Source organism: Schistocerca gregaria, chromosome 4, assembly GCF_023897955.1.
Source record: "Schistocerca gregaria isolate iqSchGreg1 chromosome 4, iqSchGreg1.2, whole genome shotgun sequence".
Lineage (NCBI taxonomy): Eukaryota > Metazoa > Arthropoda > Insecta > Orthoptera > Acrididae > Schistocerca > Schistocerca gregaria.
The window spans coordinates 327,148,622-327,292,800 of NC_064923.1; the positions used below are offsets into that span (position 1 = coordinate 327,148,622).

General features: G+C 39.6%; 2 protein-coding genes across 3 annotated transcripts in view; one reads left to right on the top strand and one right to left on the bottom strand.

Moving 5' to 3' along the window:
* Positions 1-7,818: 7,818 nt before the first annotated feature.
* Positions 7,819-113,645, top strand: LOC126365740 (RNA polymerase-associated protein CTR9 homolog). Its single transcript, XM_050008190.1, has 21 exons — positions 7,819-8,037; positions 8,225-8,323; positions 33,033-33,272; positions 33,666-33,934; positions 35,504-35,699; positions 35,846-35,953; positions 55,814-55,933; positions 56,125-56,435; positions 75,459-75,667; positions 75,747-75,928; positions 80,367-80,547; positions 81,852-82,000; positions 91,654-91,770; positions 93,674-93,819; positions 95,678-95,885; positions 96,438-96,667; positions 97,523-97,658; positions 97,915-98,060; positions 100,741-101,160; positions 108,070-108,152; positions 113,323-113,645. Exons 1-21 carry the CDS (start codon positions 7,993-7,995, stop codon positions 113,355-113,357), a joined length of 3,630 nt encoding a protein of 1,209 aa, XP_049864147.1. The 5' UTR covers positions 7,819-7,992; the 3' UTR covers positions 113,358-113,645.
* A 21,398-nt stretch (positions 113,646-135,043) lies between these two features.
* Positions 135,044-144,179, bottom strand: part of LOC126365741 (putative RNA polymerase II subunit B1 CTD phosphatase RPAP2) — a 45,257-nt gene continuing 36,121 nt past the window's right edge. For both annotated transcript variants that reach the window (XM_050008191.1, XM_050008192.1), the window contains one exon: positions 135,044-139,485. In XM_050008191.1, coding sequence (XP_049864148.1) covers positions 139,308-139,485 — 178 coding nt within the window. In that variant the 3' untranslated portion in view covers positions 135,044-139,307. The remainder of the gene's footprint in view (positions 139,486-144,179) is intronic.

Below are 144,179 nucleotides of genomic sequence, written 5' to 3' on the forward strand. Positions count from 1 at the left end.
ACTAATACTGTAAAACTGTCAGAATATTGTCCGTCTGAGAGCGCATATTGACATGTTTTCAATTGTGAAATACTGATGAGCAGTACTGATGGACTTCAAAATATTTTCAGTATTGTCAATACATACTGAACATATTAGGTGAGATATTGACGGTTGGCACTATTCTCCACTCAGTTGTGGACAGAGCTTCAGGAACCAACCATACGGCGTTACTATGCACTGTTTATTTTTTCAATTCGACATCGTGTGTATCATACCATGGATTTAATTTTTAAGGAGTCTTTTAACACAAAAGAATTTTAATAGACCTATGCAAGGGTGATTATTGTGTATGCCAGTATAGGATGGTTAATGGAGCAGTTCCCACGATATTGCTTACTTCATTAATTTGAAAATATAGTATAGATTGTTGTGTAATAATGCGGTTTTGAAAAACGCTTCCATTTCGAAAGTACATCATCTGTTGGCAATGTTTAGTAAGAGGTCTGTGAAATGCATGTCAGTTTCGCCAAATTATCACAAAGCGTGACCAACAGATATAATTGCTCACAGCTTTCCATAGAATTTTACTGACTGTGTTTGTCGATATTAAATAACTGAGCTTCAAGCATTAGAATGACCCATCTGTCCCCAGGCATATCGAAGTTACTCCTCTTGTCGATTGCGATTGCTCTCTCATTAATGTATTTTGCTTCTCTGTTTTATCTAGCACCAAAACTAATAACTTTTCTACTTCTTCCAACCAATCTCGGACCCGTTACCTCTTTTCCTTTGTTTTCTGTTGCTTGCAAGTTACAGCTTATGTAATTGCAGGATACATTTTCTTTTGGGTGTTCGACATCTTGTTGTTGTTGTTGTTGTTGTGGTCTTCAGTCCTGAGACTGGTTTGATGCAGCTCTCCATGCTTTGACATCTTAAGCCAGTAAAATTGAATTGTCAGCTGACAATCTTTCTCAGTGTTATTGATAATATGTGGTTGCTTCAATATGTTGAAAGTTTGACAAACTAGAATTATCAATAAATATTGAACGTGTGAGGGCTCCTTAAGGCGTGTGTCCATTGGCAAGGAAACTTCCACAAGTCGTTGGAGAAGCTACTTTTGCAAGTTGTTTGACGTGGAAAGATTTGCAGCAAGTCGAATTCCGAAAATTTTGTGAGCTTGCAGACATAGCTTCTGCAGTCCGAAAGTTGGTGGATACAGTTTAGTCCAACTTGCTGCAACTACTCATACTTGCTAAACTTGCCAGGTGCTATCAGTTTTTCTTGGACTTGCAGAATTTTTGTATGTTTATTCACATATGTACTTGCTGAGGCGTTCATGATAGAACAAAACTTTTGCAAGTTTACTTCTGCAAACAGTTTGAGCAAGTTAATTTCAGGACCTTGCTGCAAGTACTTGGGGAAGTGTTTCCACCTGAGCTGACGTCGTGACACAATTAAGTTGTAGTTTACAATGTTGTGCACACAAGTCAATGTTTCTGTCACCACTGTTGCATTATTATTGCTAAAGAAAAAGCATGACAAAAAATAAAAAGTTAAGAAAAAAGTGTTTAGGTGTAGAAGTGGATACAGAAACGTATGTGTTTAAGTTTTCAAGAAACATTATGACTGAATTAAAGACACAGGACTTTGTCAAACTGAACACTTTCTGAGAATGTTGTGAGCAGCTTTTGAACATCACTTGAGAACTGTAGAATCAAGCATTCAAAAACAGGATATAATACTATGACAAGCTATATCACTAAGAGATCGTCTTTTAATTACTCTTCGATTTTTAGCTGGACATGGTAGAATAAACCACTTAAATATCAAATAAAAGAAATATTTAATGTCCCTAACTATATATTTGCAATTATTTAACTGTTTTTTTTTCTAATTTTAGGCGATAGTTTCAACTCACTGATGTATCAATTCCAAGTCACAATGCACACAATCTCTGAGATTGTTATGGACTGCACTGTGGCTCTATTTGAATCTTTGAAAAGAGAGTATTTGAGGGTTAGTACGGTGATATTTCATAATTAACTTAAATAATTCGCTTAAGAAGAAGATTTACAAAATAACTTCATTTTGGATATGCTCTTTGGTAGTATTAGAAAAATAATAACTTCCTCAAATGATGTGGACAGAAACTTTGTTGATATTCTCGAAGCAGTTATATCTTCATCTTCTGCAGAAACTTGCAATATTACTTGTTGTGTCATTCTTTCCAATTTTTTGGACTTGATAGGCGCAATAATGAATGTACGTCAAGTGCTACATAATCCCTAAGCACCTGATAGGGAAAAATAAGCTTGTACACTCCTTCAGTTACCCTGTTAAAGACAGTGTCTGTGTTTCCCTCTCTTTCTTTTTACAGTAATTCTTGTTTCTTCTATATCATGGGTGTGTTTTCCAGAACACAATTGGTTTCACATTCATTATCATGCTTGACTTTTCTGATACAAGAAATAAATATCATCATTTAGTATGTATCCTCAAAAGGATAAATTTCAGATATAATGTTGTTTTCTGTAATTTCAGCTACCTTTCGAAAATAGATAGGATTTTTACAAACTGTACTGGTACTGTCAATGGGAAAGGAACAGTCATATAGGCTCCCAATTTAATTATAAAGACACCCATAGTACTGTACTGTTAACACTGACTGCACCTGACTATAGAGTTGTATACTTTGATGTATGCTCAAATCGTAGAATATCGGAAGGTGGAGTTTTTAATATTAGAAAACTGTCAGAATGTCTTTAGTCCAATACTTTGAATTTACCTATTCCTCTGACTTTAATGGATAGAAATGTTCAGACAGCATATGTCATTGTTATTGATGACACATTTGCTCTAAAAATATGTATTACACAGGCCTAATCATTTTAGAGCCCAACTAATAGAAAATCGGGTGTTGAACTGTTGACTCTGTACAGGAAGAATTATATGTGAAAAAGTTTTTGGACATGCATATTAAGATCGCAAATACTACTAAACCAAGAAAAATCAATACAAATTGTCAATTCGGTTTGCACTCTTCACAGTTTTTCATTAACAAAGAAGAACAGTCCATTAATGTCCCACTTGGCAGATCTGATTCTCAATTTTTACAAACTCAGGAAGAAATAAACAAAGATACATGTACAGGAATAAATATACCATTGTAACCCATAAACGTGCATAATAGCCCATAGTCAGCCAAAGAAGTGTGAAATAAATTTACAGATTGAGTTGTTTCACCAGAAAGAGACAGTGGAATGGTAATAGAGATGCCTTTAATTTCATCTGATTTCTTGTGTGAGTGTAAACATAAACAGCTTTGTAATAAAAAATACCAATTATGAATACTATCTGGAGAATATTAAATTTGTTTCACTTACCAAATTATCCTCTGTATCTTTTGGTGTGGAGGAGCAAAAGATAATTTCATAGATTTAAAAAACTCCATTTATTTTGTCCACATTTCCGTTTCTTCTTTTTATTAAATTCTTCACTTTAGCGTATCCACAAATTGTAATTTTTTTTGCGTACTTCTTCCTCTGTATTTTCAGTGCATCTTGTTTTTTAACCCTTTATTGCAATCCATCTGTTGTGTGTGGGAAAGCACTCAGCTCAACTCTCTAAGTTCACAACTGCATTTTTCACTGGTTCTTACGAATTTCAACTTGATGTTTCATATTGTATACACAAAACTTCCGCAAATTTTACAAAAACTTCCAGCAACTAACAAGTTCAGCGAGTAATTGCAGTAAGCTTAAACGAACTGTTTAACTAAGTTGCAGAAGCTACTTGTGCAAGTTGACGAAACTTGTGGTAAATTACAGGAAGTCAGCTTGCTCTGGGTATTCCCACATACAAAGAACTTGAGGTAGTAGATTCTGAAAGCAGCTTGTGGAAGTTTACTTGCTAGTGGACACATGCCTTAGGTATGGGATTTCGAGAAAATGCAATTGTTAATGCAAAAACGTGGAGTGCTTTTCTGCACCGTGGGGCACAAAGTATGTGGAATTCACTAACAGACTAAAGAAACAGGACTCTCTAGAAAAAACTGTGGCAGATTTCGATAAAACCGACGCCAAAATACCAAAAAAATTTCATTATCTGCACATGCAGTATGGACAGGAAGTTAATAAAGTAAGAGAACGGAAAGGTGGTAAGAGGCAGTTGGGAATACTTTGCTCTTGCATGCCCAAGTAAGCATTGAATGATTTGGTAACTGAAACACATTTTACAAATAGTATTTATTACTTTTATTACAAACATACTGTATGTGTATGCCAACACCAAGAACTGAGCACAAATTTAAAGACATCAGTGTTCCCCATCTACATCCCTTCCTGGTGAAGGAAACTAATCTGTAAATTCATGCTGCACTTCTTTTCCTGATGGTATCCAATTACTTATGTTTAGCCATACATTAGTTTCTGCCCACCTCCCTTTCGTTTGTAAATCTCGATCATCGAATGTTCCTAGCAGTGTATAACAGGAACTGCTACTATCCTCTGTCATTAAAACATTTCAGAGAGCAAAAATTAACTAGATAATTTTCCTTGATTTTTCTGGGTTTAGAAGAATGAGAGTTTGAAGTACTCGCAAGTGTGTGAAGATAAGGCCAAAAAACTTATCAGACACATTTCTTACTATAGAGGGCCGATAACTAAACATTCTATTTTGCATTGACTGACCACTACACATTTTCTTATAGCAAATGCATCATCAGCAACACTGACATATCTTGTCTGAATAGCTCTACCCACTAAAGTTCGAGGAAATGGTAAATTCAAAGTATTTAGACACTCTGACAGTTTACAGTTACTAGAAGCTTCACCATTAGATAGTTTACCATTGCTGCCTACATCGAACTATAGAACTCTGTAGTCATATCCAATCAGTGCCAATAGCACACTACTGCAGGTGCCTTTACAACAAAAGTATACACTGCCTTCTTTCTTGGGAGCCTGTATGACTACAAGCTTTCCATCCATAGCACCTATACAGTTTGGAAACTCATTAACAATTTTTAGGCATTCTTCTTGTGTTGAAGATACATAAAATTACGGAAAACAACGATTATATCTGAAATTACTCATATGAACAGTAATATAAAGACTACATTGTGATATTTATTTCAGGCATCAGACATAGAAAACAAGGAAAATAAATATGACACAAATAGGCCTACTTTTTGGAGGAAAGTTGTACTGAAATGGAAGCCACAAGTACTCTTTGTGAAAGGAAAATGTTAGACAAATTCTGGTGTTAGTATTAACAATGAGTTAGAAATGGCGCAAAAATATTATGATGATAATGTGGTGTGGCCTCTGAGGTTGGTCATCATAACAAACATCAAGTAAAAAAAAAAAGAAAAGAAAAGGAGCATGTAACCCCAAAAGGAATTTGGAAGTTTTGGGAGAGGATAATGTGTGCAGTAATGCATGGATAACTGATGACAGACATTTCATTTCCACAATGAATACACTGTCAGACAGAGTAGTTTTTTTATCTGATATCATCAAAGTGAATCGTACATTAGGTTATTATTTTGCAGATGTTATGCTTAAGTGAATTATTTGAGTGAGATTAAGAAGAACCAAAATAATAAGCATTAAATGTTCTCCTTTCAAACATTCAAATAAATCCTCACAGCAGTTGGGGACAATGTGAGAAATTGTGAACACAGGAACCTGAAAGATACATGTGAGCAAATGGAAGGAATCTCATGACAATAAATAATAAGTATATAAACAGTTACTAAAAATGAATATTTCGTTTGTTTTATATTTAAGAGTTTTATTCTCTTATCTATGTCTAAAAAACGAAGTGTAATTAAATGGCGATCTCTTAGATAAATAGCTTATGCAGTCTGGTATCCTGTCTTTGAAAACTTAGATTGTATGAACTCCCCTTTAGACACAGTATTAAATTACTCGTGCAAATTTTAGTATAATCATAATTTTTGTAATGATATTTTATTTTTCTGAAGAAGGAATTTATACTATTACTTATCCTGTATCACCATCTAGAAGTTGGATCCATTGCAAAACTTGATAAAAATTTAAGTGATTTTGGTTTTTTAGTATGATAAGATTGAAGCATAATACGATGCTTTTGGTACTAACACTTTTTATTTTAATGTTTACTCATCACAAACTTCACATATGACATTGCAGCCAAGTCAGAAACATTTCTCATTATATTCAAAGACTAACTGAGCAATATATCAGCAGTCAAGGAGCTTACAAGAAGTGATTGCAATGAAGTGAGGAACTGAAGTGACTGAAGGTTTTATTAGTCAAATAATGTATTTTCCACTTTTAATAGTAGAGAAAAATTTAAATGAAATTGTTTGTCATGAATGACAAATTCCTGGAAATGCAATAGAAACAAAAGATATTTATATAGTTATGAAAAAATATTAAATAATTTTCAAAAAATACTACATCACAAGCTTCATAGAAATCAAGTTTGTAAACTATTCATATATAAAAGGCATATGTTATGAAAGATAATGCATCAGCATCAAGAAGGAAAAAAAATCAAGATGACTTTTGTACTTTATGATGAAATTTTTAGGATAATTGATTTTGGTAGCACAACACTATTCAGTAGAATGTGTTAAATTATTACTACACAGTGGACAAATACTGAAAGATGTAGAACGATTACAGTGAAGCAATGCGTTGTGTAATTATGGAAAAACGTTTATACATATTTTGTATCCAAAAATTTACATAAAAATTAGTGAAAAATGAAGAAGTATCGCAAATTTATCTTATTCCATTAAGTTACTGTAAAACTGGGTTTGTTATAAGGGTACAAAAGCCAAGAATTGTTCAAAACTTGGATATAGTATGACATTCTCAGAAATTTTTTGATCTGATCTCAATTCTCTAATTTTAGTTCATTCAATAGTGTTGCTTGCAAACATAAATGTTTACGCTTCTTTATCCATTTCTTCACACAAACACTTATTTTTTCTTAAAATTTTGTTCATCGTGTTTTTTATTTTCCTTCAACTATAATAACGCAGGCATGGTGGCAGCTGCTCTGCATTTTGCACATGACACTGTAAACTTCAAGTACGTAATTCTAGTGGAAACACTGCTGCAAGTACTTGCAACAAGCAACTTGCCCAAGCGACGAGTAGAAAGAAATCGCTTATTTTTTTCTTATGTAAACACCTCGGTAAGTACTTACAGACGCTGCTTATGGAATTTACTTGCTATTGGACACAAGCCTTCAGGAAACAATCCAGCCTTTAGAAATCTTCATTCTTAGTCAGATTCTGTTAGTAGAAGTCGCAGTACAGTAACAGTAAATCAGTTCGCAAATCCTTGGAGGGTGATCAGTAAGGCACAAGCCTCATTGGGACACTAAGGTGAGAGAGGTGCCAGGTGCTTCACCGTTGTAAGATTTGCACACAGGACATATCACAATTAGTAGTGGACGCTTGGGGCGCCAAACTCAGAGGGGCGCACAAGTGCAAGATTTGTACGTAGTGCGTTTCATAATTAGCAGAGAAGAATAACATGATTGAAAGTGTACGAAGGAAAAGATTGGAGGGGAGGGCACCAAATGATAAGTCGCTTGCGTGCAAAAATGTTGTCGAACCAGCCCTGCGTATGTTTTCTTTACTAACCTGACCCGTTATTATCGGTAGCTCTCAAAGTCCGCCCGAAAGCGTCTGCCTCCGTTGAGTAGCGGTAGCTTTACCGCCTACCAGGCAAGGTTGCCTGGGTTCGATTCCCGGCAGCGGACTGGGTGTTGAGTGTCCTTTATCATCGTTTTCATCATCATTGACACGCAAGTCGCCGAAATGCGTCAACTAGAAAGACTTGCAATACAGCGGCCGAATCCCGAAGGGGATATCCCGGCTAACAAATGCCAAACTTAAAGCAACATCACCTTTGGTTTGTTACTGTGAGCTTCGTGCAGAAGATAGTCCGTATCGGGATGTGTGATGCATGGTTGCGGGTAGTGTACGGTTGACGCTAAAATAACGTCAATATGTCAGGATCTATAGAAATACCGCTCCGTGATACAAGTGAAGAGGTAACCGAAATGGTTTAGTGTGTTGTACTCTCTTTGTTGGTGGTGCAAACGCTACTGCAGAATCTCGCGAGTAAATTTTAGCAAATGCGTACATTCGAGCTTCGAAACCACAAGCGGAGAAATGTTTATCGTTACAGCATTTGATGGTACCTTACCAACGAGTTAATTGTGTTTTTCCCATTCGTAGGTGATAGAGTTAGATTTGGACCAGCTACCAGATGGCGATGAACTTCTTGGTATTCTGCGACAAGAACATGCCCAGCTCAGTTACTGGGTTAGTCTTGCGGTAAGTTCAAGTGCTTATATTGCTTTCCTGGTTTTAATTTCTGTGCTACTCTTAAGTTTCTTGCGGTTTCATTTTGAAACTCGTATCTACACATAATCAATCTATTTTTAATGTTTCCTTCCCTCGTTGTGAGAAAATGTAGATCTCTAAAGGTTGCTAGAATGCTGTATAGAGCTTAAACTATTTACGTTTGTGTGTTTGTAGCAAGGTATCATTGGTATATTTATGCAAAAATTAAATCTCATAATTCCTCCCATATTTTCATCTGTGATTTTTAATATTTGAAACTATAAAGCCCAGATAGCAAAGGGGATTTAGGTATAATACATTTCTACTGTAGCAAGCTTAATACCGGTTTTGTTCAGAAGTAAATATTGTTTGAAAACTTGGATGTAATTCAAACCGCCCTATTAGTTTGTCCAGGACAAGAAATGCCCTAGGTAAATTATTTCTCTATTTTTAATACTTTGTGCTGGTATATCAGAGGTATAAGTTATTTTTAGCCCTTGGACATCCACATTAATATTGTTTCTCGTGTTGTTATTTTAGTATTGAAATAAACACACACTTACTCTTGAGATATTTACTGATATGCCTCCATAATTTGTGTTTATTTAGCCCTATATACTTTCAATGAAACAATAGTTTCTGTTGTCTTATTTAGGTGCTCTTATTGAAAATATAACTGAGATGCTTTTGTGTATTTTAATGTCGCGTGAAATTGTGTGTCCATGATTTGCATAAACAAAATGTTTTCAGACATTGTAAACAAATTCACATTTGAAATAAAATATCATTTCAGTATACATTCTCATCTCAAATAACATTTCTTCCTTTTATTCATGAAGCACAGTCATCTCTCTTGTCCAATATTCCCCTTCCAGTGGCAGTATTAGAACTTAATGTCAGCGTTTTGCTTTTTTTTCTGTTGTTTGAATTCCATTTAGTGGTAGTGTGATGCGCTCAGCCAAAGGTGGCAAGAAAGGGATTTGTGAACCCATGGACGATGTCAACATATGCATTCTTCTGATACAATATGCTCTGCATCATGGAGTATGATTGATGTAGAATTGTTTGCTGGCCTGTAACAAAGTAAATAATTCAGAGTTAATTAACAACATGATACCACATCCATAGACAGATGATATCATTAACATTGTGAAGATACAAGTGTGAACAGCTGACAAACAGTTGACCACAGCAAGAAAAATTAGTGAAAGAAGATCAGGCAAACTAATAGGACATCTACTGGTGTTGTAGATTTTAGGTTTACGGTTTTCTCGTTAGTAATGCTTACAAACACATTAAAAGATTGAAAATGTCAAACCACAGTGGAAAACAGGTGTTATGATCAGAAGTTGAACTTTAACTGTCTGTTGCGAAATGTATATTAAAAAATATTGTTGTGGCACATTTACTGGCATCGCCAACTCGCAACAAAATGGTCACCACACTACCTAACCTAGGCATCACACAACACTATAATTTAGCCTGGCGCCGCAACCGCTTAAAATGAATATGGTACATAGATCATACATACAGAGACTGAAACAGTGAATGAAAATTTGTACCAAGCCAGGACCGAACCTGGGTCTCCTGATTACTAGTCAGGTGCTTTAGCCAGTAAGCCACCTTAGCACAATGGCTCACACAGGTGCGTGGATTTCTATAGCATGCCTCTTTCCTTGATCCAAATTCTTACTACTGCCCCATTCTACTTTAAATTCTTCCTTATACACAAATAGAATTGTCAAGGCACTTCATGTTCTGGAATAGCGCCTCAGCATCTAATGTAAATGGGAGATTCAGCCTGGATTTTGGTATCTGTACAAGTACCTGTACCTTGGTTTCAGGTTGGGTCCCCCCTTTACATTTGATGCTGAGATGCTATTTCCGAATATGGAGAGCCTCGGCAGTTCTGTTCATGGATAAGGGTGAATTTAAAGTAGAATCCGGTGACACTGAGAATCTGGATCAAGGAGAGAGGTGTGTAGTTGTATGAACCGCTGTGCTAAGGTGGCATAGTGGCTAATGCACCTGACTAGTAAGCAGGAGAACTGGGTTCGATTCCCGGTCTTGGTACAAATTGTCATTCACTGCTTCAGTCTTTATACATAAAAGCATATCTGTATGAGACCAGTAAATCTCCGACATTGTGTCATTTCATAGATCAAATATGAAACAAAATCCGAAACATTGTTTCCCACATTGGTTAGCTAACTCCTCCAGACCTATATAGGCCTAGGTCCAGTTAAGAAAAAATCTTAGTCACTGTCCATAAGAAATATATGACATATTATAAAAGAAAAATATGCAGTTGATATTTACAAATGAAACAAACAAACAGATACATTCCAGACATCATTTTCTTAAAATATGATGTCACATTTTACAGAATATTGTGACGGCTTCTCTTATTCATTAAACCAAATAATTCCTAAAAACTTGGACAATGAATGTATTGATCTAGAGAAAATGATGAATCACATCAGTACATCCACTAGCATAGTATTGCCATATTACTTTAAGACCGCAAACAATGTACATATCTGTTGTGTGTGTGTGTGTGTGTGTGTGTGTGTGGTCAACCAGAGATACAGTTCGCATCAAGTAAACATGGAAGATATGAATCTTCTGGATACAGTTGAGTTCGTTGAGTGCCTCTGTCCTTAGGTATGGTTATCTGCAAATCTTCATGTATATCTACACTCTGCAAACAATCATGAAGTGCGGGTCATTCCACGTCAGATCAACAAATGAAACCATAGTTTTCAACCTTACCCTCTTGGATTTAAATGAAATTAAGTATGCCTATAGTACTCATAAATAGTATCACAAATAATTTTTTTCATTTTTTTCTGATAAAAAGTTTCCGAGTAATGGACTTTAAAAAAATTTAAAAAATGACAAATCTTTGACTTGCGGAACAATGTTGTTTTCTTTATAGCTCGTGTTCTAATTAAGCTAGAACAATAAAATTTACTTCATTGGAAAGCTCTTTTAAAGACTTTTTATGATACCAAACATCAACAACATTCTTGAATTTATCGCATTTTGAAAAACTGTATTTTTAAAATTCTCAAAAAAAATATATATATATATATATATATATATATATATATATATATATATATATATATATGTGTGAAAGATACACTTTACATCTACATGTTCTGAAAGTTTCAACTTGGGATGAGCATGGGATTACTATCAAAAGCAATTTTATGTTTACCACGGTTCTCCAAAATCACAGTCAGATAGGTGAATTTCTGTTATTTTGCTACACATGAAAATATTACAGTGTTAGATTTTGTTACATGGTCCACAAATTGTACTTTTGAAACGAATAACTGCTTATTAAACTTTAGTGCTAACTATTTTTTAATATCTGTAAAACCACAGGGGGGGGGGGGGGGGGGAAGCTATCTCTCATTTTGAAGATCATATATAAAATGATTCTTTGGTGTTACTATCTGCAGTATATTCAGAATTTTATCTCTGGTTAATATTGTCAGCAATTTTCACCTATTGTTGAAAGTGATCCACACATTCTTTTGTTGCGAGGCAGCTGTAGTGAAATTATGTGATTAATTCTGAAATGTGTTTTGAATCTAGCTTAAAGGTACTTTTGTACAAACCTTACAAGACTCTGTAAGCTTGTATGCCTACAACCAGTTAATGTTTGCATACTATTAACATAATGAAATATTTTTTTACAGGAAGTGAAAGAATAGATAAGTAATATTGTGTAGTATTGAATATAGAAAGCTGGGGCATTAAAGTTCAAAAACATTTTTTTAAATTAGTTTGCTCACGTGAGAAATATAAAATGTCTAAAATTTCAGCTTTGTGCTGTAATCCATTTAATGAAAAGGGCCACAATAACCACAAAAAAACTTACATCTACATTTATACTCCGCAAGCCACCCAACGGTTTGTGGCGGAGGGCACTTTATATGCCACTGTCATTACCTCCCTTTCCTGTTCCAGTCGCGTATCGTTCACGGGAAGAATGACTGACTGAAAGTCCCCGTGCGCGCTCTAATCTCTCTAATTTTACATTCGTGATCTCCTCGGGAGGTATAAGTAGGGGGAAGCAATATATTCGATACCTCATCCAGAAATGCACTCTCTCGAAACCTGGCGAGCAAGCTACACCGCGATGCAGAGTCTGCCACTTGAGTTTGTTAAACATCTCCGTAATGCTATCACGGTTACCAAATAACCCTGTGACGAAACACGCCGCTCTTCTGTGGACCTTCTCTATCTCCTCCGTCAACCTATGATGGTCCCCTGTTGGGTTTGACCTCCATCTCCCGAAGAGCGAGCCGATTGGGGAAGGGCGCCTTACTTGGTGCATTGTGTCCATCGTGCGATCGGACCTTTCGCCAGCTTATACACCGTTGAATTGCAGTCCTGTCCACTCTCCATCTCTTGGGCATGACTCTGTTTCTGCGTGCAGATTACACCTTGCACTATGCAGTGCCTCTTTCTGCACCGACGGCGACCATGGACCACATGTTACCTAACATCCAGCACGGTAGCTAGTCCGTTGTGGTGGGGCTGCCATGTACCCTGTTGGTTGTAGCCCCCTGACAACACAGGGATCGCTCTGCTGATTCCTGCGCCGTTAACTCCCCACGTATGCCAAGGAGTAGATGCCTATCCTCCTGGGGTATCGGGACTCCCGGCAACGGCCGTCCTGCCCGGTGGCTCTTGCCGTGGCTGGGTGGCGCCCGTGGGGAGGCCCCTTGGTCAGAGTAGGTGGCATCAGGGTGGATGACCCGCAATGAAGCGTGGTACATCGTCTCTCGCTGGTGGCCAGCCTCCAGCAGTCTCTAAGCGTTCTCGGGCTCAGTTTAACGCTCAGAAGTACGATCCAAGAATGTTCCCCTCCCTGGCCACACCGTGGGAGGGACGTAAGTCTCAGGATGGCAGTAGCAGTTATTCGCCCCGCTTCTTAGTTTGTACGAGGGCTGATGGGGAGTCTTTTCTCTCCACAAAGCCAAAGTTCTTCGTCGAGCATTTAGAGGACAAGCTTGGGGAGGTGGAAGGCTTGTCAAAAATGCGCTCTTGGTCAGTCCTGATACAAACGGCATCCTCTGCCCATTCATGACGGTTACTCGCTTGTGACAAGTTGGGGGATGTTGCCATTAAGATCACACCCCATAAGAGTTTAAATATGGGCCAGGGAGTTATTTACCATAGGGATCTTCTTTTGCAGTCTGATGAAGAGCTGCGTGCCGAGGTGTACATTTCGTCCGGCGCGTTCATCGGGGTCCAAAGGAAAATCAGATTGCTACCGGTGCCTTCATCTTGGCCTTCGAGGGTGATACATTACTGGAAAAGGTCAAGGTGATGGTCTACCGATGTGACGTTAAGCCCAATATCCCTCCCCCGATGCGGTGCTTTAAGTGCTGGAAGTTCGGTCATATGTCTTCTCGCTGCACTTCCAGCCTTACATATCGAGATTGCAGACGCCCATCACATCCCAATACTCCATGTGCCCCGTCTCCCATCTGTGTCAACTGCGGGGATCACCATTCACCTTGGTCGCCAGACTGCCAGACCCTGGACCGACTAACCTATACTGAGGCCAAGAGGAAATACGACCGCCGCATTATCCACTAACGCAAGCAGAAGTGCTGGGAGCGGTATGTGTCCACCATTGGCCTCCATGTCACTCCATCGCAGGTCTGGGTCAAGATTCGCCGCCTCTATGGCTATTGGACCCCTGTCAGCGTCCCTGCACTCTAACTGAATGGAGCAGTTTGTACTGACACCGACGTCATTGCAAACCTCTTGGCAGAGCACTTTGCTCTGAATTCTGCTTCTGCCAACTACCCCTTGGGCTTCCGCTCCATTAAAGAGCGGATAGAACGTCGGAGTCTTTCTTTTCGCACCCGCCATCCTGAATTGTACAATGGTCCATTCAGTGAGTGGGAATTCCGCAGTGCCCTCGCCGCTTGTCCTGATACTGCTCCTGGCCCAGATAGCATCCACTCTCAGATGCTGAAACACCTTTCAGTGGATTGCCAGCGATGCCTCCTCGACCTTTACAACCGCATTTGGGTCGAGGGTGAGTTTCTGTCGCAATGGAGGGAAAGTCTTGTTGTCCCCATTCTGAAACCGGGGAAGAACCCTTTGGAGGTGGACAGCTACCGTCCCATTAGCCTCACCAACGCTCTTTTCAAGTTGCTTGAACGGATGGTGAGCCAGCGCTTGAATTGGGTACTGGAGTCTCGGGGCTTTCTGGCTCCGTCTCAGGGTGGACTCCGTAAAGGCCGCTGTGCCGCCGACAATCTGGTGAGCCTGGAGTCGGCCATCTGTACTGCCTTTGCCCGCCGTCAGCATCTGGTCGCTGTCTGTTTCGACATGCGGAAGGCGTATGATAAGACATGGTGTCATCACATCCTTTCTACACTTCATGGATGGGGCCTTCAGGGCCCTCTGCCGATGTATATCCACAATTTTATGTCGTATCGTACCTTCCGCGTGCACGTCGCGGCCTCATATAGTTCCTCCCAAGTCCAGGAGAACGGTGTGCCACAGGGTTCTGTTCTAAGTGTCTGTCTGTTTTTAATAGCCCTTAACGGGCTCGCTGCAGTCGTGGGGAAATTCTGTCTCCGCTTCCCTGTATGCTGACGACTTCTGCCTTTACTACAGCTCTATTGGCATTGCAACTGCTGAACGTCAGCTACAGGGCGCAAGGCGCAGTCTTGGGCTGTAGCGCATGGTTTTCAGTTTTCGGCAGCCAAGACCTGCGTTATGCATTTCTGCCGGCAACGCACTGTTCACCCGGAGCCGCGGCTTTATCTTGACGGCGAGCTTCTTACAGTAGTGGAGTTATATAGGTTTTTGGGGATGGTTTTTGATGCCCGGTTGACTTGGCTGCGTCATATACGGCAGCTTAAACAGGCGTGTTGGCGGCATCTAAATGCTCTGCGATGCCTGAGTCACACCAGGTGGGGCGCCGACTGATCTACTCTCCTACGGCTTTACCAGGCGTTAATCCAGTCCCGTCTGGACTATGGGAGTCTGGCTTATGGCTCAGCATCCCCATCTGCGTTGCGGCTGCTGGACCCAATCCTCCACAGGGGGATACGCCTTGCCACTGGTGCCTTCCGGGCCAGCCCTGTGGACAGACTACTTGTGGAGGCCCTCCACTGCGGTTATGACGCCAACAATTACTGGCTGCTTATGCTGCCCATGTTTTTAGCTTGCCCGGGCGTCCAAATTATCGTGTCCTGTTCCCGCAGTCAGTCGTCCGTCTGCCAGAACGTCGGCCCCGGTCGGGTTGTCCGATCGCCGTACGCGTCAAACAGCTTCTCTACGGGCTTGGGTGTTTCCCTGTACCACCTCCTTTCCGGGCCCCTCTGTGTACACCCCCATGGTTTGTGCCTCGCCCTTGCCTTCGGCTCGACTTGGCACAGGGCCCGAAGGACTCAGTCCCTCCAGTGGCCTTCCGACGCCGCTTTTATTCCATCCTGGCCACTTATCAGGGCTCTGGCGTTGTCTACACTAACGGTTCGATGGTTGCTGGTCTAGTCGGTTATGCACTAACTCTAGGGGACCATTATGAACAACGTTCGTTGCCGGCTGGCTGCAGTGTTTACACTGCTGAGCTGGTCGCCATCTTTCATGTCCTAGAGTGTATCCGCTCATGCTCAGGTGAGTCCTTCGTTATCTGTAGAGATTCCCTGAGCGGTTTACGAGCTCTTGACCAGTGTTTCCCTCGTTCTCGTCTGGTGATGGCTATCCAGGAGTCCCTGCATACTGTTGCCCGTTGCGGCAGATCTGTGGTCTTTGTTTGGATCCCAGGCCATGTTGGGATACCCGGAAATGAAACTGTTGACCGCCTGACGAAAGAGGCCACTAGTGCATCTTGCCTGGAGATTGGCCTCCCGGCGACTGATTTGCGGGCACTATTACGCCGCATAGTTTTCGATTTATGAGACACTGATTGGCGCAACCTGCCCATGCCAAACAAACTCCGCCGTGTCAAGGAGACTACTACTGTGTGGCGGTCATCCATGCGAGCCAACCGCAGGGAATCAGTCATCCTTTGTCGGCTCCGCATTGGCCACACCCGACTCATGCACAGCTATTTACTGTGAGGCTCCTCCTCTTTGTCATTGTGGGGCGTCCTTGACGGTGGTCCAAATTCTGTTGGAGTGCGCCCTTTTAACTGTGCTCAGGCAGACTTTTGCGCTGCCTGATACGCTCTCTGCACTTTTATCTGACGACTCTTCCATAGCGGACATAGTTCTGCATTTTATCTGCACAGGGGGATTTTGTCACTTAATGTAAGTGTGTGAGTTTTTGTGTTGATTCTGGCCTATGGCCTACGATTTTTCTGATTTTTCTTTCCATTTGTTTCTCTGTGGTTGGCTTTTCCCTTTTTGTTTGTATGGTCGGCCAACCACCGTCACACTCTGTGATTTTAGTTCGTCTTGTCAGGTCTCTGTCTACATTTCTCTTGTTCTGTGTCATCTGTTTTATCGTCTGTTGATCGTTTTTATTCTCTGTGGGTGTTTTTAGTATTTGGAAAAAGGGACCCTTTAACGCCCACAAACCATCTCCCAATGAATCTCAACTTGGTACCCCGCCTTACCAACAATTAATTTTATATAATCATTCCACTTCAAATCGTTTTACAGAAGTAACTGCTACCAGTGTTTGTTCCGCTATCATATAATCATACAATAAAGGATCCTTCTTTCTATGTATTCGCAGTACATTACATTTGTCTATGTTAAGGGTCAGTTGCCACTCCCTGCACCAAAACATGCTGTGTTCTGTTTGCTAAAAACTCTTCAATGCAGCCACACATCTGGTCTGATATTCCGTATGCTCTTACTTTGTTTATCAGGCGACAGTGCGGAACTGTATCAAACGCCTTCCGGAAGTCAAGAAAAAGCATCTACTTGGGAGCCTGTATCTAATATTTTCTGGGTCTCATGAACAAATGAAGCGAGTTGGTCTCACACGATCGCTGTTTCCGGAATCCATGTTGATTCCTTCAGAGTAGGTTCGGGGTTTCCAAAACCGACATGATACGTGAGCAAAAAACATGTTCTAAAATTCTACAACGGATTGACGTCAGAGATATAGGTTTATAGTTTTGCGCATCTGCTCGACGACCTTTCTTGAAGACTGGGACTACCTGTGCTCTTTTCCAATCATTTGGAACCTTCCCTTCCTCTAGAGACTTGCGGTACATGGCTGTTAGATGGGGGGCAAGTTCTTTCACGTACTCAGTGTAGAATCGAATTGGTATCCCTTCAGATCCAGTGGACTTTCCTCTGTTGAGTGATTCCAGTTGTTTTTCTATTCCTTGGACACTTATTTCGATGTCAGCCATTTTTTTCGTTTGTGCAAGGATTTAGAGAAGGAACTGCAGTGCGGTCTTCCTCTGTGAAACAGCTTTGAAAAAAAGGTGTTTAGAATTTCAGCTTTACGCGTGTCATCCTCTGTTTCAATGCCATCATCATCCCGGAGTGTCTGGATATGCTGTTTCGAGCCACTTACTGATTTAACGTAAGACCAGAACTTCCTAGGATTTTCTGTCAAGTCGGAACATAGAATTTTACTTTCGAATTCACTGAACGCTTCACGTATAGCCCTCCTGACGCTAACTTTGACATTCTTTAGCTTCTGTTTGTCTGAGAGGTTTTGGCTGCGTTTAAACTTGGAGTGAAGCTCTCTTTGCTTTCGCAGTAGTTTTCTTACTTTGTTGTTGTACCACGGTGGGTTTTTCCCGTCCCTCACAGTTTTGCTCGGCATGTACCTGTCTAAAACGCATTTTACGATTGCCTTGAACCTTTTTCCATAAACACCCAATATTGTCAGTGTCGGAACAGAAATTTTCGTTTTGATCTGTTAGGTAGTCTGAAATCTGCCTTCTGTTACTCTTGCTAAACAGATAAACCTTCCTCTCTTTTTTTATACTCCTATTAACTTCCATATTCAGGGATGCTGCAACGGCCTTATGATCACTGATTCCCTGTTCTGCACATACAGAGTCGAAAAGTTCAGGTCTGTTTGTTATCAGTAGGTCCAAGATGTTATCTCCATGAGTCGGTTCTCTGTTTAATTGCTGAAGGTAATTTTCGGATATTGCACTCAGTATAATGTCACTCGATGCTCTGTCCCCACCACCTGTCCTAAACATCTGAGTGTCCCAGTCTATATCTGGTAAATTGAAATCTCCACCTAAGACTATAACATAAGTGTCTGTGTGTGTACTACTCATCAAAACTTCAAACTCATGCTGACTGGGTGTAACATTCATCAGCTGACAAAGGATGAAGATAATCCAATAAAAACTTACAAAGACTGCATTGCAAGAGTTGTATGTAATCCGTCATTACCTGCTTGTCATTTTGGTGAATGTAAATTATGCCCTGGCCCAGAAATTTAAGACATATTTACAAGATTTGTTGAAGACTAATGATATTGATAATATAATTTATCAACAATGGGTTTCCATTGATCACACCTCTAGAAACAATCATAAAATCATCTGACAACTTTATTGATTGTTTTTTTGATAAATTAAAATTGCTTACATGACATTCATTTGTTGCTAGTCAACAATCAACCTTCCAAAAGAGACTGAGAAATGAACTTAAAGAAGGCGAGGTCTTAGCGATCTGTGACTTTTCTGAGAATTGCTCCTTTGTCATCCAGGACGAAGTTCGAGGCTATCACTGGACAAACATGCCAACAGCAATTCATCCCCTTGTTGCTTATTACAAGGATGGGAACAAACTCGAGCACACAAGTCTTGTAATCATATCAGAATGCCTAACACATGACACTGTTGCTGTTTATTTGTTCCAATCGTACTTGGACTTCCTGACTGTTAAATTCATTAGAAAACCAAGAAAAATATATAATTTCTCTGATGGAGCAGCAGCTCATTACAAAAATAGGAATAACTTTATCAACCTGTGCCATCATGAAGATGATTTCCAAACTGAAACTGAATGGCATTTTTCAGCCACCTCGCATGGGAAGGGAGCTAGTGATGATGTAGGTGGAACAGTTAAATGGCTTGCAGCTCGAGCAAGTTTGCAACGGCCATACAGTGATCAAATAATGACACCAAAACAACTTTATATGTTTGCCAAGGATAACATAGAAGGAATGAACTTCAAGTATGCTACTAAAGAAGATCACAAAAATGAAGAAATGAAGCTTATGGAGAGATTTGAGAAATGCTGCAAAATTATAGGGACACAAAAACTTCACACTTTTATTCCTTTTAGCAAGGACAAAATAATAACGAAAGTGTATTCAAGCTTTGATGGTAGTGAAATTGAACTGGTAACAGTTTCTGACAGTGATACAATACCGTTCAAAGACATAAAAGGATATGTTGCTTATGATTATAATGGACACTGGTGGTTAACCTGTGTACTTGAAAAAAAATCAGGAGAAGGATGAAATCACAGTTAGTTTCTTACATCCATATGGACAGTCACCATCTTTTACATCTCCGAGTCAGTCAGACATTCTTTCCACAAGCAGTAGGGAAGTAGTGGCAATCGTGAACCCTCAAACTGCTACAGGGCGAACATATAAGTTATCCAGTGCAGAAATGTTGATGTGCAACATACTGATTAGTTCGAAGTATGAAGAAGTGCACTAACAGGATGCCTATTTGTAAATAATAGTAATTACTAACTGAATTTAGGTCTGATCTCAGGTATTCATCTTTTTGTGTTTATTTATTTAAGTTTTCATTTTGTATTTATTAATTGCAGAAGCATAAAGCATATGTTCTTTTGTCAATTATAAGTTATTTTTAATTTCCACTTTTTACAACAACATACAGCTGGTGAGAAGTAGGCCTAATATCTAAAATAAATTAGTTTTTACGAATTTTTAAAGCAGCACCCTTAACGTAAAATTGTGTTTTATAGTGATCCCATGCTCATCCCAAGTTGAAACTTTCAGAATATGTAGATATAAAGTGTATCTTTCACATATATTTTTTTGAGAATTTTAAAAATACAGTTTTTCAAAATTTGGTAAATCTAACAATGTTTTTTTTAATCAATTTGTGTATATATGTTAAACTAATGATGTTTGGTATCATGTAAAAGCTCTTTAAAAGAGTTTTCAAATGAAGTAAATTTTATTGTTCTAGCTTAATTAGTACAAGAGTTCTAAATAAAACAACATTATTCTGCGAGTCAAAAATTTGTCATCTTTTCCATTTTTTAAGGTTTATTACTCGGTAACTTTTCGTCAGAAAAATGTGAAAAAATTAATTTGTGTCATGATTTATGAGTAATATATGCATACTTAATTTCAAAAAAATCTGATAGGGTCAGGTTGAAGCACTTGTTAATTTGACATGGAATTGTCTGTGCATGACAGAGGATATGTCCCATTGAACCAGTTATTAGGGTTTCTTCTCATTCCATTCACATGTAGAGTGCAGGAAGAATGATTGTTTGAATGTCTGTGTGCACTGTAATTCTTCTAATCTTATCCTCATAATCCTTGTGTGATCAGTAAGTGGGGGGTTAAAATATATTCATAGTCATCATTTCAAGCCAGTTTTTGAAACTTTGTTATTAGACTTTCTCGGGGATAGTTTGTCTTTCTTCAACAGCCTGACAGTTCAGTTTCTTCAGTATCTCTGTGACACTTTTGGGGCGGCAGGTAAATATCAAACAGGTTGTTTCTTCTGTTACGTTAGTGTTTAAAAGACACATAAGTTATCTGTGCATACATTACACCTGCCTTCACCATTTACAAAAGCCTGAAAACTATTTTTGCAGTCAGCCAGAAAGCTCCTTAAAAGTGGAAAATAATCTCACCTGTTGCAATGTAGTTTTGTCAACATTCCGGTTGGCACACAAGCAGTTACTTCCATGAAATCCAAGCAATGCAGGATGGTGTACAATCTTCGAAAGTTTGCTTCATACATTTATCAGAAGCACTTTTGGTAGCTGCTTGGCTCACGCCGTCGAGGCACAGTGTGTGCAGACATTTGACTGGCGCAGGCAGATTAATATCTCAATGTGAAGTGTCCCTTCTTCTGCCTCTCTGGCTATACTTATATGTGGGCACAGCGGACTGCCAAATGGAACATGTGCTATAAACTGCCCTAGCTAAAGGTAGCAGTATTTAAATTGCCCCCTTTCTTGGACCTGTATTAATTAATTGCTCTGTCATTCAATTCTTAGGCCGTACAGTGTTAACTTTAATACATTGAAGCATACACTGATGGAGTTTATTAAAGTTATTTTACTTTTGAATTTCACTCTTAGATTAATGTGCAACACTTTGTACACTAAGCACATGCACATTATGACAATCTGGTGCTGGTAGTAGTGTACTGCAGTAAGCCCTGGCACAGTTGCTCGCCTCTCTCTCTCTCACAGTGATATAGCTCGTGATTCACCTCACTCTCTCCCACAGATAAAACCATTTTGTGACCATTCATGCTGCCCTTCTCTGTATATGTTCAATATCCCTGTTAGTCCTATTTGGTATGGGTTCCACAAACACGAACAGTATTCTAGAATCATTCATTTGAGTGACTTGTAAGCAATCTCTTTTGTTGACTGACTGCACTTCCCAGTATTCTACCAATGAACCGAAGTGTGCCATCTTCTTTACCTACTACTGACCCTATGTGATCATTCCATTTCGTATTCCTACAAAATGTTACACCCAGGTATTTGTGTGACTTGGTAAATTCCAGCATCAATATTACAGTCATAGGGTACCACATTTTTTTCCATTTTGTGAAGTGTACAATAATTTTATGTTTCTGAACATTTAAAGCAAGTTGCCGATCTTTGCACCACTTTGAAATCTTATCAAGATCTGACTGAATATTTCTGGAGCTTCTCTCACAGTACTTCATTATAGATAACTGCATCATCTGCAAAAAGTATGAGATTAATATAATATTGTCTCCAAGGTCATTGATGTGTAACATGTACAGCAAGGTTCCCAACACACTTCCCTGGGCACCCACAATTACTTTTACATCTGACAATGATTCTACATCCAAGATAACATACTACATCCTCCCTATCAAAAAGTCTTCAGTCCAGTCACAAATTTCACTTGATACCCCATGTGATCATGTAGATGTGGTACTAAGTCAAATGCTTTTCAGAAATCTAGAAATACTGCATCTATGTGACTGCCTTGATCGATAGCTTTCAGTGTTCATGCGAGAAAAGTGCGAGTTGGGTTTCACACAGTCGATTTTTTTGGAATCTGTGCTGGTTGAGGTCATTCTGTTAGAGATACATCGTTGTGTTTGAGCTCAATCCATATTCTAAGATTCTACAACAAATCAGTGACAGGAATTTTGGACAGTAGTTCTGTGGATAACTTCTACTATCCTTGTAGACAGGTGTTACCTGTGCCTTTTGCAAGAACTGGGCACAGTTTTTTGTTCAAGGGGTCTGGTATATTATGGTTAGAAGAGGGTCTAACTCAGCTGCAAATTCACTATGTAATCTGATAGGGATTTCATCAGGCCCTGGGGCTTTGTTCAGTTTTAATGGTTTCAGCTGTTTTTCAACACCACTGACACTAATACTTATTTCACTCATCTTCTCAGTGGTACGAGGATTAAAGTGGGACAGTTCTCCTTGGTGTTTCTTTGTAACGGAGTATTTCAAAATGGAGTTAAGCATCTCAGCTTTTGCTACCCTCAATTTCAGTTCCTGTCTCCTTCACTAGGGACTGGACACTAACTCTGGTGCCACTAACACCCTTTACACACAACCAGAAATTCTTTGTATTTTGCGAAAGATGTTTTATGCCTATTACACTGTAATCTCTGTTTCTTTACAAGTTTCTTTACAGTGACTGCATACCATGGAGGTTCCCTCCCATTTGAACTGTTCTACTGGGTACATATATATCCTGTGCATGGTCAACTATTTTTTAAACTTGAGCCATAGTTCCTCTACACATGGTCCTGCCCTGTGCTAAAAGTTTCAAGTTCCTCATTGAAATATGGCACAACAGCTTTTTTTGTCTAGTTTACTGAACGTACAGGGTGTATCAGGAAGAATCATCCGATTTGGCATGTCTATATTTCCGAAACTAATAAACATACATGTTTTTGATGAACGGGGAAACTCAAAAAGTTTTTTTTTTCCATACCTTTTCATAGGTGTTCAATATGCCCTCCTTGAAAAGCACGGCATATGTCAATGCTGTATTCAGACTGTTCCCACACTGCAGGGAGCAAGTCTTGAGTTACAGCTTACACAGATGCTGTTATACAATGTCTCATTTCATTCACTGATGTGGGTAACGGAGGCATATAAACAGTGTGTTTCATAAACCCCCACAAGAAATAATCACTGACAGCCAGGTCTGGTAACTGTGGAAGTCAGTAATGTAAGGCTGAATCATTTGGTCCAGTGCAACCAGTTCGTCATTCAGTAATCCTTTTATTTAAAAATTCCCACACTTCCAGATGCCAATGTGGTGGTGTCCCATCCTGTTGGTTAATGAAGTGTTTCAGATCAGTCTCCAACTGTGGAAAAAGAAAGTTCTCAAGCACATTGAAAAATGTGCTTCCTGTAACAGTGGTCTCAGCAAAGAAAAATGGACCATACACCTTTTCCTGTGAAACTGCACAGAACACATTAAATTTTGGAGAGTCCTTCTTATGTTGTACAACTTCATGTATTTGTGCCATACTCTATAATCACACATTATGACAGATCACTTTTCCATTTAAATGGAAACTGCAACTGTTTGTCAGTTATCATTTACCGTGAAGAATTTCAACAGTTGCTGTTTCAGCCATGTTTAAAATCTAGATTTAAATGGAATGTTACCTCGTTACTAAACACTAAGAGTGGAAGGAAACTGTCATCCTCCATCTTGCTAAGAACGAAATTGCAGAACTCCATGTGTCATTGTTTATCACCTTCATGAAGGCTTTTAGTAGCCGAATTTTGTGTGGTTTCATGTGTAAACATCAATGTAAGACATGCTAGATGGACATTGGAGGCATGCTGAGCTGTCAAGCTGTATGGCGAATGTACGCAAACAACGTGTTTCTTGGAACTGCCCAAGCCATTGTCTAATGCTCTGCACTGTCGGAGGATCCACGCTGTACCTAGTACGAAAGTCACACTGAACAGTTATTACTGACCCACACTGTGCAAAATGTAGAACACAAAATGCTTTCTGTTGTCCCGACACTATTCTTAGTGCAACTGAAGTGGGTGTACACTGGTGCTACCTAGTGGAAACCATGTAAAACTTGAGAGTTTGCTCTTTCCAACAGTACATTGTTCACGCACGTATCTCATTTTGCACTGCAGTGCTCCAAGGAGATGCCACTCACCCAAATTGGAAGAGGCTGTACTGCAGCAATGAGTACATGGGCAATTTCTTGGGCTATTAACAAGTGGAACTGTAAAACAAGTAATGTACTGGGCCAATCCTAATCAATTACATATAAAAGTGGTCACATTACCAATATGTTTTCAAATGGTTGTTGCATGGAAATGATATGTTTCCAGATGTGGGTTGCATTTCAAAGTCTACTCACTCCCTTCTAAGAGTCCTAGAAGTTTGTAATGGGAATTTCCAAACGCTGTGTATTTCATCTGTTATAAGTAGAGTTCAAAGAATGCATTTAGTGATATTTCACAGGATGTCTCACCATGCCCACCACTAACAAAACTGTAATTTTCGCAGTTGATTGTTGTGTGATTAAAATCTCCACTGATGATTACAGTATGAATGGAGAACTTACATACAAGTGAACTGAGGTTTACTGCAAGTTTTTCAGTTCCATCAGGAGATGAGTCTGCTGAGCGATAGAACGATACAGTTGTTATTTTATGCTCATCCCTGATACTTAGTCTAGCCCAAACAGTCTCACATGCAGCTTTAGATTCTATCTTGGTGGGTATGAGTCTGCTGTGACAAATACCCCATCTCCATTTCCCATTTGCACATCCTTTTCATTTACACTTAAATTTTCCGCAAAAATCTCACTGCTTTTAATTTTAGGTTTCAACCAGCTTTCTATACCTAGCTGTGTGTGAGCTTCACTGCTTTTCAGGAGCACTACAAACTCTGGCACTTTGTTGTGAAAGCTTGGACAGTTAACCAAGAGGATTTTAGTGCTCTCACCTGTGGGAAGCACTTCTTTCAATCGTACACTGTTGCGTCTGGGCTGCCTTCAGCTATCGTTATCTGGATTGGATGGAGAGTCACCTAATCTGGGAAAAACCTTGCGTGCACCCCACACACAGTCAGTTACGTGACAGATAATGGATTGGAGATCTGTGAACAATGTCACTTACTTTGTAAATGTTGTTTAATATCTAAACACAGTGGGCTAAGGATTATCTTGCCATTGTCATGTTCATTTCAGACAGTAGCAGATGCCGTATCGATATAATGGTGTTCACATAAGGAGTTATGTGGCGATGTGGTGCACAGTGGCTCTGCCCAACAATGTCTTTCTGCATGGGTTTTTATGTTAGTTTAAGTATGGTGAAGGTACTTAGCCACTACAATGTTCATCACAGGTGGCATAAAGTAAACATCAACTGTTGCGATAGTTTTTCAAGCATATGGTAATTTTTCCAACAAGAACAGTGACCCAGGTTGGCACTTGCCACAGTGTTTCCAATTACTGGGGTAAGCAGTGGGTAGAGCGCTCATCTTTGCAAAGCACACTACATACCTCCCTTCTTTCTTGCACACCACTATAGCAAGAGGGCCACTATAGCAAGAGGGAAACTTGCAGGCATTTGAGTTATGTGGTTCATGTGGACCTTGAGGGTAGTCTCAAAGTTGATATTTCGGGGTCAGTGATGGTGTTTCCCCTTAAAATTACTTGCTAGCAGTCCCTACTCACATTTTGTGGTAAGGATTGTTGCAAATGGAAACAAATGTGTGATAGAGGTTTGGAGGTTGTGCATCTCATGTAATTTGTTTTGGATTATTACTAGTATTACTTTTAAGTCATTATAATGTTTACTAAAACTGTTGTAGAACTCTCTCAACAGTTTTTCAGTTTCCTATTGAAAGTGCCATCAAACCATGATTCTTTTTTTATTCTTCTGTTTTTGCCTTGAACTCAAATGTTGCTAAGCTTCGTTTTATTCAAGAAGGAGCTTCTGTGCAAAATTTTGTTCAGATTGGAGATAGTCAGTTAGGGTCCATCGGTCCACTTGCTGTGGATCTGCTTTATATAGAGATACAGAGCATTCATCCAAAAAGAGCAGAAGCTCCGGCTTTATGGGGTTGGTCCTTATACCCCAGCCTTAAAATCCAGCTGTAAGGGTAGGTACATGGAAAACTGCATTTCAGCAAAACAACTGGATCATCCCAAGCCACTGATTCATCACTTTTTTCTGGTACTAATATGTGCCTTCAGAATGTATTAAGAACAACATATTTCAGTAGAACTTCTGGATTATTCTAAAAAAATTGATCTATTGCTTTCCTCCTATACCACAGATAGTGTAGTGCAGTGGGAAGTGACCAACAAGTAGGCACTTTTAGATCTAAATAAGTTAAAATTACTAAACAACATGGTCCCATACCAAAAAACAAATGTCATCAACATTATTAGATGCAGAAATGAAAGGGGGATATATATATATATATATATATAAAACAGAAAGAAACTTCCACATGGGAAAAATATATTAAAAATAAAGATTCCAAGACTTACCAAGTGGGAAAGCGCCGGCAGACAGGCACATGAACAAAACACACAAACACACACACAGAATTAGAGCTTTCGCAACTGGCAGTTGCTTCGTCAGGAAGGAAGGAAGGAGAGGGAAAAATGAAAGGGTGTGGGTTTTAAGGGAGAGGGTAAGGAGTCATTCCAATCCCGGGAGCGGAAAGACTTCCCTTAGGGGAAAAAAAGGACAGGTGTACACTCGCACACACACACACATATCCATCCGCACATACACAGACACAAGCAGACATATTTAAAGGCAAAGAGTTAAGGGCAGAGATGTCAGTCGAGGCGGAAGTACAGAGGCAAAGAAGTTGTTGAAAGACAGGTGAGGTATGAGCGGCGGCAACTTGAAATTAGCAGAGGTTGAGGCCTGGCGGATATCGAGAAGAGAGGATATACTGAAGGGCGAGTTCCCATCTCCGGAGTTCGGATAGGTTGGTGTTGGTGGGAAGTATCCAGATAACTCGGACGGTGTAACACTGTGCCAAGATGTGCTGGCCGTGCATCAAGGCATGTTTAGCCACAGGGTGATCCTCATTACCAACAAACACTGTCTGCCTGTGTCCATTCATGCGAATGGACAGTTTGTTGCTGGTCATTCCCACATAGAAAGCATCACAGTGCAGGCAGGTCAGTTGGTAAATCACGTGGGTGCTTTCACATGTGGCTCTCCCTTTGATTGTGTACACCTTCCGGGTTACAGGACTGGAGTAGGTGGTGGTGGGAGGGTGCATAGGACAGGTTTTACACCGGGGGCGGTTGCAAGGGTAGGAGCCAGAGGGTAGGGGAGGTGGTTTGGGGATTTCATAGGGATGAACCAAGAGGTTACGAAGGTTAGGTGGACGGCGGAAAGACACTCTTGGTGGAGTGGGGAGGATTTCATGAAGGATGGATCTCATTTCGGGGCAGGATTTTAGGAAGTCGTATCCCTGCTGGAGAGCCACATTCAAGGTCTGATCCAGTCCCGGGAAGTATTCTGTTACAAGTGGGGCACTTTTGGGGTTCTTCTGTGAGAGGTTCTGGGTTTGAGGGGATGAGGAAGTGGCTCTGGTTATCTGCTTCTGTACCAGGTTGGGAGGGTAGTTGCGGGATGCGAAAGCTGTTTTCAGGTTGTTGGTGTAATGGTCGAGGGATTCAGGACTGGAGCAGATTCGTTTGCCACGAAGGCCTAGGCTGTAGGGAAGGGACCGTTTGATATGGAATGGGTGGCAGCTGTCATAATGGAGGTACTGTTGCTTGTTGGTGGGTTTGATGTGGACGGATGTGTGCAGCTGGCCGTTGGACAGATGGAGGTCAACATCTAGGAAAGTGGCATGGGATTTGGAGTAGGACCAGGTGAATCTGATGGAACCAAAGGAGTTGAGGTTGGAGAGGAAATTCTGGAGTTGTTCTTCACTGTGAGTCCAGATCATGAAGATGTCATCAATAAATCTGTACCAAACTTTGGGTTGGCAGGCTTGGGTAACCAAGAAGGCTTCCTCTAAGCGACCCATAAATAGGTTGGCATATATATATATATATATAAGCGGGAAAGTGCCGGTAGACAGGCACAATAAAATAACACACAAACACACACGCAAAATTTCGAGCTTTCACAACCGGCGGTTGCTTCGCCAAGAAAGAGGGAAGGAGAAGGAAAGATGAAAGGATGTGGGTTTTAAGGGAGAGGGTAAGGAGTCATTCCTTGTGTGTGTGTGTGAGTATATACCTATCCTTTTTCCCCCCTAAGGTAAGTCTTTCCGCTCCCGGGATTGGAATGACTCCTTACCCTCTCCCTTAAAACCCACATCGTTTCATCTTTCCTTCTCCTTCCCTCTTTCCTGACGAAGCAACCGCCGGTTGCGAAAGCTCGAAATTTTGTGTGTGTGTTTTTTTTTTATTGTGCCTGTCTACCGGCACTTTCCCGCTTGGTAAGTCTTGGAATCTTTGTTTTTAATATATTTTTCCCATGTGGAAGTTTCTTTCCACCTTATAATACCATGTCAACCTCACAACATCCCTACAACGACCCCATTAAATTTTATTTACATTCCCTCCGCAAACATGCCTTCACCCTAGCCAGATTACACTCCCATATTTTATTTACTCAGGCTTGTCTGACATTCGGCATTACCCCCAAAGGCCTCACACTTAAAGTTCCCATCTCTGGCTGCAATCCTTCTTTCCATCAGTCCTTATACCAGTTCCAAACTGCACAATCCATAGCCCTCACCCGCCTAATCCTTCACCGATACATCGACTCGGCCAATGAACACCCGTCAACTCCTATCCCAAATCAAAGTCCTCAATCTTTCCTCTTCCACATCCACACCGACTGTTCATAGCATCCTCCTACAGGCCAACCGCAAATTAGAACAGCATGCACCCTCCACCTCAAAAAAACTATCCAATCTCCTGGTTTCCCACCTCCGGAAAGGCAACTCACTCACCCTCCACAGCCTTTCCAACAAACCTCAACCTCCTCTCATTGCACACAGACCCAGTCTCTCCCATCTACTCAATCTTCCACTTCCAGCTACACTCCCCCCAACACCTCAAAATTCTAGTCAACACAATCTGGAACCACAACACCCCAATTCAGTAGTTATCCTTTCCTCCAAACCTCTCTCCCAATCCGAAACCTCTGTCCTATTCAAATGCCTCACCTTCAGCCCCACTCCCAGGTTCAACCAAACTGCCCTTGCCAAAGATTTACTGTCCTACACTCGTAGTCTCTGCTGGAAATATCACTTTGCCACGAAGAAAAATAATCTTGATCCCACTCCTAATGATTCAAGTCCCCAAGACACTATCCAAATTGAACCCTGCCTGGAACAGTTCTGTCCTCCATCACAGTGGGACCCACCTCCTCTTCCTCAAAATCACCCTCTCCAAACCTTCCAGGAATTTCTCACTTCCAGCCTTGCCTCTCAATCTTTCTTGAAAAACCTTAATCCTACTCCCAACATCACCACAGCCGAATCCCAGGCTATCCGTGATCTGAAAGCTGACCGATCCATCATCATTCTTCCGGCTGACAAGGGTTCCACGACAGTGGTACTTGATCGTCGGGAGTATGTGGCTGAGGGACTGCGTCAGCTTTCAGACAACTCTACATACAAAGTTTGCCAAGGTAATCCCATTCCTGATGTCCAGGCGGAGCTTCAAGGAATCCTCAGAACCTTAGGCCCCCTACAAAACCTTTCACCTGACTCCATCAAACTCCTCACCCCACCAACACCTCGCACCCCTACCTTCTACCTACTTCCTAAAATTCACAAACCCAAACATCCTGGCCGCCCCATTGTAGCTGGTTACCATGCCCCCACAGAACGTATCTCTGCCTACGTAGATCAACACCTTCAACCCATTACACGCAGTCTCCCAGAATGTCTGCTTGTGTCTGTGTATGTGCAGATGGATGTGTGTGCGCGCGTACACCTGTCCTTTTTTCCCAAGGGAAGTCTTTCTGCTCCCGGGATTGGAATGATTCCTTACCCTCTCCCTTAAAACCCTTATCCTTTCGTCTTTCCCTCTCCTTCCCTCTTTCCTGAAGAAGCAACCGCCGGTTGCGTAAGCTAGAAATTCTGTGTGTGTGTTTGTGTGTTTTATTTATTGTGCCTATCTACCGGCACTTTCGCGCTTGGTATATATATATATATTTCCCATGTGGAAGTTTCTTTCTGTTTTTATATAAAAACAGAAAGAAACTTCCACATGGGAAAAATTTATTAAAAACAAAGATTCCAAGACTTACCAAGCGGGAAAGCGCCGGCAGACAGGCACATGAACAAAACACACAAACACACACACAGAATTACGAGCTTTCGCAACTGGCAGTTGCTTCGTCAGGAAAGAGGGAAGGAGAGGGAAAAATGAGAGGATGTGGGTTTTAAGGGAGAGGGTAAGGAGTCATTCCAATCCCGGGAGCGGAAAGACTTCCCTTAGGGGAAAAAAAGGACAGGTGTACACTCGCGCACACACACACACACACACACACACACACACACACACACACATATCCATGCGCACATACACAGACACAAGCAGACATATTTAAAGGTCCTATATATATATATATAGGTCCTATAGGTCCTATATATATATATATATATATATATTCTCTGATGTTTCAGCAGATATTTTTAATTTTGTTTATGCAGTGTGTAACTTGAGTCAGCCAAATACATACTGCTCTTCGGTCATTCCGAACAAAATTATTTTTACAATGAAATTTTACATGCCCATTTGATAAAGTGGTCTAAAATTACCGTAGTGCAATAATTGCTTTATTGATATTTATGAACAGAAAGAATAAAACATGAAGAATATTCCGTACTCCAAAAGCGACAGGACCATCATGGTCCATGTTGGCTGCTACCACTGTACCTCAGTGCTGATGGAGTACTTTGTCAATTTTCGTGTTTTACTGTTCCTGTCAATGCATACTGACAAAATAAATATAACACTAGACTAAGTTGGGGCTACTCTGTCGAATGGGCACATAAAAGTCTGCTTTAAATTTTTTTCTTTTTTTAAAAAACAAAAAACAAAAAAGCAGGAAACAAATTGTTTCTGTTGGCAGTGGGCATTGCATGAAAGACATGGTGGGCAATATTTGTATGGAATGACTCCAGATACACGTTACAAAAACAAAATTGCAAGTATCTGTCAAAATACCAGAGAATATGTCCCTGACTCTTGTAAGTGACACCTTGTATATGAGACGGAATTGTTGACCAGTACAAGAAATCTCAGTATTATCAAAAGACACACACAAAAGTACATACACTATCCTAACTTTTGGAGTTAATAGTTTGTACCACGGGGAGGGGAAATGGATAGATTGGGAGCAACTAACCTGTTGTGAGATCAAGGGGAGGCCTTGTTCCCTCTTGTTCTGTTGTCTAAGTGTGCCTTCCTCAGTCTCTCTCTCTCTCTCTCTCTCTCTCTCTCTCTCGCCTTCCCGAGAACGAGACTATTAATTCCTAAAGCTAGAACAGATTAAGTGTATGTGCGGATGGATATGTGTGCGTGTGTGTGTGTGTGTGTGTGTGTGTGTGTGTGTGTGCGCGTGAGTGTACACCTGTCCTTTTTTTCCCCCTAAGGGAAGTCTTTCCGCTCCCGGGATTGGAATGACTCCTTACCCTCTCCCTTAAAACCCACATCCTTTCGTCTTTCCCTCTCCTTCCTGAAGAAGCAACCATCGGTTGTGAAAGCTAGTAATTCTGTGTGTGTGTTTGTGTGTTTTGTTCATTGTGCCTGTCTGCCGGTGCTTTCCTGCTTGGTAAGTCTTGGAATCTTTGTTTTTAATAGATTAAGTACTTTCACACGTGTCTGTCAGTAATACTGACATTTATCCTGAAGTACTAGCAAGCCTTTCAGTCTTATAATATGAATGTCATCTTGTGAGAACTTTCCTTTTGAAACGTGTGTGATTGAAATTAGTCAGTTTTGAGAGATACAGTATCTACTGTATGGTACTATAACAAGTGACCAGCTTTAAAGAGATGGAAAAGATTTTGATGGTTCTTATTAATCCCATGTTTCAGACACATCTTCATGAATAGGTTTAGGTGAGCAATAACCAGCTCTGCCTCATTTGAAATTGCGGATGAACAAAAATCAGCTTCTTAAAGATACTGTCTTGCTCAGTGGAAAGCCTTAACAGATTATTTATTGAGACCGAAATTTACGTATTGGCAACTAAAACCCAGGCACACCCGGAGATGCTGTTGGGAAATGATAAGACCATTAGGGATGCTTCTAAGTGGTACTGTCTGCAAGAAAATGAATAGTAAACAGTACACCTGTTTTTATAGACAAAGATCTTGCATTAGCAGAAAGAAGACCATGGAAAATAGGTGCAGATCTATAGCAACCTTACTTCTCTTTTCATGGTGTTACACATGGGTATTATTTATAGAAAATAAGTACATTGTCAACATCTTTTGTCATATGTGGTGTATCCGTGAGAATAATCACAGTATCTTTACATTATTTCAGTTGGAATATTATAAGCAAGAAAAAATTGATGACTTCATTAAGATATTGGAAGCATCTCGGACAGATGCTAACATCGATTACAGAGACTTCGAAAAAGACCAAATGCGAGCTTTGGATATGCTGGCAGCATATTATGTACAAGAGGCCAATAGGGAAAAGAACAAAGATAAGAAGAGAGAGCTCTTCACTAAAGCGACATTGCTCTACACAACAGCTGACAAAATTATTATGTATGATCAGGTATGTATTCATTAGCCACACACATTAATCATTGAAGTGTGGAATTTTAACACATCCTGTAGTTTTGTGATGTGAGTTGTTGCCTAAGGCATATTGCTAGATTGCCATTGTCTTGAATGATTTTTGTGGCAATAGGCCGTACTTTATTCCAGTTGCTTCATTCTTATTTGTTATCTACTTCTCTTATTTTTAACTCTAAATTTGAATAAGTTATATTCTTAATACATTGGTTGACAATATTTTTTTCTAGTAGTCCTGCTGATTTCCTTCCTTATCCTCATTCAGCTGAGATAACACTTCATCCCATATTGTCTCAAAGATGAGAATTATGAAGCCGTATTGTTACATTCTAGACTGATTGATGTATCCTACAACATTATTATTATTTTGCAGAACCATCTTTTGGGTCGAGCATATTTCTGTCTGTTGGAAGGCGATAAAATGGAACAGGCAGATGCACAGTTTAATTTTGTGCTAAATCAGTCCCCAAATAATATTCCATCATTGCTGGGTAAAGCCTGCATTGCATTTAACAAGAAAGATTACAGAGGAGCTTTGGCTTTCTATAAGAAGGCACTTCGCACTAACCCACAGTGTCCAGCTGCTGTTAGGCTTGGTATGGGACATTGTTTCATGAAGCTTGGAAATCAGGAAAAAGCTAGGTAACAAATTCTTTGTCTCAGTGCGTGTAACTATCAGAAATATGTTAAAAATATGTATAACGATGTAATATGAATGTGAATATTGAGCTTCCAGTAAATAAAGTGAAGTTGATTATTTCCTTTCTAGAAAGAACAATACACATAATTATGCTACTAGATGCATACACTGTTTTGAATAATTTCCTAGTTAACAGTATTTTTCACATGTCGGTGACAGTGCTAGATTTCATGTTGTATGGTACAGCTCACATTTTTAGTTCACATTTTTAATTTTTGTACAATAGTATTTACATAAGTAAGTAGGTTAGAAAATCATCCATTACTATTTCATTCCAAACATTTTGACACTGCGGTATTCCCTAGCCATTAGCTGTGTTTATAATGAAATTTTGTACTGAAGGACATTGTGTGCAGAACACTATAGTCTCTTTGCTTCAATGTAATATTTATCAAAATCCTTTGAGAGTGAAATCAAAAATTATTCTAAAATTGCCTTTGGCAAAGTGTCACATGTCTAACAGTTTAGGAAAATGCTTTCCTTAATACCTCCAAAGCTATTGTGTGTTAGCTATTTACAACAATTGCCAATATGACTTCTGTCTAAACTATATAATTATTCCCATGACATAGTGCAGATGTGCTGACTCACAGATAGGTACAACAAAAAGACTGTCACAAATAAAGCTTTCAGCCATTAAGACCTTCGTCAACAATAAAACACACACACACACACACACACACACACACACACACACACACACATTCATTGTTTTACCTTGTTAAGATTTCACTTGTATTGATCGAGTACTCAAATCAGTTATGCTCTTTTTCTTGACAACTTCTTTCCCTACATCTTAACAGTGGAACACTTTCGAACAAACAGCATTTTTGTGCCAACATTTAAAGTCAAACAATACTTCAGCACATGAGCAACCACACACACTTTTAGCCTATTTTAGTTTTTACGATAACTTGATATTTATTACATAGCTATGTATACAATTGTGTGATATTATTTTCTGAATATATCTTAAAATTCCTTTCTGTGAAACATTTATCATTTGTTACATGTCCCTTTCATTTGTCCTTGAAAAAAAAAAAAAAAAAAGAGTGTACACACTGTGCACCGCTGCTTGTTTTATTGTATCCTTACAGCTTATGTTACAGCTTTTCATACAGGATACTGTCATTGATATAAAATTGCTATTTGATATTTACAACATCATAATAATTTTATGAATGCAAGGTAGTGAATGATAATTTGAAAGACATTGGCTATGTCTCCTAATTCAAAAAGTTTTTGAGAATTGATTTGGTGTTATGACTAAATGTCTCAAGGAGTGTAATTTGCGTAACTTCTTGTAGTCTTGTCCACATTTTCATAATTTGGTTTCAGACTACATCCATAGAAATGAAACTTATGTATTCTGTTGTATAAATTATAAACGTTGGGCTACCTTTGCCCTCTAAAAGTGGAATAAATTACCTCTTGCCCACTGCAGTTTTATTCCTCAATGTTAATTGTAGACCCGCTTTGAATTATGTATGCAATACATATTATGTTCCAAGGTTGGCATTTGAACGTGCCTTGCAGTTGGATGCACAATGTGTTGGGGCACTTGTTGGATTGGCTATTTTAAAATTAAATCAACAAGAACCAGAATCCATCCGAACAGGAGTTCAGATGTTATCTAAAGCATATACAATAGACTCAACAAATCCAATGGTACTAAATCACCTAGCAAATCATTTCTTTTTCAAGAAGGTATGTTAATTATGCATAAGTACTTATTTTAAATTATCTAAAAATTATTGATCTTGATATTCACTAAAATATCGATGATTTGAGTATCCAAGTTGCCCATTTTTTTAAACTTACATATTACTAAAAGTTTGACATTATTTTCTCAGGATTACAACAAAGTGCAGCATCTGGCACTACATGCATTTCACAACACCGAAAATGAAGCAATGAGGGCTGAAAGCTGTTACCAGCTAGCACGTGCATTTCACGTTCAGGTATTCTTTCAGATAATCTTTGAGATATGTGGCAATATAAACGGGAAAATGTCAACAGCACTTTAATATAAATTAAAGCTACTATACTGTAGAAAATTTATACTAGATGAGCAACTGTGTATTAAATTAAAATAAAATAAGATAAAGGTACAAGAAAACCTTCATTTAACAGATGGCAACATACCTAAATGTGAACAAAGGTGGCAGAAACACATTTGTTGCATTTCCTATATTTTCATCTGGCATTATTACTCTGTAGCGAGCTAAAAGAACCAATCACTTTTTTCTTCAGTCTTTGAGTATGCGGTGGTTTTGTAGTTCATTTTCTGCATAATGAATTAACAAACCAACATTAACAAAGCCCACCTCTACTCATTTGTATGAAGTGAGGTCCACCAGTTATGCGAAACAGCATTTTTTCTCAGTACCCAAACATGTTTCAGCACCACTGTTCCATCATCAGTGGGTTTCAATTTTATTTATTCTGTAATGTGAACGTTTTTATTAAATGATTACAAAACTATGTGGATGTTTAGTTCAAACAATAGCTAGTTTCTTTTTGTTAATACATTTACACTTGGCGTGCATGATTTTTCTGGATTATTTACTACAGGTAGCTTGTCATCTGCAACCAAACTATGTTGATGGGAGATTTTGCTGAGAGTTAACCTGTCATCTAGAATGTAATTTAGCTTGTCACGATATTTTGTACCTGATTTGTTTTTACTTAATTTTTCGTGTGGCAAGCCCTTCTCTGCATCATGGTGAGGTATTGTGATGCACACATAAATATAACATGTATTTTCCACAAATAAGGTCGTAAAAGCACTTTTCACTTCACCAAAACGCAGTGTGATTGTGGTTTGTTGTGTGTCCCAGTCCATTAGCTGTCCTGTGTGTGTGTGTGTGTGTGTGTGTGTGTGTGTGTGGGGGGGGGGGGGGGGGGGGGTCATCAATCAGGCATATGTTGATGGCATAATATGCCCGATTGATGAACCACATACACACAGAAAACAGCTACAATATGAAATAACTTACACTCAAAAATTAACTTTACATTAGAAACAGAAACTAACAACACACTACGTTTTCTAGATTACCATACATAAAACAAAAAACACACACTACTTCAAAATATTCAGGAAACCAACAACCACAAACACCACCATTCACAACCTGTTAAATCAACAATTGACACACAAGCAAGCACACTTCAGATTCATGCTCCATAGATTACCATATTACCACACCTGAAAAATGAAGCTTGAAATCAAGGGAAAAAAAATTCCCTAATCTAAGCCGCACCTGAAATTTGAAACTCAAAATTCAAGAGGAGAGAGAAGATTTAGATCGCACCTCCAAATCGAAACAAAGTTGGTCCATTGTAACGCGAGATGCAATTTAGGTCGAATGGATGAAGATACAGCTACAGTAGTTTGGTTCAAGTCGTAAGCTTAGCAGTTAAGCTTTACCAGGTAGCCATTGCTATGCACTCGTATTTATACGGGTACCCTTCCTTTTTCACGTGCTTCATCTGGTTCGAATTGTTAGCTTATTTTGCTTTGATCTGATATGTGCCGTTCTCTTTGCTATAGGTGTTTGTCACTCTAAACTGAAAATGCATTATTGTACTGTGTCATGCATGTTCGTGCATTCTGGTAATGAATGTTTATGACCTGTCGCTGCTCACAGCTCGGCTTGCTTTTGTGCGCACTATCACCACTTGCAATAAAAAAAGAGAGGAATTGTCTCATTAGTGAAACAGTGGCAAGTGACTGCTATTTGTTGTTACTTACACTACTGCTTTCTTTGATAATGATCAACAAGAACCAAATAATACACTCCGTATGACAGAAGATGTTCTGAACGAGAGTTTAGTGAAAATTTTTCTCCATTTGAAAAATCTTTGCAGAAATTAGTCATCTTAGATTTAAAATTCTAGTCACTTGCCGTGCTTCATTTCTGGCTGTATCACTATTCAGCATAAGAATAATACGAATATAAACATGACCTGAAATCTATATTCTTCCGCATTTGCTGTTGTCTCACTTTAGTTTTCTAGTTTATTAGGCAGACAGGATTTAAATGAGATAGCAGCAAACACAAAAGAATACATGACATAATGTTTATGTTCGTATTATTCTTATGGTGAAGACAATACTGCATGTTATTCACGATTCATAAAAGTTCCTATTAGCAACCATCTCTTGTCACAGGTAGGAAAAAATTGTGAATGTACAGTTGGTCATATTGGCATACACCCCAACAGTCTTGCCAGTTGGATTTCCCCAGTAGATTTTTAGTGATGACTTCAAATGCAGAGTGTGTTGTTGTTGTCATCTCCAGTTCGTAGACTGGTTTGATGCAGCTCTCCACACTTTTCTATCCTGTGCAACGCTTATAAAATAGGAATGAAAATAACTTAGAAATTAAATGCTGAAATTTAAAATAAAATTTTATTAGGTTTGTAATACATCTTATACAAAATGTTTAACATATTAGCATGATTCTGAATCACTATCACTCGATTCTTTGTTACTCATTTCTTCATACAGAGCATTGTCCTCCGTACCATCTAGTGCATTGGATTTCGAACATTTTTTAAATGCTTGTTGCACAGTGATTTTGAACACACTTTCATGCATCATAAATCCATTGGCGCACTTGGGACAAACTTGTGCGTTTTACACGTCCTGTTGGTGTCAGTTGTCTGTCGCTGTTCGAAAGCCAGTCTGTGTACATGCATTTAATCTTGTCCTAAAATTGTTTATTCAAACAGACGTCAAATGGTTGCAGAATAGTCGTCATTACACTTGGAATTATTGCCAAGTACGTTTCGCTTTCCTCTAATTTTCATTTTACTGCAGGTGTTGTATGGCCTGCATACGTATCTAATACCAACAGACTGCGTAAACCAAGCATTGCGCCAGGACAACGATTCCTCACACGCCTAATCTATTTCACCACCATGTCCTCCAAAAATCACCCAGTTTCGTTTGCTCGTACAATTACAGTTTTTGGAAACACTTCAGATTTCAGTAAAGTCTTTCGCTTGAAAACTATAAATGGTGGTAATTTATATCAATCTGCTGTGCAAGCAAGCAATGATGGACATCCGCTGTTTTTCATCCCCTGATGTAAGAACACTTATGTCTTTCTTTCCTTTGGTGTCAACCATATAATTTGATGGCATGTCAAAATACACAGGAGTTTGGTCAGCATTTCCTGTCTGACCAAGAAGGTATTGCTTTTCTGTGCACCACCTAATTATGAAGCACTGAAATTCCACAAATTTTCTTTATTATTTTTCAGCAGCTTCTGTGCAACTGAAGTTCGCCTCCGAAGTGAAAAACCCTCCAGCGCTTCATAAACCCATCAATCCAGCTGCGACTAGCCTTAAAATTTTCTATTTTTTGCTCTCTAGCAATTTCATGTGCCTTAATTTTTAAAATTTCGGCACTCACAGGCAGGAATTTCTGACGCTGTTCCTTAACAAATTCATTTAACATCACTTCTAGTGCATGATATAGGCCACACTTTGGCCCACTAAATGCTTTCCTGCTACTTGAACATTCAAATAATTTGTCTCTCTGTAGTCGCCATCGCCTGACGTTGCTCTCATCAATCATGTATTGCAGACCTGCAGCACGATTAGAACTTTGTTCCGCAAAAGAAATAACTCCCCTCTTCAATTTGGCAATATAATGAAAGCGCTTCATTATGGTTCACTAACACCAACAAGCACTTCACAAAATTCCACGAAGCAATAGGTGCCGCTACTTGCAATCTTAATGCGACTCAGCATATCAACTTTTGCAAAAATCCTAAAGCCTTGTGCATTGTTGGTATTTTTGTGTGAAGAAATTTAGTTTTGTTGCTACGAATATTTGAAAGGCTGCTGCATTCGAAGATGAATGATACGGAATTTCTGTTTACTTCGTTGGATAATATATGAAAATGCAATGGTCGAAACTTGGGGCGGAGAAAAAAATCTCGTCTTCTACCTTTTTTTTTTTTTTTTTTTTTAAATTTTATTTACTGATGCAGAGGTTTTGGTGCCAGTATTTATCTTTGTGCCTGCAAAGCATGCCTGTGTAGCATTACATACATTCGATGGCAGAAGTTAGTTGAGGCAGCACCTACCGACATTTTGCAGAACTTCCACTTACTTTGCACTTGATTCTAAGCCGCAGACTGTTTTTTGGATTACAAAAACTGGAAAAAAAGTGCAGCTTACATTCGAGTAAATACGGTAAACAGAACACCCGTGAACAAACAGAACTACACACAAGAAGTAAACACAGTAACACTGTTATTTCTTTAGGAGTAGAAAATGGTTACGATACCCATATGGTAGACAATTTAATCAAAAACTATGTAAACAGTACAAAAACGAACATCTCTCTCTCTCTCTCTCTCTCTCTCACACACACACACACACACACACACACACACACACACACACACACACACACAGAGAGAGAGAGAGAGAGAGAGAGAGAGAGAGAGAGAGAGAGAGAGAGATAAAATGTAAACAAACTTCAAATTTAGCACCGAACTCCCTGGTGAACAAATGAACACCGACTGGGCTGGGGACACACAACAAACCACAATCACACTGTATGTTGGTGAAGTGAAAAGTGTTTTTATGGCCTTATTTGCGGAAAATACGTGTTATATTTATGTGTGCATCACAATACCTCACCATGATGCGGAGAAGGGCTTGCCACACGAAAATGTAAGTAAAAATGAATATAGGCACGAAATATCACGACAAACTAAATTACATTCTAGATGATAGGTTAACTCTCAGAAAAATCTCTCATCAACATTGTTTGGTTGTAAATGACAAGATATCTGTAGTAAATAATCCAGAAAAATCATGCACACCAAGTGTAAAGGTATTAACAAAAGACATGAACTATTGTTTGAACTAAACATCCACATAATTTTGTGATCATTTAATAGAAATGTTCACATTACAGAATAAATAAAATGGAAATCCACTGATGATGGCACAGTGGTGCTGAAACATGTTTGGGTACTGAGAAGAAACAGTGTTTTGCATAACAGGTGGACCTCACATCCTACAATTTTAACTGCAAACACGGTCAACATACGGATCTACAAATTCAAATGATGAATGCCTTACTCTTCTGTTAGTTCCAGTGAAACTGCTTTCAAAACAATGTTATTGAAACCTCTTTTAACCTAGTTTACTTTCAAGGAGTGTGAAAGAACAAATAATCAAATTAAAACATAAGAGATGGCAGCTCTTCTTTTTTTCAAGCAGGTTATGGTGAATTGCTAAAAGAATAAATAGTAGAAATCTGCAGTTATTATTTTGGTGGGTATGCAGATAATATACCAAACTCTATTCTAGCGTGTTTTCATAATGAACTTCTAAATGTGGTAGTCTCTCTCTCTCTCTCTCTCTCTCTCTCTCTCTCTCTCTCTCTCTCTCTCTCTCTGTGTGTGTGTGTGTGTGTGTGTGTGTGTGTGTGTGTGTGTGTGTGTGTTTCTTTCTTTCACTTAGAGGACTTTTATTTGGTGCTCCATTGACATGGGTAGCACATATGTCAGCTTAAAGAGAAGTGCCATTTGAAACTCAACACACTCCACTGCCGAGTCACATGTAGGATAGGGACCTCACCACCCTCTTGTGTCTGTGCATAGCAATAGTGTTACCCTGTGTGGGATGTGGGTGTCTGACCTATGGATCAGCAGCCCCTTCAGCTTTGCAGTTACTGGATCCAGTTCACCACTACAGTGATATAGCTCGTGTCCAGACTTTATGAATGAGCCCTGTGGACTACCTTTTTGTAGATGGTGGGGTTCTTCCCCTATGAATTGGACGTTGTCAGTTACTGCTAAATTATGCAATATGTATATGCAGTTACCCAGTGAAATCATTATATCCTTTTCACTGACAGAACCTTTACCTCCGTTATGGATGACCCGGTTTCAGTGTTCTAGTAGCATGGACCCTATGTCAACCCTAGACCTTGCTGTCAGTGGTGTGGCTTGTGTGCTTTGGTGATACAAAAGGCCGTACCGCAGGTACAACCACAATGGAGGGGTATCTGTTGAGAGGCCAGACAAACGTGTGGTTCCCGGAGACGGGCAGCAGTCTGGATGATTGACTGATCTGGCCTTGTTACATCAACCAAAAAGGCCCTGCTGCGCTGGTATTGTGATGTAGTGGGAATTAGAGAAGTTTGGTCACAGAAGGAACAGGACTTCTGGTCAGGTGAGTACAGGATTATAAATACAAAGTCAAATAGTAGTAAAAGCAGGAGTGGATTTAATAATGAATAAGGAAATAGGAATGTAGATAAGCTACTATGAACAGCATAGTGAAGACATTATCTTAGGCAAGATAGACATGAAGCCCATACCTACTACAATAGTACAAGTTTACATACAATCTATGATGAAGAGAGAGAATAAATTTATGATGAAATAAAAGAAATTATTCAGATAGTCAAACGAGGCAAAAATTTCCAAGTGTGACGGTGGACTGGGGTTCAGTAGTAGGAGAAGGAAAAATTGTAAGTGAATATGGACAGGGAGAAAGGAATGAAAGAAGAAACCGCCTGGTAGAATTTTGCAAAGAGCATAATTCAATCATCACTAACACTTGGTTTAAGAATCCTAAAAAGTCATATATGTGGGAGAGACCTGGAGACATAAGAAGGTATTCAAATTGATCATATAATAGTTAGACAGAGGTTTAGGGACCACACTTTAAATTGTAAGACATTTCCAGGAGCAGATGGTGACTCTGACCACAATTTATTGATTATGTATTACAGATTAAAACTGAAGTAATTGGAAAAATATAGGAAGTTAAGGAGGTGGGACCTGGATAAGTTGAAAGAACCAGTGGTTGTTGAGAGTTTCAGAGGGAACATTAGGCAATGGGTGACTCGAGCAGGGGAAGGAATACAGAACAACATGAATTGGTAGTTTTCAGGGATCAAAAAGTGAATGTAGCAGAGTATCAAATAGGTAAAGAGGCAGGATCTAGTAGAATTCCTCGAATATAACAAGAGATGTTGAATGTAATTGATGAAAGGAGAAAATTTAAAAATGGAACAAGTGGAAGGGGATAAAAAATAAGATTGACAAGAGGTGCAAAATTGTTAATCAGGAACGGCTAGAGGACAAATTTAAGGATTAGAAACATGTTTCACTATGGGCTAGATGGATACCACCTACAGGGAAATTAAAGAGGCCTTTGGAAAAAAGAGAAGCAGCTGTATGAATATCAGTAGCCCAAGCAAAGTAGGGAGAGCCGAAAGGTGGAAGGACTATATAGACTGCCTTTACAAAGAGTTGACTTGAAAGCAATAATATAGAAAGTGAAGTGGACATAGATGAAAATGAGATGGGAGGTATGATATTGCAAAAAGAATTTGACAAAGCTCGGAAAGACCTAAATTGTAACAAGGCCCTGGGGTATACGTATTCCATCAGAACTACTGAGAGCCTTGGGAGAGGCATCCTTGATAAAACTGTTCCACCTCATGTGCAAGATTTATGAGACTGGTGAAATACTCTCAGACTTCAAGAATAATGTAGTAATTCCAATTTCAAAGAAAGCAGTTGCTGACTGATGTGAAAATTATTGAACTGTCAGTTTAATGTCATGGGTGCAAAATACTGACACATTGTTTACAGAAGAATGTAAAAACTTGTGGAAGCCAACCTTGGGGAAGGTCAGTTTGGATTCTGGACAAATGTAGGAATACACAAGGCAATACTGATCCTACGACTTGTCTTAGAAGATAGGTTAAGGAAGGGCAACCTACATTTATAGCATTTTTAGACTTAGAAAAAGCTGTTGATAATGTCGACTGGAATACTCTCTTTGAAACATTGAAGGTAGCAGGTGTAAAATACAGGGAGCGAAGGGCTACATACAAATTGTATGGCTACCAGACGGCAGTGATAAGTGTTGAGGGGCACGAAAGGGCTGCAGTGGTTGAGAAGGGAGTGAGACAGGCTACAACCCTATCTCCCATGTTATTCAATATGTACATTGAGCAAACAGTAAAGGAAACCAAAGAAGAATTTGGGGTAAGAATTAAAGTTCATGGAGGAGAAATAAAAACTTTGAGGTTTGCTGATGACATTGTAATTCTGTCAGAGACAGCAAAGACTTGGAAGAGAAGTTGAATGGAATGGACAAGGTCTTAAAAGGAGGATACAAGATGAAATCAACAAAAACAAAACAACGATAATGGAATATGGTTGAATTAAATCAAGTTACATTAATGAAATTGCATAGCGAAATGATACACTTAAAGTAGTACATGAGTTTTTGTTTTTGGGCAATGAAATAAATGATGATGGCTGAAGTCGGGAGGGTATGAATTGTAGACTGGCAATGGCAAGGAAAGCATTTCAGATGAAGATAAATTTATTAACATCAAATATAAATTTAAGTGTTAGGAAGTTTTTTCTGAAGGTGTTTGTCTGGGGTGTAGCCCTGTAGGGAATTGAAATATGCATGATAAACGGTTTAGATAAAAAGAGAATAGAAGCTATTGAGATGCGGTGCTACAGAAGAATGCTGAAGACTAGATGGGTTGATCACATAACAAGGAAGTACTGGTAGAATTGGGTTGATCACATAACAAGGAAGTACTGGTAGAATTGTGGAGAAAGAAATTTGTGGCACAACTTGACCATAGGACAGGATTGGTTGACGGGGCACATTCTGACACATCAAAGGATCACCGATTTAGTATTTGAGGGAAGTGTGAGGGATAAAAATCATAGAGGTAGACCAAGAGGTGACTATAGTAAACAGATTCAGAAAGATGTAGGTTGCAGTAGTTACACTCCTGGAAATTGAAATAAGAACACCGTGAATTCATTGTCCCAGCAAGGGGAAACTTTATTGACACATTCCTGGGGTCAGATACATCACATGATCACATTGACAGAACCACAGGCACATAGACACAGGCAACAGAGCATGCACAAGGTCGGCACTAGTACAGTGTATATCCACCTTTCGCAGCAATGCAGGCTGCTATTCTCCCATGGAAACGATCGTAGAGATGCTGGATGTAGTTCTGTGGAACGGCTTGCCATGCCATTTCCACCTGGCGCCTCAGTTGGACCAGCGTTCGTGCTGGACGTGCAGACCGCGTGAGACGACGCTTCATCCAGTCCCAAACATGCTCAATGGGGGACAGATCCGGAGATCTTGCTGGCCAGGGTAGTTGACTTACACCTTCTAGAGCACGTTGGGTGGCACGGGATGCATGCGGAAGTGCATTGTCCTGTTGGAACAGCAAGTTCCCTTGCCGGTCTAGGAATGGTAGAACGATGGGTTCGATGACGGTTTGGATGTACCGTGCACTATTCAGTGTCCCCTCGACGATCACCAGAGGTGTACGGCCAGTGTAGGAGATCGCTCCCCACAACATGATGCCGGGTGTTGGCCCTGTGTGCCTCGGTCGTATGCAGTCCTGATTGTGGCGCTCACCTGCACGGCGCCAAACACGCATACGATCATCATTGGCACCAAGGCAGAAGGGACTCTCATCGCTGAAGATGACACGTCTCCATTCGTCCCTCCATTCACGCCTGTCGCGACACCACTGGAGGCGGGCTGCACGATGTTGGGGCGTGTGCGGAAGATGGCCTAACGGTGTGCGGGACCGTAGCCCAGCTTCATGGAGACGTTTGCAAATGGTCCTCGCCGATACCCCAGGAGCAACAGTGTCCCTAATTTGCTGGGAAGTGGCGGTGCGGTCCCCTACGGCACTGCGTAGGATCCTACGGTCTTGGCGTGCATCCGTGCGTCGCTGCGGTCCGGTCCCAGGTCGACGTGCACGTGCACCTTCCGCCGACCACTGGCGACAACATCGATGTACTGTGGAGACCTCACGCCCCACGTGTTGAGCAATTCGGCGGTACGTCCACCCGGCCTCCCGCATGCCCACTATACGCCCTCGCTCAAAATCCGTCAACAGCACATACGGTTCACGTCCACGCTGTCGCGGCATGCTACCAGTGTTAAAGACTGCGATGGAGCTCCGTATGCCACGGCTAACTGGCTGACACTGACGGCGGCGGTGCACAAATGCTGCGCAGCTAGCGCCATTCGACGGCCAACACCGCGGTTCCTGGTGTGTCCGCTATCCCGTGCGTGTAATCATTGCTTGTACAGCCCTCTCGCAGTGTCCGGAGCAAGTACGGTGGGTCTGACACACCGGTGTCAATGTGTTCTTTTTTCCATTTCCAGGAGTGTTTTTGGAGATGAAGGGACTTGCTCAGGATAGAGCAGCATGGAGAGCTGCATCAAACCAGTCTTTGGACTGAAGACCACAACAACAGCAGCAGCAGTTCTTATGTAGTCTCTTCACTGTCTTCCACTTCCCCCCTGCTGTGGTGCGCAGGGGCATGACAACTATGCTGCACAGGCAGGGAAGGGTGCCGCTCGTGCACATGTCCGTGACATCGCTGGACGCCTAAGTTACTGGCAAGTCACCAGGGGGAGTACCGGGAGTGAGGAGCCTTACCAGCCATAGCCAGAGGCTGCTGTGGTACCGCTTAGTCACACCCCTGCCGGTCATGTGTGTTGATGTTAGCACATGTCTTCTAGAAGTATGGGTATTTAAGCAGACACAGTGATCACAGCGGGCAGTTCCCATCACTGAGAGCTGGCCTCTTCTTGTGCTGGGTGCACTGCAGTCCCTCAACAGCTACATGTCAGCGAAGTAAGACAATGACCGGAATTGAAGCTTTGTTTATAGTGCTATCTGTGTAGATTGTTTATTTTCTGTCCGACTCTTGGGCACTAGTCAGAGTCCAGATTGTTAGTATATGTGTCGTCCCTCAGGAGGAGTGGATGTTTGTTTCTTATGTAATTTTTGTTCTTTGTCGACCCTCCTCAAAGGAATAAAGAGCCATAGTGAACTCCCACTTGGGCTAGTCGTTAAGACCCAATCTAGGTCATAATACCTCCACTGAACCATCTCGTCATGTTACGTTCGTGAACCCACCCATGGTGCTTATCTTGCCCAAAGATCAGGCTGGATCTTTCCATTACCATAGAAAATGTTAGATAACTCTGCATTTTGGCATTTGTTTCTCTCAGTTATTGGCGAATTCCTGGCTCAAAATCCATCTAAACTGATGAAATTATAATGAAATCCAGACCTTTAGCTGCTTACAGGTGTTGATAAATATCAACGGGGACAGTTGAAAACTTGTGTGCCCTGACCAGGACTTGAAACCAGGACCATCCGCTTACATGGCAGACACTCTATCCAACTGAGCCACTGAGGACACAGATGATAGTGTGACTGCAGGGACTTACCTTGGGCACTCTCCTCATGGGACCCACACTTTCCAACTTTCTGTCCACACAATATATTTGTAGTGCCCCTGCCAATCATACTCATTACTCGGGGTAGTCAATCTACTGATTCCAGTAAGAATTGGGCAGTGTGAGTGCATCCGCACTGAAGACGATAATTGGCTGATAAATCTTATTTGCATGAAGCTGATATCTGTACAGATACCATTGGTGATTTTGCAGCTCTCGAAGAATGAAATTATAATGAAATCCAGACCTTTAGCTGCTTACAGGTGTTGATAAATATCAACGGGGACAGTTGAAAACTTGTGTGCCCTGACCAGGACTTGAAACCAGGACCATCCGCTTACATGGCAGACACTCTATCCAACTGAGCCACTGAGGACACAGATGATAGTGTGACTGCAGGGACTTACCTTGGGCACTCTCCTCATGGGACCCACACTTTCCAACTTTCTGTCCACACAATATATTTGTAGTGCCCCTGCCAATCATACTCATTACTCGGGGTAGTCAATCTACTGATTCCAGTAAGAATTGGGCAGTGTGAGTGCATCCGCACTGAAGACGATCATTGGCTGATAAATCTTATTTGCATGAAGCTGATATCTGTACAGATACCATTGGTGATTTTGCAGCTCTCGAAGAATGAAATTATAATGAAATCTAGACCTTAAGCTGGTTACAGGCAACAACAGGTACAGTTGAAAACTGTGTGCACAGACCGGGACTCGAACTCGAGACCTCCTGCCTACATGGAAGAAGCTCTATCTGTCGGAGCCACGGACACAAAGGATAGTGTGACTGCAGGGACTTATCTCTGGCATGCTCCCCATGAGACCAACACTTTCAAAATTTCTGTCCACACACTCCATTTGTTGCGCCCCTGCCCACTATACTCATTACCCACGGCAGTTTTTGTAATTTCATTCTTAGAGAGCTGCATGATCACCAATGGTATCTGTTCTTTCCGACATGCCCGAAAGAACAGATACCATCTACATATAGATAAAGCTTACTGGCCAATGATTAAGTGGGGATTCACTCACATTGCCCGAACTCTTACGGAAATCGGTAGATTGACTACCGCGAGTAATCAGTATGGTGGAGAGGGGGCCCTATAAATACAGTGTGTGGACAGAAGTTGGAAAGTGTGGGTGTCATAGGGAGCGTGCCAGAGATAAGTACCTGCAGTCATACTATCGTTTGTGTTCTCAGTGGCTCAGTCGCATAGTGTCTGCCATGTAAGCAGGAGGTGCAGGTTGGGGCACACATTTTTCAGCTGTCCCAGTTGATATTTATCAATGCCTATAAGCAGCTAAAAGGTCTGGATTTCATTATAATTTCATTCTTTGAGAGCTGCAAGATCACCAATGGTATCTGTACAGATACCAGCTTCATATTCATATCTATACTGATAGCTCAAAGGTCGACAATCACGTGAATTATGCCATCACACATTCTGGAGGCTATGAACTACTCAAAAGTATTTGTGTGTTACCATTATCCAAGACCACACACACACACACACACACACACACACACACACACACACACACATTCTATTCTTTAGTGACTCTCTAAGCAGGCTGTAAGGCAATGCTATCCTTTGAACCCATTGGTACTGATGATTCACAATCTTCTTTGTAGCCTCTGTTATGTTGGGAACACTATTGTATTCATGTAGACTCAAAGATCCCTTAACAAAGAAAGCTACCGAAATGGAAACCCTGGAGTTGAGGATGCAGGGACACAGCTTGCAGTCAACATTACAACTTCAGCTTTTGGAGAATTGAAACAAGGAATGGCTCTCTGTGGTCACTACAAACAAGCTATGAACCACAAAGGCAGTCCTTCCTTTTCTTTTCCTGCAAACATTTGGTCTTCAACTATTAAAGAGAGTACTGGACTGATGAACTTGATGTTTAGTCCCTTTCATTCCCCTTAAAAATTAATTCACTGTAGTGTGTTCACTGGTAAATGAATGGTCGTAAGTCAAGTCATTGTACCAGTTGAAACAACTGCATGATTAAAAAGATACAAGTCTTTGTTTGTTGCTTACTTGCTCATTTAGATTTATGCCTAAAATATATATCTTTGTTAAAAGTGCCATCTTTTTTGCAGAAAGTGTGGAAGTAGGTAGTTGCTGTGATACAGATAAACAGAAATGTGAATTTAATTTTATATATCAATATCTGTAGGAGAAGCTGCAGGATTATGTAGCAGCTCACACATTGCAGGCATTGCATTCAACTTGTAAAAACCAACAAAAATTCACTTAAAACGAGATATTTCCCTAAATGTGTCGTGTGAAAGATGAATTAAATAGTAATAATGTCACCAACACCAACAAAGTTTTGAATTGAAAATAAATTAATCATCACATTCTTTTCTGCAACAAATTGTCAAATTGTATGTCTGTGAAAGTGTTATCATTATTGCCAGTAAACGGAAAACTTAACATTTAACTGAAGCCATCAGTTATATCCATATTGAAGACAATCATAATTTAAACCCTTTTATTTAATTGTACAGATAAAAAAATCTACTCACGAAGTGATGGCAGAACACACAGGTAAGACGGTCTTAATTGGCAAGCTTTCGGAGCCTGTGGCTACTCCTTCAGGCAGAAGGGATGAAGGGAAGGAAGAGGGGTGAAAGAAAAGGACTGGAGAGGTCTAGGAAAAGGGGTAGATTTTGGGAAAGTCACCCAAAACTGCTGGTCAGGGGAGACTTACCATACGGTAAGTCCGACTCTTTGGCAGTAGCCAGAGTCCAGATTGTTAGTGTATATGTCATCCTGCAGGAGGAGTGGAAGTTAGTTTCTGTGTAATTTTTGTTCTTGGTTTACCCTCCTCAAAGGAATAAAGAGCCATTGTAAACTACTACCAGATCTAGTCGTTGAGACCCACTCTAGGAACATAATACCCCCAATGAACAGTCTTGTCATGTTACCTTCATGAATCCACCCATGGTGCATATCTTGTCCAAAGATCTGGTTGGATCTTTTCATTACCATAGCAAATGTTAGGCACCTCTGCATTTTGGCGTTTGTTTCTCTCACTTATTGATGAATTCCTGGTTCAAAAGCCATTTATACTGATGGCTTAAAGGTTGACAATCACATGAATTATGCCTTCACACATTCTCTCCTGACCTACGGTTCTAGGTGATTTTCCCGAAATCTACCTCTTTTCCTAGACCTCTCCAGTCCGTTACCTTCACTGCTCTTCCTTCTCCTTCAACCCTTCTGCCTGAAGAAGGGGCCACTTGCTCCGAAAGCTTGCCAATTACAACTGTCTTTTATGTGTGTGTTCTGTCTCCACTTGGTGAGTAGATTTTTTTTTTATCTATCCAATTAATAAATTTGTCAACAATTGATTCTTTTCATTGTTACAATTTAAACCCTGTCACAGAGCAATGAAATATGATACAAAACTGCCTTCTTTGAGTGGTATATTGAAAAATAGAAGTTATCCAGAACATTAAATATTTTTTCCTAGTACCTCTTGTCACATTAATCATATGCCATAAGTTGGCTGGAACAGTTTATTCATAAATACTATTTCTTCTTCTGTTGGATGTTTGCTTACAAATCAAACCAATGTTTTGTGGTTTTCAAGGATATTTAAAAGTATAATAATCCTGCCAGTTAAAGTGAGGCTATAGATTAATTTTGAGCACATTACATGCTTATTATTAGTGTTTATATATCATGGTAAATGTTGCTACATTTCTGTGTTTGCGTCACTTCTTCAATGTAGATGAAAGAAATATCCACGTAAGGTAACCATCATTTAAAGAAGAGGTATTTAGGTACACAGGCTTGTAATTTTTTTAGCAGTAAATGCCTAAAATAGGTTTTTTTTTAAGCGTTAAAGAATTTAAGGCCAAAGGGAAAATACCACATTGCACTCTTGGTAAAATCTCAGTTGGAGGTGATTTCCAGCTGCCTTCATGTGTTGGCAGACTGTCTTCTTTCACCTAACATTTTTTTCATTTTTTAGGTGTTACTGATTTAACTTTTGTGATTAACTGAAAACAGTTAATCTCATGGCCTTGAACTAGTTTTTTTTCCATCAGTACTTGGATTTGTTCTTCTGCTGTTTCTTGCCTTGTCAATGTATGGCCATTGTTCACCAGTATTCAGATTCAGGTAGTAAGTTGAAAATTGCCAGATTTTTTAAACTGTCCTTCTGTAATCATGTATGCGGATTTTTATTTTGAGCGGTGGAGTGGAGGGGAGGGGGGTGCCAAATGTCACTCACTCCAGGTTGCCTCTGTCCACTGTGTGACAAAACCACCCCTTGGGGGCTCGCCACTCATTGGTGGGTTGATGCTTGGCTACCAAGGGGCTTTGCAGCATCTTTTCTCTTCCATGCTACATGTCTATTATCTTGTTATTCTTTTCCCCCCCTCCCCTGGGGAACATGTCTGTGATGTTTTTGGGAATGTGTTCTGCATTTTCAGTAAAAGACATCAGAACAGCCTCTCCACTGTTTTTAGTTCCTTTTTTCTTTCTTTGTTCCCTTTCTTCAATCCTTCCTCCCCTTCAGTGTTTGAGGTTCCTCTGTTTCTTCTCCCCCCCCACCCCCACCCCTGTGTGCTCCTGAAGGCTGGCCCACACATCTGATGTGTAACAGGTGATGGCTAATGTGTAATTCTCAGCCCCTGGTCAACAGTTACGGTTTGCATGTATGCAGTGGTACAGGCCAGCCTTTCCAAATTGCCAATTGGTCTCTCTGTCTGGAGTATGGGAGGTCTGACCTGAGGTGTGAACAATCACATAAGGTGGGTGTGCCCCCTCTGAGGGGGAGGGGGGGGGGGGGGAGGGACATTAGAAGGAGTGCATCTTTGGCAGCACTAGCAAACTTAAACATAATGAACCTCAAGATTCATGGATCTCCCAGCTGTACCATGGTTCCTCGTGGTTTCACGTACTGATGACGGTCAGTTCTTTTCTATGATCAATCTGGAAAAAGTGCCTTACCTGGTCGCTCACAAATTGTTGGCTAGTCAAAAACCCCATGTTCTAGCATCTGGCACTTACAGTACTGTTCTTGCCACATCTTGCTCCACAGAGGACATGGCCACGCTGACCGTGCGGTCACAAATTCAGCATCGCACTTGTAAAATTGCCCAGTATCACAGTAACATACCCATCTCCTCCTTCAGCTTTGCAACAAACCACCAAACTTTCGCCTATTAGGACAAGTAGCCTGCTACACGCCTGACATGCTGGAAAGGACAGAAGGAATACTCCCGCTAAGACTTCTTACATCCCTCCAACCAACAAACATCAGATTCTTCCTCTGCCAACCAGAAAGGTTCCAATAAATCAAACAAAGGCAAGCGGCCTTCTCCTTAACTGACTCGGAGATCCTCTTCAACAGTATTACCATGTGATATCCTCACCAGGCCAACCGCAGTGTTACCGCTGCGAACTGCCAACTGTTTTTTGCCCTGGACTCCACAGACAGACAGACAGACAGAGGGAGAACGCCAACGCCTCTGTAGATCCCATGGAGCAGGATCCTCCAGCCTGTGCACCCTGTAGCTGTGAGTCATCAAAGACTGGCACTCGGCAGCCACCGAGGTGACACCCCTTCATTTTTCTCTCCTCTCCTTTCCTCATCATGACTCTCCTCCAATAGAATGTTCATGGTCTTAGAGCTAGCAAGGAGGAATTATTCTTGGAATCACTGCGTCCAATTTTTATCTGTCTCTAGGAGACAAAATTGCATCCTCATGGCCACGTTGAGCTCTTATATTTCTTTCCTGTCCGATTCGACCTCCCCACTCTCCCTCCCCAACCCCCCACCCCTCCCTCACTGAGGATGACATTCCATCCTATGGGGGAGTCATGCTGCTCATCTGGGATGACATTCACGGTCTACCCATCTCTCTTACTACCTGACTTCAAGCTGTTGCAGTCCACATTTTCCTACCTCACTTCACCTTATCCCTCTGTACCTTTTATATCACTCCATCATTCGGTGTCACTGCGGCAGACTTCCTCCAGCTTATTGGGCAATTCCCGCACCCCTTTCTGCTGCTTGGTGACTTTAATGCGCACCATCCCTTTTGGTACTCTCACAGAACCTGTCAGAGAGATGCGCTCTTGGATGATCTTCAGTCAACTGGACCTCATCTGTCTTGAGTGTCTAGTTTATGCATCTGCACATCTGTCCCTCTTACAGCATCTCAATACTAGCCATCATCATGGCATCTGTTTGGCCACTGGCACCTTTTACACTAGCCCGGTTGATTGTCTGTATGCAGAAAATGTTGAACTACTACTGTCATACCGCTATGACTTCCTCCTTAGCAGATACACATCCCTTTTGTCTGCCACTATCCCTTCTTCTTCGATGACGCCTTTGATCACCTGTATGGGGCACATCCCTCTTCTCTGCTACCTCCTGGAGTTTGCTTTCAGCTATTGCTCTGGCAGCTTAACTTCATGCTACCTGCCACTTTCCCAGTGGGTGTGAACTCTTCACCACCTTGGTTTCGTGTGGCGGCCCGTGTTCATGTTGACCGAGGGAGGTGGCGCAGTGGTTAGACACTGGACTTGCATTCGGGAGGACGAAGGTTCAATCCCGCGTCCGGCCATCCTGATTTAGGTTTTCCGTGATTTCCCTAAATCACTCCAGGCAAAGGCCGGGATGGTTTCTCTGAAAGGGCACGGCCGACTTCATTCCCCATCCTTCCCTAATCCGATGAGACCGATGACCTCGCTGTCTGGTCTTCTTCCCCAAACAACCCAACCCAACCCGTGTTCATGTTGACCTTCATTTGCTTCATAAGGACGCTATTCCAACCTCGCTCTATTGCCTTCAGTTTCACGACCTTCACTTGGAACTTATTGGTAGTACCTTTATGTACACTGATGGCTCTCAGACTGACAATGGTGTCGGGTGTGCCTTCGTCATCGGCACTGATGTTTTTCGGTAATGGCTTCATGAACACTACTCAGTATGTACGGCAGAGCTCTTCACTCTGTATTAGGCAACACAGACTTTTCAATTGCTCCAACTCTCCCAGTGCCCTTCAGAGCTTCTGTGAGCTGTACACTGTCCATCCCTTAGTGCAACAAGTCTGAGAGAGCTGTCACGTACACATTCTTGATGGAACCACTGTGATGTTTATGTGGGTCCCTGGTCACTTTGGTCTCATGGGAAACAAGGCTGTTGAGCTGCTGCCAAGGCTGCAGTCCTAGTACCCCGGCCTGATAGTTCTTTCATTCCCTCCGATGATCTCCGTTTTGCTGTCTGTCAGCAGGTGGTGTCACTTTGGCGTCACCATTGGTCCTTGCTTCCTGGGAAAAAGTTCTGGGGAATTAAACCTCTCCCAGCAGCTTGGACGACCTCCTCTCTCTGCGAGGAGATTATTTTCGCTAGGTTGCATATTGGGCACTGTCTTTTTAGCCCACATCATTTGTTAAGTGGTGATCCCCCACCACTTTATACTTCTTGTCCTCAACCTTTGACGGTTTACCATTTCCTGATGGAATGCCCTGTTTTTAACCACTTATCTTCTCATTTAGGTTTACCATCTGAGTTATCAGCTGTTTTATCAAACAGTGCATGGGCTTTTTGCTTTTTATGGACAATATGATGGACATTTAATTATTAGCTCAGGACCTCCATTTCTTTATGGTGTATTTTATGGACGTCTCTCTAACTCCCTGTTTTTAGCTGTCTTTCCTTCTATCAATTGGGCTTAATGTGTAGTCATTTCTACCTCCTTTTTTGTCTTCGTGTTCTATGGTTGTGGCATGTGTGGGTATGACCCTAATTCTTTTTACACCCAAAAAGAAAAGAGAGCACACTGTCCGACAAAGCTGGTAATCCTGCTTATAGCGAATATCCAATATTTTGCAGAATCTTATTGGTGCCAAAGGTGCTTGAGAAAGGTTTAAATTTTTCCTATTTTACGAAGTCAGAAATGGAACCTTTTTTATTTTCGTACCTCTACTACTGCGGCAAATCATTCAAAGAAGTGTTCAATACAGTGCAGTTTGATACTTGGTTATTTCTGTGGTCACTCTTCTGTCTTTGCATTGTTTTTACATTAAGAATACATTAACGATATTAGCGCTATTGTTTTTGCATATACTTCTTTATATTCATGTGTTGCACGGCACAATTTTGATTTCATTGTCGTTCATTCTTGCTGGTATCTATGTAACTGTGCTGTATGCTGCTTGTTAAATGAATGTACAAGAGCAAAATAATTTGATTATATGATAATAGCCACAAAAAGACATAGTTATTTGGTACAGAAAGCAGTAGTCACTGTGCGGTACTTTTGCTTTAATGATAGTATTTTAACTTCCTAACGTGTAATTCAGGAAATAGGTGGCGTAGAATATAATTTATGTAATGGCAAAAAAGACACGAGAAGCATAAGACCAGAGAAATCTGTTAATTTTGTGGTGGAAACCTTTAAAACTTTTCTTTAATGTTGATAATTTACGATTATGTGAGTTATGTTCTTTTGATTGTTTTTGGCAGGGAGATTATGACCAAGCCTTTCAGTACTACTATCAGGCGACCCAGTTTGCTCCACCTTCCTTTGTTCTTCCACACTTCGGCCTTGGACAGATGTACATCTACAGGGAGGACAATGAAAATGTAAGTTAGATCAGCAGACAGAAAAAAAATGTGCTGAAAGGAAGCTGACTTGTCACATAAAAACTATAACTTGACACTGAATTATATGTAACTTGTGCATTCATATTATTGTAAATATTTTGAAGTTAAGACTGTCAGTATGAAGAAAGTCTTAGTCTTTGCATAACTGAATATAAATACTTTTCTTACAGGCAGCTCAGTGTTTTGAGAAAGTGCTTAAAGCCCAACCTGGAAATTATGAGACAATGAAGATTTTGGGTTCACTGTATGCAAATTCAACAAGTCAGTCAAAACGTGATATTGCCAAGAGTCACCTTCGAAAAGTAACAGAACAATTCCCAGATGACATTGAAGCTTGGATTGAACTTGCACAGATCTTGGAACAGTCTGATTTGCAGGCATCTCTCAATGCTTATGGAACAGCAACCAAAATACTTAAAGACAAAGTACAAGCAGAGATACCACCAGAAATTTTAAACAATGTTGGAGCTTTGCACTACAGGTATAATACTTAATTGTAGATTGCAGTATTTGATTTGCAAACAACAGAACAGAACTCCGCTGTGGAGTAAGTGCACTAATGAATGACAGCTTGATCTTGTGTTGGCTGTGGTGCAATACGGGCCATGTGTCAAGGTCCACCTCCTAGCTTTAAGTCTGAAATTAGCTCCCTGGGCCGGCCGGTGTGGCCGAGCAGTTCTAGGCGCTTCAGTCTGGAACTGCGCTGCTGTTTCGGTCGCAGGTTCGAATCCTGCCTTGGGCATGGATGTGTGTGATGTCCTTAGGTTAGTTAGGTTTAATTAGTCTTAAGTTCTAGGTGACTGATGACCTCAGATGTTAAGTCGCATAGTGCTCAGAGCCATTTGAACCATTTCGCTCCCTGTAATTTTACAATACAATGTTCGTGATGTGCTTGTGCCTGTGCCTGCTTGCCAGGTTACGAAATACCAGTAGCCCCTGATAATTTAAAGAATCAACTCCCTTGTATAAAACTGCTTCAAATTACTGACTGCTTTACAAACGCATTAACGTGTTATTTGACATTTAGCATGTAAGCAAGAAAAAAGTTTTGAAAAGGTTTGAAATCATGTGTAAAGTTTTTATGCAAATCAATAAGTACTCTCATTTTCGTATACTCGATGAATGTGGTGTAGGTATTGATGGGCGGTTGAGTTACGCTGCCTCAAGAAATACACAGTTTCTAACTGTAATACTTCTCTTACTGTGTGCAACCTTTAACAGAAGAATATACCTCATAATTAGTAGATTATGATATTTTCATTTTTTTTAAATTTGGTCAATAATTACCATATATGAAATATTGAAAATCAAATTTTTGTTTGATGTTAGCTGAACAACTGACAACTAGCACCAAATGCCATGAACTGGGTTAGCTGTTCGGTAAATATAGGTGATATAATAACTTTTATTCTTTAGTCACAATCTGTGACTTTCTGTGAAAAATTCAGATGATTCCACATTTAAAGCATGGAACTGATTTTTTAAGAGAGCTGGTCTCAACTCAGTTTCATCCATCTTAACATTTTTTTAGTTCCCTAGTGACTGCAGACAATTGCAGGGATGGTTCCTTCTGATGAGTCACGACAGATTCTGAGCTATATCATTGTCTGAGGGAACTAGTACTCCAGTCTTATGATTTCCATATCAACAAGATACTAAGCTGTAACCTGCCTCCCAATATTGTTTTATGTATTAAACTTCGACACTATAGCAAGCTTGCCATAAAGAACTTGCTTGACATTAAAACGGTGTGCCAGGCTGGGACCTGAGCACAGACCTTTGCTGCAATGAGTAACACTGAGCAATCCAGGCATGTTTAATGGTCTGACCTATTTTCTTTGTATCATAACTTCTTTGAGTTGTCAGATTGAATCTGAGGATAGGCAATGACTCAGAAGGTGAAACTTCATCCCTGAAAGTTGTTGGCACTACTCCCCTCTACCCTTTATGCAGAACAGACATTTCATTCCAAAACCAGCTGAGGCTGAGGCCAAGGCAGTAACAACTATATCATCCTGTTCATGCCACAATTGTGTGTGTGTGTGTGGGGGGGGGGGGGGGGGGGGGGCGCGCGCGCACGCACTATGGCATTGGAGACACAATCACTTGAACGTTTTTCAGGGCTTTAAAAATCAGAAACAGCTGATAAGGGATTGTTTTGCATCTGGTTTATTGTTACTGCCCTTACAGATGGGCGGATATGAGATAGTTGTAACCTTTCCCTTGCACCTTTCTCCCTCCACCCCTGCCCCTCCTATTTGTCCTAGTATATTGAACTCCTATCTGAGCCATTGTCAACTTTAATAATGGGTAACAAAGGTCATTTTTTTCCTCTATTGTTGTAGTTATGGATATCACTATTATTCTTAAATTGTGATTATTTATGACATATTTCATTAGGCAATTTATGTATTGTTATGGTGCAGCAAAAATGCCGAACTCCTTGAGTAGGTGCCTAGGTGATGACCATGGGTGAACACCAGGTTTTATTATTACTGCTTGCTATTGTGCAATCAATACCTTCTTTCTAAGTGATGAGTTAAACCAGAAAATAATTCCATAAGACATTATTGAGTGGAAATATGCTAAATATTGATAGAGGTTGATTTGTTTGTTTTTAAGACTAGCAAAAGTAGCTGAACTTAGTTTCATGATCAGCTCAGTAGTATCTTCCTCCAGTTTCTTTTCATTGGTATGTACACCCAAAAATTTAGATCATTCTGCCCTGTTCACTGACTCCTCTTTGTGTGCTATGTAAATTATTGATATATCTCTTTGTTCTACATAAGTGGATGTAGTGTATTTTCCCAAAATAAGGGAAAGTCAGTTTTCAGAGAACCACTGAATAATGCTTTGAAAAACATTGTTACAAAGTATTCTGTTGCTTTCTCTTTGATGAGATTTATTAAAACCAGCCCTACTTTTCTGGGGGATGTATACCCCTAAACTTTTTTGTTGACGAAATAATTTTTTTACGCTATTGAGAACTTGGAAGAGTGCCAAAGATTTATTTCACAGACGTAAATTTTTTATTTCATTTTTTGGTGTTGGTAATTACAATACGAATGATGCCAGTGCAGTTTTTGTTGGGAAAAGCAGTGTCATTGACTGTTTCAAGCATTTCGAAGCTGCGGCAACCGTTCTCGACAACTGACTGACTGGCAGCCAGTTCAACAAACGTGTAGTGCCCTCACCCACTAATAGTGGGTGATGGTAGTGCTAAATGGATATGTGTAAGGTCAAACACCGAGCTACAGATAGATGTCTCTACAGTACCGCTACATGATGATGATGTTGATGACATGGCTAAAAGCAGATGGGTGATATCTCATGATTCAGTTATTAGTAATTTTTACTGCATTATAACCAGTGTCATAACCCTCAAACTTTTTTCTAGAAAAAAAGCACTGATGAAAACAGTAGTATCATCTGCAAAAGTACCAATTCTGCCTAACGTTTGATAAATGAAAGGTCGTTCACATATATAAGGAATAGGAGTGGATCCAAATTTAACTTTCCATTGTGATTCTTCCCCAGTCACTAAAATTTCTCTCCTTTCAGTATTGCTAGACTTATTGAGCACAACTTTTTGTATTCTCTTTTTTGAAGTATGAGGTTTGACTTTTTAAGAGTTTTTATATTTCTATAAATTTAAGTGAAGCATGTTGGTGCTGCTTCTAGATGCTTAGTTATGTGAAATGACATTGCTAATGTATTCTCTTGCTTCTTCAACTAAACTATTGAATCCTTTTTTTGCTGCTACATTTAGAAAGTTATTCAAAAAGTGCTTGCAACTTAAGAATTATCAGTAAGAACATTGCTATTTAGTTTGTTGTGGTATCTTGTACACGGTTTGATTTTCCTGTCCCCTGTTTCACAGTATCCCATATAGTTTTAATCTTATTATCTGCATTTTATTTTCTGGCAGGATATGCATATTTCCGGACATTGTAATGACTCCTTTTAAAATATTCCAGTACTTCTTAAAGAATGCAAGTAACAATGGACCTAGATTTATTCTGGTCTCCATATAAATTCCCTCTCCCTCTTACATGACATTTTAATTGCTTTAATTATCCCAAGCTTACTTTTTTTCTTAATGGACTTTCTGGATAACTTTTTAGGAAAGCTATTTTCGGATGTAGACATAAATTTATCCACACACACACACACACACACACACACACACACACACACACACACACACACACACACACACTCATCTAGTACCCACCGCTTTGATCTTACTGTTAAAACATTGTAACCTGCTCACTACTGTGTGTGAACATTCCACAGAGCTGTAACGTAGCAATGGCTCTGCCGAGCTGGATACACCGCCTCCCATCTGATCACAACCATCAGGCTTGGCCAGTACATGAATGGGTGACCGTCTGGGTATGCCACGAGCTGTTGACATTTTTTTTTTGTCTTCATGGGAGAGAGGACAGGGCGGGTAGCGGCATGAAGTGTCTGATCATTCATTTCTGTGCCAATGTCCTGGCTTAAATTCCAAACCTATCTCCAGTGTGTCATGAAGTGAGGGCTTGCGACACTGTGGGTGATGATCCATCCTGCAGATGGGTCGTTAAGTTTGGTGGTCCCTTTGGTGCTCATTGATCAGCTCTAACATGAATATGGCGTTACATTATAGACACACACTCATACAGTCATCTACATTTAACAGATAACACTTACGCACACAGGTCTTCTGCTTGGTGAAGGAAAGGTGCCTGTGGACATGAAGGATAGGAAAAACGTTTCAAATTAGGAGGCTGAACCTGCTGTTCAGTCGCCCAGCCATTCATGCCATACAGCTTTACTGGTGCTGTAGGGTGCTACATTGTTTCTTCCCTTTTATTGTGGGTCATGGTCAGATAGTCCTTTAACAGTTGGGTACACATTAACTTTTTTGTCTGAGGACTTTGTGTAAAAATTTGATCAGTCTGGGTCCTGCTATTTTGATGGACCTGAGCTAGGAAATTTACCACTCAAATCAAATTGAAATGACCAAATAGTGAGTCTAGTTCACTTTTACAATCAGAATCTTTTAAGAGATCTACAGTGAACTCTCCATAACCTACTAGTTATTTCTTCTTGTCTGATAGGTAGTTTGATAATACATCTAGATTTCTCACAAATAAGTTAAAGTTGTCCGCAGCTCTCGCGGTAGCGTTCTCGCTTACCAAGGACAGGGTCCCGGGTTCAATTCCCGGCAGGGTCAGGCATTTTTCCTGCCTCGAGATGACTGGGTGTTGTTGTGTCGTCTGCATCATCATCATTCATCCCCATTACAGTCAGAGGAAGGCAATGGCAAACCACATCCACTAGGACCTTGCCTAGGAAGGCGGCACGGGTCTCCCGCGTCGCTCCCCTATGCTCTGTAAAGAAGTATGGGACTCATCATCATCATCATCATCATCATCAAGTTAAAGTTTCATATAGAGGATCTGTAGACTGTTACAATCCCAAGAGAAGTATATTCTGAAGTAACAGCTCACAAGCACCTGCTTCTAGGTCTGATCTACATGAAAACTGCTTGTATCAATACTTTGGACTTTAAGCCCAACTTTTATAAATGGTGCAACTCCTTTTTCCATCTTCACTTCAGACCAATATGATGCTAGTCTATTATCCCTTATGTTTAACTTCTCCATCACTTTAGAATTTTCCACATCTTCTGGACGTACAAGCAGCTCATCTACATCATTTTCAGCCCCCTAATGTTCTGGTGAAATGAACTACAGGCGGTGTAGACCTCGGGAAAAACCAGAGAATTTTTTCATCTGGGAGAAAACTGGAAAAGTCTGGGGATTTTTAGAATTCCGAGAATTCTTCATTGTTTTAGTTTTCAGTTAAATTTTTGTAATTTTGACTGATAAGAACTGATACTCTAACAAAGATATTTATATTAGCCCACATCTGCAGAATAACAAGCAACAATAAAACATAAACAAGAGAAAACAAAAAAATTGAACTTAAATTACAAGGAAAATCCGCAGTTTACAACAAAACACAGTGCGCCTAGAAGCATACACTGACAGGAAAGTGTGTCAGACTTTAGGCTGAAAACTATGCAATACTTTCTAAGAGAAAACTCCTTTCAGTGAATGTAATGTCACAACAGTTTACATTAGTTTCGTTTGATCAGTTGCCAGAGTGTTCATGTGCATGCACAGAGCTGAAGACATGTATGACTAGTGCCTCTTCTGCCTCTGGCTACTTGGAGTGAGGCTGTCAGCTAAAGCAGAGGAAGCAAGCAGCCAGATGCTAGCCAGAAATTTTTTTGTAGTGCACCAATCTGCCAATTTCGTGCTTCTACAAAGTAGTAGAGTTGTAGCGGGCGGAGGGGGAGGGGGGGGGGCTAGGTTAGGTTAGTGTCCACATGATCCATGTTTATGTTCTGTGAGTTTGCTGTTTTCTCTTAGTTTACAGCTCTCATGTCAAATAAAAACAAAACAGCTTTCTGAGACTGGGAGCTATCAAGTGAATTGAAATAAATTCAGGTAATTATGGAAGACTAAAATATGTTATAAGTTTGTTTCCTTATTTTATTTTATTTCCATATTATTGGCAATCCAGCATTAATCATCGTGCAGAACGATGAAGTTATTTTTGTTGGTTTGTGGCAGAAATTTGGCTTTTATTAATCTTTTCCTCAGAGGCAGCCAGTTTATTTGAAGCGAAGTGTTTCATTCCACACTGTTAGCTACTTTCAAGTGCACATTTTCATCTTCTGACATATATGGCATAATGCCACAATAAAGAACGACACTTGAGGTAAAAAAGTACTTGTATCCAAGAAAACTGGCATTCTGAAAACCATGCTGAAAACCATGCTGAAAAGTGTAATACCAGGTAGGGGCCTACTTCAGCATGAATCTGGACATACAAATGTGCGCTTTAAGCCAAATTATGCATTTTAATGAGGTCTACAGAATTCCAAAGCTCTTAGAATATTCTTATGTCCTGTGCCTTTTATGACATAATGTAAGATCTGTTAATGCTATATTTCAAATGTGTGTAAATGTTCACTTGAAAATGATGAACCAATCAAATTTGGTCTGTAGTATTGAATAAAATGTTTTGTTTCAATTATTTTGACAGCTTTAAGAGAATTTTACAAATTGCCTTTCATGAAACACAATATTTTATGATCACAAGACATGTTTCAGCACTTGTCTGGTAAGTTCTCTAGGCTTGACGTTATTTCTTAATTTGTGTTGTTTACCTCTAAATTTACAGAACACCATTCTTCGGTAAATTATAGACTGTCAGCACACGATGCTTTATCACTGTAACTCCCACAGGGCTTTGTATTTTCTCCTGGAGTAGAGTATAAAGTGCTAGACCAAGGATGTGTTGCAGAAGAACAGCTATAGTGACCGCCAAATTCAACGCGCCTTCAAGCAGAAGACCACACTACAGTCGACACCTGATGATGATCCACAGAAAGGGACAGCCTACATACAATACACGGGCAATGTATCTGGGAAAATAGGCAGGATTCTAGGACGACATACCCGTATGAAATACGAGAACACAGAAGTCCTGCACAACACATCCCGCTTTTGGGGCTGTGTATACAAAGAAACAATTGAAATCCGGCTGCACGAGAACCTTATTAACAAGGACAACGGATTTCAACTCAGCCAAGCGTGAAATCCAGCAATAAAAGTTCTGCAGGAGCAGCGGAAACAGGGCACAACACCCGCCAAAGGCGGCATGCATACTGATGCCCATCAGTCATCTCGTCAGCGCAAGCTACCCCCACCACCGTGGCCTTCACGTCCCTCGGTCCATACGCGGAGTCAGTGGAGGGGAGAGGCGACAGGTATATATACCACACCACCCACCGGCCTAGGACGTCAGTCAACAGGAGTAACCTGATGATGATGGCACGTTACGCTGCCAAAAATTCGTTCTACAACAACCAGTCAACCCAGCTGTATGCCCGAGAGACCTTCAAGCATGTATTATGGGTGTTGATACCATAGGTGAGGATTGCTTTCTTCCCTTAACAAACGTAGTTGCTTGGTCAATTCAATATGACTGGAACTATTTGATCCAGCAAATGTTGGACTACCTTTTATTGATCACCTTCTCGCTCTCTGTATTGGACATTGCAAAGCCTAAGTACTAGGACGCCAGGAAATGAGTAGAAAGGGAAAACAGTACCCAAAGAGCCATTGGGTCTCTAATCACTTTGCATTCATTCACACATTGTTCTTATTTCAGCATACTACCCACGCACTCTTTCAGCAGTCCCTTGAATAGGGGACAGGTAAATTATGTTTGGGTGGCATATCACACGTGCTGACTCAGCACATAGAGCACTGTACCCAATTAAATTACACTGCAGATGCCTCAAAACTCTCCCTCAGTCTCTAGACAATTACCATAAGAAATACTTACATTAATTTCAGGCCCCTCTGATGTAACCTTTACTTTCATATTGAGAGCCATACTGCTTGTTCTAAACAGTCTCATACTACGTAACCTTCCACTCAGCCTCCAAGGACTTACTGCTGTTGTCAGTGTTGCGTCGCTGGTTGCCCAGCAGGATACGATGCCCTGTGATGTTCCACAACATGATGTAGCATGGCAGAAGCACAGGACCACTGGTGCTGGGAGAACCAGTGGAAATGGCTTCTGGCACCCGGGTAACCCACACTAGCTCTTCTGACACCCTCTTCACAGCCTCAAAGTAATTTCTAATTATTAACACATTTAGTCTTTGATGAAAACCACGCTGATTTGCCTTGTTCTGTTACATTTTTACTTAGGTTTTCTTCATCCTGATTGTAAGTATCTGTATTACTGCCGAACAAAAGAAAAATTAAGTTGTGTAACATGAATGGCTGGTATTACCACAACAATTAACAATAGCCAGCATCATATTTGGTTGATTCAGTCTAGCTTGAAAACTAAAATTTATCAGGTAAATCCTGAGGAATTGATAAGTGGACAAGTGAGCTTCCAGTAAAACTGAGCTCATATATGAATAGGTAAACTGTTCTCATTTGCGTTTTTATGAGTGATGGGATGCAAATAACAACAAAATATATTATTGTCATCACAAATAAGAAAATTAGCAATGGCATCTAACCAATTTATGCAGCATATCCATGCTTGCATGGTAATCTGAGGTCAGTCAAAAGAATACTAAAAACACAAATGTTACACATTGTCTGTCCTAACATTATGCAGCACAACCATGTATACACTAGGAAGCAACTAACATATACCTGTAATGTGTGACACTTGCTCTCTAATGACAGTGCAAATTGCTGTGCAGGTCAGCTACCTGTGCATCTAGCTGCATAGGACTCGTTTAGTGGCAGTTTCTTGCCTCCTGCATACCACAGAGCGTCTGCTTTCCAGTTATTGTATATGCTGCCAGAAGAATTAGTGGGACTGGTGTGTCCAAACTCTTCTGCACAATGCAGGTCATTCTGATTATTTGAAGAAGACACTCAATACGGCAAAGGATAACTAAAGAAATAAACTAATCAGATGGAATCCAAAAAAAATCTCAGTATCCACCCATTGTGCCTACATCAATTGTAGTACAGCTATAGTTCGCTTCAACTTTTACTGCAAGTATAAATCGAATATGATTTCTGTAGTTCTAGAAGGAAGAGCCTCACATTGCAGTTTCATTTGCAGTCGTGTTTGTCATCTATTGCTCCAGAAAGGGGGTAGTATTGGTACTACCAACAGGAGAAAATCCCATATTGGGACTGTCACAAGTGTAAGTATGCTGGCTGTCTGTGTCCCACCGTACACCCAAGGCCTCCACTGTCTTATTATGTTATGGTGCCCAACCTGCCCGTCCCACATCACACCGCCCTGCATTTCAGTATACATGCAACCTGTGTGTCATCACTGTGCCAAAATCATAAATTTCTTACATTTGTGTTTGTGACATTGAATAGTACACTTCTTTCAAACTGCTTTAATAATGGACATTGCATTTTCTCCTATTTTCTCCTACTGTCACAGCAGCCCATTAGAGTTATTTTTCCATAGCAGAGAAGCAGAGAACATGAAAAATTAATCTGGCTATTCTAACATGTGTTAAAACAGCCATTTGTGCTATTTTATGATTTTGGTATAAATGTAAAAGATACATAGGACAATCTGCCAAGTACAGAAAAATGAGAGATAATTGAGCCCCTTAAAGCTAGAGTAGTTTAACTCAACATTTTGTAATTTTTTAGTGGAGTCCAGATCTTATTTCTGTTTATGGTGTAATTTGTAAATCACATAGGAACCACAATTTTATGCTGTAAGCAAAGACAGCTCTCTGTTGACAGATGAAGTGATGTAGTTGAGAAGGATGAATTGTGATCAGTGTGATTCACAAGTTATTGTGATAAAAGACAGCATCCTGGAATCAGTTATTAGGGATTATATTGGATCCAGTAGTAAATATTTTCCATCACACTGTCATCCAGTGCTGTTCAGTGTTCTATATTTTCTCATTATCATATTACTTTAAATCAAAATTAACAGTTTCTTGTGTGTGTGTTAGTTTGCCAGCGTAAAGCACATCTTAGACATAAAATTGTTGATAAATTATACATTGATATGTGCCCAAATGAAACAAAATGCCTCCACATTGATCACCAAACGGCAGTAAAATTCCGACAGTTGGAAATCAACATTTTTCATGTGACCATAGCTGGAGGAAGTGAAATAGTATGTAAAAATCCCTTTAGGATGCTTCAAAATCTCTGATGTTAGAATGAATGGAGCCAAAAAAAGGTAAAACTTACAGAGCCTCCAGGTAAGACAAATGAGGCAATTAAGTTACTGGCAACAAAACTTCAGAAGAAAAAATGGTGATAGTATGTGAACACATACTACTTCTTCATCACATCAGTAACACTATGCAGTATCCTACAACCCAAACAGAAGATATTTTCTAGAAAATCTGAATTTTTGACTATAATTTGTACAAAGAATATTTCAAAAGTCAAGGAAAAGAGCCTGCTGCAGAAGTCATTTACAATAGAACACAGAGTTCAACTTGCATTTCCTTGGCTATCCCAAGAACACTTTTGTACAGTGTGATACTTTTGCTAACAAATTGAAGCATTCAGCAGATGAACAACCAAAGATACAGCTTCGGAAGACTACAAATTGCATCTATGTAAGGCTGAAATGCTCGGGAGTCCATGAAAGTGCACACTGAAGAATCAGTTCATTATAGCTCTTCCTATGCCTTTATTTTTGATTTGGAGAGGACACTCTCCTTTCCTAGACTTGCTATGTCAAGTAGCTTATTACAGCTGTAATTTCTATGTTTATAGTTTGGATTACAAAGAGCTATCATCAAAATTAGGATTTATATACTGCTGGATCAAAATGACTGGATCTCAAGAATTCCTCTTTAGTCAAATACATCAAAACAAGATGACTGCCCACAAAACATTTGTACTAAATAGTGATACTTTTACAGGACAGAACAAGAATTGGAGAATAGCCATGACATCAATAAAACAAGTTTTAAGTGAAAAGAATAATACTGAAATCAAAGACCAAAAGTTCATGATAGTGATGGTTCCTCTCTCCCCAGTAATGGTGATTTTGTCCAAGCAGAAAACTACAGGAAGTTACAACAGATATTTTATCCCAAAGATTGGTACAGTATTATTGCCAAGTCAGAGGGGGGGGGGGGGGGGGGACAAACAATGTTTTCTTGTCTGTGGAAAAGTGTTGAAAGTCAGTCACCAAGAGAAAAATAATTATGAGAAACATTCACAATCATCACAAAGGATGCAGTATCGAAAGAGTAATACGTTCACACTCTTTTTTTGAGGAAACTCTTTCACAGGTATGGGATTTCACTAGTGGATCTAGTATTTAAAAACTATACATATTTTCTCTAAAATACCTCGAGAAAGTCAAAGCATTGAAAGTCCAGGCTGAAATAATAATGATGTGGAAAGGTAGATTGCTACTTACCACATAGAGCAGGCATTGAGTCACAGGCAGGTACAGTCAAAAATAACACTAGAAATATTATCGGCACTCAGAAGTAGAACTCTTACTCATTCACACAACTCTCACAGCACCTGTAGACACTGGCAATGTATATGTGAGTCTCTCTCTCTCTCTCTCTCTCTCTCTCTCTCTCTCTCTCTCTCTCTGTGTGTGTGTGTGTGTGTGTGTGTGTGTGTGTGTGTGGGGGGGGGGGGGTTCCTATTTCAGAAGGAAGTCTTGTTCAAAAGCTTTATATTTTAGTAGTGTTCTTTATAATGTCTGACTGTGATTCACCTCTGTTTGGTAAGTAGCAATATATATTTTCTTTATTGTTGCTATACGTGAAGAGTTTGACAGAGCACTGAAATACCTGAGTCGAAACAAGGCCCCCGGAGTAGACAACATTCCATTAGAACTACTGACAGCCTTGGGAGAGCCAGTCATAACAAAACTCTACCAGCTGGTGAGCAAGATGTATGAGACAGGCGAAATACCCTCAGACTTCAAGAAGAATATAATAACTCCAATCCCAAAGAAAGCAGGTTATGACAGACGTGAAAATTGCCGAACTATCAGTTTAATAAGTCACAGCTGCAAAATACTAACGCGAATTCTTTACAGACGAATGGAAAAACTGGTAGATGCGGACCTCAGGAAGGATCAGTTTGGATTCCGTAGAAATGTTGGAACACGTGAGACAATACTGACCTTACGACTTATCTTAGAAGCTAGATTAAGAAAAGGCAAACCTATGTTTCTAGCATTTGTAGACTTGGAAAAAGCTTTTGACAATGTTGACTGGAATACTCTTTCAAATTCTGAAGATGGCAGGGGTAAAATGCAGGGAGCGAAAGGCTATTTAAGATTTGTACAGAAACCAGATGGCAGTTATAAGAGCCGAGGGACATGAAAGGGAAGCAGTGGTTGGGAAAGGAGTGAGACAGTGTTGTAGCCTCTCCCTGATGTTATTCAATCTGTATATTGAGCAAGCAGTAAAGGAAACAAAAGAAAAATTCGGAGTAGGTATTAAAATCCATGGAGAAGAAATCAAAATGTTGAGGTTCGCCGATGGCATTGTAATTCTGTCAGAGACGGCAAAGGACTTGGAAGAGCAGTTGAACAGAATGGACAGTGTCTTTAAAGGAGGATATAAGATGAACATCAACAAAAGCAAAACGAGGATAATGGAATGTAGTCAAATTACATCGGGTGATGCTGAGGGAATTAGATTAGGAAATGAGACACTTAAAGTAGTAAAGGAGTTTTGCTATTTAGGAAGTAAAATAACTGATGATGGTCGAAGTAGAAAGGATATAAAATGTAGACTGGCAATGGCAAGGAAAGCGTTTCTGAAGAAGAGAAATTTGTTAACATCGAATATAGATTTATGTATCAGGAAGTCGTTTCTGAAAGTATTTGTATGGAGTGTAGCCATGTATGGAAGTGAAACATGGACGATAACTAGTTTGGACAAGAAGAGAATAGAAGCTTTCGAAATGTGGTGCTACATAAGAATGCTGAAGATAAGGTGGATAGATCACGTAACTAATGAGGAGGTATTGAATAGAATTGGGGAGAAGAGGAGTTTGTGGCACAACTTGACAAAAAGAAGGGACCGGTTGGTAGGACATGTTTTGAGGCATCAAGGGATCACAAATTTAGCATTGGAGGGCAGCGTGGAGGGTAAAAATCGTAGAGGGAGACCAAGAGATGAATACACTAAGCAGATTCAGAAGGATGTAGGTTGCAGTCGGTACTGGGAGATGAAGAAGCTTGCACAGGATAGAGCATCATGGAGAGCTGCATCAAACCAGTCTCAAGACTGAAGACAACAACAACAACAACCACCTCTGGGAACACTGCCCAAAGACCTCAGGCTGTTAAAAAAGAGAAGAGCGACTTGAAAGCACTTTTTCTCTTCATTTCACTTGTTCTTCACCACTACGTTCAGAGTCTGCTTCCATCTGATGATGCTGAAGACGTTAAGCCAGTGAATGGAAGTGATAGTATTGATGATGAGGAAACAAAGATTATGTAAGTGCAGTAATATTGACTGCCAAGTATGTTTTCATAGCAAAAACATTTTACTTGTTTGTATCACAAGAGGTGTAACTTCATTTTGGCCCTTATGTCACAGTTGTAATTGGAAAAAAGTATTGAAATTGTTAATTTGGGATAGAAAAAACTATTCCAGTAACATACAGGGTGTACATAAAGTCTGGCAACACTTTCAGTTATTCATCGCACAAGAACAAAACATTGACATATGTCATTTTGAAGGGAAACCCTGAAAGTTGTAGTAGTTGTTGTTTTTCATGTATACTGCCACAACATAGTATGGTAATTTTGCCGATAGTCAGTGCTGGTCTCAAATATGGCGAGTTCAGGTGCGGAGCGAGCTTTCGGTGTGTTGCAGTTCACAAAATGGCCTCCCCGATGGGGACACATTGAAGATCTGGTGTATGTCCCATCTCTACCATGCGATGTAGCAGATCTCCAGTAGAGAATATTGGAAGAGATCATGGAGATAACATCTTGGACCTACTGATAACAAACAGACCCGAACGTTTCGACTCTGTAAGTGCAGAACAAGGAATCAGTGATCATAAGGCCGTTACAGCATCCCTGAATATGGAAGTTAATAGGAATATAAAAAAGGAGGAAGGTTTATCTTTTGGCAAGAGTAATAGAAGACAGATTTCAGACTATCTAACAGATCAAAACGAAAATTTCTGTTCCGACACTGACAATGTTGATTGTTTATGGAAAAAGTTTAAGGCACTTGTAAAATACGTTTTAGACAGGTACGTGCCTAGTAAAACTGTGAGGGACGGAAAAAACCCACCGTGCTTCAACAACAAAGTAAGAAAACTACTGCGAAAGCAAAGAGAGCTTCACTCCAAGTTTAAACGCAGCCAAAGCTTCTCAGACAAACAGAAGCTAAACAATGTCAAAGTTAGCGTAAGGAAGGCTATGCGTGAAGCGTTCAGTGAATTCGAAAGTAAAATTGTATGTACTGACTTGACAGAAAATCCTAGGAAATTCTGGTCTTACGTTAAATCAGTAAGTGGCTCGAAACAGTAGATCCAGACACTCCAGGATGATGATAGCATTGAAACAGAGGATGACACGCGTAAAGCTGAAATACTAAACACCTTTTTCCAAAGCTGTTTCACAGAGGAAGACCGCACTGCAGTTCCTTCTCTAAATCCTTGCACAAACGAAAAAAATGGCTGACATCGAAATAAGTGTCCAAGGAATAGAAAAACAACTGGAATCACTCAACAGAGGAAAGTCCACTGGATCTGAAGGGATACCAATTCGATTCTACACTGAGTACGTGAAAGAACTTGCCCCCCATCTAACAGCCATGTACCGCAAGTCTCTAGAGGTACGGAACATTCCAAATGATTGGAAAAGAGCACAGGTAGTCCCAGTCTTCAAGAAAGGTCGTCGAGCAGATGCGCAAAACTATAAACCTCTATCTCTGATGTCGATCTGTTGTAAAATTTTAGAACATGTTTTTTTGCTCGCGTATCATGTCTTTTTTGGAAACCCAGAATCTACTCTGTAGGAATCAACATGGATTCCGGAAACAGCGATCGTGAGAGACCCAACTCGCTTTATTTGTTCATGAGACCCAGAAAATATTAGATACAGGCTCCCAGGTATATGCTATTTTCTTTGACTTCCGGAAGGCATTTGATACAGTTGCGCACTGTCGCCTGATAAACAAAGTAAGAGCATACGGAATATCAGACCAGCTGTGTGGCTGGATTGAAGAGTTTTTAGCAAACAGAACACAGCATGTTGTTATCAATGGAGAGACGTCTACAGACGTTAATGTAACCTCAGGTGTGCCACAGGGGAGCGTTATGGGACCATTGCTTTTCACAATATATATAAAAATGACCTAGTAGATACTGTCGGAAGTTCCATGTGGCTTTTCGCGGATGATGCTGTAGTATACAGAGGAGTTGCAGCATTAGAAAATTGTAGTGAAATGCTGGAATATCTGCAGCGGATAGGCACTTGGTGTAGGCAGTGGCAACTGACCCTTAACATAGACAAATGTAATGTATTGTGAATACATGGAAAGAAGGATCCTTATTGTATGATTATATAATACCGGAACAAACACTGGTGGCAGTTACTTTTGTAAAATATCTGGGAGTTTGCGTGCGGAACAATTTGAAGTGGAATGATCATATAAAATTAATTGTTTGTAAGGCGGGTGCCAGGTTGAGATTCATTGGGAGAGTCCTTAGAAAGTGTAGTCCATGTACAAAGGAGGTGGCTTACAAAACACTCGTTCGACCTATACTTGAGTATTGCTCATCAGTGTGGAATCCGTACCAGATTGGGTTAACGGAGGAGACAGAGAAGATCCAAAGAAGAGCGGCGCGTTTTGTCACAGGGTTATTTGGTAACCTGGTAGCGTTACGGAGATGTTGAGCAAACTCAAGTGGCAGACTCTGCAAGAGAGGCGCTGTGAATCGCGGTGTAGCTTGCTTGCCAGGTTTCGAGAGGGTGCGTTTCTGGATCGAATCTATTGCTTCCCCCTACTTATACCTCCCGAGGAGATCACGAATGTAAAATTAGAGAGATTAGAGCACGCACGGAGGCTTTCAGACAGTTGTTCTTCCCGGGAACCATACACGACTGGAACAGAAAAGGGAGGTAATGACAGTGGCACGTAAAGTGTCCTCTGCCACACACTGTTGGGTGGCTTGCAGAGTATAAATGTAGATGTAGATGTAGAAGCAATTGCCACAATCAGTGATGCCATGCTAGGATGGGTGTAGCAAGAATTCGATTACTGTATTGATGTCTGATGGGTCACTCATGGTTCGCATATCAAATCTTTGTAAAAAAAACTTTCAGAGTTTCTCTTCTAAATGCAATATGTATGACATCTGTACAATGTTTAGTTCTTGTGCAATAAATAATTGAAAGTGTTCATGGACTTTATGTACACCCTGTATATGATAAAAAACTAATACAAAGGTACTATTGAATCCTAGTAAATATCTCAAAACAAGAATAGTGTGTGTTACACCCCGTAGTCTCTAAAGGCCTGATTTGCTATTTAAACTTGCACCATTTAAAGTATTTAATTTGTAGTGTTGGCTACTTGAGCTGAAAGGCTGATATCCTTGTTCATTTTTCAAGTGGCAGAAATGATGATTGAATGCATTAACTGCAGCAGGGACAAAATGCATTTCATTTTAGTAATATTGGATCTCCAGAAAGTTCAAGGGAGTTTTGTGGACATGTTAACAACATTGCAAGGCCATGCAAAATGAGCTGTATGGAGTGATATGTCTCTGTTTAGTGTGTCTTTGAAAAAGAATTTATTTCACTCTTAATATCCAAAACTATATCTACATCATTTTAAACCATCTCACGTTGTGATATAAATGACTGCTTTAGTGTAAGAATGTCTGCAGTTAGCTTATCTTTGAAAGAGGAAAGGGAATGGAAGGGGATTTGTGGGAGCACCTTGCTGACTTCTATACAGGACTTCTGTTGTTAACTGTTTCAAATCCAGGATCACAGCAATACAAACGATTTTATATTATATGTAAACATATTAAGCTGATTTTGGAGTTGTCTGTATTTTCAATTTCTGTGCTTTACTAACGATATACTTTCTGGTAGTTAGTGCGAACATGAGGTGAAACTGACAGTTTTCACTAACCACTGACATAATAGTAGCATTAATTTCACCCCCCCCCCCCCCCCCCGCCACACACATACACACACACACACACACACACACACACACACACACACACACACACACACACACACACACACACACGCACACTGATCCTCCATTTTTGCAATAAGAGGGAATTTATTATGATGATCTGAAATGTCTCTATTTTTACAAGTCATTTAAATATTAAAAACATTTCTAATCAGCCCATTTTCTACAATACCAAATCCTTCTGTATACCTCTCTCAATGACTGAGATCTTTTCTTAAGCATATCTCCCATGAGAAAGATAATTTCTAATCACTTTGGAAGGAGGAAGGGTAGCTGTAATCAGCACCTAAATTCCAAATAGAGTTCACTGGCCAATATTATCTTCTTATCTAGACTGTGCTAGTGCAAACAAAATACAAAATACAAGATCTTTCTTTAAATAGTTAATATGAAATAGAAATTTGAAACACCTTTAGTTGGTACTGCAGCATTTTAAAAGTTTACAGGTGGCTCAAAACAGCTGGATTTTCATTGTTTATTTGTTTTTCTGTGTTAAGCCTTAATTCACTCAGCGTTCTGTTTCCTACCACACAAGAATTTTCAAACTGTCTCTCAATGGTCAAATCTAGCAGTATGTTTCTCTAAACCCCCCACCCCACCCCAACAACCACCACCACCACCACAGACCACTTTAAATCACCAACCCTGCAAATGTCTTATTGTTGGTTGCTTTATCACCTCTTTGTTCATTGGTACCACATGTTGGGGTGTTTTTAAATGGAGGAAAATGTCAATGATATAACTCAAGAAATAGACAAAAAATATGGTGATGCGATAGCCAATGATTACAGTTCTGCAAGCCAAAGGCTCATTCCGAGGAAGAACTTCAGTACAATGGTGATGGAGTCCTTTCTGTTTTGCCAATAAAATACTTGAAAGGTTAGTTAAATTCAAGTATGTTCCGAGTGATGGTAAAGTAAAACATAGAGCCCAGCACTGAATGTCAGTTTAGCACATTTTCTTTTTGTACCTGTAGAGTGCAATTTTTATGTGCAAGTTTAAACCCTGGAATTTAGCTGTATATTAAAATTTACTAGCTACAGAGATACTATAATTTTTCAGGGTGTAAACTTCAGTTCTCTAACAGTTTGTGTGTTCAATTTAAAAAAACTGCACAAAATACCTGATTTTGTATGATAAAAAGTAAAATAGAGCGGGCTTTATTTAGTGCAGTAAAATCAACAGGAAGCATTTAAATAACATGTACACAATTGTAAAAATAAATGTTATGTAACATGCATTGAATTTTCTGACGATATTCCTTCAATTTTGGTTTAGCGTAGGGTTTCTCAAGTTCACAGTTTATAGTATGTATTACAGAATAGTCACTTTGTGACATATGGGTTAAATGTATTTGAGATATGTGGTATGTCATTGTATGGAAATGCATGCCCTGTGTAAAACGGATTTTCTAAGGTATAAATCTGAAATAGGAATAAAGATATTTGATACCAGTTCCAGTACATTGTTGTGTTTTATGTATTGTTATGCACAAAGAAAACTGAATATGAACAGTAAAGGAATATTTGTTTGTGTTATTTGTAGTTATCATGTTTTCTACATGGCTGATGTAATAAAAGATTTAACTCCTCGCATTTAATTTACTGTTTTGAAAATGTTGCAGGTTTTGTGTGTGTGTGTGTGTGTGTGTGTGTGTGTGTGTGTGTGTGTGTGTAGTAGTAGTAGTAGTAGTAGTAGTAGTAGTAATAGTGAAAAATATTATCTAATATCTCTTTCTTCCAGGTTAGGGAATTTGGAAGAAGCAAAACAGAACTTGGAAGAATCATTAAATAGATCTAAAATTGAAGCAGAGCAAGATCCTAAATATTACAATGCAATAGCAGTAACAACCACCTACAATTTAGCAAGGTTATATGAGTCGCTGTGTCAATTTGATCGAGCAGAAAAACTTTATAAGGACATCTTGAAGGAGCATCCAAATTATGTAGACTGTATGTGGAAAATTATTGTAGTTGTTTTTACGGGTCTCACTGGCCAATGTACAAATTTTGTAACCAATTCCCATCTCAGGTTATTTACGTCTTGGCTGCATGGCAAGAGACAAGGGCCAGATATACGAGTCTTCAGATTGGTTCAAAGAAGCACTGAGAATTAACAACGAGCATCCTGATGCGTGGTCATTGATGGGAAATTTGCATTTAGCAAAAATGGAGTGGGGTCCTGGCCAGAAGAAATTTGAAAGAGTTCTTAAAGTGAGTGGATGAGTATTGATAATTGATAAAATTACAAAACAGATGACATGTAGCAGTAGAATTCTCACTTATCAATGTATTTAAATTCTGGCTTTTGCCACTGTTAGTGATACAAGCGGTAGCTGCATAGTCTGAATTTAAATCTTTAATAATTGTAAAGCAAATGTGGACACTGTGGTCACAAAAATGAAAAATTCTTATTCTTTTTAATGGACATGCAAAAATCAATATTGGTTTTATCTATTCTAACAGTTAAGCTGACAGATTTCCCCTTATGAACACTGTGAAGTTATAGTATCACGTGGATCTTCAGTTAAATGCCATTGCAACATTTGCTCTGTGGAGATAATTAGCATTTATTTGATATATTAATGAGCAAACTCGACAGCAAACAGAAGCAGTGCTGTGGCCCAAGTGCCATTATTCAGAGGCCTATGTGGCTTGCTGCTGCATTTTGTATCCTCTTTTAGCTTCTGTGCTTTCCAGTGGATCACGATGCAAATAACATATTGATTCCCAGTTTAATGTGAATCATACTTGTGTCCTTACCCAGCAGAGTAAAAGTAAATACACAGTCTCTGATGTCTTTATTATTAACATTACCTCAAATGATGTAGCTTGCATTTTGAGCTTGCCAATACTTGTCAATATGTAGCCCATTGACTGCCGAAGATAACTGCAGTATCATTTCATAACAATGACCATAGATTTTGTATTATTGGTTTCCAAGAGAAGGTTGTTTTGTTAATTGTTTATCTGTTTAATAAGAGTGGTCAAATGTATATGATATAGGTTCATTGCTAGGTATAATGACTAATAATTTTTCAGATAAACGTTAATCATAAAAAAAAATCTGTACAATCTTCAGTAAAAGAGTAGTGATATTTTTTTTTAATTCAATTTTTGTGACTATACAATATTGATGCTTCATGCCAACATTGTTCTTGTTCACCATTGTCATTTTTATAGTGTAACAAATAGTTTCCCATATTATTAGCTTTAAATTATTTCCCTAATGATAAAATATAAATTTGGCCCCCAGAAATTCAAAAACTAAATTAGAAGTATACCTGACAAGCTTTTCCGTTTGTAGGTTACCTGAAAATTAGAGTTTTGTATTTACAAATATCTGTTAACATTTTAAGAGGTAATGATCATTTAAATACGCCTCCCGTCAGTCACTACATATTAACTGCTGTTTTTCAACATTAATCTATATAACCACATGTTTGTTAAGCAGATAGCAGTAGATGAGTAGTATTCTTACAGAAACTAGAACTCTTTCCTCAGTAACTATTTTTTTCCTGCCACATATATAGTACACTATTTTTCTGGTCATATTAAGTGCAAGTAGTTTATAGCAAGTGCCTCTGACAAATCGATGGAAGCTGTTCATCATAGGTGCATTTCTGTGGTAATGTGTGTTTTGAACCATTTCTCACTTCTGAGTCCTTCTTCTTTTTCTTTTTCCTCTTCTGCCTATTCCCCTCTCTCTTCCCCTTCTTCTTCTAGACAATATCTGTGAACACATTGTGTTAATCTATAAATGTATGGAATTCTGGTTAACTGCCCCATCTTCTTCTGCAAAATGTTTGTAAAAGATGTTTCAGAAAGACGTGGTAGCATAAACTAATTCAGATAAGACATTCTGTACGACTGTTGTCCAATTGTTATTGGTTACAGACATGTAGTTGTTAGAATGTAACTCAAATAATGTTTACACAAGATCTGAAGCAAACCGAAAGCTCAATGTTGATTTTCATAAATTCCACCTAAACTTCATAGCACTTTCGAATTTTCTTGTCTTATGTCTTGGTGAGATCATCTTGACATTATTTTATAATGGCAACACTATTTTTAATAGGTGAAATCAATTTGTCTCTTGCATTTACTTTTTGTATGGAGACTTCGCCTTTCAACCACCTCCATAGGCAAAAATCTAAAGGGGCTTGGTCAGGAGACTGTGATGGTCCAGAATTGTGGCCTTCTTCCCCAGTTCATCTTCCAGGGAAAAGTATGTTTAGATGGTGTCATCTGACAACTAGAATGTACAGTGGCCCCATAACACTTGAAGAACATACCCATTCTTGTAGCCAAGGGAACATCTTCTAATAATGCTGGAAGCTAGTTTTCAAGATGGACCAGTGTAAGACAGTGCTGTTAACACAACAGGCGTCTGTCATACCACACTACACATTTGCAGCAAAGTGTTCTTGAAAAACTTGCTCCTCAAATGCATGTAGGTTTTCATCAGACTACCAATGTTAGTTAAGAGTCTTATTCACACTGTCATGAATGGAAATAACTTCACCAGTAAGCAGTATTCACAGATTTACTCAGCAAATTGCATGTAGCAAATGATGAAATTCCTGTTGTTTACCTTTGTCCCCCTCTGTTAGGTGTTGTACCCACTGGAAATGACAAGGATAGAGGCCACATATGTAATGTCACATATGTTCTTGTATGTAGAACACCAAAACATGTAGAACTATTAAATTGTTTTTTGAGGACTGTGGTTACCAAATAAATAGCATCTGCTTCTTCAACACTCATTTCATTTGCACTTTCAGATGAAATATGACTGCTGGGCACTGCATCAGTGTCACACAGTGTAGTCAAAATGCGAGTAAGCACCCTCGAGTCTGGTATTGTGCAGTTAGAAAATCATGTACATTATTCAGTACAATTAGCACCAGCAGCTTTTGTGTTGTAAAACATCTACACAAATTGCATATCTGAATACCCATCATTTGTAGATATGTGTGACATGCTTTAAAGATACAGTAGAATTGCCCAACAAATCACTGTCACAGTTGAAAAATTAGATTATGTAAACTCAAGCACAACTTTATGGCTTGAACTTCAGAGCAAAGTGCCACTCGATAAAAGGACCCATAGAAACTGCAGTACCAACACATGTAATAAACAAAAAATGCACGCATTCCATGGCCCTCTTCCCAAATTAGTCTATGCTACCACCACCTAAATATTTTATTGTTCCTATGGAAACACTCTTATGTTTCTCGGTTGTATGATCACTCTACTCACTGAACAGAATAATCCTGATGTTAAAAGCTTGAACTGTAGTGGATTAGGATTTTTGATCTTTTCCAGCTTGTTGGTATGCACAGTATTCTGAATTGCTTGTGTATCTCAGACTACAGTAGTCATTATTATTCAAATTTGTTCCTTCTCACTTTTGTCCTAGTTGCTGTAATAAGGCCTTTGGTCTATCTTGTATTTTGCAGCTAAGGCACAGAGACTAGTAAGAATATTCACCAGTCCTATGAAACATGATGAAAATTATAGCTTGTTCAAAGACTGAATCCCCACCCTGCAGATGATCTGTAACAAAGGTCAAAACTGGTAATCCAAATATATATAAAAAGTGAGCCAGACAGAGTATGTTTATATTTGCTGTATTAAAAGTGGTCATGATGCCCTCAGACATCATATCTACAGTTAGAAAATTATAGCTGCCACGCAACAGTATTTAGATGTTAGCTTTATTTGGAGAAAATGACCTGTGTGTGTTGTAAAGGAAATTTCACTTATTGTCTTGGTGTAAGGAAGAGAAGAAAAGCCAAAGACTTTCAATCAGCTTACTCTATTATTTTTCTGTTGCAGAATTTGAATGAAACTGCTAAAGAAAGTATTGCACTATCCGCAGATCAACAAACATTTGTAGTCGTAGATACAAAGATAGAAATGTATGTGAGAACAAGCCCCATGGAAAAAAATGTAATAATCAAAATAAAGGCAGTTTGTTCAAAAAAGTGCATCTTTGCAAATTTGTAAATCAACTCTGCTGCTGGTAATATGTTTTGACTGTGCAGCTGGACAGAAGGTTAGAGTATCCTGTCCTGATACCAAAACAGCCCTCAAATTATCATTGATAACTATGAGAAGTGATACTGAGCTGAAACAATACTAACTCACTTCCCTACTGAATCTGCAGGACTGTATACCTAAGACGTGCTTTGGTACCAGGCCATTGCACTATTTTCTGTGGCAGTCATAAGGTATCTGACAAATCATGCACTTGTTGGTGATAAAGCCTGACAAAATTTATTCATGCTCCGCTCCTGGTATTCCGTTGCCCACGTTCTTTATGCTACATGGTATGGGCAGTTTTAGACTGTTGTTCATAATGAACACATTGAGGCAAAATTGGTGGTGAAGAGACATATCAGAAGTTTAAGTTAAAAATCTAACTGTACTTTTTACTACCTCTGCATCATAACTTTAAAGAAGTATCTATTACACTGGCCAGTAAATTTAATTGTGAGTGGTAAAGTTATGATCTGTCAGCAGTTGATCTTTTATTAACTGGACCTTTAGGTATTTGGTGTCACGAAGAATGCAGTAAATTGTACGAGTGCATTTATGATTACATCTAACACTGCCAAGATTCTGACAGTGAAACCTTTTTCCATAGAATCCTGCTACATCAGCAGATGCATATTCCTTAATTGCTCTTGGTAATGTATGGCTGCAAACTTTGCATCAGCCAACCAGAGACAAGGAGCGAGAGAGAAGACATCAGGATCGTGCTCTGGCTATGTACAAGAATGTTCTTCGGAATGATCCTCGCAACATTTGGGCTGCCAATGGTATAGGTATGTTTTTCACACATTGGTAGTCCAATGTATGAATTTATTTTATTTTTTGTGAATTGACATATTTCTGTTGAAATTGTAGTTAGCCATCATATGCCACGAAATAGTATGAAAGGATTGTGTATAGTTACGATACTGATTTCTCACCACAATATTACTGCTCGCTGATGTAGGAGACAGGTAGGGTTCCTAAAATGCATTTTAGATTATTAGTATTATTCTGTTATTTTGACATTTTTCACAGTTTCAATTCCAGAGCTTTGAGTAATTTAAGGTTTAGCTATAAGTGACTCTCTTTGATATCTGCTACAGGGCATGAAATTAAGACACACAATGTCTTACAGTACTGAGCACCTATAGTTGAGCAGGCACCTTGTTTTGCTTTTCCTTCACTGTTTCTTTTATAACTTTTCCTAACATACTAGTTAATCAAACATGTGTTGTAACTGTATGTCGCATGAGGTTGCAACCAGTAACCATCTCTCAGTAACAGTGTGACAATAGTTTTGGAAACTGAACTATTAAGTTTGTATGTTAAGAAATGAAAATGATTATTTAAACTAATCAGTATTGTTAATGAGAAGATTATGTTAATGGTTTAAACAGGTTGTTGTTTGTCTTGACTGTGCTGCTTAGAAACTTCAGTTCTGTAATTTATGAAGCAGTATATTTTACTGCAAATTAATTTTCAAACTGTGTTCTTGATTTGAGAATATCGTCTGTACACACAAAAAAATTCAACTGTGTTAATAAATATCCATAGTTATGGATTCTTCCATCACTTCTTGTTAGGACAGTTCCATATTTAAGGCGGATTAATAAGTAAAAAAATCAATGGAACAAAAACAGTTTACTTATTATTCAAAATTAAATATCCTTAGGTATTTTTGTCTTCTTTACCATTGTCATTTTTATACCTTTTTTAAATTTTTTTCTCTCTCTCTCTCTCTCTCTCTCTCTCTCTCTCTCTCTCTCTCTCTCTGTGTGTGTGTGTGTGTGTGTGTGTGTGTGTGTGTGTGTGTGGAGAAGCAACAGCTGTAGAAGAGAATGATGATGCTGGTGATACGACAGTTCCTAGATACAGCAGAAGAATACAATAAAGTTTCAAAATTAGTCTTTGATTACTTCAGTTCATGCTAGATGTATGTATTTCTGGTGTTACTTAATAGGAACAGTTTGTGTATTTGAATACACATCATACTATTCATTAAAAAAAGAAAAAGAATCCACGTTTTGCAGTAACTGTCCTTTTCATTAAAAGAAGAGGTCATATCATTCAGCAAGCCTTCTGAATTTTTTTACAGGGGCTGTTTTAGCACACAAGGGATGCATCAATGAAGCCCGTGACATATTTGCACAAGTAAGAGAAGCCACTGCGGACTTCTGTGATGTCTGGTTAAACATTGCCCACATATATGTAGAACAGAAGCAGTATGTTGGAGCAATACAAATGGTGAGTGTGCAAACATACTTATATGTAATATCTTCATTTACACAGATGTATGGAAAAGTGATTTGTAATGCCGAAAGCTTACTATTTCTAACTGTTTAACAAATGAGACTTAATTACAGAAAAGTTACTGCAGACACTGACATTTTATTGTTGTATTAGAAATTTGTGTCTTGAATAATAGTGCACTCTGTGTGGTAAACCCATCTTCTTTCCTTCTTTTCTTCTTATTAATTTATTGAAAATATGGTTAATTTGATGCTTGTACAGTTCTGCTGCTATTGAATGTCTTCATGTGGCCTTTGGATCTCTTATTAAACATCCCGTAAGTAAACATAATCTAGAAAAGTATAAAGAATTGACAGTTAGATGCAGAAAAATCGTGTTTTCTCAATTGCAAAGGCTGAAGCAGGCTTTATACACAAGAACATAATTGTTCTCATGCTTGTGGAATTTTTATCATTTCCTTCATCAAGAGAAATAAAAACCTGGGCCACTCAAGTTATGGGTTTCCTATCTTCATTTTGAAAAAAAGTTAAAATACAAGTGTAAACAGAAAAAACTCATTCAGCTTATAAACAGATAACCTACACAAATTTCCTTCCATTGGACAAAAGAAACAAAAATAATTTGCAAATAATAGATGGGTGATTAGCAAGTATTAGCAGATCAGGCTACATGTGGGATAAACTTTAAGGGAAAAAAGGAGAGAGAAAAATACAGGTATTGCAAAAAAGGAAACATTACCACAAGCCACAATCAGAAGAAACACAAGGATCCAGAAGTTGCAATGGGTTCATGTGTTTTCCAGGCGTAACACTGGACTAATTAACATTTAAAACTTAGAGAGTACTGATAGTGAACTGTTGGTAGATAGTAGGCTGGAGATAAAGAGGAAGCTCAAAAGTTTACAGACATAAAATTGAAACAAAGAACACATTAAACAGAAATAGGATACAGATAAAACTGTGAATAATAAACGAAAAGAGATGAATTTTGAAACGTGACAGGCAAAAATGCTGATTGTGATAAAAATGAGAGAAGAAAGTGGCAGAAGAGTATGGAGATGCCAAAAGGGAAAATAAACTGCCTGCTCTCACAGATGTTATTCTCTCTTCTATGCATGGTACTGCCAATTGTGGATCTGAACATGATACTGACATGGTGCATTGCCCAGTTTTTCAAATAGGTTACATACACGGGTAAGAGATATGGGGTAAGGAGGCAGCATAACAATTATACTGTGGAAGATTCAGTGGATAGTACAGAATATGCTTACACGTGAGCTCATCATGGTAGTTTTGGAACACAAAATTTACATTAAATTTAATTAGATGTTTAGTAACATAATAAATCTGTTTTTCACATGGTCCAAGTCTGTGGGAGAGGAGGCAGTTGTCAGGTTGAAGGAAGGTAATGTTTTTTTAGTGGGCTTGTTGTGAAATGGAGTGTTGTGATAAGAGATATCAGTATTGAAAATATTAATATGGATTTTAGAGAAAGGCAGTATGAATTTTGTGAGAAAGGAGTAGCTGAACTGCTAAAGAAAAAGAAAGGGAGGTTCAGTTCAGTATGAAAAATAACAATATGTTAATCTAGACTGAATCAGAGGGTGCCAGCCATTGGATACCAACAAAGCAGCCTCCATGATGCTGGTTCAAGTGATTGGCACAGAGGATGCCACATATATGTTCATCTGGTTATATACTTCTTTTTTTGAACTTAATCATCTCTTGGGAGTGAAACCATTATTATTAAAAATGAAGTTGATCAGAATGACAGAAAAGTATGCCTTACATTTACAATAAAAGGGCAACAGACAGCAGTATGTCCTGCAGACCATGTACATGCTGAAGATTGGTACAGAATCATGTTGTGTCGTACTAATCAGGAGGGTATTTGATAATAGTGGAATGGAAGAGACTGAGGATGAGACAAGTGTCAAACAGGGAGGTAGACTTTCACCAGTTTTGTTCAACATACCATTGGTTGAAGTGATCGGACAGTGGAGAGTAACAAACAAAACAAAAAGAAAGTACCAAAGAGAGAATATGACTCAAGTGGACTGTTTGTAGGTAACATAGTTAAAGTGATTGAGATGGAAGAAGATAAAAAGAAACGACTCAGCAGTGTGATCAAGATAGCCAGAAGGGTAGGAGTGGTCATAGCCTACAAGGCAAAGACACTGGATACCATTGTGGGCTGGAAAACACTAGAAGGATCCCTGTGAGAGATAGCAAAATTTAAATATCTGGAAGAATATAGAACAGGAAGAAATGGGAGCAGTGAGGGGACAGTCGAGAGAGGATAAAGAAGATTGGGAAAGACATGGCGTGGATGTAAAACTCTAAAAGAGTTGGTGAAAATGGATGTGAAAACTTTGGGAACAACTGTGTTACAAGTACAAAATACGAAGTAATCAGACCGGAAATGGTAGAATTCCAAGGACGTGATGTAAATCGATACAGACAGAATGACCAAGACACTGTGGAAGACAAGATGAGAGACAGAAATTTTCTTTTGGAACTCTGGAAGGATTTGTCTGACATATGACTCGAGGTGAAAGGGAAGGAAAATTGTAAAAGCAAGTAAATGCCTAGCACTGTGCCAGAGATCAACAAAAGAAAAGGGTGCTGACAAAGATTGGAGTGCCATCAGGAGAATAAGCAAGAGAAGAGGATACTGAAGATCTCAGAAGAAAAAGGAAAGGGGTGATATTCTGGGACGAGAAGATGAAAGAAAACATCCACAAAGGTTCTACCCATGGTCTTACAGAGGCCGTAACAAAAGGACAAAAAATTGATACTAAATTTAGTTAACAACTAGTTATTCATCTAAAGAACAGAAATATTGCAGCAGCAGGTGTATATTTAACCAAAGCAAAACCAAATTCGATGAGGAACAATATTATTGTGTACGTTCAAAACTCATTACTAATAACTCAGAGCCATGGGGTTTCCCCCCAGCGGCTCAGCATTTGGTTGCTGGGTACAGACATGATGACCCCGGTTCCTGAGCTGCAGATTGGTAAGTGCCATCAGTTCTCTGTTACTGTAAGCTCTGTGCAAACTTCAGTGACCACCATGCAGCGCAGCAGTGGAATGTTGTGTGTTTTGGAGAGCAGGGATGTCGGCTTCACTGCCTGGACCCTGAGCAAGATGTGCTACATGCTGATGAGGTGAATGGCTGTTGAGGTAAATTAGTCTCTAGCATGAAACCTCTGGAGCACCCATTGGTATAAGTCATGCTCAGGCGTGCTGGGCTCTGCCTGAGTCAATGATTGTTTCCCTTGCGTTTCGTGGGATCCCCGTGGAATGGTCTCGTTAAACTACTACTCCTGACATGGGTGTACTGTCAGGTAGTACCTATACCCATTCATCAAAAAGAGAGCTCTGTTGATCAGTCCTCCCAAAAGATGTCTCAGAATCATAGTAACAGGGTGTTAGTGTGTGATAACTCTTTTATTGTAATCAAAAGAACGAGGAACTTTTGAGATCATCTCCCCTTTCTATATTCCCAAGCACTGGAAGGTATTGTTGGGTCCCTAAAAAGTGTCAAATGACTTCATAACGGAACACTTCTAATTGAAACTGCTAATTCAATACAAGCATCTAAGCTTCCGGAATGGAAGGCCTTAGGTGACTACTCAGTTGGGGCTCAGTTACATAACACACTTAACTTTAGTAAGAGCGTGGTTACCTGCTCTGATATAATGGAGGTGGACCCCCCAGAGTTAGGTGAAGAATGAAAAAATATGAGTGTCATGGAAGTGCAGAACTATATGAGGAGAGTCAATGGCAAATTGGAAAAATCTGCAACATTTATTCTAATGTTCAGTACTCCAGAATTTCCTGAAAGTATCCTTGCAGGCTGTATCCATCTTTAGGTTCGCCCATTTGTTCTTGACCCAATGTGATGCTTAAAATGTCAAACATTTGGCCATTCCACTATGGGATGTAATGGGAGGCCTACATGTGGCAGTTTTGGAGGCTCAGCTCACGGGGCAGTTTTTGTACACTTCCTCCGAAATGTGTAAACTGCTACTGGGGTCACCTAGTGTGGAGCAGAAAGTGTGAGGTTTACAATGAGGAAAGAAAAATTCAGGAGTTAAGTCAAGAGACACATACCCTACAGTGAAGCTAGAAAACCTTTCAAGCAATGCAATCTCCAATTTTTGCTACTTCTTTTGCATCAGCCCTTAAAACACCAATCGCCAAGTGTGATGCCTCCACACAAACTCAGAACACATACCCATGTATGAGCACATGCACTTCTCAGTGTACCTGCGGGGTAAATGCTATGCTTGGAACAGAAGTCATTCAGAAGCTGTCGGCAATGGGCTTACCACCTAAACCGCATACCACTGCCCGTCGTCAGAAGCCTACTAAGCCATCCTCTCAACCCAAACAACCATCTCCTCCCATAAGTAAAGAAAAACATCATTTGAAAAATAGTTTCAAGTTGAAGAAAGTGGTAGTTAAACCTTCAGATTGGCAAGCTCTCTCCCTCTCTGATGGTAACTATGCTCCCAAGGATATGGACTTCCAGTTGGAGGAACCGGAGAGCCAGGAACTGGCTAACATTCCCCCTGACCTCCGCGATAGATCACTGACTCTGAGGGAGAAAGAAAAGAACAACCATCATTAACCAATGGACTTCTGTGTTGCCGTGGAATTCAAATGGATATCGCTCACATTTGGAAGAATTACAGCCTCTAGTCCAGGAGAACCTGTTCTGCATCTGCTTTCAAGAAATGCATCTTGCTCACTGACACCTGCATTACAGGGCTACCACCTTTACAGGAAGGATAATATTACTGGAGATAGGGCTAAGGTTGTTGGGATGGTGCTGTCCATCAATGTCCCATCCCATTGTATGCCATCATCTCATTTTCTGACAGTAGGAGACTGAATGGTTGCAGGTGACAGAAAACAGACTGTGGTTGCTCAAATTGACCACACAGACGTGGTGGACTTCATGTCAGCCTCAGTGCTGGATGGAGGTTCTGCTTACCAGACTGCGCATTGGTCATGCCCTTTAACACGTGACTTCCTCTCCTGGTGGGAAGCACCAACACTGTGAAGTTTGTGGTGTGCCACTTTAAGTTCAGCGTATTTTGGTGACATGTGCCCTATATACTGATACTAGGGCAGCCTCCAGTTTCGATGGAGATTTACCCAACATCCTCCCAGATACTCATTCCAGTGTTAAAAGAGTGGTGAAATTTTGTGAACTGTCATGCCTCATCTCTAAATTTTGGGGAAGGGAGGCAGACTTTGACATTATAAACTGCTCCGCCTTTGTCCCCGCCTACGAGTTTTGCATGCCAACTTTTCATCACAGCACTGATGACCATGATGTTGAGCACCCCTCCCCTCCCCTCACCTCACCTCTCCTCACATCATCATCATGAATAACCATGGATATGATGAGTGTGCATATGACTTGTCAGCTGATAAGTGTTTTACCCAACATTCCAAAATAACATGACCACTACTAGGGTATCAGTCAGAGCAAATATACACATAAAGTTTAGATTGACCACATCCGATAACCTGTTGCAAGCCTACCAGCTTTTACTGTTTATCCATAAAATTTACAGAAATTGCAACATTTTATGGTTTTATGGATGGACGGTGTCATTTTATGACTTTGTGGACAAAAATGTGAAACGTAAACATTCAATATCACAACTCCTCCATGCAACCGATTATTTGCGTGGGTCAAAGGCAAGTCTATGATAGTCAGTAACTCATTCTTTGATACGATAAGTACTTTTAACTGTGTAATATTTTCTGCATCATTGGAATCGAATTTAAAGTCAGGATAATAGTTTTTCCATGTGAATCTTATGTGTCAACAGGCTGTCTCTGCAAATGCCTCATTCTGCTCTGTTCACTTGTTGTAATTTAACCCATATACTTTGACCACGTGTGGACTAATTACGTTCGTTCCACATGTGTGTGTGTTTTTTTACCACATGAGTAATCTTTGTTCACGAGAATGGTGGCATGTTCATTTAATGGTTTAAGACTTTGTTTGTGAAGTGTTTGAATGCCTCGAGTGTTTGTTATAATTTTATGTGATGTCCAGTGATCCAGGTTCCTTTCGATGTCTCAGTAAACTCTAAGACATTTGTTCTCAGACATTGTCATATGCTGTATTCCTATTGCCACATTCGTGAATAAATCTAACAAGAAACCGTACTTCCAGGCATTGAAAGAATCAAGTTCTGATGATTTTCCATGCATACTAAAATCAGGAAAGGGAGAAAATTTTGCCTTTTACACAGTATGTGGGTGTGATATTAAAATTGCACGTAGTGGAAGAAACGATTGAAGTAATCATGTGAAGTGTGGTAAACACGTAAGTTATGTTAAATCGAAAGGAGATAATGAGAAAATCAACACCTTTTTCGACACGTCTGGAAACGTTGACAGTGACATAAATAGGGTTGAGTGTCTGTTTACTTCCTTCTTGGTGGAACACAGTCTGCCCTTAAGTGCGGCTGATCATGCTGGTGCTTTATTTAAAAATAAATATAGCTTTGGTCACATGAAGACAACATGCAGTGTAAATAAAATGGCAAAAAATGCTTCCTCTTAATTTCTCAAGTGCTTTCAGAACAGGCCATTTTCTTTGTCAACAGATGGAATCAATGATACGAATGTCAAGTTGTATCCTGTTGTTACATTCGATGGTATTCTGTGGGAAGAAGTAGTGAACACTGTGCTATCCATACTAGCATTAAACAGGGGCTCAACAGAGCAAAACATAAGATACCTGATGTTATCACAGCTGAATTCTCATACCATACCAAATGAAAACTGTGTGATTTTCTGCCCCAACAATGTTCCTGTTATGATAGAACACAAAAATTGGGTTTCAGAAGTTCTGAAGACAGTTCAACCAGGTATTGCCATTATAGGTTGCATTTGCAACCTGATTAATCTGTTGTTGTGATCTTCAGTCCAAAGACTGATTTGATGCAGCTCTCCATGCTACTCTATCCTGTGCAAGCCTCTTCATCTCTGAGTAATTACTGCTACATACATCCTTCTGTATTTATTCAGTGTATTAACTCTTGGCCTACCTCTATGATTTTTACCCTCCCCACTTCCCTCCAATACTATATTGGTGATCCCTTGATGCCTCAAAATGTGTCCTACCAACCAATCCCTTCTTTTAGTGAAGTTGTGCCACAAATTTCTCTTCTTCCCAATTCTGTTCAGAACCTCCTCATTAGTTATGTGATCTACCCATCTAATCTTCAGCATCCTTCTGTAGCACCACATTTTGGAAGCTTCTATTCTCTTCTATTTATTGTCCACGTTTCACTTCCATACATGGACAAACACCATATAAATACCTTCAGAAACAACTTCGTGACACTAAATCTATACTCGATGTTAACAAATTTCTCTTCTTCAGAAACGCTTTCCTTGCCATTGCCAGTCTACATTTTATATACTATCTACTTCGGCCATCATCAGTTATTTTGCTCCCCAAATAGCCAAACTCATTTACTACTGTAAGTGTCTCATTTCCTAATCTAATTCCCTCAACATCACCTGATTTAATTCAACTGCATTCCATTATCCTTGTTTTGCTTTTGTTTAAGTTCATCTTATGTTCTCGTTGTAAGACACTGTCCATTCTGTTCAACTGTCCTTTTAAGTCCTTTGCTGTCTCTGATATAATTAAAATGCCATTGGCAAGATTTTTATTTCTTCTCTCTGGTTTTTAATTCCTACTCCAAATTTTTCTTTTGTTTCCTTTACTGCTTGCTCAATATACAGATTGAATAACATTGGGGATAGGCTACAAACCTGTCTCACTCCCTTCTCAACCACTGCTTCCTTTTCGTACCCCTCGACTATTGTAACTGCCATCTGGACTCTGTAACTCTTGTGAGCAACACATCTCACAACTTGACTTCACAGATTCTATTGTAATTCAATCAAGGCCAATAGGATGGATTTGCCTCAGGTGGCAGTATCGAATGCCATGCTCCTCTAAATATGGGGAGAATTCTTGTTTCTTTAATTTCTGTATTGTGCAGCTGTAGTCTGTTAAGATGATGATATCAGCACTGGACAGAGTTTGAAACAGGTCTTTTTGTGGGCCTCTATTTGGCTTGCTATTGGTATTGTGCATTACACAGATTTGTGGGGCATTTGAATATGAGAGTGGCCTGATTTTGGACTGCATCATTATGGTTCCAGTCAACCACATCTGATCACTTCAAGGGGAGATTACCATATTGTGTGCCAAGCACATTGTAACACCTTCACGTCCACATCTGCTATAATGGTCTTCCAGCAACCTCTATGTTATCCCGCACCATTCATCAGAAACTAACAGCAGCTAAACTAGAAATTCACTGTCTCATGCATAGGCTTCCATTAACACCACAACACAGGCAGCTGAGTGGTACTGTAACTGGGAAACATGTGCTGCTGCTGATGAATAGCATTGTATTATGTTCAATGATGAATTACAGCTCTATATTACCCCATATGACCATAGTTGGTGAACATTGTGGTGACCTGGGGAGAGGCCCCTTTCTGCAATGCTTTGGAGAGGTCCAGCTGTGTTACTACTGGTGTCATAGTGAGGGGTTGCATTGGGTTTGACTTCAGGCCGTGGCTGGTAGTGGTTGAGGGAACTCTGATGATGGCACAATGGAATGTCATGGACATCATGTCTCCTCATGTGTTACCTCTCTTGTGACAGTATTGAGGTGCCATTTTTCCAGAACAATGCTTTTTCACACATGGCACTTTTTTCTATGAACTTTCTGCGTGATGTTTACGTAGTCCTCTGTACAGCAAGATCCCCATATGTGCCTTGATAGAACACATTCAAGATCAGCTCAAATGTTAACTGTGTCCCAGAGACAATAACCAGAATATCAACAGTTGTTGGCCAGCTTGCTTCAGGAAAGGATATGACAGTTTTATAACCCCTGTCCCAACTGAATCAGTGCATGCGTAAAGGCCAGAGGGGGTAAAACATCATACTGATAAATGGGCTCACATTGGCAAGTTCTTTGTAAATTTTGCTGAATATTGCAATCTCTGAAATAACATCACATGCCCATCCTGTCAGTGAAGTATGTTTCCATTTTGTCCTCCTCTTCTGGTTTCTGCCCTTTTTTCCCCCAAGCAGGGAAATTGCCTGCTGTCCAGTCTGCACTCATCCTCACAACTGGTAGGTTCTTCACTCTCTGGGATTTGAGTGAACTGCTCTCCTTCCTTCCTTACCTTTACCAACCTCTCCCTATTCCCTCTTCAAGGAAGTAATACTACTGAAAATTAGAATATTTATTAAGTTATTGTAATTTTATGTCTATGTATCAGCAGTACCACTTTTGTATCCTGAAGGTGAGTACTGACCATCCAACTCTATCTTCTTGTAATTTGATAAATTGTATTCCCATTTGTGAATCTCTGAATGTATTAAGATTTTAAATTAGATCAAGCCTTTCTAGATCAAGATACTGATATAGCTAAATTAATATATTATTTTAAGTTGATGAATGGCTGTTAAATTTTATGTTGTTCTGTTTTGTTTTATGTCTTCATTGAATGATTTGTCATTGTATTGAGCTTTACACTAGTGTATAATCAACATTTGTCATGTTTATTTTACAGTATGAAAACTGCCTAAGAAAATTCTACAAGTATCACAATGTTGAAGTGTTGCAGTATCTAGCTAGAGCCTACTTCAAGGCAGGGAAGCTGAAGGAAGCAAAAATGACATTTCTTAAGGTAACTAAAGGTCCTTCTTTAGTGATTAAACTTGAATAGGTGTAGTAAGTTCTTATAGGGTTAATAAGAAAATATGATTACAAATTAAAGGGGGAATATTCAGAGTAGATAAAAACATATATTAATAAATGACTCTATTCCAGACAATATAGAGATTTAAGTGTAAGTGCAACAGATGATAATGAGACACTGAAGCAGTTCTTGTCCATGAAACAGTTGTTTGAGAAGCATGTGATAAATAGTACCAGTATTTAGATACTTTTGTGTATCACATATTTTTAAATGTTCATAGTTTTTTTATTTTAAAAGTTTAAATGTCTTGACTTGGCACACAAGTGCCATTGATATCAATGAAATTTTGTTTTCTTATGTTGATACGTGTGTAATAATGTGATTAAAATGTAAACTGGTTCCTGTCAGCTGAACAAATTTCCTGTTTGTGCCATACGGCACAGTCACTTTCGAATCACAGAAAATTTTCATTTTAACTTGACAGCAATACAGAAAAAAAAAGGAAAGAAATTCGGGAAGGTGCTGAAAGGTACTAGCTTGTGCTTCTAGTACTCTCTCAAAGTCTGAGATAAATACTCTTCAACCAAGAGAGAGTGCCTTGCAATTGTTTGGGCCATCTACATGTTCCAGCAGTATTTATTTGGCAAATTGTTCACTGTTGTCATGGGCCACCACACTCTAAGCTGGCTGACGAGCCTGAGGGATCCATCGGGTTGACTGACAAGATAGGCACTGACGCTTCAAGAGTGATATGCCACAGTGATATACAAAAGCAAACACAAAGACTACCTTTCAAGGAATCTGGCAGAATACAGCAGTGTGAGTGAAAAAACAGACTGGTAATCCTGACTAATGAAGAAAACTGATAGCATACAATCTCGTATGCAAGTGAAGTGACAGAAATATCTCTCTCTCTCTATCTATCTATCTATCTATCTATCTATTTATCTCTATTGCTGTCTTTCTCTGTGCCTTCTTTTTTGGGGCTCTGCAGGCTGTATTGAGTGTGAGGCAGTAACTATAAAAATCAACAAGGTCAGTGAACATTCATTATTCAATGTACTGCAGGTAATATTTCATTACTTATAATGAATAGATGATACATTGCAGTTGAAAGGACTGAAAAGCCTGTAGAGTCCCCCATCATGAAGAGAGAGACAGAACAATGCATCTGTGAAATTTGCTATCAGCTAAGAACTGTTACCCTAAATGAGATACTCAGTAAGGCATTCTACAATATCAAATATGATTCATTGTTCTCATAATGTGTGTAAGAAAACAATCATCGGAAAAATCTTGTCATTATAGTGAGGAACTAAATTTCTCAAGTACAATGTACTTCAGATACTATTCTATTTTGCACCATAAAGTAAAAGATAGTGCATAGCAGATGGAAGTGATCCATTGTAATTATGTGATGAATTAAACTACAAATAGCAAAAAACAAGTATCAGAAAAAGTAGCCAGAAAAACTGTAGCTAATGTGCATCTGGGTGTGATGTTTGAAGGAAACCAATCTGGAGGACAAATGTAATCGCAATGATGACGATTTTCTCATACTTCCTAGGAATGATCGTCGTGGAGAGTCAAGGTACAAATCTTGATATAATTTTTATAAATATGTTTCTTCCTAACGATGCCTTCTTGATGCTGATGTGCTCTTCTCTCATCATATAATGAAGTAATTTTTCTCCAGAAGATAGTAGAATAATATGCTTCTCAAAACACACTAGGCACACTGTATGTTGCTGCAGTTGGTATCCTGAAAATATTTCAAGACTTCAATTACTATGTGTGCATATTTACCCATTGTTGTGAAGTTTCTTTTGATGTTCTGTGAGCTTTTTATACCACAGTGGTAGAGTTACAGCTCACCATTTCAATTTTTCAGGCTCGCCGTGTGGCTCCACAGGATACAGTACTCCTCTATAATATTGCCCTTGTGCTGCAGAGGCTTGCTACCCAAATTCTGGAAGATCAGAAGTCCACTTTGGAGACAGTGTTGCAGGCTGTCCATGAGCTTGGACTATCGCACAAGTACTTTTGATTCCTATTATTTCTCTAAGTATTCATTCTGTGTACAAATTAAGCTCAGAATAATATTATCATATAGCAGAAGTAATTAAGTGCCCTAATGCTAAAATGGGAAAGTGTGGATGTGAAATTTTAATGTTACAGATTGTTGTATTTTTCTCAGTTTGAAAATTCTTGAACTGTGTGAGGATGCCTTAAATTTGAAAGGATGAATCAGGCATTGTTGTGAAACTTTCTGGTGGATTAAAGCTGTATGTTGGACTGGGACTTGAACCTGGAGCCTTGATTGTAATGGTCTGTGTTCTTATCGACTGAACATCCAGGCACGATCCATACCCTGGGTCATGAATTGTGCCTGGATAATTATCTATATGAGGACTGCTCTTATACTCTTGAAAAGACAGTGTTTTGGGTTTGAGTCCTGGTCCAGCCCATTGTTTTAATCTGCTTGTAAGTTTCATAACAGTGCATGCTCCACTACAGATTGAAAAATTCGTTCAGGGTGTTTTTGTTGGGAGGGGGGGTTAGTGGGGAATATGCCAAGTCAGACTGCTCTCTTCCAAGAGAAAACTATAGGCTTTCTGGGTAATCACTTACAACAGGCATATGTAGGATCAGGAGATCCACCATTGTGGCCATGGCTGTTAAATTTCAGCAATTCCATTATACCCATTCTGAGATTAGTCTGAATCGCAAAGAGTTATTTTCATACTAGGTGGTTGGTTAGTGAGTTAAAAGTATCATAATAACAAGCTCTGGAATATTAGATCTGCATTGTCATATAGGTTGAGGTTCCAGACACACTGATTGGTGTCATTGTCTGAGTGGTGGTGTGGCACACACTGCATCTCTCTCTCTCTCTCTCTCTCTCTCTCTCTCTCTATCTATCTATCTATCTATCTATCTATCTATCTATCCATCCATCCATCCATCCATCTCTCCATACCCTGCCCCTTTTCTACATGAATTTTAGTGCCTTGCAGGCTGAGGATTACATTTTTAATTGAAAGGTTAAAGAATATTTTTTCATTGAAAATTCTGAGCATCTACATATTTTTTATTCAAATAAAGCATAATAATCTAAAAAACTTTTACTAGGACGTTCCACTGAGGTTTTCTGTGCAATGCTTATCCTGCTGCATCCCGTTTTAGGTTGCGCTCTTTTTTTTTTTTTTTTTTTTTTTTTTTTTTTTTTTTTTTTTTTTTTTTTCCCCACTGTCCCTCCTGTATGCAACTAATTCTTTTTGTCAGGGTTGGGTGATTTTTTTGTGTCTTTCCGCCACATGTTCTTGAAAGCCTCAACCTGTGAATAATGCAGGTAATTTGCCATCGACAAGTCCTAAATTCATAACTGTTAGTAAAATGATACATTTTCTGAATGAATAGTGCCAAATGCCTTTTGCTAAAAGTGAAGCATTGATTTTGCAAAACTGCTTTTCCAAGCTTGTAACCAATAACCGTAGGTACCAGTATCTTTACTGCAATAATTCCTGTGGACAGTTTGGTGAATTCTGTTAAAAATTGTCTGTATAGCAGAGAATTCTACACATTATTTAAAGGAATTTCAAGCTGACATCTGTCATTAATACTGCCACATGTTTACTCCCTGCACTTAAGGCTTCTTCATATGAGTCTCATTATACCTTTAATGTGTTGAACATATTTGGTCAAAAATGTCATTCTTTTTTTCCTTCCTCCACCTTTCCTCCCAATGTAATTTTTTTGCCCCCTCTCTCTGCCTCACATTTCTTACATTTCTACTTCCTCCAAATGGGGTAAATATAGAATCTTCTATGTTTTTGTGATTTTCTGTAAACAAATGGTACATATTTTATTTCTTAAAACTAATTTGATATTTCAGATATTTCCAGTACTTATCAGTACATGGAGATCGTTTAAGATATGATGTTAACATAGCAGCACAAGAAGCTAATAAGTGTCAAGATCTGTTGTCACAAGCTCAGTATCATGTGGCACGTGCCCGCAGAGTAGATGAAGAAGAACGACAACTGCGTCGCAAACAAGAAGAAGAGCGTGAAGCCTTTAGGCTTAAACAAGTTGAGGAACAGGTAGGAGGCATAATTCAGAAGTTTTATGGACAGTCATAGATCATTATCACTGTAAAATGAAATGATAGTTTAAAAAAAATTCTATTTAGACTTTGAGATCACTGTGGCAAACTTTATTTTGTATCCATATCCTTCTTTTTAATGGCTGGTTAATCTGAATGATACATAACCAGATACATTTTCCTGCCTTACAAGTGTTTACTTAGCAGCAAGTGCCTTGTGGATATAATGTGATTGCAGAAATACTGGAAAATAGATGTAGTCTGACAATGGTTGGTGTCTGAAAATTGAATTTCTTGAACTGACATTTACTATGCAGAGTTACTATACAGTTTACCACAGGCATTTTATTGATAGTACCTACAATAGGTTGAATGCATTCACTGAAAAAGTAATGGACATTGAAAGACGTTTTTATCACATCTAGAATTGTTATATAACCTCCCAGTCTTACTTTAAGAGGTCTGTTATTTCTGAAACTTGGGATTTGTTTATTGTCGCATTAATCCAGGAGTTGGTTTTTATTGGTTATCCTTTTTTATTGTCTGACAGAAAAAACTGGAAGAAAAAAGAAGGCTGGAAATGGAGGAGATGTTAAAGAAACGCCAAGAGTTCAGAGAAAAAACAAAGAATGCACTTCTCTTTGGTGAGATGCCAGCTGAAAAGCCTGGAAAGAAAGGAAAGAAGAAGACGGATGTATATGTTTCAGATTCAGGAGGAAGTGATGGAGGGAATGTTGATAAGGAAATCAATCGTGAGAAAGGAAAGAAACGTAAAAAGAAGTGAGTAACAATTTTTCTCTCTGCAATTAAGTTTGGTCCTTACTTACAGAGCCTGATATTTTATGTGGGTATCTAATACACATTGCCCATGGGAACCATTACATCTACAACCCTGATGTAGGGTCTATATAAGCGGTAAGGTTTTAAACTTACTGCATGTTTTTAGTACAAGAGGTTTGGTACTGCTTGTAATGTAAGTGTTCCTCTCTGTGAACTATTACTTTTATAATTTTCCAACATAGTGAGTTTTGTATGCATTGTCTGAGTGTTTTATCAAATAATTTCACTTTTTGTGAGGTTTAAATATGTTTGCTTTTGAATTATTTTGCTGCCATCTATATAGAGGTATAACAGACCTTATTAATGACAGTATTTCTTTTAAATGGTAATTTTAGTTCATGCGCATTTAAGTCGTAGACTTATCTGTGTCAAAATGAGTGCTGAACTGCAGCATATGGATAAAAACATGTATTATAAAGAATATACACTGTACAGTTGAAATGAAAGTAATGTTTTATCTGTGTAGTTATTTGATTTATCTCGCTGCATTTTTCCTTTTTGTGTTATTGTTTTATATTCTTCTGCAGACTGACTGCTCTTGATAGATGACACACATGTTTTTGATATTATTTTGTCATTTGACAAAGTGGTCAATTGACTTAAGCCTGAGTCATTAATCCAATATTTAAATATGATACCCTTTACATATAGGCTAATGTCTATCTAATAATTCTCTTACTTCTTATGCACATCAGCAGAATGTGGTTCTAGAACTCCGCATTATGTTTCAACATTTTATTTAAATAGTCTTACTTAAGATGGAATTGGAATTACATTGTTATTTTTGTGGAACAGTAATCTTGATGGAGAGAAGCGAGGCCGGAAGAAAGGTCCTGGAACAAAGAAACGGCGTGATAAACATGCCAGAGATAACAGCTCTGGATCTGATGAAGATCGTCCGAAGGCTCCAAGGGGTCGAAAGCCACGGAAGGTGGGATAACTTTTATGTAATGATATATTTTCAAACAAGAAACAACTTAATGCCAATGTTTCCCTTTGACAAAAATGCACTCATGAAAATATATATTTCATTGGAAGCTAGGCTCTTTTTATATCTATTTTCTGAGGTTTTATTAAATTGAAATATATTACAGACTTTGTACAAAATACTCAAATGTAATTAGATTTAGGTCACAGATAATTGATAGCCCATCTCTGTGATTTCTTACAAAATAATGTTTTTCTAGGAGAAGGAACCAAAACCGAAAGTTAGAAAGGCAAAGAAGAATGACGATGGAATTCCAGCTAAACTTAAGAGCCGTATTGTATCAAAAGCTACAATTTCCACCAGTGAATCTGACAGTGACAGTCACCAGTTAAAGATTGCTAGTGGGTAAGTTTTGCTGCTGATTTGTCCATAGCTTGTTGAAAAAATACTGCAGTGATATACTGCTCGAGTCTGAGTGCCTTCTGCTGGAAGAAAAACACATGTATACCAATTGATTTTTTGCCATTGGATGTCGATACCTGAAAATTTAAGAAACTTGCTAGAGTTGTCCAGCTATAGTGCACTAGCGTTGTGATGTCAATACCTGTAAATTTAAGAAACTTGCTAGAGTTGTCCAGTTATAGTGCACTAGCTTTGTGGAATACTCTGGGGTGACCACAGTAAAATTAAAGCTTTCTCATCAGTAAATTTTTGAGAGGTTTCCATATCCAGTTAGGTGGATGGCCATTGTGTGTAATTTAAATTTATTTGCAAAGGCTGTTATTTCAAACTCCTTGTCTGTTCTTCCAGGTTAAACACTTTCCATGATTTCCCTAAATCACCTATGGCGAATACAGGGATGGTTCATCCAGAAGGGCTAGGCCAGTTTCATTCTCCAACCTGAGCTTGTGCTTTCTCTCTAATGAGCCCAACATTGATAGACTGTTAAACTGTGAACTTCCTAATTTTCTTCTTTTTTTTTTCATTTATATTTGTTGCACAACCATCATACTTACAGAAGTTTATAAAGTCAGCTACTGGCAATACAGTTTTCTCTGTTACTAGCATCTGAGTAAGTTAGTAGATAATTAAAGTGCAGGAATGAAAAATAATAATCTGAATGCAGAGAATATTAAGATTAAAGATTTAAGATTCTTTGACCATTGCTCTCTTACAACAGAATAGGTCACGCCACCAAATAAGATACGGATTACGAGCATTTTTCTATAACAAAATTCTTCTAAGAAATGGGTACTCTTAAATCATTATTCTTAAAATTTAAGGTGATTCCAGAGAACCTTTATGCCATAAAATAGATACCCCAACACCAGTTAAACTGTAACTTTACACTGGTAGAAGGGCATGAACTGTCTTTTTAAAAATTGTAGATATGCTGTTTTATATGAACTGTGTTATGCTTTGCTGTATTAATATCCAGTCTATTTCTTATGTTGTGATTTTGGATGTTCCTGAAAATGCAGTTCCAAAATTTAATTTCCTGAGAGTAACATTCCATTGATTTACTCATGTTATTGTCACTAAATTACTGGAAGAAGTTAGTACTGTTCACGAGTTCCAGCATAACTTCAACAGATAGTTTTGAAATTACACTGTATCCTTGTTTTACAAATTTTCTTCAGTTAGCAGTTCATTATATTGCTTTCTACACTGATTTTCTTGGCAATTTACAGTGTTTGCAAAAATGTACAGAAGCTAACTAACAGGAATGGAAAGTGTTACACCATGAAAAATCAGTCCAAATTAATCATATTTCCTGAAGATGCTATCAGATAACAGATATTAAACAATAAAACCTTCATTATATTAGGAAATGAAGCTCATTATAAGTATCAGTAGTAGAATGAAGCATGATCCCCAGAGCCATGTTTTCTTTGTGGTTTGGAAGCGAACAAACTCTGTCATCACGAGGAATTTCTCACATGCCTGAAACACATGCTGTATAGGTTTGTGAAGACTAATGGCTGCAAACTTCCCTATGCATTCCAGCCATGCATTAAGGGTGGCAAATCAGGGGACTGGGCAGGCCAGTCTAGAACCTTCAACATCCTCAAGGCATTTTTTGCATGAACTGCAGATTTTGGATCTTACAATATCCTGCTTGAATTACCATTTGGTAACCTTGTTATGAAGTGACAGCAGGGTTATCTATTCTCGTCACAAGATAGCAAGCATCGGCCTCCCTCAAATAATTATCAAGTCAGTCTTGTCATATTCAGTAGCTCCACAGACCATGATGACAGGAGTTGGAGAGGTATGAGTCTCGAGAATCGTTGCATCCTGTGTGACATTTCACTAGCTCATCTGAGAACACATTGGTGTAGAACTGAAACAGAAGCAAGACTCATTGCAGAACACCATGGAATGCCTTTCGATTTCCCATTTAACCCTGGCTTGACACCATGCAAGTCTCTGTTGTTTGTGATATGGCATCAGCACACGACAGCATGAGTTCTCAACCCAGCTTTCAGTGATATGTTCCTAATGATTTGTGGTTGAGTCCATCTAGTGTGACCACTCAGTCTGCAATCATCAGTATGTTTCTCCTGCTAATGATTAAACTTTGAGAAAAGTACAAAAGGTGGGGAAAAGTTGCAAGTGCTCATTGTTTTGCAATGCTGCATTATGATCTCTTCCTGAGAAGTTCCATTAATGTTACAGACCCAATAGCCATCTCATATGCATACCATTCTCCTACTAAAACAATGGCTTTTTTCCTATGCTGAAAGTAAGTTCACATGAGGTTGAAATTTTAATTAACATATCATAAAGACATAGACATACTGGAGCATCAGTTTGATAGCATTCGGTCATTGTGTTCATGATGTAACACTTTGTTTGTGTCACTGTAATAACAAAAATCGTCATGAAGATACTGAAAATCTTTTCTTTGTGTATAGCTGATGCCAGGTATTACTCTAATCTTTACTCAAGGGAGTTTAAAATCACACCGTGTTTTAGTACAGCAAATAGGCAAATGAATTATATGTTGATATTTATTTGTATGTGTAAACAGTTGCAGCAATTGTAATTGATTATAATTAATGAATTAATTTGGACCTTCCAGTGGTGACAGTGAAAGTGGAAGCGATCGGCCACCAAAGGGAAAGAAGAGACGCATTGGATCCAACTCGAGCCGTTCTCGGTCTCGATCAGGCTCAAGATCAGAGAAATCTCGCTCTCGGTCACGTTCTGGTAGTGGCTCAAGGTCTCGTTCAGGAAGTAGATCTGTTTCAAGATCCAGATCAAGGAGTCGTTCAAAATCTAAGAGCCCATCTCGCTCCCGATCTGCTTCGAGATCACGGTCTCGATCTAAATCTAAAAGTGGTTCGCGCTCCAGATCAAGATCAAAAAGTGGTTCACGCTCCGGATCAAGGTCAAAAAGTGGTTCACGCTCCAGATCAAGATCGAAAAGTGTCTCACGATCTAGATCAGGATCAAGATCCAGAAGTGGTTCACCAAGTGGTTCAGCAAAGTCAAAATCACGGTGAGAATAACTTAATTGTATAAATAATTGTTCTTTCATTAATTCTAAATTTTGATAAATCTAAAGAATTGACCATATATTATTAAAAATGAAACAGGAAGTTATTGATTTGCTTCACAATGAAATCATTATTGCAGTTTGTGTGTCCAGAAATGTAATCATATTTTTGAAATCCTTCTGCATGCCAAATTGTGAACACCTGGTGGAGACAATCAAATTTAAAAATAAGGTTGCGTATCTAGTATTTGGAATTTTCTTTTAAATTCCATCATTAGAATAAAGATTAAAAGCATAGGAAAGAAAGGGCACATGTACAGGCGACTGAAGGGAAGGAAACGTCGCTCTGAACTCCGGACATGTAAAGAGAGAGTGGACTGGGAGAGATCAGAAATTAACTCTTGTCAAACAGCCAAGATTAAAATTTCAGAGTGCTACTGGTACTTGCTGAAATAAAAAAAAAAAACATGTTCATAGCAAATACTCAGGAAGGAAATAACACGTGAGAGAAAAAGTGTATGCGATAAGGATCTGGAACAGAACATGAAATGGGTAAAAACAAGTAAAAAGGAGGAAGAGGAGAGGAGAGATTAAAAATAGGTGCATGTTGATATCTCTGTTGGAGAGCCCATTTCCATCTCCACAGTGGTGAGATATAGATACACAAGTCGTCACTTTTGTGTTAAAGTGCCTACCTAGCATCATGATATTAAGTATGTTGAAACATGTGTAGTTTACTTTCTATTTAAACCTTATAAAATATGGCTTTCATATTTTGGGAATGCTCTTGAAAATTGGACCACGCAAGACACACTGACTTCAAATGAGTATTGAAAGAGAGAACCATGTGAAAGCTGTTGTATAGTGTTGACAAATAGTCTGGTTAAGTTGGTAAAGTAACATTGTAGACTACGTAGCAATAGAATGAAAAGGATAGTTGCTACTCGCCATACAGCAGATACACTGAGTCGCAGAAAGGCGCAACGAAAACTGTCACATAATTAGCTTTGGCCCAACAAGGCCTTTGTAAAAATTAGACAACATACACAACGCTCCCAGGGGAAGGATGACAGGGAAGGGGTGGGAGATGATAAATTACTGCTGGAGCGTGCAGGGAAGAGGTGGAGAGTGGGGCAGCTAGGTGCAGTTGGGAGGTCAGACGGAGAGTGGGGGAGAGGGTGTGGAGGGGGAGGGGGGGTCAACTGAAAAGTAAAGAAGTAAAAAGATTGGGTGTTTTGGTGAAATAGAGGGTGATGTAGTGCTAGAATGGGAACAAGAAAGAAGCTAGATGGGTAAGGACAATAACTAACGGGGGCGGAGACCAGGAGGGTTACGGGAACGTAGGGTATATTGCAGAGTGAGTTCCCATCTGCACAGTTCAGAAAAGCTGATGTTGGTGGGAAGGATCCAGATGGCACAGGTTGTGAAGCAGTCACTGAACTGAAGGATATCGTGTAGGGCTGCATGCTGAGCAACAGGCTGGTCCAGTTTCTTGGCCTCAGTTTGTCGGTGGCCGTTCATCTGGACAGACAGCTTGTTGGTTGTCGTGTGCACATAGAATGCAGCACATTGGTAGCAGCTTAGCTTGTAGATCACATGACTGATTTCATAGGTAGCTCTGCCTTTGATGGTATTGATAATGTTTGTGACAGGACTGGAGTAGGTGGTGGTGGTGGTGGTGGTGGTGGTGGTGGTGGATGGCTGTATGGGTAATGCCTTGCATGATGGTCTGTTAACAGGGATATGAACTATGAGGTAAGGGTTGGGAACAGGGGTTGTATAGGGATGGACGAGAATATTGTGTAGGTTCGGTGGCCAGCGGAACCACTGTGGGAGGAGTAGGGAAGATAGTGGGCAGGGCATTTCTCAATTCAGGGCATGATGGGGGGGTGGGCGAAACCCTTGCGGAGAATGTAATTCAGTTGCTCCAGTCCAGGGTGGTACTGAGTCACCAACTAGACTTAACCAAAGACCAGTGTTGAACCTTGCCTGACTCAGTTCATCCCTCCATCCAACCATGATCCACCTCCACTGCCCCAAATCATCCCCTGTTAACATTCCAGAATTTCTTAATCTCAAACCTTGCCTCACCATCATTCCCCAAATTCCTCAAAATGCGAATCAATCCACAGAAAGATCTGCAATCCATCACCAAAGAACTGACCCTGACCTTATAATCCTACCGGCTGACAATTATTTGTTTTGAACCACAAGGATTACCTGGCAGAAGGACTCCACTGACTGTCAGATTCATTCACATACAAACCCTGCCTCAGTGACCCCATTCCAGAAACCCAGCTGGATCTCCAGTCTCTACTCAAATCCTTAAGCCCATCCCAGAACCTCTCCCCAGAGTCCATCTCTCTCCTCACCCCTACTATTCCTTGCACACCTATTTTCTGCCTGCTTCCTTAAGTCCATAAACCTAACCACCTAGGATACGCCATTGTGGCCAGTTACTGTGCCCCCAGTGAGAGAATCTCTGCTTTCACAAACCAACACCTTGAGCCCATTACCCGCAACCTACTCGCCAACATAAAAGATACAAACCATTTCCTCTACCGACTCTCCAAAGTTCCTGTCCCTTTACCACACGGTGCCCTGCTCATCACTATTGATGTCACCTCACTTTACACTATCATCCCTAATGCCCATGGCCTTACTTCTATTGAACACTACCTTTCCAGACGAACCACCTCCTTCCAGTCACCAAGACCAACTATATCCTCACCCACAATTACTTCTCCTTTGAACGCATTACCTACAAACAAATCCAGGATATAGCTGTGGGCACCTACATAGCACCGTCCTATGCCAACCTATTCATGGGCTATCTAGAGGAATTATTCCTAAACACCCAGAATGCCAAACTCCTCATCTGGTTCAGATTCATTGATGACATCTTCATGACCTGGATCAAGGGTGAGGACAGCTAATCCACATGCCTCCAGAACATCAACACCCCCCCCCCCCCCCCCCAAATTTGCTTCACCTGGTCCTATTTCCTCAATGTTAACCTCCACCTCAAAGACGGCTATACCAGAACCTCTGCCCATATCAACCCTACCAACCACCAGCAGTACCTCCACTTCAATAGCTACTATCCATTCCATACCAAGAAGTCCTTTCCACACAGCCTAGCCACCCATGGACATCACGTCGTAGTGATGAGCCATCCCTCTTGAAATATACCGAGAGTCTCACTAAGGCATTTAGGCATTTACAGGTCCTAATTACCCTCCCAACCTTGTGCAAAAACATACCTCTCATGCCTTATCTTTCCAGTCAACCACCTCCTCCCAGAGCCCCACCATCAGATCATAAAGAGGTATTCTCCTCGTACCTCAGCACCATCCATGACTGGAGCAACTGAATTAAATTCTCCACCAGGATTTCAACTATCTGTCGTTGTGCCTTGAAATTAGAAATGTCCTACCCACTATTATTCCTACTCCTCCCACTGTGGTATTCTGCCGTCCACTGAACCTACACAATATCGTCGTCCATTCATACACAACCCTTGCTCCCAACCCCCTTGCTTCATGGCTCAGATCCCTGTAAGAGACCACGATGCAAGGCATGACCCATACATCCACCCACCACCACCTACTCTATTCCTGTCACAAACATCATCTATCACATCAAAGGCAGGGAAAACCAGTCTTGTGATCTACAAGCTAAGCTGCAACCAAGTGCTACATTCAATCTGGGCATGACAATCAACAAGCTGTCTGTCCTCATGAATGGCCACCTACAAACTGTGGCCTAGGAATGGGACCACCATGTTGCTCAACATGTCGCCCAACATGATATCCTTCATTTCAGTGACTGCTTCACAGCCTATGCCATCTGGATCCGTCCCAGCAACACCAGTTTTTCTGAATGATGCAGGTGAAACACTCTCTGCAATATATCCTATGTTCTCGTAACCCTCCTGATCTCAACCTTCGTTAGTCATTGTCCTTACCCATCTAGCCTCTTCCTTGTTCCCATTCGAACACTACACAGCCCTCTATTCCACCAACACACCCAGTCCTTTTATTTTTCTCCTAACCCCTCTCCCCGCCCTGCATCTAACTTCCCAACTGCACCTAGCTGCCCTACTTTCCTGAACATTCACAGCAGAACTTGTATCATCCTCCACACCTTTCTGTATCCCTACACCTCCCTGCTCCAACCTCCTCCATACCCCCATCCCCCACAATGCCCTGCTGCTTGCAGTTTGGCTTCAGCTGCGAGAGACTATGATCATGTGGTGTGACCTCCGTTTGTGTGTCTGTGTGCGGGTGTGTACGTTGTCTAATTTTTACAACTTTATTAGACAAAAGCTAATTGTAACAGTCTTTTTTGCTGTTCCTTTCTGTGACTCAGCATCTCCGCTATATGGTGAGTAGCAACTATTCTTTCCATTGTTTTGTTACATTTCATCCTGGATTTTCCTTTGTTTATAAAACAATGTAGGTATTAGCAACATTCATACACACCTATGCATCGTTAATGCAGTTTTGTGACTGGAAAAGATAACTATAATCGTTTGCACTCAGAATAAGAAAGTCCTAAGTAGGTTGAGAGAAACTTGTCATTGAAGAACTTAATTATTATTGCTATTGTACTGAATGAAATTAATGCTCTGTGGGATTCTTTCTGAAGAATAGATTTTTTTTTGATTTGTTTTCCAAGCATTGTGGCATCACACTTATTTTGATGTTGTACATTTCATCAAAGCAGCTTAGTTTAAAACAGAAAAATTGGATACACAAATAAAATGTTCCAAGTTTGTGAAAGAAAATTTTCACTTTGGAATAAAAAAAACAAAAAAAAACCTTTGTTTGGTATGTGTTGCTACACTGGCCAAAAGAATTATGGGAGCAGGTTCATCATCTTCCAGTTAACTCTGTTTTGATGCAGGCAGTATGTGTGTTCTTATTGCATGGCTTGAGATCTTCACTTTCAATTTAGGCAACAATTAGTCATTCGCCATCTGTTGGCTGTGTTATGCATTACATTGTCAGGTGACCCCTCAGAAAGAAGTGAGTACTGGTGTCCCAGTGTTTTCTAGCAAGGTACACAGAAGGAAGTTGTCACTTGTGGACATTGTATTCTACCAAGGTCATGAAATGCTACACCTTAGTGCAGTACAAGTTGCAAGGGTGACTTTTTGATCCAAAAAGGGTGGACTTTCTGTTGTGTTGCTGCAGAGGCCAGTGCCTCTCCATGTCATCCATAGGTTGTGGATGCAGTACAGAGAGACAGGTCACTGCACAAGGCAAGTTGGACTAGGTCACTGATGCATTACAACCCTATCGAAGATCGATATCTGACTATCCAATCATACTGTCATTAACAAGTAATGACAAAAGACATTACAGCCAAGATGACCTGTCAGAGTACACCACTTGACAAATAATCATCTTGCAACTTGTCTTCAGTTCTGTCATTCCCCTGTCAACTGGCAGCTATGTCACTGGCATAAAGTTCTATTCACAGATGATCCAGATATCCTGTGATGTAAGGTGATGTCCATGTTCCTATGCTGAAAGTTTTTGAGGAAATTGACAGATTTCTGAAGTTCTGTATGTTGTAAGGAGGCTTCAATGTTGACAGCTACACATATCTTGTCATTGGCCGTAGTCACCATATCGCCAGGCAGTACATCGAATAGATCCTGGCTGCTGCATGCGGTGGTGGCCCTGAGTTCCTTGTAATGTCAGGCCCTATGTGGTGGGCATCAGCAGAGGTGTCTTGCGAAGCCTGGACATTGAAGTAGTGGAACAGCTGGTGGTGAGTCCCAACGTAAACTCCTTCGTGCATTTGTGGGAGATGGCTTGACAGGTGCGTTCATGATCATCCCATTTCACCACAGATTCTCCAAGAACTATCATGGGCTCTTATTAAAGAAATAGAATGGATGCTGTTATGTATGAGATGGAACTATGGGCTTCGTGGAAAAAGGGTGACCTGGCTGAGTCACTAGGTGTGGCCATTAATTGCACGTGTTGATCACGTAGACTGACGTTAGGATCAATTAACTATACTTGACGAGATGTATCTGGAACATTTTAGGTGATTGGAAAGTTAGTAGACAGGAATACAATTAAATACTTAGCTTTAATTCAGCATCAGGGGCGAACGTCAATCTTGAGTTTGCACAATAATATTTACAAGTGCAGTTATAGACTGAACTGCGAATACCTCTTTACAATTCTGATTGCTTCACACACATATAGATCAATTGTCAATGCATAAACTGTATGTGGCGCCTGCGTAGGTTGTAACTACTGACTTAGCTGAAGGCTATGCTAACTAGCGTCTCTGGAAATGAGATCTCTGAAGCTATAACAAATGAACCATTCCTATTAAAGTCGACAGTAGAACTGGCCAGTGCGATAGCTTGTCTCGTAAGACCAGCTGAGTGGCAGCACTCGGTCTGTTAGTGTCGACAGTGGCGACGCGCAGGTCCTACGTGTACTGATGGACTGCGGCCGATTTGAAGCCTACAACCTAGCAAGTGTGGTGCTTTCTGGTGACATCACAGATGCTACAGGGTTACCTTGCAGACTTACACAGAGCATCTCACATGAAGTGCCAGGCAGTGATAAATGCTCACGGAGAGCATACAAGTTATTAAAGCTTGCAAAGTCCAGTGAAGAGTACCCAGGATGATGGGATGAATTATTGTTTGCACTTTGTTTCGAACACCTGTCAGACTTTTCAGTTCTTTTTATATAAATGATCAAGCATGTTATGATGTTTTGTTGTGTACATTATTTGTGAAAGATACAGGTATAATTTGGTAACATACCCATTTCTCAAGCCAGATGCCCAAAGTCATGTTCTTCTAATTCTTTTGAGCAGTGTATTTTAAATTTTGTGATTACTTATTTCTACGTTTTGTTTGCTTGTTCAAATCAGGTCTAGGTCTCCTGGATCAAAAAAATCTGGATCAGGGAGTGAAGCTGGATCAAGACGGTCCAGCCCTGCCGCAAAAGGTTCAGGTCAGTTGAAAGTCATTATAGTCTGTAGACTGTTTCATAACAAATATGAGGAAAGTTCAGTGTTCCAGGAAGTGATAGAAATGGTTACTTAAAGCAGTATAGTCAAGTTAGGCAATGTTTTATTTTGAAGCGTTTTAGTAAAATCACTTGTAAATGTTTTATCATCATTGTGAAACAGTTTTACGTTGTAAGTCGTATTTGCATGACAGTATTATTTATTTGTCTGATTACAGCTATCTATATTAGATTTGCATTGTTTCGTAAAACATTTACTACAGTTTACATTAAAGTGGCCCATCAGTGTTACTTAACTACTGTAGAACTATGAAAACATATTGCATTACTTGTCTGAGTACATCCTTTCGGAAAGTATTAGCAGATGAACTCATAGACCCACTTTCTGTACAGTTTTCACTTCATCCCATACCATACACACAATCTTAACAGTGATAAGTCGGGAGATCTTGAAGGCCAAATAATGGTACTGCTACAATGAATCCACAGATAAGGGAACTACTACTGTTGCCTCTTTCATATGGTAGGATTTGAAAGAGAACCATCTTACAGGAAGGACTTAACATCATTCAGTGAAGTTGATACAGTGTGCTTTAATTATTCATATGACATATTTTCCACCAAAATAACAGATCTGTAAATCACTTGTCAAATCATATCATACGCTGGGGATTCAATAAGTAGTGCTATATTTTTTTTTTCTGAGCGCAGGTTGGTTTTATTCCGGATTCCAATACATCATATTATTCCCTAGTCATTTGGCTACAAAACCTTATTTTTCAACATGATTGCCATTCAATGCAGCAGCCCTATGCCATCTTACTGGGAAGGTCTGTATGTGTGCGTGGTACCACTCTGTTAGTTGATGTCAAGCCAACATCTAGCTGCATCAGCAACCTCTGTGCCATCCACGTATGGCTGCCCATAGAGTGCATCCTTCATTGTGCCAAATGGAAGTCAAAAGGTAAAGTAGCCAAGCTGTAGACTGGATGAGGAAGAACAGTCCAACGAAGATCTGAAAAATGCTGTCGGGTGCACAGACTTGGATAAGGCCTTGCGTTCTCATGGAAAAGCATTTTTGTAGCAGTGAACACACTGAAGTTATTTATTCAGTTTCCTGATGGTAGCACAATACACTTCAGAGAAGATCATTGCACCATCAGGGAGAATGTCAAACAGAATAAGCCTTTCAGAGTCACAGGAAACTGTCTCCGTGATTCTACGAGCTGAGGGTGTGGCTGTAAATGTCCTCTTCAGAGGAGAAGTGGTGTGGTGCCACTCTGTGGCTTGCTATTTGGTTTACAGTTTGAAATGATGAATCCATGTTACATTGTCTGTGACAATGTGTGACAAAAATTGTTATGATCAGCTCCGTAATGTGCAAAAAATTCCACACAGATGGTTCTTTGTTGCTGTTTATGGTCTCCTGTTAGGCGGCAAGGAACACAGTGGGGTCACACCTTTAAGTGCCCCAACTGGTGGAAAAATGTGTCAGCACTACCAATAGAGATGTCCAGTTTAGCAGTGAAGTGTTTGAGTGGGATCCATTGCTCACCACAAATGAGTGTGTGTGCATGTTCCAACATTGCAAGAGTGATGGCTGTGTGTGGAAAGCCGGCACGTGGGAGATCAGACAGGTTTGTGTGACCTTGTTGTGACGATGACAGTCATCTCACCAAACAAATCGCCATGCTTTTATTCACTACCAGGACTCTGTAGACATTCTACAGGTGCCTATGAAAATCTGCAATGCTCTGGTTTTCCATCAAACTAAACTCGACAGCTCTCTATTTGAAACACCTCTCCATTAGATGCTATTTTGAATGCTGCATATAATGCTGCCACATATCAGAACCTCATAAAACTAAAGGGGCTGAAGTGGGAATATTTGATATTCCACATTTTTTTCACTCAAAACTGCCTGAGAAAAAAGTGTTGCATTACTTACTGAATGTCCCTCGTATGTTTGTAGAGAAACTTGTGCAAATTTTGCTATTCGTATACCTATTCACTGCAGACCGTTTTATATGCATTATTCCCTGGTATTCGTTTGCTTGGTGCAGTTAGTTTTTCGTAAATTGCTTTGGAGTGGGATGCCACAGCGGTTAAGACATTAAAGTTACACTATATTCAGGAAGAGAGAGGATCATATCCCCATCTGGCCATCCAAATTTAGATCTTTCATTTTACCCTAAATCAGTTAAAATGAATGTTAGTATGATATATTTGGAAATTTCAAGACCAATTTCTATCTGCCTCCTTGTGCTATCAGGTTGTGTTGCATCTCTTTTGAAAATACTGTCATTAGACCCTGGTCTTCCGTCCATTTTTCCTATTATTTCGAATCACAATTATTCAACCAGTAGCTGCATAAGAACATGCTTCAGAATCTTCATCTTTAAAACTTAAAAATATGCCAGCAGTGTTCTGTGTAAGAGACACTGGGTAGACAGATTTAAGTTCTTATTTCAGTTCATCCAGTACTGTAATAAACACTGACAAACCAAAACATTATCACCACTGGCTTCATAGTGCTTTGGTCCTCCATTGGAATGCAGTACAGCAGTAATTCTCTGTGGCATGGATTTGACAAGTCCTTGATAGGTTTCTGTAGGTATGTGGCACCTGATGCCCAGACACAGGTCACGCAGTTCCTGGAAATTGTGTACCAGTGGTTTGTGAATACAGAGTCAGCACCCAGTAGTGAGTTACTATCATTCTCTGTAAACCAGTGTTGCATGGATCTGGCATTGTTCAAGTGGTCCAAAGTAAAGTTCAATCCCAAGCGAATGTACCCCACAGCATAATATTGCATCGATGGCATAGTGTGTGTTTAGAGTTCGCCTTGATGATGGTGAATTCAGTCATGACCATCAGTCTGATGATTCATCTGACCAGACGACTCATTTCCATTGATCCATACTCAGGCCTCAATGATCCCATGCTCACTGCAATCATAATTCATGATGCTGTTTGGTCAGCATGGAAACATAGGAGACATCTGCTGCAGAGCCCCATGGTCTGCAAAGTGCGCTGAGTGGTGTGTTGAGAAACATTTGTGCCTGTTCCCGCATTGTACACTGTCCTCACATCTGCAACCTATCCTCCTTTACAGAGTGGACAAACCTCTGACCTCTGTGTTCTGTGACAAGATATGGGCATCCAATACCTTGTTGCCTGCACTTAGTTTCACTGACCATCAGCCAATTTCCATAGATGCTCATGACAGTAACCTGAGAACAGATGGTGAGCTTTACAGTTTCCAAGATAGTCATTCCTAGGTGCTAGTTCATAACAATCTGTCTTTTTTTAAAAAATACAGGGTGATTCAAAAAGAATACCACAACTTTAGGAATTTAAAATTCTGCAACGACAAAAAGCAGAGCTAAGCACTATCTGTCGGCGAATTAAGGGAGCTATAAAGTTTCATTTAGTTGTACATTTGTTCGCTTGAGGCGCTGTTGACTAGGCGTCAGCGTCAGTTGATGCTAAGATGGCGACCGCTCAACAGAAAGCTTTTTGTGTTATTTAGTATGGCAGAAGTGAATCGACGAGAGTTGTTCAGCGTGCATTTCGAACGAAGTATGGTGTTAAACCTCCTGATAGGTGGTGTATTAAACGTTGGTAAAAACAGTTTACAGAGAATGGGTGTTTGTGCAAAGGGAAAAGTTCTGGACGGCCGAGAACGAATGATGAAAATGTACCACGCATCCAGCAAGCATTTGTTCGCAGCCCATGAAAATCGACTCGCAGAGCTAGCAGAGAGCTGCAAATTCCACAATCAACTGTACGGAGAGTCCTACGAAAAAGGTTAGTTATGAAACCTTATCGTCTGAAATTGGTTCAAGCACTGTCTGCAGCTGATAAGATTAAAAGAATCGATTTCTGTGATTTTATCCTTGCTCAAATGGAAACAGATGAATCTTTCGTTTCAAAGATTGTTTTTAGTGGTGAAGCAACTTTCCACACTAACGGGAAAGTCAACCGTCACAATGTCTGTATATGGGGCACTGAGAATCTGCGGGAAACAACTCAGTATGAACGTGACTCACCTGAGGTGAACGTTTTCTGTGCCATTTCAGCCAATAAAGTTTTTGGTCCCTTTTTCTTCAAAGGTGCTATTGTAACTGGACTACAGTATCTGGAGATGTTAGAGAATTGGCTGTTCCCTCAGCTCGAACAAGAAGCACAACAATTCATATTTCAGTAGGATGGAGCGCCACCACATTGGCACTTATTTGTCCGTAACTACCTGAACATCAACTACCCGAGGCGATGGATCAGCCGCCAGGCAGCCCGTGACAGAGCACTTCATCACTGGCCTCCAAGAAGCCCTGATCTCACCCCCTGCGATTTTTCTTATGGTGTTATGTTAAGGATATGGTGTTTCGGCCACCTCTCCCAGCCACCATTGATGATTTGAAACAAGAAATAACAGCAGCTATCCAAACTGTTACGCCTGATATGCTACAGAGAATGTGTAACGAGTTGGAGTATCGGGTTGATATTGCTCGAGTGTCTGGAGGGGGCCATATTGAACATCTATGGACTTGTTTTTGAGTGAAAAAAACCTTTTTAAATACTCTTTGTAATGATGTATAACAGAAGGTTTCTTTCATTAAATACACATTTTTAAAGTTGTGGTATTCTTTTTGAATCACCCTGTATTTTGTCAGTGGATTTCTCCATACATGGTCTGTATTTTCGCTAGAACGATTCCCCATTCATCTCTGCTCCATTTGTACACTTCCCTTACTGATTTATGTGCCCACACCAACAGGCAGCAATAGCATTTGGAACCCAGGGAGATGATGGTATAATGACGTGGGAACATAAAGGATTTTAAGCCAATTACAAGAGGAACAGTAGACGATTGCATTATGATAAACTGGAGAGAGAACCGAATTGTTGTGACTCTATCTGCAGAGGTCATAATGGAAACAAGAGGCTGTTTGGTTTCTATGGAAGCAAGTTCACTGTTATAAAGGAATAATTTTTTTTTATTGTCTGCTTGTAAAAATTGTTTTGTTGCTCTAAAGCATTAGTGATGGTAAGATAAAGGAAATATGTATCCATGTTCAACTCTGTTTCCAATGCCATACAACACTGAAACATTATTGTGTATTTATTTGATGTTTTCTGCTTTTCCTTGCAGATGATGAGAGAAATTCTGGCAGTGGCAGTGACTAAAAGAGCTCAGCATACTTTGGAACATATGTTTAATCCTTTGCGATGGATTATTTCATATACTGTTGCATACACAAATGCTGTGCTCAAAGTACAACATGGTTTTAAAATATATGGTTGTGTAATGACAACAGACTCAAAAAGAAGTACTATTTTAATGAAACTGTATAAAAATTTCATGATTACTATTTAGGATTAGCTGACCTGTATAAATTTATTTACATATGCATGTAAAGTATGTTTTTTATGTGTGTACAGTATTTAAAAGATACACTGTCTTTCAAAATGTTCTATTTACTTTGTATTTGAACATGAGACCTAATTTGGACTCCTTGATAATACAGGCTCAACACCTTTCCCCCCCCTCCCTCCCTCCTCCTCCCTCCTCCTCCTCCTCCTCCTCCTCCTCCTCCTCCTCCTCCTCCTCCTCCTATCCCTCCTCCCCCCCCTCCTTTTCCCTACTTGTACCCTGGTACTCAAACGAGGACACCAGTTTCCCTTTGTATCATAAAAGAAGAAGGTTGTTCCAGATGTTTTGGTCAATTTTATTTGCTGGGTATATTTCTGAATACTCTGAAGGGCAATAAAGGAATATGAGGAAAAAAGGGAGTTTAAGGTTTAATCTCTTCTCGTTTGCAACAGTGCCTTGAATATGCAGTGAAGCTAGGCATTTAAGACTGTAGACTGATTTGGCAGAGAAACAATGAAGAGACAACAGAGAAAATAGCTAAGATATTGACTGCTCTTGAAAGTGTGAAGTGATAAGTGAAAATAGCCCTAAAGAAAATGGCACATGTAATACTACCTTACATCTACTATTGTTGCAAGGGAAACACTTGTGATGCTAATAATGTTGTGACCAAAAGATACCCTTATTTACAATTTTTGTTTAAATTTTTAAAATTTTGACTAATTGTCCCCGAGGCTATAAATAAGGTGTCTAACATCCTTCAGTAAATACCACGATTCTCTATCAAGTCACAGTGATATAATACATTTCTATATATAAAACGAAAATTCAGTTGAAAAAACTAATGAAGTGATTCAGAATTGTCGGCCAGAGCTTACCTTCACAAGGCGAAATGTTTAGCACTGCCGATAAATGCATGTAACAATAAAAGTGATGACACCATCCTAGTTTCTGGAACTATTATTTCTTCAAGGAAGAGAGGGGAATAGATTTGGAAGATGTAAGAGGAAGGGCAGGTAAGTCACCCTCATCTTGGGGTCTGAGTGTCCTACCCTTCCTTTCTAACCTTGCCCAAGCTATTCCTCATCTTCTTTCCAACAAAGGAACAAGTAGTTCCAAAAGCTAGGATAGTGTCATCAAATTTCACTTTCATATGTTTGTGCCACCAGTACTAAATATTTTATTCGTGAAAGTAAGTTCTGGGCATCAATTCTGTCTGAGTATTTTTAAATACAGTTCTTCAGTAGAGGAAAGCAGTGCTGTTTTGGGAACACTATTTTGTTCCAGTAATTTACTGCATCTATTACCAATGGCCGCCAGTACAAATGAAATAGTTGCAAAGATTTGGAGGCTTTGCTCCATCATCAAGTGGCACTTTGTTGTTTATCTCAGGTGCATTGGTCATGGGAAACAGATAGTGCTGAAATATGTAGAATGTTTTGAGTTTGTTACTTTGATTGCAGAATGCTTTCAGTGGATTAAACACTTTTCTTGACAGTGGTGTGACTGTGAAATTACAACACCACCACTATATTGAAGACACTGTACATATGAAATTGTGCACAAGCAAAAACAATAAATAATTAATACATACACAACTTCTTTAGTCAATACAGTTGCAACCTGTACTTCACAGCAGTACAGGAATTTAACAGAAGTTTTGAAACTCTACTAATTAATGAAGTGACTTTCCAATATAAATCATTAATATGAAATTATATAACAGTAGCCAGCTACACTATGAAAACTAGTTTCATGCATTCTGAGCAAACTTTGCTTGATTTTATACAGCATGCAAAAAAATAAAGAAAATATGGATGAGAAAAAGGAGTGTACAGCAAGTTGTGCACATAATTCAGTAATCATTGTCTTCACACACACAAAGATTCATGTGTAATGTATCTACTCAGTAACATGATCCTTGCATTTACACATAACTGGTTTTTGCTGTGCCTGAAGGTAGTAACATGTAGTGTCGAATCAGGCAGCATCATAGATTATTTCCATGCAGCTTCTTGGTGACTAAAGCTCTCACATGACACACTTCACTGATATGACTCTTTGCTAGTTCTGACTCTTTAATATTGCTGTAGACTTAGATTTGTCAGCCTTCCATAAATGTATATGCAATATCATCCAAAGCAATTCCAGCAAACCTCTTTTATTAGGCTGATTAGTCTGCATATGTGCACTTGTTGCCTTCCTCTGAATTGGTCACTTTGTGCAAGCATTTGTTGAACTATATGTTAGGTTGACACCCACACAGCTATTGCATGCCCAGTACTCCTGCTACCACCACGTCCCCCTTTTCCTTTTCCTATGTACAGTTATATCACTCTTCCCTGTGGGTGGACCAGTTGGTCAGCTTCCTTTTCCTAATACAAATATGATACACTTGTGACTCTAGTTGACAATGTTAAGAGTTGTTCCTTTTCATAGAGCTCAAAAGATAATGTTGCCTCTCTTTGTCTTAGGACAGTCCTTTCAGCTGATTTCAAGCAATAATACTAAAGACTGAGGCTTGGGGGAATAACTTAAACTTATAAGAATAGTATATTGTAAGGAACTGTCACTGGATGGAAAGTGATGACTGCTGGGCATTTGTCACAAATGCTGGGTTTGGACTGAACTAAGACAGTATTGAAACAATATGAAGGAAATACTGTATGCACCACAAGTCATGCTGGTGAGTTCTTCAAAATGTTTAGAACCTTTAAACCTCTTCATTTAAGAACTATTATGTTTGTTAATCAGTATATTTTGTGGGAGGAAAGAGGCTTTGGAATTTTGCTGATTCTTTCAGGTTGACAACAGTGTCCCCATGGAGCAGTTATGTTAAAATGATGGGGCTAATGATTATAATTAACACACACACACACACACACACACTTTTTCCAGGCAAGAACCTGTTATTCCCTCAATGTCATTCGTATCTGACAACACAGCAGCGTCGGTAGTGCTAGATAGTGTCGTACCCTGTTGTAGGGGAAAGGAGATCAGTAGAAGGTTTGTCAGGCTGGCTTTTATGGTCTCCTCACCACAGGAATGTGTGATCTCAAGTGGGGAGCAGGAGCTACACTCTAGTTGGAACTAGTTGATTGACTTCTCTTCTACAGCGTTCACTGGAGGTCCAGTGCCCATACACACAATGCAGGAGGTGGGCATTGAAGCCATGGTTCTTGGCAACAGTGTGCTGTGAAGCTCCCTGCCATAGTATGTAAACAGTGCAGCATGTCTTGGAACACTGCTAAGCAGGCACCTAGCATACTACTGATGGTGATGGTGAGTCAGTGCTGACTAAGCAGTTCTGCCGAACACCTTAGCAACAGCCAAGTGATGTTGCAGGCTGGTCTAGCTGTGACTTGTGGCAAAGCTAGTCTCATCCAGGGAAGAAACTCTGGCCCCCTGATAATTGGTGGTGATGCCTGACAATATGCTAAGAGTGTCAGTGGTTACAACTGAGTCGTATTAGCTCGTGGTCTCATAGATTGATGGACACTAGTGACTGCACTTACAGACAGCAGTAGAATGATGATGCAATAGCCCACTCCTCAGCAGCCAGTACTCGCACATGCTAAGGTCAAGTGTATTGACATGCAGATGCCTCAGGCATCACGCCCTGTCCGAACACTGCTGGAGCATCTTGGATTTCAGTAACACTGCTGGTTGTCTACCTGGTGGTTGTACCAGTGTAGTGAGTCCGGCCATAGTGGTGAAATGATGCACAAGCTGATAATGGCATTCGGTGTGGTTGCAGCAGTAGTGACTTTTCCTGGTCAGTGCTGCTATGCACGCATCAGTTAGTTGAAAGGTTGCAGCCAAAACAGAAAATCATAAACAACATTGCATGCTCTCAGTAATATCTTTCTGGGAATACTGCCATGCCACCATATAAAGTAGTAGAATACTAAAATAAATGTCACTTTGGTATTGGTGTAGCTGCCATCTGCATACAGACTGATTTGCCTTGAAGTAGGTGCTTCAGTTCATTGTATTTGTAATGGTGTTATAAGACCACTTCCTAATATTTTATAGTCCGTAAGTACACTGGTTGATGGTAAAAGAGGGTAAGAGGATGTATGAGTTACACTGCTTGCTTGCAACTGGTGACAAGCTTGTGAGAGCTATGTTGTCACTCTGTTAGTTGGAGGGGGGTAACACCAGTTCCACACCTGCTATTTATTTAGATGAGTATGGCAGTGTCCAATAAGACCATAGCCCAGTGATCCCACTTTGCTTGTCGCACTGGGATCACTGGCAAGAAGGAAGTCAGGAGCCTGTTGTTGTCTTCTTTGTATATGTTAGGCTGCGTGAAGATTTCAGTTTGTTCTCTTATTTTGTGAGTGCATGTCTACAACTGTCTTGCAAGTACTCAAGCTTTATAGTTTGTGCTCTGATATGCGGATGCCGATTGGTCTCAAGGTTTCCCCAATGTGGGTGGTACTCCACTAGTTAGTATATGTCCTATACATATCCAGTTTTCGGAGCTTTAACAGCATCCTTAACGGACACTATCAAATTCTAGTCCTGTAGCCACTCTGCAAAATATTATTTGATATCTCCTTCCCGAAGCATTCTGTATACCTAATAGCCGACGTCCTTGATATAAGCTAAATGCACCACCAGAAAATCTTTTCACCTAATAGTATCCATGTGAATATTACAACATATCAAGTAACAGCATCAAATCTTAGTTAATTACATTGATGGCAATTTAAATTACCACACAGTGAAGGCGGCATGAAGTTTATTATACCCTTGGATGTGCAAATGATTAGTATCTAAGCACAACCATAGAAGGTTCTGTTTATAAAGAAGGATTATGCAGCAAGTTTCTCACATAGAAGTAACTCTTGAATGTTGGTCAGTAGTGAGAAGATAGTGTTATAGCTTGTGTGAGGAGGAGAAACATCTCACAGCACATTTCAGAATTAGACAGTGGCAGGATCATGATCTGTTGAGACTGCAATTTTTCATTACAGAATATTGTTGCTTGTGTTTGTTGGGGTCTCATGATTGTCATACAAATATGGAATGTGTGACCAAGTGACATGGTGCAGTGGTTAGCACACAGGATTCACATTCAGAATGATGGTTCAAATTTACATCTGGCAATTCTGATAAGGTTTTCTGTGATTTTGCTGAATATCTTGATGCAAATGCTGGGTTGATTGCTTTCAAAGTGCATGGCCAATTTCCTTCCCCATTCTTGAAACATTCCGAACTTGTGCTCAGCCTGTAATAACCTCAATGTCGACAGGACATTAAATCCTAATCTTCTTCTCTGGAATCTGTGTGTTCAGAAGGACTGTACTCTAAGCTATGCTGGATCTCAGTGGCCCCACATAACAATACCAAATGGATGTACGAGGGGTAACTGAAATGCTCTCGTCTCACCCATTGAAGGTTGCCAGTAGTCCAAATGTTCATGGCTATTTTTCAATGTAGTCCTGTTTTAGGGCCACGCACTTTCACCACTGATGCTGTATGCCTATTACTCCCTCCTTACAGCATGGCAAAAAAAGTTCCCCATCATAGCCATGATGTCATTGTCTGACTGAAAGCTGGTTGCACATAGATGTTTTTTGAGCTTAGGGAAGAGATGAGTCAGTGTGTGCCAAATTGTGTGAATAAGGTGAGTACCAAAGCGGTTCAAAGCCACAGGACTTGATGGCAGACATCGCAGAGACAGGTGGGTGTGCGGGCGCATTACACTGTTGAAGGAACACTCATTTTGTCAACACCCTGGCATGTTTCACTTTGATGGCCTCTCTCAAATACATTAGCTGAGCAGCACAGTATGCTCCATTCACTGTTCCAGCTTTTTTGAGGTATTCATGTGAGGATAACACCCTGATTTTAACTTCATGGAAGTGGGTGAGGAGGGATATTTCCGCTGTACCTTGGATTTGGGGTAAAAGTAGTGAACCCATCGATTGCCATAAAACATTTGAGAAATGTCACAGTATCTGTCTCAAAAGAGTCAAGCTTTTCGCGGACAAGATGTGTCCTGGTGTTTGTTTTCTGCTGTCAACATTTCTGGACCCCATTGACATGAGACCTATGCATGTGAAGTACTACACTTATGATGTGTCCAATGAATTTATAAGATTGCCCACACACTCAGCAATGTAGTATTCTGCCATATTCCAGTCTGCCATGATGATATCCTGGATTGCAGTGACATTTTCCTCCAAATTGGTCTTTAACAGTCTTCCGCCGTGAGGTGCAGCTTGGACAGAGGTGTTGCTCTACAATTCTACAATCCAATTTTTCACAGTGGAATAGGAGGGAGAATCTTCCTCTGTTCCCATCATGTCATTATGGTTCTCCTGTCACTCATGCCCATTATCAGCAGGTACTGCAAATTGTTCTCTTTATCCATTTTTCAAAATGTGTATGCCTTGGACACTTAAAACTCCAAGATTTGAAACAAAAAAATTAATCAAAAATTTTTTACATGACCTAGCAAAAGAATGTACTATTAGTTGCTACACTGACATTTGGCTAGTACAAGTATTTTACGGGTGGGCTGGGAACTTTTCAGTTGCCCCTCGTACACATTGTTTGATTGGCTGTGCATGGTCACATGCCTGTATTCAGGAAATTAGTGTATTTGTAGCAAGGTAAATATCCATGTGGACATTGTGACATCTGAACCACCACAGACTACTACCACAATAACCATTTTTGCAGCTTCCTTTGTCATGGTAACAGAGGGAGCTGTACCGACAGTGACGTACACTTTGACAATACTAGGCAAAGGAGCATCTCTACAATGTCTTTTCTGATAAGTCCTTTTTCTGCATACAGCATCATAATTAAAATGTCATTGGCAATCCTCCAGGTTTTTATTTCTTCTCTCTCTATCTTAATTCCTACTCCAAATTTTTCTTTTGTTTCCTTTACTGCTTGCTCAATATACAGATTGAATAACATCGGGGAGAGGCTACAACCCTGTCTCACTCCCTTCCCAACCACTGCTTCCCTTTCATGCCCCTTGACTCTTATTACTGCCATCTGGTTTCTGTACAAATTGTAAATAGCCTTTTGCTCCCTGTATTTTACCCCTGCTACCTTCAGAACACAAACAACAACAACATATTCCAGACAACATTCTCAAAAGCTTTCTCTAAGTCTACGAATGCTAGAAACGTAGGTTTGCCTTTTCTTAATCTTTCTTCCAAGATAAGTCGTAAGGTTAGTATTGCCTCACGTGTTCCAACATTTCTACGGAATCCAAACTGATCTTTCCCGAGGTCGGCTTCTACTAGTTTTTCCATTCGTCTGTAAAGAATTCGTGTTAGTATTTTGCAGCTGTGGCTTATTAAACTGATAGTTCGGTAATTTTCACTTCTGTCAACACTTGCTTTCTTTGGGATTGGAATTATTGTATTCTTCTTGAAGTCTGAGGGTATTTCGCCTGTCTGATACATCTTGCTCACCAGACGGTAGAGTTTTGTCAGGACTGGCTCTCCCAAGGCTGTCAGTCCTACTGGAAAGTTGTCTACTCCCAGGGCCGTGTTTTGACTTAGGTCTTTCAGTGCTCAGTCAAACTCTTCATGCTGTACGATATCTCCGATTTCATCTTCATCTACATTGTCTTCCATTTTATTGTCCTCAAGAACATCGCATTTGTATAGACCTTATGTATACTCCTTCCACCTTTCTGCTTTCCCTCATTTGCTTAGAACTTTGTTTCCATCTGAGCTCTTGATATTCATACAAGTGGTTCTCATTTGTATAGACCTTATGTATACTCCTTCCACCTTTCTGCTTTCCCTCATTTGCTTAGAACTTGGTTTCCATCTGAGCTCTTGATATTCATACAAGTGGTTCTCTTTTCTCCAAAGGTGTCTTTAATTTTCCTGTTGGCAGTATCTATCGTACCCCTAGTGAGATAAGCCTCTACATCCTTACATTTGTCGTCTAGCCATCCCTGCTTAGCTATTTTGCACTTCCTGTCGATCTTATTTTTGAGACATTTGTATTGCTTTTTGCCTGCTTCACTTACTGCGTTTTTATATTTTCTCCTTTCATCAATTAAATTCAATATTTCTTCTGTTACCCAAGGATTTCTACTGGCCGTCATCTTTTTACGTACTTGATCCTCTGCTGCCTTCACTATTTCATCCCTCAAATCTACCCATTCTTCTTCTACAGTATTCCTTTTCCCCATTCCTGTTAATCGTTCCCTCATGCTCTCCCTGAAACTATTTACAACCTCTGGTTCTTTCAGTTTATCCAGGTCCCATCTCCTTAAATTCCCAACTTTTTGCCACTTCTTCAGTTTTAATCTACAGTTCATAACCAATGGTCAGAGTCCACATCTGCCCCTGGAAATGTCTTACAATTTAAAACCTAGTTCCTAAATCTCTGTCTTACCATTATATAATCTATCTGAAACCTTCCAGTGTCTCCAGACCTCTTCCATGTATACAAACTTCTTTCATGATTCTTGAACCAAGTGTTAGCTATGATTAAGTTATGCTCTGTGCAAAATTCTATCAGGCGGCTTCCTCTTTCATTTCTTATCCCATTCTATATTCACCTTCTACATTTCCTTCTCTTCCTTTTCCTGTTGTCGAATTTCAGTCTCCCTTCACTATCTGAATAATTTCTTTTATCACATCATACATTTCATCAATCTCTTTGTCATCTGCGAAGCTAGTTGGCATATAAACTTGTACTACTGTGGTAGGCGTGGGATTCATATCTATCTTGGCCACAAAATGCGTTCGCTATACTGTTTGTAATAGCTTACCTGCATTCCTATTCATTATTAAACCTATTCCTGCATTACCCTTATTTGATTTTGTATTTATAACCCTATATTCAGCTGACCAGAAGTCTTGTTCCTCCTGCCACCGAACTTCACTAATTCCCACTATATCTAACTTCAAACTATCCATTTCCCTTTTTAAATTTTCTAATCTACCTGCCCAATTAAGGGATCAGACATTCCAAGCTCTGATCCATAGAATGCCAGTTTTCTTTTTCTTGATAACGACGTCCTCCTGAGTAGTCACCACCCAGAGATATGAATGGGGGACCATTTTACCTCCAGAATATTTTACGCAAGTCTGTGCTCCCAAGAGAAGCTCATAAAACTTAATTGGACTTTCTTCCTCATCCATCCTAAAGCCCAGATCTCACACTTTCCAACTTCCATCAATTTGGCCCAGTGAAAGATGCGCTCACAGGAAGCAGTACATGGACGTTAGGGTGGTTATGGATGCAGCAAGAAGTTGGCTCCGACGTTGACCAGTAGAGTGGTACCATGTGGACATACAGGACTTCCCAGTAATGTGGCACAAGGCCATTGCATAGAACAGAGGCTATTTTGAAATATAGGGTTTTGTAGCCAAGATAGCAGTGAACAATATGACATACTGAAATCCTGAATAAAGCCGACCTCCTTTCAGGAAAAAAAATAATTTGTTGCATTATTTATTGGATACCTCTCATCAAATTTCATTCCCATTGTTGCATTTTTATTGGCCAGCCGTGTAAGTTGCTTGGATTCGTAAAATGAGCAATTTTTTTTTAAATTTATAATTCCATTCCAAAATTATAAATATCTGTTCAGACCCATACTATTCACTTGTGTCAGTTGTGTACCCTTGACTTCTGACATGAATTTAACTGATATTAAATCACTTGATAAATGAAATTACTGAAAAAAAAAAGGTTTGGCGTAACAAAACCTGCATCTGGAAAATCAGATGACTCCCTGCTGAAGCACCTTGCATACTTGATCATTATCACCCGCAACATGAGTTAAGTAAGCTGCCGGAAATTGTTCAATTTCATTTCCTGTGTATTGCTTTTTTTCTATTTTTTTATATATTTTTTTAAATCCGGAAATAATCTTCCATATTTCCCCTCAGTCACTTTTATTACAGACCACTGGTATAATGGCTAAATCAGACGCCCTTTGAGGAAAACCACTGCACTATGACCAAAACATGAGCATGGTATTTTAATTAGATTGACACCAACCACAGAAGACTCTGTATTTATGACATTGCCCAAGGCTCCTACTGACAAAAAAAAAGTCACCAACCTTAATGTTGGTTTGAATGTCAGAGTGGTCCTATTGGAGATGCTATATCCTTGCCTTTCTCCGACCTTCAAACTGAATTAACCAGCCAATTTAGGAAGACCTACAGTGTAATGTGGCCTTTGGAGTGTTGTACAACTTGCGTTTTTTACATTACAAACACTGCCAGAAGTCATAAATGACCAATAAAAATCCCAGGACTGACCAGGGATGAAACCCCTATACCTTTGCTGTAGCAAAAATTGGAACTCAATACACTCCACTATGAAATACCATTCTCTTGCAAGTAACAATTAAAAAAACATACACTAATTTAATACTGGAAATATATAGCTTTGCAAGAAAAAATTTGTGAGACTGAGATGTGGCCACAAAATAGGTGCTTGTCATAAGATGTTATATTTCCCGGTAGTATTATATTGGGGGGGGGGGGATTATCATAAGATATTATACTTACTACCAGATATAATTCTGATAAATGTTTGGGTAAACCAGTCCAGTTGGAGGAAGACCGTGGTAGTCAAACTGAACTTTGAGTTGAGGACAGCTTTATTACTACTAGTGCATACATACATAACTACACTTATTAAATGCTGCTTGTTGACAAAGAACTTTTTAATATTACCACATCCAGCAGGTCACTTCCAAATGATGACACAGTTATGCTAGATATTTGCCGAACTTAGATTCAGATGAAATCAAATACCAGTTTTGTAATTTGTGCATAATTACAGTAAGTGAATCATCATGCCTTAATAAATAAGGTTATTTTAAATCTGTCATCAGATTCCTGTATCTCAAAATTTTTGTGTGTCGCATATTGCTCCATCATGAAACACGAAAAGTGGGGCCACCATGTAGGCAGAGATTGTTCTGGTCCCATCCAAGTGCCATCCTGTGGTAAAATGAAATTGAAGTTATTTACCAACTGTTACTGCAGATCAGCTTTACTAACATATCACATTTTATTGTGCTTTGTAATTTTTCTAATACTTTGACAAAATTCAGTGATGGTACTTTATTTGCTTCATGTTTCCACACATCATAGGGAATTGCTCTAAAATTCCATAAGGGGTGATGGTAAAGTTGTAATTTTATGTTTCTTGCAGACTTTCTTAAAGTCCTTTGATGTCTCATTAATATATTTATGTAAAATTCTAATCCTCGAGCAATGCATTTGAACACAGCAAAAATGTACAGGGTAGGTAAGAAGTCCCTGTAGCATCAAATGCTAATTGATTTCATTCATTTTAGAACACATACTTATGTATTAAGTGTCCAACATACCAGGATGTACCCCAACATGCTGTAAACACATCCATACACCTTCATGTTGGTCTTTACATATTTTTGAGCAGGAGTTACAGTGTGAAATTTGTCCTCAACAGCACTGTGCAATTCTTTGTTTGTAGCACACCACTGTGCAGACACATGCACCTTAATGACTCCCTATAAGTATTGTCAGGTATGAGGAGGCCAGGACTCCTTGGTGGCCATTTCAAGGGGCCTGGTGTGGCCGATGAACCACAACCTCCCCACTGTCCTGGAAAGTGTTCATGTAGAAATTGTGCACTGCAAGAGCATAGTGAGGAGGTGCTCCATCTTCCTGCAACCATATGCATTCTGTGAGGCCCCTTTTCTTTAAGCTGAGATACTAACCAAGTTTGTAACGTGTAAATAATCAGTGTCATCCACAGTCTCTTCAAAAAAATATGGTTCAAGGAGATGTTGCGACATCATCACTGCCCACATTATTAAGTGAGGTGGTTTCCTTTCTAACTCATCTGTGAAATGAGGATATTTCTAGCATGTGAGCTACAATAAATGGATCATTCATCTGAAAACATAACCTTGGTGTGGTTCACTGTATTTGGAAATTGAGTTAAGAAAGCATGATGTGCTAAAACATGCTCTTTCCAGTATGTATCTGATAACTCATTTACGAACGTCAGTCAAAAAGGTTTGACCTTAAAGTCTTTTCATGTGATCTCACAATGTTGTCCTCAGTATACCGAGTTCTGAAGCAAGTTTACACATCGATTTCATAAGAGACTGTTCAGCCAAAGTAGAGACTCCAGCACACGTTTCTTCTCATCTTTCTTCCTTCTGTTCCATGATCTGTCTTTAACAGTGTCAAAAGCAAAATCACGTCTTTCCCAATCCAGAAGTGCTGCCTTTCATGGTTATGCCTTATTAAATCTTTCCTGGAATGCTCCCATAATCTGTCTCATTGTCTGACCTGTGTGGTGTTGTTCATGCACCCACATGCTTGTCACTAAGCACTCCTCAATAGTGTAACTATGAATGCTCACATCTGCCATGGATAGAAATTAATACTCAACTGCAGCTGGAAACATGTAAACATGAATTTCAACAAATGATCAGAAGTAACATAGCTACCAATCAGTATAACACCATTTGATCTTAAACGGGGGTTTGGGGACTTCTTGCCCATCCTGTACATTCCAAATAAGGACTGAGGTTAATAATGTGTCTTTTGGGAGAAAATTTAAAACTGCGTAGTTATGCATTGCCTTACATAATTTTCAGTTACAAAAATAATCTCGCTGGAAGAATTTTTATTTGATTAATTAGTGTCCATAAGCAAAACATTATGAAACAGTAAAGTTTTGCGATGGAGTGTACAAACCCCCAGCTGCCTGGCATCTTTTCTGTGTATTTGAGGCTAATATTCTGATAGCTTGAATTATAAATCTTACATTTTTTTTTTATACAGTATACTAAAATATCTCTCTTTCCCTCCCCAAATAAGTCTTTCTCATCATATGAATCTTCCAGATAAACTCTAGGATTTGTTCCATCTGGTGCACATAAAGCCTTGAGAATTTTGCCATAAAATCACCACTTGCAGTAGTGCAATTCAAATAGTGCTATGACCTCATAAATTTTATAAGAAAACTCTCCCCATATAAATTGTGTAATGTCTCGAGTAAACTAAAGTTGCTAAATAGGGAATGACCATTATATTATGTATGGAGATAAACGAATTTGCAGAATGTACTAAGAAAAAAACACTGAAATCACAAACAGTGAAGATCTTAAAATAATAATAATAATAATAATAATAATAATAATAATAATATAGCAGATGTTATATGAGAAATGTCTTAGAGGGAAGGTTAATAGCACATTCCTACTTATACTACTTTCTCAAAATAACACCCATTAAACTCAATAAATCTTTTCATCCTTTGGGGCAGTGCAAGGTCCAGTAGTTTTATCCATGATTTACTTTTTTGGCTGCTTGGTACATCACTGTGGCAGACTTTTGAGAAGAGTTCAGCCCTAGAAAATCATTGCTGTTGCAACTGTGATTTCCTTTGTGAAAGAACAACAAACTTGCATGAGGCAAGAGTGTTCATTAACATTTGTGAAAATTGGAGCATCAAATTTGTACACGTGACTAGTATTAACTTGACAGTGTTTTTGTACATGATAACATGAAACTGATGGGGATTACAGAATTGCTCTTGATCTCTTGACTTAGATAATTCAGTGTGAAGTCCCCTCTGCTGAAAACTAGATAGAGCTTCTACGAGTCATGGCATGTAATTAAAGAGGGACTGTATATCTGGGAAATCTTCCCCCTTATTTGTGTGTTAATGTACAAAGCATAACCAGTTGTTTCTGCAGTATCATGACAAACAAGTTGCTTACAATGTCCCACACATTATGATCAAAGGACAAAAATGCAACCAATGGAAGAAGTACATACTCTTTGAAACAGATTTGAAGATCACTAGACGTACATAGTCTAGTGTTGTCATGATGAAATATGATACATGGAGTTGTCTGTGAGAGTGGGGCAGTACCTTGTCCTCTAAAACTTTTCTTATGTACTGTGGTTGTTTTTCAGATTGCTCTCAATAACTGGAATTCAAATTGTTTGTTGTATCTGATAGTGGCACACTTGCATGCATGCCTCCCCCCCTCGCCCCTCCACACACACACACACACACACACACACACACACACACACACAAAACAATAGCATTCAAGCACCCAATGCAATCTGTGGCATTTGTGGTTTCAGGATAATGGAAGCCACCAACACTGCCTGCAATAGACAGTCATACTGTCTACGCAGACAGATCTACATCCATTGCAGTACTCCAGTGTTAAACCAGCTTGGTGGATGGGAACAGTATGCTTGGTTACTGCCATGTGGACAAGATGGCAGTGATCAAGTTCTGTGTTCATAATGCACAGTCCAGTTTTGCTTGTTGACTCATATTACCTTCTTTTATTTTTCATTCCACTCATGCATCAATGTAACAACAGTATGTCCAATATGAACTCAGATGCCATGATAGAGCCAATCTGTTCCCTGAAACTTAATCATTTTTCCTCTTTTCAACTTCTTTTAGCATAGATAAGGCATACTTACACTTCATTTGTTTCCTCTTCAGTTTATGGATCTTCAGTGACTAACATAACACTGAGGTTTCCACTGACATGAGAGACGCCACTGTTGGGTCTACTTATACATCATATCCCTGTAAACTGTATTACTTAATGTTGGTACACTGTTGTCTGCATCATCTGAGTTTGGTTTCATTCTGCCCATTATTTTTCACTCTCACAATTTCCACAAATATTAATGTAATTGCAGTGATATAATGTTATTACTGTCTTTGAATAAAAGTATTATTTCCATTTGTCTCATTTTATATTTCTTTCAGTTACCTTCTGCATTATGCTGTCTTCCTATGTATGATTCAGGTTTCATCGAGCTGTGCTACTTTAATCCTGTTATTAAACTCCATGTAGGAATATCAACAACGTAGGAAAAGACAGGTTGCTACTCACTGTAAAGAAGACATGTCAAGTTGCAGACTGGCACAATTAAAAGACACTTACATAAGCTTTCAGCTACAGCCTTCATCAGTAAAAGAGGGAGACACATGCCATTCACTCACACCATTCGGCACACAAGCAAGCAAGCACATCTCACATACACACGACTGCCAACTCCAGCATCTCGGGACGAAATGCCTTTTTATTGTGCCTGTCTGCAAATTGTAAACGGTAAGTAGAAATCTGTCTTTTCCTACATTGTTATTGGTTATTTCAGCTTCCTCATCAGATTCTGTGTTAATGATTTCCATTTGATTGTTCATAACTTCTTTCATGCCCATTAACACTAGCAAGTTGCCAGCCTACTGCATCTGTGAAATGCTAGGGTGTTTGGTGTTATTTCCCTGGCTAGCCTCTATTGAGTAATTCAGAGGCCTGCTCCAGCAACCCTTTTGGGGTCTTATTCTGTAGACTTCCACCTGTATAACCCTCTCATTCCTCCCCACACTATGAGATAGCTGACCCCTTGCCATTTCATTGATATCTTACACTTGTATTAATGAAGCAAAGTTACACTACCTGAGTAATCTTTACAGACTGATTATGCTAAGAGCTTAGTGAAAAACAAGAATCAGCTGTCACTAATTTTTCTGGTCTTCTTGGAAGAAGCGAAAAGGTATTTTGCACTGTAACCCTGTCTGCTGATCTTAAAGACCGTGGCTTTCACTTACGGTAAAAACTTCCTTAGTTTTTAAGCATTATTAGCAAACAATAAGCTTAGATTAGATTAGTACTTGTTCCAAGTAAGACAATCAAAATAATTCCTCACTGAATACTAGTAGCCTTTGCTAACATTTTGAGGTTTCACTTCTCAGGTAAACTTCTATGGACCTAACTGGAGGTCCATGTTGTGTGGAGGCTGAACTGCGGAGGTGTTGCCGTGCTCTTGAAGGCCAGTTAAAAAGTGAGAATAACTGCTCTTGACAGATTTTATTTTAAACTACTTGTCCTAATAAAAGGATCTACTGAACAAAGTGGCACTTCTTTTATGACCAATCTAACTGGTTCTTTGCACAAATTCCGAAAAGACTATTCTGGGATGTTAGTTTGCCAGGCTATGGTGACTTTTTGCCGCCAAAATTCGCCTTGCAGGTATTCCCCCAGCATATGAAGACAGGCTTTTCTTACACGAAGACTTGATTTTAATGGTAATGTCCATGTTTGGCAATAGCTTGTAATTTATGAGTGCTGTTATCTATCAACTCTCAAAAACCAGAAAAAATATCCCTATCCCTATTTCTATGGAACATCATTTTATTCTCATTGTCTCTTGGTCGCCCTTGAAACACACACAAAATGAATATTCAAGTTTTCACACTCATTAATTAATAAAGATTTGTCTTTATTTTAGTTTTGATGCATCATCTCACTTGATTCTATGTAATTATGGAATGTAATCTAGATATTGTCACCCTTTGATGGTGTGGGATCACACATGCAAATTTTCAGCCAACCTTAATTAAGATGGCAGATGGCACAGTAACTAACAATGGAGAGAAAACTGTACAAGCCACTTGCAGAGCTTCTTTAATTATTTGCAGAGTTAAAAATATGAACCAGAAACACAGAGAATTGACAATGAAAATGATGAGATAATAGAAGTGATGGAGAATGGAATGAAGCCATTCAAAGTACAAACAAAGTTAAGTGTTTCAACATAAATGTCTTACATATGGAGGCAAACTTATAGGAGAGGAGAAAAACATTTACCAAATATTTGCAGAGGAAGACGGTTACCTTAAACTAGAACAAGGCTGTAATTATATTACTCCACAAGAAAGAAGACAAACATGGCATGCATAGGAGACTATAGATCTTCTATGCATAGTGTATAAGATATTTACTAAAATTATCAACTGCACAAAGCAAACAGCTAACTGTAGAAGTTTGTAGAGTACACTAGACCTTTTATTGGTAACATTAAAAGTTACCACTCACCAAATAATTGAGAGGCCAACAGGCATGCAAACATGAGTAAAACCATTGATAAGTTTTCAGACAATGACCTTCTTGAGAGCCGACAGGCTACTGAAACATGTACACACATGCATACATTGTTACAGCACTGCATTCTGACTGGAGTGAGAGGACTGAACATGCGATCATCCATTATCCTGCTGAAATTTAGGGTTTCACAGGGATCAAATGAAGGGTAGAGCCACGGGTCGTAACACAACTGAAACGTAACGTCCACTGTTCAAAGTGCTGTCAATGCGAACAAGAGGTGACCGAGACGTGTAACCAAATGCACCTCATACCATCACGCCGGGTGATACGCCAGTATGGTGATGACAAATACACACTTCCAATGTGCTTTCACTGTGATGTCACCAAACACGGATGCGACCATGGTGATGCTGTAAAACCTGGATTCATCCGAAAAAATGACATTTTGCCATTCGTGCACCCAGGTTCGTACAACATCACAGGCGCTCGCTGAGTACACCATCGCAGGTGCTCCTGTCTGTGATGCAGTGTCAAGGGTAACCACAGCCATGGTCTCCGAGCTGATACGAGGGCTGCTATACATATTTCTGGCCTAGGCAACACTAAGTGTTGCCAGGTGCAATCTGACATTTCCATTGGAAAGTTTGACATTTTTTATCATAAATGTACTCTGAACTTTTTGACTTACGACAATTTTTTTTTCTTTTACAGGGACTTGAAGAAATCAATTTGGCACAAAAATGGAATTAACTCGTGAACATTTTCGTGCGATCATTTTTCACAACTTTCGACGTGGATTATCACGACAAGAGTGCATCGATGAACTTAAATCTTTGTATGGCGACGAAGCACCATCCTATAGCACTGTGAAAAACTGGTACAACGAATTCAATCGTGGCCGATGCTCGCTCAAAGACGAATTCCGTGAAGGTCGTCCAAAAACAGACGTTGTGCCAGAAAACATCGATGCCGTACGTGAACTGATAATGCAAGACCGTCATGTGACATACCGTGAGATAGAGGCATGCCTAGGCATTTCTCCCACCAGCATACATTCGATATTGCATGAACACCTGGCCGTAAAAAAGGTTTGTTCTCGTTGGATCCCGCACAATTTGACAATCGCTCAAAAGAAAGCTCGTGTGGATTGGTGTAAAGAAATGCTGAAAAAATACGATCGCGGTGCTTCAAAAGACGTTTATAAGATCGTCACAGGTGACGAATCATGGATCTATGCGTATGAGCCCGAAACAAAACAGCAATCGACCGTGTGGGTCTTCCAAGACGAGCCAAATCCAACGAAAGTTGTTCGTGGAAGAAGCACTTCGAAGCAAATGGTCGCCTGTTTCTTCGGCAAAACTGGTCATGTGGCGACTGTTCCGCTTGAGCAACGTAGGACGGTCAATTCTGAGTGGTACACCACCATTTGTTTGCCTGAAGTCTTCGGAGAAATTCGAAAAATGAACAAGAGAAGACGAATCATTGTGCACCATGACAATGCGAGCTGTCACACATCGGCTCAAACCAGCGCCTTTTTGACCGGCCAAAACGTCGAAGTGATGGGTCATCCGCCGTACAGCCCTGACTTGGCACCCAATGACTTCTTTTTATTCCCACACATCAAGAAAAAAATGCGTGGTCAACGATTTTCGTCGCCAGAAGATGCTGTTGCAGCATTCAAAAACCATGTTTTGGAGGTGTCTCAATCGGAGTGGAAAAAGTGCTTCGAAAATTGGTTTGAGCGCATGCAAAAGTGTATAAATCTTGATGGAGAATATTTTGAAAAACAATAAACCATTTTCGTTGATAAATATTCATATTTTCATTATTAGGCCAGAAATATATATAGCAGCCCTCGTAGTCCATGCTGCTGCAAATGTTGTCGAACTGTTCATGCAGATGGTTGTTGTCTTGCAAACATTGACTCAGGAATTGAGATGTGGCTGCACGATCCGTTACAGCCATGCAGATAAGATACCTGTCATCTCAACTGCTAGTGATACGAGTCCGTTGGTATCCAACATGGTGTTCCGTATTACCCTCCTGAACCCACCGATTCCATATTCTGCTAACAGTCATTGGATCTTGACCAACGCGAGCAGCAATGTTGCGATACGATAAACCGCAACTGCGACAGGCTATAATCCGACCTTTATCAAAGTCGGAAGCGTGATGGTATGCATTTCTCCTCCTTACACAAGGCATCACAACAACATTTCACCAGGCAACGCCGGTCAACTGCTGTTTGTGTATGAGAAATTGGTTGGAAACCTTCCTCATGTCAGCATGCTGTAGGTGTCGCCACTGGTGCCAACATTGTGTGAATGCTCTGAAAAGCTAATCATTTTCATATCACAGCATCTTCTTCCTGTTGGTTAAATTTCACGTCTGTAGCATGTCATCTTCGTGGTGTAGCAATTTTAATGGCCAGTAGTGTATTTCAGAGGTAGAAACATGCCTACCAACTTTTGTTTATGTCGCACAACTCATCCTCGGTGTAGCAATTTTATTCTGTCTGTTTACAAGTGGTGACACATTTACATTCTATAGCATTATCCACAAATTCTGGTTCTTTTATAGGTACTATGTTATGTCATGGATGAATGTCTATTATTTTGGTAGTCCCTTCAGTGTATCTGTGATAGTTTGTTGCAAGCATAATTTTGTGTCACATATTTCATTATCTATGTTTTTGGTTCAATAAAACGGCACATAATAATTTTCTCTTCACCACGTTTCTCCTCCTCATACATGACACAATCTCTTCAGTAATTTCAATTATTTGATGTGTCGACTTGGATCATCTGATCATATTATGATTATGGAGTTATGAGCGAACTTGTTTTGTTACAAAATTCACGAGATGATACAGGTGATCTATGGGCCTCAAGTTGCATGGCATCATAGACAGTATGAGCACACTGGACAAAATATTATTCACCCCCAGAAGACATCATGATACCCTGTAACACCACCTCTAGCCCTGACAACGGCCCCAATTAAGTGAGGAAGAGGGTACACAAGGGTTTTTGAGGTATCCCATATCCAGTTTCAACCAGTCATTGATGAATAAATCCTACAGAGCTACTAAATTGGGGAGGGGAGGGGGGGCTGTTTGTTACATTTTACTTACTGTTCCAAATAGTGTCAGACATTTTCTATGGGATTAAGATCAGGTAATTTAGCCGGCCAGTCAAGTTGCAATAGGGTGCCTGAGTGTTCATCAAATCAGGAAGATGCTTATGCATGTCTTGTGAACACAGCTGTCGTCGTCTTAAAAGACAGGCATGTCCACAGCATACTCATCACATGGGTCAAGGGGCATTACTTGGTTTTCAAAAACGATGAAATAAACTTTCTGGTCCATGTTCACAATAAACTAAAAGAATCTTGTACAAAACAAAACACCCTCTAAAAATCAGAGAACTGCTTCCATCTCGCAATACACCATCCATACCTCGCAGGTTAAGTGCCTTATTAGGCTGTCGTTGCCGTATGGCATTTCAAAAGAGGCCAAATTGACACTGCACTTCTTCAGTCAACTACTGTCCAGTTTCAATGTTGCCTGGACCATGGCAGGCACACGGCTTTATGTGCTGCTGTCAGCAATAGCCTTTTGTGAGAAACCCAACTCCAAGGTTTATTACGTGTAGTTCCTTTTGTAGCGTTCACTTGAAAACTGGTTGGTATGAACCTGCTTTTTTCCTGACAGCAGTAATCCTTACTGGGCTCGAAACAAATTACCAATGACAAAATGATACACTCGTCTCTGGCCTCTGTTGGTTAGTATCTTTCGACAACCGTTCTTACATTGTGCTACATGTGGTACACCATTCCTTGTAGTTGTAGACACCTTTGACACTTCATATTCGTACATGAACAAATAGAAAAATGCATTCACAGTATGACCAGGAGCATATCTGCACAATGATCCATGTTACTGCACAATTCCAGACAACCTATGCACATACGCATTACTTCACTATCATGATTAAAATCAGCAGTGGAGGGTCACATGACTGCCTGGTATCAGTTCACCACCATCTGCAGTGCTTCAAAGTGGCCTGTGTGCCCTTGTAAGGGGGAATGACTAATATTTTGTCTGATGAGCTTACTTGTGGTTTCATTATATTTTGTTTTACATTAACACACAAATTGCAATTAGTTCTGTATTGTGTACTGCATTTACATTATTATATTTAAAATTTTTGTGTGAATTCATATATATCAGGTGATAATATAACAATTAATTATTATTTAATTTCAAGTTTACTTGTTTCATTGAAGAACATGTGATGTTATGCACAAGGGCAATGGACTTCACATTGCATGGTATTATAGTAGTTGTAGTTTTATCATGAACCTATCCAGTATAACTGATTACTTATCACATACAGAGTAAACCTTTGGTAGGTATGGCATGTACATATTTCAAGGACATACCGAACATTTGCTACAGTGTCACTGCATATGAAATTGTTTTAACGTTGGACACTGCTTGCCCTTTTCTTTCCCTTACTTAAGCTTGGTGACAGTAATTGTGATGAGGTACTTTATATTAATTTGGATGCATTTGAACTTGTTAATTTTAATATAGTTTACCTCCATAACTGATTTCTAATGGTTTATTATTGTTGTGAAATCCATTGATAATGGCATTGGCCAAAAGATGTAAGGAAAATTTATTCAGTAAAAAAATATTTGTGGTCAAGGTACAATAATTGTGTTACATAAATGCAACCACATCTGCTGCATCGGAGTAGTGTTAATGGGCAAAAAAGCATAGGAACTGGTATACTGGTTATTTTTGCATAAAATTACTAGGTATTACATTTGTAGCTGATAGTGAGGGGGGGGGGGGGATCATCAAAAATGTGTCTACATGAAAGGGGTCACTGACAGAAAAGTTGCAGAAACTGTGGTTTAGAGGCTAACTTTTGTTAGTGGAAATGAGACTATTCATGTAACTGACACTCCACTTACTATTATGTCATGTATTCCAGCTGACTGTCATACAGTGGTGTAAATCAAAGCTTAATTTTTTTAGCTTCAGAAATGTTATAAGTATTTCCTTGACTGTGTAATAATTTGGTCCTTTATCACATCATTTTGTTAACTGATAACATCACTTTTTTACTTTAGTACAGAGGAAGCAGATGTGTGGAAGGTAGGAGATGGATACTGGCAGAAGTAAAGCTGTGAGTACCGGTCGTGAGTCGTGCTTCGGTGGCTCAGTTGGTAGAGCACTTTCCTGCGAAAGGCAAAGGTCCCGAGTTCGAGTCTCGGTCGGGCACACAGTTTTAATCTGCCAGGAAGTTTCATATCAGCAGCGCACACTCCGCTGCAGAGTGTAAATCTCATTCTGAAAACATCCCCAAGGCTGTGGCTAAGCCATGTCTCCACAGTATCCTTTCTTTCAGGAGTGCTAGTTCTGCATGTTTCGCTGAAGAGCTTCTGTAAAGTTTGGAAGGTAGGAGACGGATACTGGCAGAAGTAAAGCTGTGAGTACCGGTCGTGAGTCGTGCTTCGGTGGCTCAGTTGGTAGAGCACTTGCCCGCGAAAGGCAAAGGTCCCGAGTTTGAGTCTCGGTCGGGCACACAGTTTTAATCTGCCAGGAAGTTTCATATCAGCGCACTCCGCTGCAGAGTGAAAATCTCATTCTGGAGATGTGTAATTGTTCATAATTTTGGGGTTATGGATAAGACAAAAGGTATTTTAACCAGAAAAGTCACAAGTATTTCACTGTTTCTCAATGAAAGAAAGTACAATTGATGAGAAACAGCAAACAGACTGAAGATCTTGCAGAAGACTGTGAGCAGGTTAAAGATTTCATTGGAGGGTCCTCAATGAGCTTCACAGAAAAATAATGGGCCATTGTGAACAGGAAACTCGCGCTCTGCAGTTATAACAAAGGCATAATGATGTTTCAGTACAAAAATTTTGTGAAAACTGAGCAAATAAGAAGAATGATAAAGAAGATAATATGGAAGCAAAGAATAATAAACTTCACATTGAATAATAACTGTTTCAATTCCAAGTTATCTCAGCTATACATTACAGTATTGTCTTTTCTCTTGTACGGAACTTGAGCCTAATGATTTGAACACCTCTGTATTAACACAAATTTTCTCTTTTTGTTCATTTTTGTTGTATTAATAACACAGAATAGGCCATAATAAACTATTGACCATACAATGGAGTACCAGAAATACATAGTAAAAGTCATATTGAGGTTTTTACAGGCTTATTGTTACACAACAGCTGTAATGTTTTGTATTTATAACACAGAATAGTCCATAATAAAATAATGACCATACAATGGAGTACCAGAAATATATAGTAAAAGTCATTTGAGGTTTTTACAGGCTTATTGTTACACAACAGCAGTGATGTTTAAGCACAACCATTTTAACAAAGCTGTTCAGATGAATACATTTCCAACTTAAGAAGAGGTATTTTTATTTACACAACATGTGAAAGCCTGTGTAACTTCAATATCATCCATCTTTACACTGACATTTATTATATGCTATGTAGAAGTAAGACAAAGTAAATTACAAATATTTACTATCCATGTCATGTGAAATTAAACCATGTTTTACCACTGGGCACAGTAAAATGCACAAAACTGTAATATCATGATATAGTCCTTTTCTTTTACAACTACTTTCAGCCTTTTGGGAATATACAAAGCCAATTTTTCAGTTAGTTTAGGGTCAATATTTTTTAATTCTTGGTTGTTCTGCACCTCACTTGAACTATTCTTTTTTTAGGGTTTGGTGCTTCAAACAGTTAAAAAGGAACCCCTGTAGCATCACTATGCTGTCTGTCCATCTGTCCGATTGACCGACTGACTGTTAAGACCCCTTTTTCTCAGGAATGGGTAGATGTATTAAGTTGAAATTTATGTCACATACCAAGGTCTACAGTCCCTTAGTGCTGTGAAGCGGTGCTTCCTGTTGACCTAGAACCATGAAATTTAACAAAAACCAAAATTTTATAGTACAAGTAAAGGAAAAAATCTGGAAACTGTTAATTTTTAATTAATCATATAACTTTTTTTACCACTTGTTGTCCATCTGTCTGCCCATCTATTTAGTCCCCTTTTTCTCAGAAATGGGCATCATGTTGAAATATGTGACAGGTACACACATCTACTGTTCCCTGGCAATGAAAAATCTACACATGAATTATCTGTATATATGTTGGGCCTGGCGATCTGGTGGTAAAGCACTTGCCTGGAAACAGAGAGGTCACTGGATCAAGTCTCAGTCAGATCACAGAGTATTCAGTTTTCTTTTTAACCCAGTTTTTATCTCTCAATGATGTGAGGAGTCACCAAAAACAACATGTGTTTCAGATTCAATGTTAAACTGTAGGTCCCCTTTCCCAAGTTGGATAACTGGGGTAGGCAAGTCACTGGAGTGGCGTCCAGTAGAAAGACTCACACCAGGCCACTAAGTCACACAAAATTATCATCATCATCATCATCATCATCATCATCATCATCATCAGTACACATAATTAAGCTTGTACAGAGCTCTCATAGTGTGAATCCTATTCACATTTGTCCAGATTTTTTTTCATGCTCCCTCCCCCCACCCTCTCTCTCTCTCTCTCTCTCTCTCTCTCTCTCTCTCTCTCTCTCAACAACCCCTCTCCCTCTCAACAACATGCACATTTCATAGATCCTTAGCTTCATAGATTCTTACCTCAGTTCCGAGATCAATTTATGCATTTTAAGATAATATTCCAAGCTTCAAGTTTTGAGATTGATATCTTCATAAAATTGTTTCTATAGCAAGTTTTGTAGTATTTTGGCATAAGTGTTGCTTACATACGTCATATTATTGTTGATGGGTCTTTTTGCATTTAATACGTGATCCTTTTTTGGTGGATGAAAATACTTCAGATTTAAAGAGTTATCAAAAACCTTACCTTCTATCTGATCCATAATATATTAATCTTGAAAATGATATTTTCCACCTGTCATTTCCATACTCTAAGTCATCTGCAACCTTTTCTTTTTGCAGACTTCATTGCAAACTGATATCACTCTCAAGAATATTATTTTTTCATATTCAACTGCCTTTGAAGGTCCATCCTCGCTCATGCGCATGTTACAGCCTTTCTAATCTTTCCTCTCTTTTAAGCCTTCTTGCAATGATAATTGTAAAATTAATATGTGCCTTATTGCTGTGTGAATCTGTCCCTCTGCACTGCGAAAAATAACTGTTGTATCTGCACAAAAGCAGAGGTTAATTTATACGATACTTTCCCATGCAACACTATTTCTTCTCTCGTCAGGTCATACCTGAGAAAAAAATATCAACATCACTATATACTGTGTGTTCAAATGCATTTGGTAGTAGAATATTTCCAACTATTTCCAACTTTTTCCAAAGGGAGTCACTCTGACAGGGTACTTGAAGGGATCTTCCATTAAGATCCTCCACATTTGGATGATCATTAAATGAATCTGCACTCTATAACTTAGCTTACAGACTTACCCCAATCTGCCATGTAAAAATATGTAGTGTTCAAAAATTAAAGTGATAATCTGTGGAATGGTTTCACACCTGTATTACATAAAATTGTTTTGCTATATATTTTTTACAAGTACTTCTATTTTTCAGTTAAATTGTCGGAAAAGTGAAGATATAAAATTATCTGTAACATCTGGTTTGTAGTGCTACTTCAGTATGGAGCACATTGAAATAGGTGAACTTGATAACACTAGGTGGTGAAAACAGACAACATTCATTAAATTTTGCTTCTGAGCTGCTATAGTAAAGGAAGCATTTTTCCAGTTCACTTTATTTCTAATGACATTTCACACAATCAAAATATTAATACCAGTTGTATTCCAACAATTTCAACTCCCTGTTCTGCCACTATGCTGTTGTAAAAGATAGTCAATATCCATCAACCAGGCCACAAGTCTCTCCAGATATCCAGCATCTTCTTGGAAAACCATCAGCATCATAGTCATGTACTTCCTTGACTGTTCAGTTTCTAACACAGCCTTGATCCGCTTGTCCCTGAGTGATAGCCTGGGGGAAAAAATAAATACGGTATATATGAACTGTAAGAAATATATGATTCACAGTTTTCTCTCCAGTGATTACACAATCACACTCGTATCATCTTTCTATTGAATACTGTAGATCAAACTGCGATGAATAATTTTATTTTGAAATAACAAACTTACATTCAAACTGGTGTAACCTCCAGAGTGGTACATAAGTAATAAATTGCTAAGCTTTCATATGCAGTTCTTCTTGGTAATGCAAACAAAGCCACATTGCAATACAACTCCCCATAACTGGTCCACACAACATATAATAAACAACAGGTGCATGCACAGGCATGCGCGAGATAGTTTGTGTGTGTGTGTGTGTGTGTGTGTGTGTATGTGTAGTACACAAGATCCAGTTAAAATTGAAATATTACTGTACAGAAAATTTACAAGTGGTTCTAGAATCAAATAAATAAGGGTACTTTCAAATACTGTAATGCTGAGATAGGCCTAAGGACATGATTCCAACATTTTTGCAATAAACATTTTCTCTTGCTACAGAAGAAAATTAAGAGATAAAGGCTATGTGAGATAAACAGACCACACAGAATGATCTACCAAGAGACAACAGGGCAGTTCAGTAACACAGTTTTAAAGGAATACATTTCGTGTACAAAATAGTAGTTCAGTTGTATTCACACTATGCTTCAATACAGGCGCAGCTAAAGTAGTTTAAAATGTTCAAGAGATAAAAGAGCTAAGCTGAGTTTACATGGAAAATTTGTCAAATGACACTGTGTATTGAATAAATAATTCTGGAAAACAAAGTGTAAAAGTCATGTTATTATAGTTAAGCACATTTTCTGATAACAAAGGAAAATCTCTTTCTACTTTGGAAAAAAATAAGGAGAAGAAATAACACTGTACCTAGTGTATTCAACTTAAATACAAGCTATCATTTTTGGACAAGGAGCTTCACTGTGTTATCGTATAATCAGTCAAAATTCCCCATTTAGTGTGATTCCATTCAGCTGTATTGTCTTCTTAATTTTATGCAGTTCATTTAATCAGTTTTGAAGACAGAAATGATGGTTATTTGTTAATCACCATGATTTTATATATTTGTTATCATTTGTATTAACTGCCTGTCTCACACAGTGACAGAGTAATGTTGCCACTGATTAAATTTTGTAGCATGGTAAATGCTTTCCAGATGCTCATCCCACAGTTTATATTATGCAAACAATGGATAATGTACAATTTAACAACTTCAAGCAGACACTAGTTACAGGACACCACCTCTGAGTGCTGCTGCACTTCTCCTAAATTATTTCGGCAAATACAAAATACTGAAGCCATACTTTCCAGCACCTTTGGTCTACGAAATAAAAGAAAGAGTTTTCTTCTTTATGCACTTTATTTATAAGTGTTTCCCCAATTTCTCCTGTTCTGATTTTTAGTTTTCTGTGTTAATTTCTTTCTAGTGAATTATTAAACAAAACTATATACACTTTTATCTGACCTTCAATTCAATTTACTTTTGTAACCTGCTGAATCTGTCTCTGTGCTGACAAATACAAATTACTTTATCAGTTTAAATTTTGCTTCTCATTTCTTGTAAACTGAATGCTCTTTCTACTCTTGTTGCTGAATGTTACAATTGGTAAACCTTAAATACTAAATAACTGAGAAAGAACACCTGCAAATAAGAAATTAAGCCAGTGATCTTTACAGTCAGACTAATTAAAAGTTTCATCAAACTCTACTCTTATTCTAACTAATTAATGGAAAATCTCATATAAAGATGTGAAACAATTACTAACAAAGAGATAGAGGGGCTGGCCAGTACTTACCTCAGCTCAGTACAGCCAATAGAAACACAAAAAACAACAACCAAAAATTTAAGTTCCTAGCTTTCGGAATAAATGTTCCTTCATCAGGGAGGAGAGAGGGGAAAGAAAGGGAAGAAGGGAAAGTGGATTTAGTTACTCACAACCCAGGTTATGAAGCAACAGGGAAAGGAAAACAGGGAAGGTAGCAAGGATGGAGGCATGGTTGTCAGAGGGAAGCCAAAGATATTCTACTGTAGGTAATGTGCCAGCTTCAAACCAAAGAGGATGCATACAGAAGTAAAGAGGTGTATAGTATAAAGATGTAGGATGAAAAGATGCATGAATGGCTAAGAGGAAAGGGAAAGAGGAGAAGACTGAAAAGTAAATGGGAGTGAGGTTGTTTAACGTAGGTTCAGTCCAGGGGGATGGCGGGATGAAAGGATGTGCTGGAGTGCAAGTTCCCATCTCCGCAGTTCAGTTCAGAGGGACTGGTGTTGGGTGGGAGAAGCCAAATGGCACATACGGTGTAGCAGGTTCCTAGGTCCTTAGAATTATGCTGGAGGGCATGCTCCGCTACTGGGTATTGGACATCTCCTAGGCGGACAGTTCGTCTGTGTCCGTTCATGCGCTCAGCCAGTTTATTTGTTGTCATACCAATGTAAAAGGCTGTGCAGTGCAGGCATGTCAGCTGATAAATGACATGTGTAGTTTCACATGTGGCCCTGCCTTGAATTGTGTATGTTTTACCAGTAGCGGGGCTGGAGTAGGTGGTTGTGGGGGGATGCATGGGGCAGGTTTTGCAGCGGGGTCGGTTACAGGGGTAGGAACCGCTGGGTAGAGAAGGTAGTCTGGGAATATTGTAGGGTTTAACAAGGATGTTATGGAGGTTAGGGGGATGACGAAAGGCAACTCTGGGTGGAGTGGGGAGAATTTTGTCAAGGGATGATCTCATTTCAGGGGTTGACTTGAGAAAGTCATATCCCTGGCGGAGTAATTTATTGATGTATTCGAGGCCAGGATAATATTGGGTGACAAGGGGGATGCTTCTGTGTGGTCTGAGGGTAGGAATATTGTTGTTGGATGGGGAGGAATGTATTGCTCGGGAGATCTGTTTGTGGACAAGGTCTGCAGGATAGTTGCGGGAGAGGAAAGCACTGGTCAGGTTATTGGTGTAATTGTTGAGGGATTCGTCACTGGAGCAGATACGTTTGCCACAAATACCTAGGCTGTAGGGAAGGGAGCGTTTGATGTGGAATGGATGGCAGCTATCAAAGTGAAGGTACTGTTGTTTGTTGGTGGGTTTGATATGGACAGAGGTGTGGATGTGATCTTCAACAAGATGAAGGTCAACATCCAGGAAGGTGGCTTGGGTTTTGGAGAACGACCAGGTGAAATTCAGATTCGAAAAGGAGTTGAGGTTATGGAGGAAATTAAGGAGTGTTTCTTCACCATGAGTCCAGACCACAAAGATGTCATCTATAAACATATACCAGGCCAGGGGAAGCAGCTGTTGGGTCTTCAGGAAAGCCTCCTCCATGCGGCCCATGAAGAGGTTGGCATAGGACGGAGACATCCTGGTTCTCATGGCAGTTCCCCTGATTTGTTTGTAGGTCTGGCCTTCAAAAGTGAAGTAATTATGGGTGAGGATGAAGTTGGTAAGTGTGATAAGGAACGAGGTTTTTGGAAGATCTTCGGGTGGGTGTTGGGAGAGGTAGTGCTCAAGGGCAGAGAGACCATGGGTGTGTGGGATGTTTGTGTAAAGGGATGTAGCATCTATGGTGACAAGAAAGGTTTCAGGTGGGAGAGGAGTGGGAATGGATTTGAGGCGTTCTAGGAAGTGGTTTGTGTCCTTGATGTAGGATGGGAGTCTGCAGGTGATAGGTTGGAGGTGTTGGTCTACCAGAGCTGAGATACATTCTGTTGGGGCTTTGAAGCCTGCTACAATGGGACGGCCAGGATGGTTCTCTTTGTGGATTTTGGGTAATAGCAGAAGGTAGGGGTACGTGGCTCAGGTGGAGTGAGTAAGTCTATGGAAGCCGTTGTGAGGCCTTGTGAGGGACCTTGGATTTTTAGGATTATCTGCAGCTCAGTCTGGATGGTGGGAATGGGATCCTGGGTAACAGCTTTGTAGGTTGAGGTGTCGGAGAGTTGACGCAGTCCTTCTGCCACATACTCCACATGGTCAAGTACCACAGTTGTGGAGCCTTTATCCACCGGAAGGATTACAATAGAGCGGTCTGTTTTCAGCTGCTTAATGGCACGGGATTTAGCTGGGGTGATGTTGGGGCTTGTCGGGATGTTCTTCAAGAAGGACTGGGAGGCAACACTGGATGTGAGGAATTCCTGAAATGTCTGCAAGGGATGGTTTTGGGGGAGGGGAGGAGGATCCCTTTGAGAAGGCGGTTGGAACTGTTCTAGACAAGATTCAACACTGGGTCTAGTATTTGGGGGCTGTGTTTGGGTAGTGAAGTGATATTTCCAGTTGAGGTTCCGGGTGAATGAGAGGAGATCTTTAACCAGGGCAGTGTGGTTGAATTTAGGTGTGGGGCTAAAGGTTAAGCCTTTTGATAGAACAGATGTTTCTGGAGGAGAGAGGGATCTGGATGAGAGGTTTAGAACTGAATTGGGGTTGGTGATATGTGGCATTTGACTGTGGTTATAGTTGAGATTTGGTCTGTGTGGGGTATGTGCTGGGATGGGGAGATTGAGTAGGGTGGCTAGGCTAGGTTTGTTGGCTATGAGGGGGGTTTGTTGACGGTTCTGTTGTGGTTGGTGTTTGTGAGGGATAGGGAGAGGGACCCCACTTCTTAGGTGTTGCACTAGCACTGTGGATAGTTTTTCCAGGTGGTGTGTGGCATGGGACTCAAGTTTGCGGCTGGCTTCTAGGATGATGTTC

What these genes read in the sequence shown, in the direction of transcription:
- LOC126365740 (XM_050008190.1), top strand. Translation starts at nt 7,993, where the DNA reads ATGTCAGGATCTATAGAAATACCGCTCCGTGATACAAGTGAAGAG. An exon ending in CACGTGCATTTCACGTTCAG is followed by an intron (nt 35,954 to 55,813) that starts GTATTCTTTCAG and finishes TGTTTTTGGCAG; the next exon opens with GGAGATTATGACCAAGCCTT. An exon ending in GTTGGAGCTTTGCACTACAG is followed by an intron (nt 56,436 to 75,458) that starts GTATAATACTTA and finishes TCTTTCTTCCAG; the next exon opens with GTTAGGGAATTTGGAAGAAG.